Below are 144179 nucleotides of genomic sequence, written 5' to 3'. Positions count from 1 at the left end.
ACATGTTTCCACTGTGTGATGGTCCATCCTAGGACATGGTTAACATAAGGCTTCTTTTTTGCACAGTAAGGTTTTAAGTGGCATTTGTGCATGTAACTCTGTACTGTAGTGCTTGACAAAGGTTTGCCAAAGTAATCGCTTGCCCATGTGGTTATATCAGCTATTGTTGAGTGGCGGTTCTTGATGCAGTGCCATTTGAGGGATCAAAAATCACGGGTGTTCAGCTTAAGCTTGCGCACTGAAATTCCTCCCGATTCCTTGAATTGTTTAATAATATTATGCACTGTAGAGGGAGAAATTGCAAATCCCTTCCAATCTTTCTTTGAGGTACATTGTTTTTAAACATTCAATCATTTTCTCACGCATTTACTGGAGATCCTCTGGCCATCTTTGCTCATCAAAGACTCCTTTTGTACCAAACCATGATCACAATCACCTGCTGACGTCACCTGTTTGGAATCACATCATTATTTAGTTTTTTCACCTCATTACTAGCCCTAAATTGCCCCCGTCCTAACTTTTTTTGGAATGTGTTGCAGGCCTGAAATGCAGGAATAGCAGGCAGATGTATATGTGTGTGCACCCTAAGGAAATAATTTTTGAACTTTTGTTACCTCTGAATGTCCTGCAAAGTCACATTTTACTGTCATAAAGAAAGACATTACTGGCCATGATGTACATTGGTTATTGCTGTGGTGATCTCCATGTCTCTATCCCTGCTGTGAAGACCCACTGAGACCATCGCTCTCCCTCTCTCTCTCTCTCACACACACACACACACACACAAACACTCTACAGATGGTTCATGGGGAGTGACACCTGTTTCCAGTGTCTAGGGCTGAGCCTCCTGTTACTGCACAAGTTAATACAATTAAACACCATAGTGTGCTTGACAGTATTTGTGGATAACCTCCACATCAAGCGTACCTTCCTTGTCAGACTGGGAACTGATTTCTCTCCCCATCCATCTCAACACTCTTCCCTCTAGATCTAATAAATGATCCACACTATACGATCCAAGCCCTTTTTGACACTCCATATTTTGCCACCTGATCAGTCATCTTAACCTCCTCTGCCAACTGCCACACATCAGTTTAGCCCCAGCCGCCACACTTAGATCCACAGTACACAGGCGCGTGTGCCAGATGCCAATTTCAAAAGAGACGTCTTAATAGCGCTGTCAATGAATTAATTAGACGTGTTAATGAGCTAACGGCAGCTCGCTCTAAATTAAATTACAGCCATAATGAATTCAGACAGAGAGAATCCGCTTCGACTCTTGAAAACGAAGCAGGAGTACAAGCGCGTGCTTGAATGAATGTAAGCGGATCCGGCGTGTACGTCAAACACGTTAATGGTAATCAAGGGACACCTTGCAATAAAAGACAACATTGAATCAGTTAAGAGAAAGTATCTTAAACCCTTTAATGGTCTCACCAAGAAAATAATGTTTAAATAATGATTTCTTCTCATTTCGTAGTTTATTGGGACTATACCAACAACAAACAATTAATATTTTTGTTACTAGTGCACCCAGTATTTTTTATGAAGCTCTACCAAACAGTTGAGATGATCACAAAAATGATGGTTTTTCAGCTGCTAGCTTTAAGTTGACATATAGGTTAGAAAGGCTGTTTTCTTAAAACCATGTTTCTTGAAGTCATGATTACATGCCACGCTTCTGTCTCAAGCTGACGGCCTTCATTATGATTGGTCTCCTCTTAATTATACTCAGCTAAACCTTGTTGAGGGCTAATGCTAAGAACATTTAGGCAAGCAGATGTGGATTCTACATTGGAGACTATTTTGGTCGTCCCCCCCGCGCATTACTTTGTTTAGGATGATATGATATGATATGATATGATATGATATGATATGATATGATATGATATGATATGATATGATATGATATGATATGATATGATATATGATATGATATGATATATGATATGGTATATGATATGATATATGATATGATATATGATGCGATATATGATATATGATATGATTTATGATATGATATATGATATGATATATGATATATGATATATGATATGATTTATGATATGATATACGATATGATATATGATATGATTTATGATATGATATATGATATGATATGATATGATATATGATATGATTTATGATAGAATATATGATATGTTATATGATATGATATATGATGATATAATATATATGATATATGATATGATACATATGATATATGATATGATATATGATGATATAATACGATATGATATACAGTGTATCACAAAAGTGAGTACACCCCTCACATTTCTGCAGATATTTAAGTATATCTTTTCATGGGACAACACTGACAAAATGACACTTTGACACAATGAAAAGTAGTCTGTGTGCAGCTTATATAACAGTGTAAATTTATTCTTCCCTCAAAATAACTCAATATACAGCCATTAATGTCTAAACCACCGGCAACAAAAGTGAGTACACCCCTTAGTGAAAGTTCCTGAAGTGTCAATATTTTGTGTGGCCACCATTATTTCCCAGAACTGCCTTAACTCTCCTGGGCATGGAGTTTACCAGAGCTTCACAGGTTGCCACTGGAATGCTTTTCCACTCCTCCATGACGACATCACGGAGCTGGCGGATATTCGAGACTTTGCGCTCCTCCACCTTCCGCTTGAGGATGCCCCAAAGATGTTCTATTGGGTTTAGGTCTGGAGACATGCTTGGCCAGTACATCACCTTTACCCTCAGCCTCTTCAATAAAGCAGTGGTCGTCTTAGAGGTGTCTTTGGGGTCATTATCATGCTGGAACACTGCCCTGCGACCCAGTATCCGGAGGAAGGGGATCATGCTCTGCTTCAGTATTTCACAGTACATATTGGAGTTCATGTGTCCCTCAATGAAATGTAACTCCCCAACACTTGCTGCACCCATGCAGCCCCAGACCATGGCATTCCCACCACCATGCTTGACTGTAGGCATGACACACTTATCTTTGTACTCCTCACCTGATTGCCGCCACACATGCTTGAGACCATCTGAACCAAACAAATTAATCTTGGTCTCATCAGACCATAGGACATGGTTCCAGTAATCCATGTCCTTTGTTGACATGTCTTCAGAAAACTGTTTGCGGACTTTCTTGTGTAGAGACTTCAGAAGAGGCTTCCTTCTGGGGTGACAGCCATGCAGACCAATTTGATGTAGTGTGCGGCGTATGGTCTGAGCACTGACAGGCTGACCCCCCACCTTTTCAATCTCTGCAGCAATGCTGACAGCACTCCTGCGCCTATCTTTCAAAGACAGCAGTTGGATGTGACGCTGAGCACGTGCACTCAGCTTCTTTGGACGACCAACGCGAGGTCTGTTCTGAGTGGACCCTGCTCTTTTAAAACGCTGGATGATCTTGGCCACTGTGCTGCAGCTCAGTTTCAGGGTGTTGGCAATCTTCTTGTAGCCTTGGCCATCTTCATGTAGCGCAACAATTCATCTTTTAAGATCCTCAGAGAGTTCTTTGCCATGAGGTGCCATGTTGGAACTTTCAGTGACCAGTATGAGAGAGTGTGAGAGCTGTACTACTAAATTGAACACACCTGCTCCCTATGCACACCTGAGACCTAGTAACACTAACAAATCACATGACATTTTGGAGGGAAAATGACAAGCAGTGCTCAATTTGGACATTTAGGGGTGTAGTCTCTTAGGGGTGTACTCACTTTTGTTGCCGGTGGTTTAGACATTAATGGCTGTATATTGAGTTATTTTGAGGGAATAATAAATTTACACTGTTATATAAGCTGCACACAGACTACTTTTCATTGTGTCAAAGTGTCATTTTGTCAGTGTTGTCCCATGAAAAGATATACTTAAATATCTGCAGAAATGTGAGGGGTGTACTTACTTTTGTGATACACTGTATATAATATGATATATGATGATATATGATATGATAATATATAATATGATATATGATATGCTATATGATGTGATATGATATATGATGATATATGATATGATATATGATAATATATAATATGATATATGATATGCTATATGATGTGATATGATATATGATGATATATGATATGATATATGATAATATATAATATGATATATGATATGCTATATGATGTGATATGATATATGATGATATATGATATGATATATGATAATATATGATGTGATATATGATGTGATATATGATGATATATGATATGATTTATGATGATATATGATATGATATATGATATGATATATGATATGATATATATTTTTTCCATTTCATTAATACAAAAAATACAAAAAATAAAATAAAAAAACCACTTTGGTTCTAACAGGTTTCAGCAGATTCGTGTTCTTTGACTGTTGTTTACTAAAACTTAAGAAATGAAATGTTTACTATGGAAGCACTTCTGTAAGTCGCTCTGGATAAGAGCGTCTGCTAAATGCAGAAAATGTAAATGATATATGATGATATGATATATGTTGATATATGATATGATATATGATATGACATATGATATGATATATGATATATGTGATAAATGATGATATATGATATAATATATGATGTATATGATATATGATATGATATATATATACAGTGTATCACAAAAGTGAGTACACCCCTCACATTTCTGCAAATATTTTATTATATCTTTTCATGGGACAACACTGTAGAACTAAAACTTGGATATAACTTAGAGTAGTCAGTGTACAACTTGTATAGCAGTGTAGATTTACTGTCTTCTGAAAATAACTCAACACACAGCCATTAATGTCTAAATAGCTGCAACATAAGTGAGTACACCCCACAGTGAACATGTCCAAATTGTGCCCAAAGTGTCAATATTTTGTGTGACCACCATTATTATCCAGCACTGCCTTAACCCTCCTGGGCATGGAATTCACCAGAGCTGCACAGGTTGCTACTGGAATCCTCTTCCACTCCTCCATGATGACATCACAGAGCTGGTGGATGTTAGACACCTTGAACTCCTCCACCTTCCACTTGAGGATGCGCCACAGGTGCTCAATTGGGTTTAGTCCATCACCTTTACCTTCAGCTTCCTCAGCAAGGCAGTTGTCATCTTGGAGGTTGTGTTTGGGGTCGTTATCCTGTTGGAAAACTGCCATGAGGCCCAGTTTTCGAAGGGAGGGGATCATGCTCTGTTTCAGAATGTCACAGTACATGTTGGAATTCATGTTTCCCTCAATGAACTGCAGCTCCCCAGTGCCAGCAACACTCATGCAGCCCAAGACCATGATGCTACCACCACCATGCTTGACCGTAGGCAAGATACAGTTGTCTTGGTACTCCTCACCAGGGCGCCGCCACACATGCTGGACACCATCTGAGCCAAACAAGTTTATCTTGGTCTCGTCAGACCACAGGGCATTCCAGTAATCCATGTTCTTGGACTGCTTGTCTTCAGCAAACTGTTTGCGGGCTTTCTTGTGCGTCAGCTTCCTTCTGGGATGACGACCATGCAGACCGAGTCGATGCAGTGTGCGGCGTATGGTCTGAGCACTGACAGGCTGACCTCCCACGTCTTCAACCTCTGCAGCAATGCTGGCAGCACTCATGTGTCTATTTTTTAAAGCCGACCTCTGGATATGACGCCGAACACGTGGACTTAACTTCTTTGGTCGACCCTGGCGAAGCCTGTTCCGAGTGGAACCTGTCCTGGAAAACCGCTGTATGACCTTGGCCACCATGCTGTAGCTCAGTTTCAGGGTGTTAGCAATCTTCTTATAGCCCAGGCCATCTTTGTGGAGAGCAACAATTCTATTTCTCACATCCTCAGAGAGTTCTTTGCCATGAGGTGCCATGTTGATTATCCAGTGGCCAGTATGAGAGAATTGTACCCAAAACACCAAATTTAACAGCCCTGCTCCCCATTTACACCTGGGACCTTGACACATGACACCAGGGAGGGACAACGACACATTTGGGCACAATTTGGACATGTTCACTGTGGGGTGTACTCACTTATGTTGCAGCTATTTAGACATTAATGGCTGTGTGTTGAGTTATTTTCAGAAGACAGTAAATCTACACTGCTATACAAGCTGTACACTGACTACTCTAAGTTATATCCAAGTTTCATGTCTATAGTGTTGTCCCATGAAAAGATATAATGAAATATTTGCAGAAATGTGAGGGGTGTACTCACTTTTGTGATACACTGTATATATGTTATGATATATATGATTTTTGGTTAGCCTTTGTCATGTCGGTTTGGTTCCAAACTCTTGTTAGTTAGTCCAGGCTACGAAGTCTTGTTAAGTGTTATGTTTGGTGTAAGTCAGTTCATGTTAAGTATAAGCATTTAGATTAGCATTTAGCTTAGTTCATGTGTGTTTTAGTTTAGCAGTTAGCTTAGCAGTTAGCATAGTTTGTGTAGTTCTGGTCTTGTCTTGTGTACCTTTGTCTTGTCTTTTGTTATTATTAAACACATTGTTTAGAAACATTTCTGCGTGTGTGTCCACCCCTCTCTTGTCTTGTCTAGCCCTAAATTTGTTACAAGCAGATACGGCCCAAACAATATTATTTTAATACAACTTATTTTTATCCAAGTATTTAAACTTAAAGTAAGTTCAACCAAATGGTTGAGCAGACCATTAAAAGGTTAAAGTCTAGGCGCCCAGGTGGCGCAGCGGTTCGAAACTCTGTGTTGCCACCGGTCGGCTGGGCGCCATCTAGCGGGCATAATTAGCAGTGCCTGCAGCAGATATTAATTGGCCACCTTATCTGCAGGTGGGGGCCGGTCTATGTGTGGGTGGGTGGGTTTTCATACGCTGTGTAAGGACCCTGATTGGCCGAAGAGACGACTGTGCAGGGGCGAGAAGAGGAGGGCTGTGCACGTGTCGGAAGAGGCATGTACAGCGACGTGCTCTGCTCAGATGCAATCTGGTATCTCTCAGCAGCGGAAGAAAAAATTGAGTGCGCTAAATCGGGAGGAAAATGGGGGAGAAAATGCATTTAAAAAAAGGTTTAAAGTCTGAACAGTATCAATTCATAAACGAAAAAGCTGTCTAAGCCTGTGGTTTGCAACTATGGGGCCTCAAAAGAATCACACCTGATGGGACGGAAAAATTAAGGAGGTTTTTTGTCCTTATTAATGGCTATGAGATTTCCAAGAATCCAAATGTCAAATTTTTCATTGGTGACTGTTGTCTCGGGGTCTCTATCAGCTGGGAGCTAGCATGATTTGCAAACACCATCTGCTAACTGCTAGCAAACAGAATCACCTGCTAGCAAACATTTAACCAGCACACATGCATACCTGCCCTTCATGTACCCTATGGTAATGCACACTTATTAAGGGGTACTAGGGCCCCATTACTAGCCTCATGTGTGGAACCTAAATTGGAAGCAGTGACACAGCGCTACCTTTCTGAACAAATGCCGTTTTCTGAAATGTTGATACATTTTATTAAATGTTAGTGCCATTGCAGTGCTGAAAATAAGGCATAAGGCACCATCTAAACGTTATCTGATCAGTGGTGTCTTATGGGGGCCCCTTTCAACTGGTAAATGGGGTACAGGCCAGATCAAGCATGACTGTTTCCTGTGCACAAAGCAAGGTCCATAAAGACATGGTTAGACAGGTTTGGTGTCCATGAAGACATGATTAGATGGGTCTAGTGTCCAGAAAGACGTGATTAGACAGGTTTGGTGTCCATGAAGACATGATTAGACGGGTCTAGTGTCCAGAAAGACGTAATTAGACAGGTTTGGTTTCCATGAAGACATGGTTAGATGGGTCTAGTGTCCAGAAAGACGTGATTAGACAGGTTTGGTGTCCATGAAGACATGTTTAGATTGGTCTAGTGTCCAGAAAGACGTGATTAGACAGGTTTGGTTTCCATGAAGACATGATTAGATGGGTCTAGTGTCCAGAAAGACGTGATTAGACAGGTTTGGTTTCCATGAAGACATGATTAGATGGGTCTAGTGTCCAGAAAGACGTGATTAGACAGGTTTGGTGTCCATGAAGACATGATTAGATGGGTCTAGTGTCCAGAAAGACGTGATTAGACAGGTTTGGTGTCCATGAAGACATGATTAGATGGGTCTAGTGTCCAGAAAGACGTGATTAGGCAGGTTTGGTTTCCATGAAGACATGGTTAGAAAGGTTTGGTGTCCACGAAGACATGATTAGATGGGTCTAGTGTCTATAAAGACGTGATTAGACAGTTGCCTTTGTCAAAACCCAACCCATTAAAGACCTTTGAAATTAATTTGATCATATATTGAGATCCAGGATTTTTTGACTGTACACACCAGTGCCTTCCCTTACAAATTCTCTTTTGCCAAGAGTGGTGGCTGTTAGAATGGATCGGACTTGTTTGTCCAGCACATCCCACAGATGCTCGATTGGATTGAGATCTGGGGAATTTGGAGGCCAGTTCAACACCTCAAACTCGTTGTTGTGCTCCTCAAATCATTCCTGAAGCATTTTTGCTTTGTGGTAGGGCACATTATCCTGCTGAAGGAGGCCACAGCCATCAGTGAAAACCGTTTCCATGAAAGTGTGTACATGGTCTGCAATAATGTTTAGGTAGGTGGTACGTGTCAAAGTAACATCCACATGGATGACAGGACCCAAGGTTTCCAAGCAGAACATTGCCCAAAGCATCATGCTGCCTCTGCCGGCTTGCCTTCTGTCCATTGCGCATCCTGGTGCCATGTGTTCCCCAGGTAAGCGACGCACACGCACCAGGCCTTCGCTCCACACGTGCATCAATGAGCCTTGGCCGCCCATGATCTTGTTGCCAGTTACACTGTTCCTTCCTTGGACCACTTTTGATAGATACTGACCACTGCAGACTGGGAACAGCACACAAGAGCTGCAGTTTTGGAGATGTTCTGAACCAGTTGTCTAGCCATCACAATTTGGCCCTTGTCAAACTCGCTTAAATCCTTACGCTTGCCCAGTTTTCCTGCTTCTAACACATCAACTTTAAGGATAAAATGTTCACTTGCTGCTTAATATATCCCACCCACTAACAGGTGCCGTGATGAAGAGATAATCAGTGTTATTTACTTCACCTGTCAGTGGTCATAATTATGTTATGCCTGATCGGTGTGTGTCTGCAACCCATATCACCTGATGATGTCACCAAGGGGTAGCATGTAAAGTATAAAGAGCAATGGGCCTAGGACCGAGCCATGAGAAACAGAGAGCACAGGTCAGATTTATGCCCTCAGTTGAGACAAACTGCTGCTAGTCTGCTAGATATGACTGGAACCATGCAAGTGCAGTTCCTGATATTTAAATTATGAAGCCGAAATAGTGGTAGGCTATGGCATACCGTTTCAAAAGCTGCAGTAAGGTCCAACAAGACAAGTAGATTCACCAACCCTTGATCAGCTATTAATACTTAACATAAACTCAAAGAAGACACATAAGATTTGTAATTTGCTTTTCTTTTGTTTCACTCATTCTGTCTTGAGTTTTTCTGGAACTGTACATGGAAATTTGATCTGCACTTTAGTTTATGGACATGACATTCATTCATTTAGCTTGTACATTGACTTCCTAAATACAATAGGCTGTCAATGCTATACATTACATAGGAATGGTGCTTCGTAACAATTATATAAACGGAATGGACTACCATCACTTTAGAGGTATCATGTTCCTATGTAAAGCCGATAAACACTTTCTAAAAGGTAAGATGATAGTTCAGTATTTAATAAAATACATCTCTTTGCTTTATAGATGTGACTTACCGGATGTCCATATCATTCAATAAAAGCATCCATATGCACCTATAACTCTATAATGTTAGTCTACTCGTCATGAGAGGGGAAACGTCTTTCTCCATTTGTCCACTAGATTGCCAAATGTATGACCATCCTCTTATCGGACACCCCGTTCCAAAAGCATGGTCAGTAAATTGGAGATCCAAAAGAGCATTTGTGAGGTCAGGTGATGTTAGATGAGGTCTGGCTTGAAATGACATTCTAATTTATCCCAACTGTTTTTAAAGGGGTTAGATAAAGATCTCATAGTGCACAGGGGGATAGACATCCAGGACTGAAAAATGGACTTAATTTGGAAGAATAGATACAGTGATCAGCCATAACATTAAAACCACCTCCTTGTTTCTACACTCAATGTCCATTTTATCAGCTCCACTTTCTATATAGAAGCACTTTGTAGTTCTACAATTACTGACTGTAGTCCATCTGTTTCTCTACATACCTTTTTAGCCTGCTTTCACCCTGTTCTTCAATTGTCAGGACCCCCACAGGACCACTACAGAGTAGGTGGATCATTCTCAGCACTGCAGTGACAATGACATGGTGGTTGTGTGTTAGTGTGTGTTGTGTTGGTATGAGTGGATCAGACACAGCAATGCTGCTGGAGTTTGTAAATACCGTGTCCACTCACTGCCCACTCTATTAAACACTCCTACCTAGTTGGTCCACCTTGTAGATGTAAAGTCAGAGACGATCGCTCATCTATTGCTGCTGTTTGAGTTGGTCATCTTCTAGACCTTCATCAGTGGTCACAGGATGCTGCCCATGGGGTGCTGTTGGCTGGATATTTTTGGTTGGTGGACTATTTTCAGTCCAGCAATGACATTGAGGTGTTTAAAAACCCCATCATCGCTGCTGTGTCTTATCCACTCATACCAGCACAACACACACTAACCTACCACCACCATGTCAGTGTCACTGCAGTGCTGAGAATGATCCTCCACCCAAATAATACCTGCTCTGTAGTGGTCCTGACCATTGAAGAACAGCATGAACAAAGCATGCAGAGAAACAGATGGACTACAGTCAGTAATTGTAGAACTACAAAGTGCTTCTATATGGTAAGTGGAGCTGATAAAATGGACAGTGAGTGTAGAAACAAGGAGGTGGTTTTAATGTTATGCCTGATTGTTGTATATTTTCTCATGGTAATGATTTTATACCCCTGTTATTTATTTATTAGGATTTTAACATCATGTTTTACACAATTTGGTTACATTCATGACAGGACAGGTAATTACTGGTTACAGAAGACTCATCAATGTCAAACACAGTCTGATCTCCAATTCACCTGTCTTTGGACCGTGGGAGGAAACCCACGCAGAACACCCACACAGAACATGCAAACTCCACACAGAAAGGACCCAGACTGCTTTACCTGGAAATCGAACCCAAGATGTTCTTGCTGTGAGGCGACAGTGCTACCCACTAAGCCACCGTGCCCCCTTACACCCTGTTAGCAAATTTGGTCTGTCATCAGTCAGTCATCTAAGTGTATACGTAATATAGCCTCTTAAGACCTGAGCTTTATTTTTTATGCATTTTTCATCTTGTTTTTTTACTTTATTCTGTATCTAGTACTTTGCTAGCACTAGATGGCAGACAAAAGTGTCTACTGATGCCTAGTTCACAGTACACAATTTTTGCCCTGATTTTTACTCGCTGATGAATGCAACAGTTCAGAGGCAAATCAGCATTCGCTCGGGTCTCAAAAATCGGGGCAGATTTGAAAAAGATATCTAGCATGCTAAATATCTGGACCTGTTGGCGACTCAAAATCCTGTAGTGTGAAAGGTGTTGCGATCAGGTTGTGATTGGCAGTGAGTGCAGTGTCGAACTACAGCCAATGACAGCGCAAGATACGGGGTAATGGGAAACCAGGGGAAGTAATTGTAAATGTGTGAGACAGAGGCATAATATACAGTAGTTTCTATCAGAATACACCGGCACACAAACAACAATGCACTGCAAAAAATATTTATTTACCTTCAACTCTCTCGATGGAACACAACAGACAATACCTGCTTGTTGCATAGCCAAATCCTCTCCTTTATCCAGATTCTTTTCTATTTCGCTGCAAATCAGCGCACAAACAACTCTCATCGATCGATTCTTTTTGACGTGCATCTTTGGACATGGTATCATTACACCCCTTATCACTTCTCATGCATGACAAAACATAGTTTGGGAGACCAGACAGGCTCGTCTAAGAGTCCTCCTGGTGATAGATGGTGTAGTGTGTGACCCCCTATCGCTGATCAGCCGTGTAGTGTGAAAACCACAATGACTTAAAAGACTCCTGATTACAAGAGATCAAGTTGTGTAGTGTGAACGGTACAGCGATCTGAACACTTTTAAGGTAGTGTAGTGTAAACTTAGATGAATAGAATAAGTGTATATGTAGTACAGACAAGAGTTTATGCTTTATATGCAAAAGCTAGCATCTCCAGACCTGCTGCCAAAACTAGAGTGAACCTGAGAGCTCTAAAGGGGGAGAAGTAGCTGATGTTAGTTGCAGTACAAGCTACTTTCTTCAAAACAGGTTAATCCATTGTATTTAATAAACCTATGAGCTGTTATAATGAATAAATCAGCACTTATTTAGCATGTACTGCTAATTTTGTCAATAGAGCAAACAAAGTCTGAAAAGCCAGGGCATTGACATACAGTAAGCTGAGCAGAGTGACTGAATAACACAACTGTGGAACAAGTGGCTGAAATTACCTGTAAATATGAAATGTATTAATAAATTTATTCAAATGTCTTTGTCATTTAAAACTAAATCCATTGGAGAACGATGGGACATTTAGCTTGCAGGCTAATTTATGGCTAAAAAACTCCTGTCTGTAACCAAAGATTCTAGGGGGCAAGGCATCATGTGCACTGGATAATCAAAACTATGTGGACAGCCCTTCTGATGATTAAATTCAGGTGTTTCAGTCCCACCCATTGCTGACGTGTAAAAATCAATATAATTAAAGAATTATGCAACAGTTTAGCAAAAAACCCTTTCTACTCCAGCATGATTGTTCTCTAGTGAAGAAAAGGAGGAACAAAAGGCATAGTGGGCACATAGACCTGACCTCAACCCCATCCAACACCTTTGAGTTATATTGGGCTGTTGATTCCAAGCCAGGCCTACTTGTGCAAAATCTCACAAATGCCAGCAAAAATGGATTTGGAATAGCACGTCCAACTAGCGGGCGGCACAGTAGCTTGGTGGGAAGCACTGTTGCCTCACAGCAAGAAGGTCCTGGGTTTGATTCCCAGGTGGAGCAGTCCAGGTCCATTCTGTGTGGAATTTGCATGTTCTTCCTATGTCTGTGTGGGTTTCTTCCAGGCGCTCTGGTTTCCTCCCACAGTCCAAAGACATGCAGTTGGGTTTATTGAAGATAAACCCAACTGTGATGTCTCACATTGTCACACATTCACATCACACATTGTCTGCCCTGTGATGGACTGGCGATCTGGCTGGGGTGTTTCCTGCATTTCACCTGGTGAGTTTTACCCACCGTTACTCTTAGGTGTCTACATACTTTTGGCTGTATAAGGTATTTGGGCAAACCTTCTAGGCACAAACTTCTCTTCCATGCATATGAAGGCAGACAATGTCAAAATTATTAGCATACAACCACCACAAAGAAACATTGGGTTTAAATCCCTGTAAAGGAGAACAAAAGGAATAAAATGCGAAAGAAAACATTGTTTCATTCCCTTTTTTCTTTTTGTTCTTCATCAAAACATCAGGTTTAATCTGTAATCCTTGGATTTCACATTTCCAAAAACTGCATCTAATATCCTGCCAACATGAAAATGCTAACAATAAACACTAAAGCCCAAATCTCTGCACTGTTGTTTCTTTATGGTTTAAGAGTGTTCTAATCCATTTTCTGTGAAGAGTGCTACACATAAACACACACTTTGCTCGAGGGCAGACTATTAGGGGTGTGAAATTTAGCGTTTTACTCTCGAATCATATAACAGCCAAGAAATGAAAAGAATCTCTCAGATTAATGTGTTTCGGACCTCCCACTGGGGAGCTGGATGTATACAGCAGTGGTTCTCCAACATTTCAAATACAGGGATTCCTTTCATGTGCATTAAAAAAAAATACACAGACCCCTATAGATTCTTTTATGAAAACAATTCATCATATTTTTGATACATTATGCAAAATGATGTTTTTTAATGATTTTTCTTACTTGAGGGTTTCTTTATTTTTAATGTGAAGGACCTGATGGATCCAGCCTGTAACCTAGTTTGTCACTTATGTTAGTTAGGTAGAAGTTCCTCCACAAGAGGGAGCTGTTAGCACAGTTTTAACATATTTCAGCAGCAATATTGAACACTCAAGCCTTTGAGTTCCATTATAAGTGGTACTATCAACTTAGAAAGTGGACCAACAGACACAACTGCACATGTCCAAGACCGAGAAGGTCAACAGAGTATTAATGGTGGCTTCCTGTAAGACGCCGTCATTGACCGATGAAGATGTGGCTGGTGAGTGCACAGCTTTCGGAGGGGGCATGTGATAGTCTGTGGTTATCCTCGGCCAGCACAGGGATGGTGCAAGTGACAAGGGAAATATGTTCATGTTCAGAAAAAAATATTCCGGATCCTTTAACACCATGTCACAGAACTCACTTGGAAAACCAGTAGTATAGAGCAGTGGTCTCCAACCACCGGGCCATAAATTGGTGCTGGTTCGTGGGTCATTTATTACCGGGCCACACAGAAAGAATAAATAATTTTTTTTTTCTGTTTTATTAACAATCACACTCTGAAAGATGTTTTATTTTGAAAAAACGGATTCTCTTTTAGGGCGGCACGGTGGCTTGGTGGGTAGCTCTGGCGCCTCACAGCAAGAGGGTCCAGGGTTTGATTCCCAGGCGGGGTGGTCCGGGTCCTTTCTGTGCAGAGTTTGCGTGTTCTCCCTGTGTCTGCGTGGGTTTCCTCCGGGCGCTCCGATTTCCTCCCACAGTCCAAAAACATGCAGTCAAGTTCATTGGAGACATTGAATTGCCCTATAGGTGAATGGGTGTGTGTGTATGTGTGTCTGCCCTGTGATGGACTGGCGCCCCATCCAGGGTGTTACTGTGTGCCTTGCGCCCATTGAAAAGCTGGGATAGGCTCTCCCCCCCCCCCCCCCCCCCGTGACTCTAATTGGATAAGCGGTTAAGAAAGTGAGGGATTCTCTTTAAATAACATCCGTTTGTTCCTCTTGATGCGTTTGACATGTACCAATTTAAGTCACATAGTATAATTTTATTTTAAATCCTCCCGCCCCCATCGGTCTATGAAATTCTATCTTATATGAAACCGGTCCGTGGTTGGGGACCACTGGTATAGAGAACATATAGTTCAACATATAGTTTTCTTCTGCTGGTGGCTTTAAGGTGCTGGACCAATGAGCCGAAGGTCTGAAGCTTAGTTGGTTAAAATGTTTCCGGTCTGTGCCCCGAGTCACTTTCACTGTAAGTCAGACCGTGTTGCTGTGACCTCTGTGGCCATGAAGTGTTTTGAGCACCTTATGCTTGCTTCTAACCAAGAGATCTAGTAATGGGCTGGGAAAACATCAGTTCTTGGGCATCATCACCACCCAATGTGTGTCCCTCTGGGACCTCACAGTGGAGCAGGTGGGAGGGTCCATCACCAAGCAGACACAGCAATGGATGTACTTCCGGCTCTAGCTGAAAAAGTTCAACTTGATGATGGTGCACTTCTACACTGCCACCATTGAATCCTTCCCGACATCCTCCATTAACATCCGAATATCTTCTCATTTGTGTCCTGTGATGAAAGACACTTTGGATGAAATTGCCAGCCAATTGCATAAATGTGTTACATGGTAAATCAAGCTTAAGAGAAGTTCTTTTATTTGGAGGGGAGTTCTGGATCATATGTAAATGACCCAAAGCAATTTAATCTATTCAAGTTTAACTTTTCACTTGATTTGGTTGAATTTACTTCACACTCACCTGCATAAGCCATAACTGCAGTGGTGTCAGTAATCTCAATAATCCCATATTTTTACCAAAAAATCTAACAAATGTGTCCTTGTACTCTGCTGTCCATCGGTAAGCAAAAACTGTGGTAACATAAATGCCGCAATCGCTGTCTAAGTAGTGCGTCTAAATAATCTGCTTTATGAGTTCAATGTCTTATTAGAATCCTCACTACTGCTAGGCAGCTGTCTAGGTAGGCAGTAGGCAACAAGGTAGCTTACTAGGGATTCTGGATTTGTTTAAGAAAGAGGAGTACAACTCACATGTCTCACTAAAGCCTGGCTCAATTGCTTACCTCTTCAACATCATGTCTAATGTCATGCTCTTAGATTATTGTCTTGGTGCATCGTCCAATTGCTTTTGAGCTTTATATAACAAAATAATATTCGGCAGGAATTCTTGGTAGAGAGCAGAACTCATAGCAGTTATGGCAAGTCATGTAGGTCCTACACCACCACAAATTATGATATAAATGATATAAATGACTTGATATAAAGTTATGGTGAAAAATGTGTGATAACTCTGATCCAACTGTAAAAGAATCAACATTACCCAAATATTTACCTGGACCTAAAACATTGTTATCAAAAATCCTAAGGTGTAGGAGGTGTAATGTGTTGTGTAAGTGTTGTGTAATGTCAGACAACAAAGTTTTTTGGAAATAATGGCTCTCATTGTGGTTTAGTAGAGTCCCAAAATTAGCTTTGTAACTTTTGTCAGATGATACATTTGAAAAATTAACCAATAATCTTTTTTTTTTTTTTATTATATCAGAACATTGTGCTGTTTGTTGAGACCTTTATTGTTCTATTTAAGTGATGTTGAGGTAATTCATTAAACATAATTACATTTGGTGAACTGATACCTCAGTCACTGATTTACTTACCGACTCGCTCAATCACCAACTGATTCTTTGACTTACACCCTGGCTCAGTTGTCCACTGACTAACTCACTGACTCATTGACTTACTCATCCAATCGCTCAATCACTGATTCACTGACTCATTGACTCACTGACTCACATTAGATACACAAAATTAGACCTATTCAGTTATACATTTACCCACTCACTCACATATTCACTTTATCAGACTCCCTCACTCAACCACCCACTTACCCACTCACTCTTGTACATGCACACACACACACACACACACACACACACACACATACACTAGACATGCTAATTATGTGGAGAAGTGTGAAAGCTCATTTACCGACCAGACTAATTAAACAGCATCATCTCATTTAAATTCGTAATTAAACACTTGAGTATAATCACACGACGCACCAGGACTCCAAAGGAATCAATTAAAACCATCTAATTAATTTATTTATTCCAACTACCTTTGTCCTATTTTCTAATAAATGGTTGTTTGGTAGCCATATAATTTTACCCTTGTTTACTCCACCACTCTCATTTTTTATGCCGTTTTTTTCTGGTGAAATAAATATAAATGTAATTTAAATCCCATCCATTTTTATTGCTGTATTGTTGTTGCGTCAGTTTTTTTTTTGTCAGTTTAAATCAGAAGTTGCTGTGGGGCTGTAAAAGGAAACATGCAAATGAAGTGCTCCCGTTTAACATGTACCAGTGCCTACGAGAATGAAATTTCAGTGTCTGTGCAGAGACAAAAATTAAAAAAAGCTTCCTAACTGCAAGCAGTCGATGAACCCAGTCTAACTACAACAGGCTTTTTATTAATGATTTATTCATTTGGTCACTGTCACGGTGGGTCTGGTGCTTTCTAAATAGAGTGGCAATCAATCACAGGGACACAGTCCTGCTGGAACAGGAAAGGGCCTTCCCCAAACTGTTCCCCACAAAGTCAAAAGCTTATATTTTATGTTGGATAATCGATTCTTTATGCCTTTGAGCAATAGGTGCATTTGAGACACCTGATGTCAGTTATTATGTAGTTATGCTGTACTAATTAAGGGTGCCGGAGTCTAAAGCTACTTTCTGTAAAACTGACATTTTACTCTTAATGATTTTACATTGTAACTACATCTTCTGTTGTTTTACCCCGAGGTGGTTCTGATGGAAACCTGTTCACCCTCTAGAGGTTAAAGACTGCAAGTCGAGACTGCTGTGCCAACAATGCTGCTTCTACTAGATGTGACGGAACCCTGGTGTGTTTGCACCAAAAAAGTCCAGAACCTACAACGGACTTTATCACAGACTGGACTGAACAATGAAGAACTCCAATTATTTTTTGCTAGTTATAACTTTCAGTTCAATTTAATTTTGTGTTTGTATGATTTGTGTAAATCCTATTTATTTAAAGTATCCTCCAGGCCACCCAAGAAGGATGGGTCCCTGCTGAGTCTGGTTTCTCTCAAGGTTTCTTCTTGTATCTTTAAGGGAGTTTTTCCTTGCCCCTGTTGCCCTCGGCTTGCTCAACAGGGGTTTTTGGTCTGATGGTCCTGGATTCTGTAAAATTGCTTTGAGACAATGTCCATTGTAAAAAGCGCTATATAAATACGTTTGACTTGACTTGACTTATTAGAAAGGACGTCCTCATACTTTTGGCCATATTATGGCACTTATAGCAGATCAACACTAGTAGTAATTACTGTTCTACCCCTGTGTATATGCAGTGTACATGGGTTGTTTGTCTTTTTACCAGATAAACATTAGCAGTGTGCGATAAAGAGACAGAGAGTGAGAGAGGAAGCACATGCACACCACGTGACAAGAGCCCGTCTCTGGATGTCATGGTGCTTTATCTTGGAGATGTTCCCTCTGCGGACAGCCTCAACTGCTGTGTTATTAAATTATGAATATTAATAAAAATCAGACATGAAAAAGGTAATAATTCTGCCGGTGCACAGAAATAATGAAGCTAATTTTGATAAATGGGGTGATAGCACAGCCGCCGAAGACGGGGGTGAATTTATCTTAATTAATATCGCAGACCTGAACACTGCGCTAGGTAAATGGGACCACTGGGGCTCGGAGCGGTCGGGAGAAAACACACACACACACACACACACACAAATACACACACACACACACACACTTCTGTCAACATAGGTTTTTCATCCTCTATTGCTACGCTGTACACATACACAACTGATTCTCTAAATCTGGCTACTAAGACCCTGTTTACATCGTGGCTTGCAAATCCAGATTGTAGGCGGCTAGGAATAAGCCACATAAAATTCAAACCTGATTTCTGAAAATGTTGGGACATTTTACAAAGCATGAAGAAACAATTAGATAATCTGTAATTAGTTAATTCCATTGAACCCTTATTTAACTTATAACTGGGACAATGGTAGCCTAGTGGGTAGAGCTTTGGGCTGTCACTCAGAAGATTGTTGGTTCAACTCCATTTACATTTAAATTTTTTACATTTAGCAGACGCTTTTGTCCAAAGCGACCTACAGTACTGAGACAGTACATTGTCTAAGCAACAGTTAAGGGCCTTACTCAAGGGCCAAACAGTGACAACCTGGCAGTGGTGGGGCTTGAACTAGCGATCTTTTAATTGCTAATCCTTAACCACTAGGCTACAACTGCCCTAAATCCAGCCTTTACTATGTAGTCACTGTTGGGCCATTAAACAAGGCCCTTAAACCCTGTCTGCTCCAGAGATGCATGGTACTGTACATGTGTACATGTATATAAAACAAATAGAATTTGTAAATGTAAACAAATAGTTGGTGGAGAGTAGAAAGTTTATAATATTTCACAAGTTTAAAATCCTTTTACTCATTCCACAATAAGCAGGTGAATCTGTAACAGGTAACAGGTGAGGGAATCATGATTGGGTATAAATGATGGGACGTGTCTCACTGCTTTGTGCCAAATTTCATCAGAGAATTGTTATTCTGTTCAAAAAGAATCAATTGATTGAATCCCTTCCCAATGCAAGATTGCAAATAGTTAAGGTTTTTCACCATTTACCATGCATAATATTGTGAAAGGGTTCAGAGAATCCGGAGAAGCCCTCAGACAACATTGCATGAAAAAGCGTCATGCAACTGTAATAAATAAATAAATAATAAATAACAGTTTGCTGCAACATCAAGAAATCTTGGTGCCAGATACCACAGCACACCTTCAGGGTTCTAGTGAAGTCCATGCCTCGACGGATCAGGGTTGTTTTGGCAGCAAAAGGGGGAACAACACAATATTAGGAAGGTGGTCATAATGTTATTCATTTATTTATTTAGGATTTTAACGTCATATTTTACACTTTGGTTACATTCATGACAGAAACTGTAGTTATTTGTTACACAAGATTCATCAGCTCACACATTTTAATGTCAAGCACAGTAATGGACAATTTAGTATCTCCAATTCACCTCACTTGCATGCCTTTGTACTGTGGGGGGAAACCGAAAGAAAATCCACACAGACACGGGGAGAACATGCAAACTCCACACAGAAATGACTTGGTGGGTCATAATGCCTGATTGGTGTTTATAGGCATAAAATGTCAGCAGCTTCAGTCAATCATGATCAGTACACATGCCACCAAGTTCAATGACGTCAAATCTCTATAACACACAATCGGCCATGAAAGAAAGGGAAGGCCCGACAGGAAATCCTTCTCGTCACTGCAGCTGCACATCCCACAACCTAATGGAAGCACTGGTATGAGGGGCCTAACAGTGACGACTTGGCAGTGGTGGGTCTTGAACTGGCAACCTTCTGATTATTAACCGGACCTTAACCGAGCTACCACTGTACAACACTACAGAGGGCAAAGATAGTTTCAGTCACTATGGTCAAAAGTATGTGGACACCTAACAATGAGCTATTTGGGCATTCTATTTCCGAATTTTAAGTTTTCCGAATATATTTTGTACTGTGTCTGTAGAAATTTGTGGCCATTTAGCCAAAAAAGCATTTGTTGCAGACAGTTGACAGCAGACAGTTGATGTTCCAATTCATCCCAAAGGTCACATGGCTTTCTGCACATAGGCACACTTAAGCTGGAACTAAGAAGAGCCTTGCCTAAACTGTTGGTGGGTGTGGCCGAGACACTGGAATACTATAATAAAGAGGCTTGTCCAAATATATTTGGCCATGTATTGTAAGTCAGGTTCTAAATTAGCAACGGAGACATTTCAGACCCTAATGCAGTCCTGACTAAACACATTCTGGTTGTTTCTCTCATTCATCTCACTCAGGCTCTCTCTCTCTCTCTCTCCTTCGTGATCTCTCGCTCTCTCTTTCTCTGCAGGTGAGAAGAGCTGAATTGACATTTTACCCCCCACCACCCCACCCCTCCTTTCACTGGTGCTGTAATTTGGCATAATTAATGCTAACATTACTGCTGATAATTTAGCTACTTAATTAAACTCTGAGGACTTCATTAAGGCCAGGATGGCATGCTGATGTGTGTGTGCTAGTGTGTATAGATCACAGATTTCATGTAAGTGTGTGTGGTGGGGGTACAGGGGCCCCACTATGAATTTTGGACCAACGTATAGCATTTCATGCATTTGGCCCTTTTGCCTTGCCAACCAAATTTCACATCAAGATTTTACATAAAGCTATACGGTAGTACTGAGTAGTGCCAAGTAGTCTGGTCTGGGTCACAGTGTGTCTGGCATCACTCGATAAACTGGGTGCAAGACAAAGACACACCCTATAGAGGGTGCTAATCCATCGCAGGTCAACACACTACACATTTTGCATTTCATTGGGTGTTTGGAGAAAAACACAGTACGCAAAGGATAGAAATGCAGTGAGAAGACATGTAGAGAACATGCTAAACTCCTCTGGGATGTGGGGATTCATGCAAACTTGACCAGACAGACCACACAATGCTGCCCTACCATATTGAGAAGTTATTTATGCATTTGGCTAAACACTTTCTTATGGTCAGGATCACAGTGAGTCTGGTGGAGATATCTGTAAAAAAAGCACTGGTCAAGACAGAATTACACAGTGAACAAGATGCTAGTGCATTACAAGACAACACACACAATCACCCACACACACATTATCATGATCTATGATTTCCTGTTTGACTGGAGTACAGTGTATCACAAAAGTGAGTACACCCCTCACATTTCTGCAAATATTTTATTATATCTTTTCATGGGACAACACTATAGAAATAAAACTTGGATATAACTTAGAGTAGTCAGTGTACAACTTGTATAGCAGTGTAGATTTACTGTCTTCTGAAAATAACTCAACACACAGCCATTAATGTCTAAATGGCTGGCAACATAAGTGAGTACACCCCACAGTGAACATGTCCAAATTGTGCCCAAAGTGTCAATATTTTGTGTGACCACCATTATTATCCAGCACTGCCTTAACCCTCCTGGGCATGGAATTCACCAGAGCTGCACAGTTTGCTACTGGAATCCTCTTCCACTCCTCCATGATGACATCACGGAGCTGGTGGATGTTAGACACCTTGAACTCCTCCACCTTCCACTTGAGGATGCGCCACAGGTGCTCAATTGGGTTTAGTCCATCACCTTTACCTTCAGCTTCCTCAGCAAGGCAGTTGTCATCTTGTAGGTTGTGTTTGGGGTCGTTATCCTGTTGGAAAACTGCCATGAGGCCCAGTTTTGGAAGGGAGGGGATCATGCTCTGTTTCAGAATGTCACAGTACATGTTGGAATTCATGTTTCCCTCAATGAACTGCAGCTCCCCAGTGCCAGCAACACTCATGCAGCCCAAGACCATGATGCTACCACCACCATGCTTGACTGTAGGCAAGATACAGTTGTCTTGGTACTTCTCACCAGGGCGCCGCCACACATGCTGGACACCATCTGAGCCAAACAAGTTTATCTTGGTCTCGTCAGACCACAGGGCATTCCAGTAATCCATGTTCTTGGACTGCTTGTCTTCAGCAAACTGTTTGCGGGCTTTCTTGTGCGTCAGCTTCCTTCTGGGATGACGACCATGCAGACCGAGTTGATGCAGTGTGCGGCGTATGGTCTGAGCACTGACAGGCTGACCTCCCACGTCTTCAACCTCTGCAGCAATGCTGGCAGCACTCATGTGTCTATTATTTAAAGCCAACCTCTGGATATGACGCCGAACACGTGGACTCAACTTCTTTGGTCGACCCTGGCGAAGCCTGTTCCGAGTGGAACCTGTCCTGGAAAACCGCTGTATGACCTTGGCCACCATGCTGTAGCTCAGTTTCAGGGTGTTAGCAATCTTCTTATAGCCCAGGCCATCTTTGTGGAGAGCAACAATTCTATTTCTCACATCCTCAGAGAGTTCTTTGCCATGAGGTGCCATGTTGAATATCCAGTGGCCAGTATGAGAGAATTGTACCCAAAACACCAAATTTAACAGCCCTGCTCCCCATTTACACCTGGGACCTTGACACATGACACCAGGGAGGGACAACGACACATTTGGGCACAATTTGGACATGTTCACTGTGGGGTGTACTCACTTATGTTGCCAGCTATTTAGACATTAATGGCTGTGTGTTGAGTTATTTTCAGAAGACAGTAAATCTACACTGCTATACAAGCTGTACACTGACTACTCTAAGTTATATCCAAGTTTCATGTCTATAGTGTTGTCCCATGAAAAGATATAATGAAATATTTGCAGAAATGTGAGGGGTGTACTCACTTTTGTGATACACTGTATATGTATGCGGTAACACAGAGGTAAAATTTTCTTATTTCTTATTTATTCTTATTTATTGTTCTGTGTTGCACTAGGGTGGCATGGTGGCTTGGTGGGTAGCACTGTCGCCTCACAGCAAGAAGGTCCTGGGTTTGATCCCCCAGCGTGGCGGTTCAGGTCCGTTCTGTGTGGAGTTTGCATCTCCCCGTGTCTGCAGGGGTTTCCTCCGGTAGCTCCGGTTTCCTCCCACAGTCCAAAAACATGCAGTCAGGTTAATTGGAGACACTGAATTGCCCTATAGATGAATGGGTGTGTATGTGTGTGTATATGTGTCTGGCGCCCCGTCCAGGGTGTTACTGTGTGCCTTGCGCCCACTGAAAAGCTGGGATAGGCTCCAGCACCTCCCCCCCCCCCTCCCCATAACCCTGATTGGATAAGCGGTTAAGAAAGTGAGTGAGTGAGTGTTGAACTAGAACAAACCTGCCTGGATGAGAACCCAAGTTTGCTTTGCCCCTGCAGAGAATGGTAAGAGAAGAATCTAATGCCCACGGTTAAATATGGTGAAAGGTCTATAATATTGTGGGGACGTTATTTCTCCCAAGGGAACCTTGTTAGGGTAAATGGCATCATGGCACACCTGGGCATTGTACGCCCCGCAAGCCACATCCGGCCCTTTGGCTGTCCACAACCGGCCCGCATGAGGTCAGTGGCAATTAAAAATAGGACGTAAATAAATGTAGATAGATAGATAGATAGATAGATAGATAGATAGATAGATAGATAGATAGATAGATAGATAGATAGATAGATAGATAGATAGATAGATAGATAGATAGATAGATAGATAGATAGATAGATAGATAGATAGATAGATAGATAGATAGATCGATCGATCGATCGATCGATCGATCGATCGATAGATAGATAGATAGATAGATAGATAGATAGATAGATAGATAGAGATAGATAGATACTTTATTAATCCCGAAGGAAATTGAGGCCTCAGTAGCAAGTTACATAAGTCAAAGTCAAAACGTAAGTAATAATAGTACACACTACAGAGATTCACATTATACAAAAAAGTATCTGTATAACCACAACGACACTCGGACAACACACAACAACAACAACAGGACCTGAGGGTACATATGGAACGTGTGGTACATATGGAGGTGTTATTTTAGTTAACATTGCTAGGCTAGTATAGGTTATAAGTCACAGTTGTAGGATATAAATTATGAGTAAATTATAAAAGTGAATTATAAAGTATAAAGTGAAAAGTGAAACCACAGTGCAAAGTGCATCACACATGCAATACAAGAGGATTGTTTTTATTTTGACGGGGGCACTATTTCTTTACATTTTTGCAAGTTTCAATTTACTTGTGTGTGTGAGCCGAACAGAACTGAGTGTGACTGATAAAGACAGTAGAGTTTAAACAAGATATGAACTTCCAAGTACTGTATTTATTTACTGAAGTGAGATGTAAAGCTGTATAAGGATCACAATTTAGATCTAGGGTTTTAATCGCTGTTACGGTATTAAACACACAGAGAAAAACGAACTTGAACGATGCGTAGTGCTCACATCTGAAGCTTTGCTGGCTTAACTGTAAAAGCGACAAGGACCTTTTATTAAGTTTTACACATTCAGAACTGAAGCAGTCAAGATTTCCAAAAAGAATATCCAACAGTAACTAAGAACTGCAAAACAGCAAATGAGGTCATTAGACCTAAACAAAATAGCAATAGCACTTTGTGTGAAGTTAATGCTTCTAATTTTCATTTTCTAATTATAACATCTACTCTTAACAGTAACAGATTATCAGAACTCTACAATTTACTGCTTTTTTAGAGAGATACAATTAATATTGAGCAGAACTAAGTTCACTATTTGTCTGGCCCTTCACAATAGTCCAAGTTTCCTATGGAGCCCCTTGGAAAATTTAATTGCCCACCCCTGCATTATAGACTACATAAAGTACCAGGACATTTTGAATAAAAACCTGTTTGCCTCTGCCAAGAAACTACAAATGAGTCGTTGCTGGATCTTCCAGTAGTACAATGATCCAAAACATAAACTCAGATAAATACAAAAAATTTTTTACTGAACCCATCTCAGTACCCATCTCAGTTCCATAATCTAAACACTATAGAAAACCTGTGTGTGGAGCTAATGAGGAGAGTGCACAAGAGAGGACCCGGGACCCTGGACGATCTGAAGAGATTGTGTAAAGAGTAATGGGCTTAAATAAGATATTATATAAGATATTATATAAGAAGACTTAACGTGTTTTTGTCAAAGAGGGGTTGTACAAAGGATTAAGGATTATTTCTTGATGAGCTGTCTGTCCGTCCAGCCTACTTCCCTTCCTTCCTTCTTTCATATTAAAGAATAAATGTACTTTCTTGCAAGGTTAGATTTTTTCTTGAAGGTGATTGACCAAAAGGTGAATATTTCTTATAACCTATTTTACTCACTTTTAGCAGGGATAACAATAAATGTGGAGAGTACTGCGTGTTGGGTGGCTGGACTGATATTCTGTGCAGGGTGTGTTATTGCATTGCATCCAGTAATTCCACAGAAACTGACACAACATGACCCTGATCTAAAAAGAAGTGGTAAAACATGAAAATGAGATTAAATCGAATTATTATTATGATGATGATATATTATTATAATTATCATCGTCGTCTTATTATCATTATTATTATTATTTTTATTATTATTATTGTTGTTATTTATTATTATGATTATCATTATTATTATTATTATTATTAATTATTATTATTACGTATTATTATTATTATTACATATTATTATTATTATTATTATTAATTATTGTTATTACGTATTATTATTATTATTATCATTATTATTATTTTATTATTATTATTATTATTATTATTATTATTATTATTATTATTAATTATTATTATTATTATTATTATTATTATTATTATTATTATTATTATTTGAATGGTGCCTTTTTAGGTCACTTTACAGTCCATAGGCATAAAGTCAAATAGAACACACTGAACCACAGCAAGCAGTCAGCGTACAGCAGCTATGCAAAGAACATCCACAGAACAAAAAGCATCCACAAATTCTACAGCCAAAAGTATGTAGACACCCCTGGCAATCAGCGACTTTACGTGTTTCATCCACACCCAATTGTACATCCAATTTTGTGTCAACAGTTTGGGGAAGGCCCTTTTCTATTCCAGAATGACTGTGCACCATTACAAAGCAAAGTCCATAAAAACCTGGTTTGACAAGTTTGCTGTAAAGGAACTGTAGTAGCCTGCACCCATCTCTGTTAACACCTTTGGGGTGACTTAAATGTAGATAGCAAGCCTGACCTTTTGATTGAATGGGCATTAAATTCCCACAGACAGTTCAAAGTCTGAGGTTAAGCCTTTAAAAAAGTCCACGAGTCCACATGGCTTTGAAACAAGATGTCCAACAAGCTTATGGTCAGATGTCCACATAGTCTGGGTTCTAAAGACGGATATAAGCTGAGTGAGATAGTTATAATAATAATCCACAGATGGAAAAGTCCTCAAAGGTTTTGGAACTGACAGCTGCATTAAGTCGAGATCTTATTTAATTGGTCTTCAGAACTGCAAGCTGGCATTAGGATCTTCACCGAATATTAATCTGCGCTGAATAAATCAAATAAGACCCCTATTTTCTCCTCCACAAGTCGGCCAGTTTAAGTCTGTCTGTTTTACTAATCACTGTCCAAATGGTGCGATGAAATATGTTTTCATTCATACATTATTCATGTAAATCGCTGGCAGGGTGGAACTTGGCTGGTGCTTTTGAAAAGGCCTATAATTCACCATGTTTGCCTACCTCATGGTGACCTCCTTCCACCAACCCCCATTTACCATTTTGTCAAACTGATTAAAGCCTAGTGCACAGCACACACGAATCAAAAACTCTGAACTGCTGTAAGACATCCAGGACACGACTTAGTCATGTGATCGACCTTCTTATCATTGTACCATTTGAACTGGAGAGGCCATGCTGGGGCCAGGCTACATACGAGTCATATATTTTAGGCTGTTTAAATCAGCCAGTCAAAGACCATGTTCATTTTGCCCTTTTCCTGCAATACCATGCTTTTTAGTTGGTTCCACTAGAGGGCGCACTCCAAACACTAGCAACCTTTTATACGGGTCAATCGAGTCAATACGCTGGCAAAAAAGGGTGATCAACTGCACTCTTCAACTAAAATTGAATAAGGTAGGTAGGTAAACTTTATTTATTAGGTAATGAGTTTCACATGTGATTTACATTAGTTCATAACTACCCCCCACCCCCATCTAATACTGGCCCGGCTCGTCTGTCAAAATTTTAAAACCCAATGTGGCCCTTGAGCCAAAAAGTTTGCCCAACCCTGTGTTAGCCCCACTAAACAAAAATAACCAAATGCTATTTTGACTGAATGGGCAAAAATTCTCATATACACACTACAATCTAAAATCCCATAGAAAGCCCTCCCAGTTTGAGTGGAGGCTGTTATAGAAGCATATTTCATAGCATTGTGGCACATGTCTGTGGCAGATTTGTGAGATGTTAGGAGAGTGCCAGGCTTGCAATCCATGTTTGATTGGGTTGGTGTCAGGGCTCTGTTCAGGCCACTGGATTTCCTCCACATCAAGCTTCGTGCACAGGTCACTGGGCTGGAACAGGAAGTGTTGCCACAAAGTGAAAAGCATATGATTTATTCTATTTAATTAATTATATGCACCTGTTAGCAATGGGTAGGGCTGAAACACTTGCATGTAATAATGAGTGTGTCCAAATACTTTTGACCATATAGAGAGGGTATGTGTGTCAACTACAAATCAGGTCTCCCATCATGCTGCGCGGGTTTGGGATTATCTTGTACTAATTAACGCCTGGGCTGAACAGGTGAGAGAGGGTCTGTTGTCACCTTCAAAAAACACAGTATGTGGGGTGCAGATCAGTGGAGTGATGCCATCACATTGGCAATCCCCTCCAGCATTCAACCCAACAGACAAGCCTATGATTGCCGCAAGCAAATCTGAGATTCAAACTCACATTGTCCTTAGGTGCCCTGTTACTGCATATTTGAGATACTAGATAATTACATTTACTAAAATATTTTTGGCATCATAGTTATTTAACATGCCTAGTTACAAGACTAGCCTTGTAAAAAAGTAATTGCCCCCTTGGTTATTTAATTGGTAAGATGATTTAGCCAACCGATTTCAATTAGCCTTGGATAACTTCTTAGCAATCTTGACCCTTAACATCAAGTCAAGCAATCATCTTAAAGGTTCTTTAGGAAATCCACTTGGTAGTGGTGTATTCCGCTAGCACACCAGCACAGGGATCCTTAACTCTTAGAGTTCGAATGTCAGCTCTGCTACTGGTCATCTGGGCACCCCTAGCATACACAACTGGCAGTGCCTGCAGCACACAAAACTGGCCAGTAGTCTGCTGGGTGGGAAAAGACTCTTCAATGCTGTGTAAGGACCCTGGTTAGTAGCCTGAGGCACCTGTACAAAAAGTGGAGGAATGCAGAGATCAGTGCATGACTCTTCATATGCGAGACTGGCTTCACGCGCAAATCCACTGAAGTATGAGCGAATAAGAAGGGGTTGGTGGACTGTGTATGCATTGAAGGCAGCGTGTGTCAGGCAAAAATACCCTCCTCGGACACGATCAGGATCCCAGCAGCAGAAGACTTATTGGCAGGGGCGTAACTACCGTAACTACCCATTGGCTGCACTCGCCAGGTCGTTATTATATTACAATATTGTAGCGGCGATATGTGAGTGACATTCAGCTCAGCCAATCTGAATGCAGCACCCGGTTTATACATTTATACGTTCTGCAGTTAGTTAGTTTTGTATATGAGACTCGCCGTATGGCCCCAGCATTGAACCCAATAGGTAGTTCAGGTGCTGGAGCTAGAAAGTCTAAAGTGTTGTAACGCTCATTGAAGTCCTGACTAAACAGTTAACGTGAACTCTACCTTGTCGTGTGCCTTTATTCCCACACCTCCACCACCGCACGCAGCAAAAGACCCGTAGCATCCCCGCCAGACGAGCAGCACTCGCAGCGGCTAGGTGAGCCGACCCTCTACAGTAACAAGTGGCTAATGCTAGCGGTAAAGTGCGGCGATAAAGAAAGTAAAAACATCACAATATTTTCGTTAAGTAAAATATTAAAATAACTAAAAGACAATGAAATATCACAATACATGTAATCCAAATATACAGTGAGTGCACAGCAAGGGATTTTGGGAATCTGTGTAACCTGCTTAACGTTACTAGACCAATATATATATATATATACACACACACACACACACACACATACTGTATATATATATATATATATATATTGAGGGGGCCCAAAAATCTTTTTTGCACTGGGGCCCATGAGCTCCTAGTTACGACACTGCTTATTGGCTATGGTAAAATTGGTAGAAAAAATAAGTAAAATAGTATAATATTTTTAAAAATACGAAATCCAGTCAGATTTCCCTTTCATAAAATATGTTACGTATCGAACGTATCTTAATAGTTATTTCAGTGGCAGCCAATGCTATATAAAATTTATACATTTATATAGATACATTTTATAAGCTTTATAAAAATTGTTATATTAAAGAAGTTGGATGCTTCCAGCTATGTGGCAACAGTTTGAAGACTCTTTTTGAGGTCAGTCCAGACACTGTTTGATGAGTTTCATGTGGAGAAACTCCACTGGCCTGAAAAGAACTCTGACCTCAACCCCATTAAACACTTTAGTATAAATTTAAATATCATTTAAAAAGCCTTCACAAAAGTGTGGACACTATCATAGCCACAAAATATAAAGAAACTGCATATTAATGCCCATGGTTTTCAAACAGGACATCCAATAACCTCATGGTATATCAGAATCCATTTAGTGGAAAAACAAGTGGAAATCAAGGCAACTGGACAGAAAGCGGAAACTCAGACTTGTTCACGCCAGTGTACTAGCTATTAGTTATCGTCTGTATAACATGAACAGAGTGAAAACTACAAGTCTGAAAGAGCTCAAAGGAAAATGGAACGATATCCCATTACTAAAGAAAAGAGACAGAATGAAAGCATGAGAACAGACCTAGCAAACAACTCCAGGCAACACGATACGATAAAGAATAATCAATCAGGAGCGTGCAGCAATCTTTAAATGGCTGGTGTAACCTCCCTCAAATTCAATCAGCCAATCTTAGAGGAAGCCCATACAGCTCCGTCCCGTTTGAGAGAGCGGCTCGGATATCAGGTAATTCCATCATGGGCGAGTGATGAAGTTTTACACAGCTGTTGGAAAGGCAAAACTAAAAAGATGAGAGGATTTTTAATATTGAAAATTGTGCGATATTCTATCATTCAATTTGGACGAGAGGGAGAAGAGATCCGATTAGGCCGTCTAATGTGCTGTGGTCGAGAGAGGTGTCTCATCTTCAATGGAAAGCCAACAGAGGGGTTGTAATATGCTGTGATTAACTATCTAATCGACTAAACCGAGGAGGCTCTGTCTTCGTCTGCGCAGACTACACAGACTGAAATCAGATTAGCTGGGAAATCAGAGGATCAGAAGGGCATGATAAAAAGAAAGAAGGGGAAAAATGGAGTGCAGTGAAAAGGGAGGGAGGGTCAAACTAAGTTAGCCTTCAGTCTTGATCGTAAGACATGGCTTTTAGAGGTCAACAAAGCAGATCACTTGTCCTGCTGGTCGAAAACATGAAGTCACAGATTAAAATTCAACACATGAAAACTTTCAACCATAAAACCTCTCCTGTTGGCTTTGGCGAATTATATTCACTGAACGCTGGCAACACAAAAATGCTTAGTGTCACAAATTTTATTCAAACTAAAATAATCTGAATTTTTGCATCCAACAACTTGGTGTTAATGGATCTTTTTTCTGGAAAGTCCTATGGAAACGCTGTAGAGAGAAAGCTGTAAAATATGGTGGTAGCATCATGTCTATAAACAGGACTGCTAAGAAACAAAACAATAGGACGTTTAGGTGGTGCGACGGTCTACTGGTCGAAAACATGAAGTCACAGGTTTAAATTCAACACCTGAAAACTTTTAACCATAAAACCTCTCCTGTTGGCTTTGGCGAACTATAGTCACCAAACGTTGTAGAAAGGGAGCTGTAAAATATGGTGGTGGTAGCATCATGTCTGCTAGGAAACAAAAAGATAGGACGTTCAGGTGGTGCGGCGGTCTAATGTCTAACCCAGCCCACTACTGCTTGTCGCTGAATAAAAATCATGGGGGTCAGACACCCAGGTTGTGCTGCGGGATAATCTCAGCAAGGTAGTGCTAGGATTTTTAGCTCTGGTGCTACCAGTTGGCTGGGCGCCCCCTAGCAGGCACAATTACTAGTGGCCGCAGCAGACAAAAATGGCCACGAGTCTGCTGGGTGAGGAAAAGACTGGACTAAAAAAAGGGTCTTCGACGCTGAGTAAGGACCCTGGTTAGCAGCCCAAGGAAGGCTAGTGGACAGAAGTGAAAGAATGTTGTGATCAGTGCGTGACTCTACATACGCAAGACTAGCCTCACAAGCAAATCCACCAAAAGTATGGGTGAATAAGAAGGGATCCGTGGACTGTACAAGTGAGAAAAAACTCCCCAAAGGTGTTCTGTGGGGTTGATCCAAGTGCTTTGTCCAAGCCATCTGAGTCCTTCAATGCCAAATTGTTCAAAGTATGTTGATATTGACCTTGCAATCATGCTGAAATAGTAAAGTCCTTTTTAACTGATACCACAAGGTTGGAGGGTTGTAACACGTTAGCAATGGGTTTGGCTGAAACTCCTGACCTCAGTGATTAGGAGAGTTGTTTGTTCTTTATGGGTGTGTTTAAACTTTTGATCCTAGCTGAATCTCTTCAGGATTCTGTCAGGCTTTGTCCAACACTTCATCAGGTGGAATAAAACAGGATTCTTGATTACGTTGTCGTTGTGATGACGATGTGGGAATGTTTTTTTGGGAGATCATTACTCATTAGCCAGACTGTAATAAATGTCAGCAGAGAGTGATGGTCATGATGACATACAGCGACCAAATTAGCATTCGCTGTGAATGTCTTCTCCATTGTGGTTTCCAGGTTTTTTTTACATTCAGACAGAAAGTCTTGAGGAAAGAGGACGAAACCGCATAAGAGCCAGAGCATTCACAGAACAACAACTGCTACCAGATGAAAACATGACGTCAGTTTGGGTATACTCATCTTCAAGCTAGCACACATCACTCGGTCACACAGTAAGTGATAATCATGTTCCAGCTGCGGTAATTTTAGAAAGTGATCAGTTTATGATTTTTTTTAAGAAAAGGCATATCATTGCTTACGTCAATAAGCCTGAGTCAGAATTTCTGTCTCAGTCACTGTTGGGCCTTCATGCAAGGCTATTAGCTCTCTACTCCAAAGGTTTTGTATACTGGATCATTTTGCGCTTCGACCCCAGCTTTGCAACAGGCTGGAATTTTTCTTTAATAAGTAATTTTTGAGTCTGGTCACCACCTATCCTTATACCAACAGACAAGCATGGTGATGAAGGAGTGAGGATTTAGACTTGTTTTGTGGGTCAAATGACCTGGAAAACTTGCAGATTTTGAAGAGACCCATTTTTACCCAATTGTCTTATGCTTCTTCTCCACTGGAGCTGACCCCCACCCGATTGAGGAGAGCGAGACTGTCACACGCCCCCTCCGACAAGTGTGCATTAGCCGACTGCATCTTTTCACCTGCACGAGGCGAGTTCATATGCGGATCAGCTTTATGTACGGAGAGCCACACCCTGTTTGCATTATTCAACAACTCTGTGCAGATGCCATCAACCAGCCAGCAGAGGTCGTAATTTGCTCAATTATGAGGAACCCTGGTCTGGCTTACCCACCCTGTAAACAACAGCCAATCGTTGTTTATGCAGAGCTGAGATTCGATGCGATGTATTCGAAATCCCAGCTCTGGTGTGCTAGCGTGTTTTACCACTGCACCACCTGAGCGGCCAAATATCGAAACTTTCTTAAAATAAATGTGAGGCCATCTGTCCAGCAGTTTAAGCTGAGACGAAATTATACAGAGCAAGAGGACAGTGATCCTATGACCTACCAGACATACCAGTAAATCAACATCTGAATGGCTAAAGAAGAACAATAATCAAGATGAATAGCCAAATCTAATAGATGAATAGCCAAGTCCAGACCTTAATCCTGTTGAATCCCAAACATGTCTTGAGCTATTTTTACCTGTATGTTTTGGCCATCTCCTCTCCAGATTTAGTTTCTTGGCTAATACAATGAAATTATGCTCTGATATATTCCAGTACATTTACTGGATAATAATCAATAACATTTACAGTTATTAAAGACGTCGCTTCACATTATCAAATGTGAAATTCATACTTTACTGTGGGTTTGGTGTTATTAGGCTCAGATATTAGTGCCAATAAGTTTAAATTTTGTCTCTAATCATTGTTTTGACAAGTTTCTAAATGCTGATTAAAAGATTTTAGATGTACATCTGAAAAAACAGCATTGAAGTGGCCCTGTGGCCATGTTCTAGCCCAGACTTGTGATATAACCCCTTATAACAATTGTTGAGACATCTTAAGATGGCAGTTTACAGACACTAACCATCCTAACTGATGGAACTTTAGAGGATTTGTAATGAAGAATGGGAAAAACTGCCCAAATTCAATTTTGCAACACACAATCTAGCTCCATTATGTTTTACAAACCAGGAAAAAAAAACGGAAGGCCAAATGATGCATTTTCTACTGCATGTCATAAAATCTTTAGTATGTATAATACACTATATTGCCAAAAGTATTTGCTCATTTGCCTTCACACGCATATGAACTTGAGTGACATCCCATTCTTAATCAATAGGGTTTAATATGATGTTGGCTCACCCTTTGCAGCTATAACAGCTTCAACTCTTCTGGAAAGGCTTTCCACAAGGTTTAGTGTGTTTATGGGAATTTTTGACCAGAAGCACATTTTCTCCCAGAAGCGCGCTTGTGAGGTCAGACACTGATGTTGGACGAGAAGGCCTGGCTCGCAGTCTCCACCCTAATTCATCCCAGAGGATTCATCCTAATTCATCCTAATGACATCCTATTGGGTTGAGGTCAGGACTCTGTGCAGGCCAGTCAAGTTCTTCCACACCAAACTCACTCATCCATGTCTTTATGGACCTTGCTTTGTGCACTGGTGCACAGTCATGTTGGAACAGGAAGTTGGAACAAAGTTGGGAGCATGAAATTGTCCAAAATCTCTTGATATGCTGAAGCATTAAGAGTTCCTTTCACTGGAACTAAGGGGCCGAGCCCAACTCCTGAAAAACAACCCCACACCATAATCCCCCTCCACCACACTTTACACTTGGCACAATGCAGTCAGACAAGTACCGTTCTCCTGGCAACCACCAAACCCAGACTCGTCCATCAGATTGCTAGACGGAGAAGCATGATTCGTCACTCCAGAGAACATGTCTCCACTGCTCTAGAGTCCGACGCTTTGCATTATGCTTGGTGATGTAAGGCTTGGATGCAGCTGCTCAGCCATGGAAACCCATTCCGTGAAGCTCTCTACACACTGTTCTTGAGCTAAGCTGAAGGCCACATGAAGTTTGAAGGTCTGTAGCGATTGACTCCGCTGATTCCGCTGACCCCGCTCTGTCATTTTACGTGGCCTACACTTTGTGGCTGAGTTGCTGTCATTTCCAATCGCTTCCTCTTTGTTCTAATACCACTGACAGTCAACTGTGGAATATTTAGTAGCGAGGAAATTTCACGACTTGTTGCACAGGTGGCATCCCATCACGGTACCATGCTGGAATTTACCGAGCTCCTGAGAGCGACCCATTCTTCCACAAATGTTTGTAGAAGCAGTCTGCATGCCTAGGTGCTTGGTTTTATACACCTGTGGCCATGGAAGTGATCAGAACACCTGAATTCAATTTTTTGGATGGGTGAGTGAATACTTTTGGCAATGTCTCGACACATTTAGGGCCTTTGCATTCACTAAAATAATGTAAAGGTTTGGCCATACACAGTGTTGTCATGGCAATATGTGTAGATCTGGGAAATATTATCTTCAACTGGTAGCTGATATAGAAATCGTGTAAAAAAAGAAAACATTAAATGTCTGAAAGGTAATTATTCCCCCTGCACTGTGAAAGAAGTTCATGTCTGCGACTAATGAATATGCCAAGATATTGTTCTCAGGGGCACACAATCACAGATTCTATACCTGCGTGTGGAATACACTTATATAGCTACTGATAAGCATTTTGCACTGATCTCAGTAAGGCTTTCAGACATCTGTTTTAATTAATTCATTGTCTGTTTTACCACAGCTTTATCCTACTAAGGGTCACAGTGGGTCCGATTCACTGGGTGAAAGATCCAGACCACTCCGCCTGGGAATCAAACCCAGGACCTTGCTGTAAGGTGACAGTGCTACCTACCACTGAGCCACTGTGCCAACCTCAAACATTTTTAGGTGGTTTAAATCTGATTAGAAAGATGTTGCCAACACCTATGTGATGCATGTACTTACCAAAGCAGACCTGCCCACTAAGCAATGGTAGTTTATTGGTTAAGATACTGGGGTAGAGATCAGAAAGTTGCTGATTTAAGCACCACCTTTGCCAAGTTGCCACTGTTGTGCTCCTGGGCAAGGCCCATTGTATTCTGTCACAACTATAAGTCGCTTTGGATTAAAATGTCTCTAAATGCTATAAATGTATATGTATGGGTGAGGCAACTGTGTTTATGTGATAGACTCTTGGTTTAGACACTTGGTTTAGTTATTCAACCACTTTTTAATCCTCAGTAACAGCTTTTACTTGATTTGGTGTTTGGTGTACAACCTGGGTCAGAAATCCACCAACAACTTACAGTAACCAACCAACTTTATGCAAGGGTTTCACCCTTTTGAGAAAGAAACACAAACACTCGGTTCCCCAGAACCTTGATGCTGTGCTGCAACCACATTCTCTACAACACTACTAATACATATATGGCTTAAATATTTCTAAAAATATTATTCATACACATTTCACAAAAAGAACATTTGCCTAGTCAAATGTGATCCAAACTTTGCCATGAATTAAAAGTAACTTGAACGCAGACTGAGCCCCATATGAACCTGTCTCGTGCTGGTGAACAGAAGCATTCGGCAACTACACACTCGTTGGAGGGTAGCATTGAGTAGCATTGTGCAAAAAAACTGAGAATATCAGTAAACATATATCTATGATTAATATAAATATAAAGTTATAACTATAGATATTTACATATATGGAATTATATCTATATAGTACTATGTAATTAGATATAATTCCATATATGTAAATAGCTATAGTTATAACTTTATATTCATATTAATCATAGATATATGTTTAATGATATTCTCTGTATCTAGAGTAGAAATTAGGGCCATTTTCTCTTCTACATGTTTTAAAAAGGTGCAAGAAAACCAAAATTGTACATTTAACAGCACTTGGAATTTCTTAACTGGTAGTTCTATATAAAAATGTATTAATTAACATTAGCTGAATAAATTAATAACATTTATTTAACCATTTTATTCTGATCAGGATTTCATCAATATCAAAGGCCTCTGTAATCAACACAATCAATTCAGTATCATAGTCCATAGTCCATTCAGTTTTTTAGACCATGGTGACTTACTTTACTGAAGCAGACAAAGTCACATTAGCAAAATCTTATTGTAATGCCACTTGAATTTCATATTTTTTTTATTATTATAAACCTAGTTGGGAGGTGTATGAGCGGTATGGCATGAGCAAGCTGGTCTATTGTGCAATTACATTAAAAACGAGGACAGAGAGCCGCTCAGGTGGTGCAGCAGTAAAGTACGCTAGCGCACCAGAGTTGGGGTTTCGAATACATCGTATCAAATCTCAGCTCTGCCTTTCTGACTGGGCTGGGCAGCAGCATAAACAACGATTGGCTGTTGTTCAGGGTTAGGGATAATATGTCGGATCATAGGTCCTCATAACTGGTGCAACTGCGGCCCCTGATGGCTGACTGATGGCGCACAGGGCTGAGGAATAATGCTGATGGGGGTGTGGCCCTCCATACACAGTGCCTATCAAGTGTATGAACTCATGCAGGTGAAAAATGCAGAATACATTCTAATAATTCTAACCAGAATACTGGTTCAGGTCACTGTATTCTTAGGCTAGTGCAGTGGTTCCCAAACTTTTTCTGTCACGCCCCCCTTTGCAAGATGAAAATGCCCCCTCCACCCCCGTCCCAACAAAATGCTGACAAAAATAGACTTTGTTGATATAACTTTAAAGATCATGAATGTTCCTTTCACCTTTATATCAGTCATTTAAAGGTGAAAGGAACTAGTCTGCTATTTCAAAAAAATTAATAAAATAAAATTTGCAAACACTTTGCAAAAAAAGATAACAAAGTTCAATCTGTGTAAATTTGTGAGAGTTCAAGTCTTATCACTGTATTAGTGGCTGTTTTTCTTTGTATCCCTGTCAATTACCTCTCCATTCTGTACATCTAAACCAGGGGTTTACATACTTTCATGGCTTGAGATCTACTGTTTCAGACTACAGGTCATCACTATCTACTTTTTACGGTCCCCTCATCATTTTTCAAAAAAAGCTTTGAAGCCCTTTAAAAATATGTGATCAGCTTTACAGGGCAAGTGACTGATAAATCACACTGACCTTATTCTGATGATTTGCTCTAAACAGTATCAGTCAGGTTTATGTATCTGGACAGGAGCTGCTGATGCTCAAGCATTTTTCAGGTGTTAATCAGTAAGGATGGACCCATATTTAGACTTCATTATTTTCATGTGGAAAAAGGAAGTTCCAAATTGTCCAGCAGAGGCCCTCGACTTCATATAAATGTCATATTGTAGGTTAAAATTTCTCCTTCATAAAACTTTATAGTTTAGCGCTGCTTTAGGCAGGCTGAGGCATAGTTATGGTAACAAACCGCAAATTAAACAAACAGTGGCCACATTTCATATCAGTCACGCTGACCTGTTTGAATGAGGATCTACCAGCGTGTACTGTGTGATCGATGTATTGGGCTCCTCTGATCTAGACTCTCTGTCAGAATGAATCCTGACAGACCTGAAAACAAAAAAAATTCAGACGCTTAATTTCAGTCAGACTTGACCCACCTGTCATGCTTCTGCGCCCCCCAAGGGGGGCACGCCCCACACTTTGGGAACCGCTGGGCTAGTGGGTAGAGCTTTGGACTATCAATTAAATGGTTGAGAGTTCAAATCTGGGTTCTGCCATGCTGCCACTATTGGGCCCTTGAGCAAGGCCTTCAACCCTCTGGGCTCCAGGGGTGCTGTACAATGGCTGATCCTGCGCTCTGAACTCAGCTATCAAACAAGCTGGGAAATAATTTTATTGTACTGTACACGTGTATATATGACAAATGAAAGTATTCTTTATCATTCATTAGTTATAGAGTTTTAATGCTAATGCACTCCGAAGCTAATACTCTTCAATTCTCTCTCATCAGGCTACTGCACTCAGTGAACAGCGGTTTTAAGCTTCTGACTTCCAAAGCTCAGGATACTGAGCTCTCTGAATAATGCACTTACGACATACTGGCTACAGTGCACTCACACTACTTCTCGTCTTCTTGGTGTACTGCAAGTCCAGGCTGTAGTTTTCTAAGCGTAGGTACCTGAAGGCTACTACTTTGTCTCAACTGTTTAAGTCAACCATTTCCCCATGCTACCAGGTCCTAAACCTGTCTCTCTTTTTAAATAGTATACTTAGCATGTTCTCTCATGTGATCAAGCTTAATTATTAAAATCCCGATATTAACACCTGTAGGTAAACATGTGACTATCAGTCATTCATTCATTGTCTGTTTTACCATCGCTTTATCCTATTCGTGTGGTGGGTCTGATTCACTGGGTAAAAGGTAGGAAACACCCTGCACAGGTCACTCGTACATCACAGGGCAAACACACACACACACGCACGCACACACACACACACGCACGCACGCACACACACTTCTAGGGGGACTTTAGTAGCTCCAGTTAACTTGACTGCAGATCTTTGGACTGGGGTAGGAAACACCTGCAGACATGAGGAGAACATGCAAGGACCTGGATTGCTCCACCTGGGAATCCAACAGGATCTTCTTTTTGAGAGGCAACAGTGCTACCCACCAGGCCATCACATGTGACTTTAAAAATCATAAATTCACATGGTCAATAATTTAAGCATGGCTTAAACATTTGGCTGCCTAACACTGCTCTACAATCCTCAGATTTAAGTGTTAGTCCCACAGATGGATGTAAAGCCTCCAAGACAACTACAGTTTACTGTAAACGCAGGGTGGGTTTAAAGCTGTAAAAGTCTGTGTGTATGTTTAAAGGAGGGGGTCTATATGGTGGCTGAGCTAAACACAAGCTGTTTTTACAGGTCAGTTCAAATAGTTTATTTTCCATCTCTAATGTATTTTCCAGAAATCAGCACACAAAGAAAAAAAAAAAAAAAGTGGGCAAAAATATGTGAACACCTGACCAAAAGCTTGTTGGACATGCCATTTTAAAAGTCCTCTTTTGTTTGCAACAATAACAGCATTTACAGTAGTGTTCAAAAAAATAGCAGTGATTTTAAAAAGTGAATAAAGCACAAAATCATTATAATACTACAAATACTACACTTTCAATCCTAAATCAAAACATTAACAAAATTTAGTCAGTTTGTGTTCATCCTTTACAGAAAGTTAAGAAAAATTAATATTCGGCTGTTCAAAAAAATAGCAGTGCCAGCAATTTTCTTTAAAAACTCAAAAAATGTATCTATAAACTGAAAATGTTTGAGGTTTCACTTTACTTCAAATTACTGAACTAATATTTAGTGGCATAACAATTGTTTCCGAGATCTGTGTTGCATGGAGTCGACCAACTTCTGGCACTTCTGAACAGGAATTCCAGTCCAGGATGATTAGACTACATTCCACAGTTCTTCTGCAATTTTGGGTTTTGCCTAAAAAAAAAAACACGCTTCAGATATCAGCCCACAAGTTCTCTATGGGATTGAAGTCAGGGGATTGTGCTGGCCACTCTATTACCTCAATCTTGTTTGTCTGTAACCAAGATGTTTTGGGTCACGGTCATGTTGAAACACCCATTTTAAGGACATTTCTTCTTCGACATAGGGCAACATGATCTCCTCAAGTATTCTGATATTTTTAAATTGATCCATGATCTTACTGATCATACAGATCATACTGTCTACGGCCACTAGACCCAAAAAGAAAAATTTTGCTTTCATCAGTCCACAAAATGTTGAGCCATTACTCTTTGGACCAGTCAATGTGTTCCTTGGCAAATTTGAACCCATTCAGGACGTGTCTTTTTTCTTAACAACGGGACTTTGCAAGGAGTTCTTGCTGGTAAATTGGCTTCACTTAATCATCTTCTGTACTCACTGGTAACTTCAGATGTTCCTTGATCTTTCTGGAGGTGATTATTGGCTGAGCCTTTGCCATTTTGGCTATTCTTTGATCCTTTCGAACAGTAGTTCCACACTTTATGCGTCTTTCAGGTTTTGGTTGTCACTTCAAGGCATTTGAGATCATTTTGGCTAAGCAGCCAATAATTTGCTCTGTATGTTTTTCCCTCTACAATCAACTTTTTAATCAAAGTATGCTGTTCATCAGAACAATGTCTGGAACAACCCATTTTACCAAGTATTTCAGAAGGAAATGCGCTATGACCAACATGTGCAACATTTGCCCCCCTCCTACCTTAAATTAGGGCCAAAATTTACACCCGTTCTTCTGCAGAATGAATGCCGTCACCAGTTGAACTCCTCACTGCTATTATTTTGAACAAGCCCCTTTCAATCAATGCTTCGGTTACTCAGAATAAGCAGCATGCATGTGTTAATTGTTGGGTTTGTTTTGTTTTCATTACTCTACTACACTTTCAAGTAAATTATTTGCTATGTAGAAATATCTTTTCTACGAAAAACAGTGATTTATCAGGTTATTGATGTGTGACTATTTTTTTGAACATCACTGTACTTCTTTGGGAAGAGTTATCAGAATATTTTAGTACACGTCTGTGGACATTTGGGAGCAGAAAGAGCTTTTGTGAGGTCAGAAAGAAGCCTGAGATGATGTGGTTCGCAGTCAAACTCAATTTTCTAGAATTCTTTTTGACCAAATGGCTTCATTCATGCTGAAACAGGAAAGGGCATTTGTTTGTTGTCACAAGGTTAGAAGCATTTAATTTATAAAACTGATTTGATATACCTGGTATCATGTATTTATTTATTTATTAGGATTTTAACGTCATGTTTTATCCACTTTGGTTACATTTCTGACAAACTGTGAGTACTCGTTACACAAGATTCATCAGTTCACAAGTTTAATGTAAAACACAGTCATGGTACAATTTAGTATCTCCAATTCACCTCACTTGCATGTTTTTGGACTGTGGGAGGAAACCGGAGATCCCAGAGGAAACCCACGCAGGCCAGGACCTTCTTGCTGTGAGGCGACAGTGCTACCTACTGAGCCACCGTGCCGCCCTGATATACCTGTTATCAATAGGTGTGGCTGAAACCCCTTAGTAACTTAGTAATTAGACCATGTAGTGCAGAGTGAAATCTGATTGCTGTGATGCCCGGTGCAGAATTTATTCACACAGCAGTGCTTTTGAGCTGAACCCAGTGTGATCCAATTACCAGAACAAATGAAACAAATAAATACGACAGTTTAAATGTTTAAACTTTATTGTACATCACATGTCATTATTTTCCTTTTAAATCCTAAAAGTAGAAAACACATTTAAAATGCAAAAAGGTTCCAGGTAACAAATGAATCTTTTAAAAACAATGCTTTTGTCTACAGGGAACGTCACACTTAATTTGCACTTAATATGCACATATAACCAAAATACTGTTGATGGGGGAATAAAATTAAATAATCTACATATTCTACACTTGTTCGTAAAATACAATTTATCAACACTTGTAAGGAATACATATGTTTTGGGATGTTGGTAATATCTGCTATCTTTATTTTCGGTGACTAAATGATGTTGGTTTAAAAAAATTAAAAAATCCACACAGCAACTTTGATTATTAACTTGTTGGTGTACATCTATAATTTAATTTAACTTTGTGGTCTGCTCTCCTAATTTAGTGTTATTTATTATGATTGATTAATGCTGGTGACTTTCTACATACACATAAACAGGGCTAGTTTGCTTGCACATTTTAAAATGACGGATGATGTTTATTTAGTAAATGTCAAGAAAATAGAAACAAATTGTCACCTGATGCTGGGAGCAAATTTGTCCGGACTGCTATCTATGCAAAGAAAGCTGCTAGAGCACGGCTTATGCTGTTACAGTCAACCACTGAGCTACCACTGCCCAAGTGTAGCTAAACTTTTGACTAATGTGTAATGCAATGTTTACCATGTGCGCATTTAATGCAAGTTAAAATGTGTCTCATTTTAAACGGACTTAAGACCACTAGATAAATGCTGCCACCTGCCGGTCACACTCTATAACTACAACAGATCGTCCATGAAATTCTCTAAAAAGTGCATCTTGGCAGAATCCATTTTTTCCTAAAAAGCACAAAACAATAAAATACACTATTTGGCAAAAGTATGTGGACAACTGACCACGAACTTTTTGGACATCATTTGGAGTGTGTCTGTGAGAATACACACCCATAAATAGCATAATTAGGGTCAGGCACTGAAGGGGCTTGACTTATAATCGACATTCCATTTACCCCGACAAGGCACAGGGCACCGTGCAATATAAATGTGTGGCCAAAAAACCTGGAGTTAAATAATTAGCTAAGAGGTGCACATACTTTTTGTCCTTGTATTGTGAATATACTGAATTAACAGAGTAAAGTGTTGGACTGAACCAACCATTCTAAAGATTGAATGATTCAATATGAATCAATACAATTTATCTGCACACTGTGCTACACAAAGTTTATACAAACATTAAAAGCCAATGATCAAAATCTTAACCATGGACGTCTGTACATATACACATTAATTATAAGGAAAAATACTTAACAAATCTAAAGGTTGTCAAATTAATATGATGGCAGGTCTTGACAACACAAAAAAACCTTTTCAATCTATTATTCAGCTATATAAATATCCCAGGATAATCCGAACTGAATAAAACCTACAATAAATTCCTCCACCATCTTTCTCTCAGTTTTCCCCAGACTCGTGCTTACTCTTCCGACTGAAGAACCTGGATATAGATCTTTTCTTTTTTTCTTTCTTTATATCTGTTGGGAAGAGAGAAATAATCAGTAGTTAAATAAAGCATCAGTTCTTGACTAGTGGAGATGTATTCTGTAATGCCATAATGGCATCACAACTTGCACAATACACTATTTGACCATGAACATGCTGAACATCCCATTCCAAAATCATGGTCCTCTACTGTTCTAGGAGGACACTGCATGAGAAGTGGGACTGGCTGTGGATTTGTGCCCATTCTGTCAAAAAACATTTGCGAGATTTAGACAAGACTAATGTTGGAGGAGGATAAGCTTTCATTGGTGTTAAACAGGGTCCAGTGCAGGACAATGGAACTTCTCAACACCAAATCCGTCAAGCCACGACATCGCTTTGTGCACAGGGGACACTCATATCTGAGCGGTATGAGTGTACATATACTTTTTACAATTTGGTTAACATAAAAAAATAAACAGTTTTAGCAGACGCCTTTATCCAAAGCGACTTACAGTACAGTGGGGTCAAAAAGTATTTAGTCAGCCACTGATTGTGCAGGTTCTCCTACTTAGAAAGATGAGAGAGGTCTGTAATTTTCATCGTAGGTACACTTCAACTATGAGAGACAAAATGAGAAAAAAAATCCAGGAAATCACATTGTAGCATTTTTAAAGAATTTATTTGTAAATGATGGTGGAAAATAAGTATTTGGTCAATAACAAAAGTTCAACTCAATACTTTGTAACATAACCTTTGTTGGCAATGACAGAGGTCAAATGTTTCCTGTAAGTCTTCACCAGGTTTGCACACACTGTAGCTGGTATTTTGGCCCATTCCTCCATGCAGATCTCCTCTAGAGCAGTGATGTTTTGGGGCTGTCGCTGGGCAACACGGACTCCACAAATTTTCTATGGGGTTGAGGTCTGGAGACTGGCTAGGCCACTCCAGGACCTTGAAATGCTTTTTACGGAGCCACTCCTTCGTTGCCCGAGCGGTGTGTTTGGGATCATTGTCATGCTGGAAGACCCAGCCACGTTCCATCTTCAATGCTCTCACTGATGGAAGGAGGTTTTGGCTTAAAATCTCACGATACATGGCCCGGTTCATTCTTCCCTTAACACGGATCAGTCGTCCTGTCCCCTTTGCAGAAAAACAGCCCCAAAGCATGATGTTTCCACCCCCATGCTTCACAGTAGGTATGGTGTTCTTGGGTTCTTCTTCTTCCTCCAAACATGACGAGTTGAGTTTTTACCAAAAAGTTCCATTTTGGTTTCATCTGACCATATGATATTCTCCCAATCCTCTTCTGGATCATCCATATGCTCTCTGGCAAACTTCAGACGGGCCTGGACATGTACTGGCTTAAGCAGGGGGACACGCCTGGCACTGCAGGATTTGAGTCCCTCTCGGCGTAGTGTTACTGATGGTAGCCTTTGTTACTTTGGTCCCAGCTCTCTGCAGGTCATTCATCAGGTCCCTCCGTGTAGTTCTGGGATTTTTGCTCACCGTTCTCATGATCATTTTGACCCCACGGGATGAGATCTTGACCCCAAGGGAGATTATCAATCGTCTTGTATGTCTTCCACTTTCTTACAATTGCTCCCACAGTTGATTTATTCACACCGACCTGCTTGCCTATTGTAGATTCACTCTTCCCAGCCTGGTGCAGGTCTACAATTTTCTTCCTGGTGTCCTTCGACAGCTCTTTAGTCTTGGCCATGGTTGAGTTCGGAGTCTGACTGTTTGAGGCTGTGGACAGGTGTCTTTTATACAGATAACGAGGTCAAACAGGTGCCATTAATACAGGTAACGAGTGGAGGACAGAAGAGCTTCTTAAAGAAGAAGTTACAGGTCTGTGAGAGCCAGAAATCTTTTTCATTTGTTATTGACCAAATACTTATTTTCCACCATAATTTACAAATAAATTCTTTAAAAATCCTACAATGTGATTTCCTGGATTTTTTTTTCTCATTTTGTCCCTCATACTGTAGTTGAAGTGTACCTATGATGAAAATTACAGACCTCTCTCGTCTTTCTAAGTAGGAGAAATTGCACAATCAGTGGCTGACTAAATACTTTTTGACCCCACTGTATACAGTCTGAGCAACTGAGGGTTAAGGGCCTTGCTCAAGGGCCCAACAGCAGCAACCTAGCAGTGGTGGGGCTTGAACCAGCAACCTTTGGATTACTAGTCCTGTGCCTTAACCACTAGGCTACAGCTTGCCCTTTTTGTAAGTGCTTTTGTAAATAAAAACATTTATAAATTGAACATTGTTGTATTTTATTATATTTTATGTTGACCACCGTTTTATAAAAGCAATAAGCCACTCGAGACCATGCGCTACTGCTATGATTTTATCACGGGGAAAGACGTTTTAGGCACTTTGCTTCGCAGTAACGCACGGTCTCTCGTGGCTTATTGCTTTATTTTACAGTGTATTTTAAGACAATTGTTCTGCCCTTGCCACGTTTTCCCCCTTTTTCAGCTAGACAGACAGCTTCCTCCAAAATACGATTACGCTGGTTTTATTTGCTTTCCAACTGTACACTGTGTGCATCAGTTCTTTTGCTGCTAAAACGTAAACATGACATGGCTTCTTAGGAAAGTCAAAGTTAGTTGCCATGACTACCATGTCAACAGTTGCCAAAGGCTCAAGTGTCCCATTAAATTATAAGTAAGTCTCTGTAACTACTCAAACCATCACAACAATCATACGTCTTTTAAGCTCTCGCTCATAAAATGACGTGGCGGGCCGTATTTGGCCCGCGGGCTTAAAATTCGACACCCCTGGTATATAAGGTGGGTGATAGGGTGTCTGCACACATATTCCTCGTTGGGGCCAATTTATCAGAGTTGCAAAAATAGATGATGATAGCCTTCGGGCCAAGGGTGGCTATATTACTAAAAGTGCACAGCTTGTGAACTGTTTGCGTGCTGCTGTGGTTATAGTGTATTGTGAGTGGAAAAATGGCACCACTGCCACCTAGCTGCTCTTGGTGCCTCACACAATGGTTACTTTGGATATTAGCCTGTGGTCATAATAATGTGACCCAACAGTGTATATGCTGAAAAATTTACATAAACGACAAATAGTATTGTGCAAATGTCTGCACACCCCGAGTTAAATTTCATGTTTTGCTGACTGTGTTGTAGAAAATGTAGCCAACATAGCCATTTTTGCTGAATTTAAATTACTGGAAAAAGGCACTCGGTGGCAAAGTGGTAAAAACATACTAGCGCACCAGAGCTGGCATCACTTGCAAGTTTGAATTTCAGCTCTGCTACTAACAGGTTGGAAGGCTGTACAGACAGTGATTAGCTAATGTGTTGGGTTGGATGCCGGTGGGGATTCAATAACTGATGTAATTACGACCACTGCTGGCTGAGCTGTGGCGTCTGTACAGAGATGGTGAATGATGGAGATCAGTGCATGTCTCTCTGTGTGCTAATCCCAACCCCATATGAACCCGCCTTGTGCAGGTGAAAAGATGCAGTCGGCTACTTCACACGTGTCAGAGGGGGCGTGTATTAGTCACGGCTCTCCTCAGTCAGGAGTGGAAGTCAGCAGCAATAGAGAGGAAGCGTAATACAAACGGGTAACTAGACATGACTAGATTGGATTGAAAAATGTGAATACAATACTATATTCACACCCTGATCACTCCCTTTTCCAGCCGTTTCCATCTCAGCAGAGACCAAGAGTAAGAGCTATAAAGACTCAGATCAACTGCCGCCACCACAGCTTCTTTCTCACAAGCACATTAACTCTTGCTGTACATGTGTATCTTCTATCTATACCATGCCATCACTGTCCTGCACACATATGCACCTTACCCTACTACTTGAAATACAAATCTAATAGTCACTTCAACTTCTCCATTGTACATTTTCTTATGTTTAGAGACATTTCCAGTGTTATAACCACCTAATACACTGTACACTGCATAACAAATACAGGATGGCTAGAGCCTCTGCATCCTGCAGGACATGAACTGTTTTTGTTTCTAGGAGACACAACATGATGACGTTAGACATAATATTCAAGCCGCAGATCAGAAAAGGTCGAAAGCTTTTCATTTTCAATGTATACAATGCAAATGCTAATGACCTTTGCCCACATATCTGGGCCGATAATCGAGTTGATGTTTTTTTTTTTATCCTTATTAGTTTTAAAAAGAAGCTGTACCACAAACTTGATGCTTTACTTCCATTAGTGGTTATTAAATGAAAATGGAAAGCATGACTTCTTCCATTAATCAAATTTTGCCTTTTTTATATAAACATGCAACAATTACAGTTCAGTTACTGAGTGCATTAAACTGAGGTGGTGGGTGGCACAAGTGTTAGCTAGCACTTCCCCTAAAAACAAAAGCACTTTCCAAACAAAATGAGCCACTATGAACAAAATGGAAATAATCAGTGCTGGTAGTCTGTACTGTGCATCATTAATGTAGTGCTGCTTATTTTATAGCAAATTAAACAAATTTAAAATAGAACTGTCAAGGCACAACATGTCATTCATCTTTTATAAGAAAAATAACATGTAGGGAAAGTAGTGTGTGTGTGTGTGTGTGTGTGTTTGGGGGTAGTTTTTCAAAAGGGTGATAATTACATAAAATGACCATACATGAACAAAAAACACAGGCACATTATTTGCAGGTAAAATTGCCTAACATACAATTGATGTACAATATTTTCCTGGGAAAGCTTTCCAGAAAATTTTGGAGTGTACCTGTGGGAATTTGGGTAAACTCAAATATATCTGTCTGGCTCAAAATTGACATTCCAATTTATTTAGGGTGTATTGAAAAGGCGTTTAAGTTCAGGGTAGAGTTTTGGGCTCTGTGCAGGCCACAAACCTCGCTTTGAGCACAGGGGTACTTTCATGTTGGCCTTCCCCAAACTGCTGCCACAAAGTTATAAGCAAATCATTATTTATTCATTTATTTGAGTTTTACACCACATTTAACAGTTCCAGTTATGTGCAGTTGTCTTTCTTTGGTATATTTGGGGTATTATTTGGGGTACTATCAGGATATACTTTGTTGCGATCCGTGTTCAACATATTACACCAGTTTGGGGGCGTGGGGCATCTCCTTTTATGAAATCATTTATAAAAAATTTTTTTATTTTTTTTTATGAAACCAATAGTTAGATGGGCTGTCCACAAACTTTTGGCTATACACTTTATTGGTCTGATTTTTAGGGTTAACAATTCCTCCTAATTTCTCACTATTGATTATGAACATATGAACATGAAGTACAGCTGATACTTTCTCTGAGCCTGTATAAACAGGGCTATTTTGGCAGCAAACATCACAAAGTACATGGAACAGGAAACAAAAACATCACCTTGTGCTAAAAGAAAATTTGGTCAGAAGTGACTGCTGGAGCATGTTTGACACCATCCACAGTCAAGATAGATTTATACTGGTGTGAGCTTGGAAGCAATTTTTCTCTCAAAATAGCGTGACAGTTTGGGTTTTCACTGTTTCATGTACTTGTGTATGTATAAAGATTTCACCTGTAGAATTCAGATGTAGGTGTTGCCGAATGAGCACTTGAATCAAACTAAGTTCTGTTTTATTTTGCTGCAGGTCTATAGTTGGGGTTACACTGTACAATAATACTAAAGGTTTTCTTTGGTTGTGAGTAAAGATCAGCGGTTTTGAAACGCATATAGATGTGCCATGCTTTGCGGTGCCCGTTTTAGTGCTGCTGCATCCAAAGACAGTTGATGAAAGGTTTGGACAGGCTGAGAAAGTTTGGATAAAAATCTGACTGTGTATCCGCTGCTATAGGGAGGGCATCACAGGATGACGTGGTGATGGAAAAAAAACATAAACTGTAAGAATTTGAAGAACAGCAGTTTGTCTTGTCAAAAGTTCCAACAAATGGTGCATTTAAAACACTAGCAACCTTTGATAAAGCCAATTCAATTTCTGGCAAGATATTAATTCATCCCCCCATTTGCTACGGGCCTGGCCCAGTTTGTCAAATTTTAAAACCCAGCGTGACCCTTGAGTCAAAAAGTTTGACAGGTAACGATCTTATAATCACACTGTGAACTCGGCTTTGTGAATTTAATTATTAAATTGTCCATGTCAGATCCTAAATGTTGGATTGAGGACAATAATGGATTCGGAGTCTGATAAAACAAACTATTCATGGAAGAAATGGACAGTATAACTCATTAGTCATCCAGTCTGTAATATAATTAGGTTGAGATGACCATTGCTGTTATTTAGCAAACAAGGTTAAGCTTGATACTGGTATGGTGGGGAAAAAAACACTACATGTGGTGGTTTTACTATGGCATATATTATTATTATTATAAAAAAAGAATTTGGGCAAATTGCCAGTCTTGATTGGAATTTTCTAAACTTACCAAGGTCTTGCAGCATCTTCTTTAGCTGCTCATCCTCCTCGTCCTCCCTATTGAAAAGCAAACAAAACAAGCCATTAAGTCCTACAGAAAGGCCTGTCACAAAACAGTCATCAAATTTTTTAATCTATTAGGGTTTTTTTTAAGGTAATGGCAACAAATATCCATGTCAGACATCAAATTCCAAAATTACAGGTCTTAGGTTGCCAAGCCCCTTTTGTGGTTGTTACAGCACCTCTTGTTCTGGAAAGGATTTTTGAAGTGTGTCTGGGAATTTGTGTCCATTTACTCCAACCAGAATTGAGGGAGCAAGCACCATTGTTAGACAGATGGAGGCCTGGCTTGTAATTGACATTCCTATTCACTCTAAAAATGTAATCAAATTGTGACTATATGGACATCACTAAAATGGAACAGTAAAAGGCAATGCTGAAAACATAGCCACAATGACCCAAAAACTGTCCCATTATATATATTTTATACATCTCTTAGCAATAAATGGACCTGGACTCACTAATTAGGAGTAGTGTTCACATACATTAAACTATTAGAAGTACATATATTGCCATGCATCATGCTCACCTCAGTCGGTCCTCGTCAAGTCCGTCCACAATAGCGTTTCGGTCGTTGACTATTTCCACAAGTTTTGCCATCAGCTCCTCCTCTCGCTTGCGATCTCTGGGTGTCTTCAAGTGATCTACAGACAGTAAGAACCTCATTAGGTATGAAATGTTGTTAAGTCAATCAATGCCTCCTTGTGGTCAAGCTCAATAATACAGCATTGAAAGTGCCTTAATAGTAGCATGGCAGGACAGAAGTCACTGTTGAAGAAAAACAAATATGACAGCCCACTTATAAAAAAGAGATTTTCTGGTCTGATGACAAAAATGGACAAAAAAAAGACACTGCACATGATCTGGCTAGTATCATCCCTATGGTGAAACATAGTGGTGGCAGTGTTGTGCTTTGGGGTGCTTCTCAGCAACAGGAACAGGGAGACTGCTAAGAATTGAGGGATAGATGAATGCTGCCAAATTCATGAACACCCTTAAAGAAAACATCTATTAGAGCACACACAAACGGACTGGGGCTACAGTTCACCTTCCAACATGACAATAACCTAAAATATACAGTCAAAACAACTCCGAGTTGCACGGTCAAAGTCTAGATTTAAACCCAATTAAAAATCTTGGGAGTGACCTAAAGATTTGCTCATCATCTAATTTAATAGAGCTTGTGAGGATCTACCATGAAGAAACTTCCCAAATCCAGTTGTGCACAGCTTGAAAAACAGAGGCACATTTAAGAAGACCTGGATCTGTACTGACTAAAGGGACTTCTGTATGGTACTCAATAAAAGTCTGAATACTTTGTGAATAATAATAATTATTATTTTTTGGAAACACTATAAAAATGTTTTTACTTTATTATGGGTAAAACTATACATACTAACTAATGATTTAAAAAGTCAATTGATTAAAATAATTGCTGTAGCCCTGCTTGTGCTGTACAGGATTTAAGTAAAGATTAAATAAGACAGCAAGACAAAAAAGGCCTGCTGCTGCTAGAATACCTGCTCCATTGAGAATAATCAAAAGGACAACATGTGTTCTCACTTATGCTACATATCAGATTTAATTTGCAAATAGAAAACAGCTGCACATTCCTTATGTCCCATTCACTGAACAACTAATGATGCAAGCAATGCCTGTTGACTTGAATATTTGTGGCCAGTAATAAAAACCTAAATTCACAAGAAGCTAAATGAATACATTGTTTGAAATGTTACACTGGAATTTGACCTTTCACCAATGCAACATACATACTGTATATAATTAAAAGTATGTGGACACCTGACTATAAAGTTCTTGGACATTATTATTGAGTATTTTAACAAGATTTAAGTCTGTCTGTGGGAATTCCCCACTCACTCAGAAGGTAAGTGAACAATGTTGGATATGCAAGCCGGGCTTACAATAATTGTCCCAGTTCATCCCAAATGTGTATAATGAGGTTGAGATCAAAGCTCTGTGGAAGACACGAGTTCCTTCACACCAAATTTTTCAAAATATGACCATAGCTGCGTCCGGAATCGCATACTTACAGAGTACGTACTAGATTGGAGGAAGGTATGCACTACTTGGCCGGTAAAAAAGTACATACTTTCAGTACAGAAGTATGCAGTATGCACACAACACCGCTACGTACTACATCCGCCATCTTACCAACGTCAAGTGATGACATGGGGACGTGATGACGTAATATCACCATAGTTACAGACTCATTACAAACCCCACTCGCCAAAATGTTGGATATTTATCATCTTTTTGTTATTTATTCGTCTTTAAAATTTGTATTTTATTTATCTTACTTACACTTGTAAACAGAGGACTCTCCGTTTTCCGCCATCTTTCTTGTTTCTTATTCCGCTTCGAAGGCCTACGCAGCTCCAGTTGCATTATGGAATACATTAGCGGACCACAAATGTGCATCGCTTGCATACTCAAACATGGCTGCCCAAGAAGTAGGTCATCCGGGTACTTCTCGCGTACTTTTTTATGTATATTATGTATTTGGACATACTAACCGCTCTCGAGTACTATTGAGTATGGAGGTATGCGATTCCGGACGCAGCCCATGTTTTTTTTACAAAAAAAGCTAACATAGGGTCAGTCATGGGTGTGGCTGAAGCACCTGAAATCAATGATTAGAAGAGGGTGTCCACATACTGGCTAGAGAACGTACTAACATTTAGCCTTGTTTACCTGGTTTTTCTAACAGCTTCCGAAGTTCTGCCTCAACATTTGGCTGCTCCTCCTCCAGGTCCTGCGACTTCCCACTGCCACAAAGAGATTTCTGAGTAAGTTTCAATTATCTTGCTTTTAAGAAAAAATCCTTAAAATCAGGCACATAAATAATAAAAACATCATGTCTTACACACTTTGGTCACATTCATGACAGGACAGGTACTTACTAGTTACAAGTTTAATGTCAAACACAGTCATGGACAAGCCGCAGACACAGGAAGAACATGCAAACTCCACACAGAAAGGACCCAGACGATTCTACCTGGGAATCGGACGCAGGACCTTTTTGCTGTGAGGCAACAATGCTACCCATGATCACAGTACACAGAGGGTGATATTAGCTAGCATGCTAGCTGGTTGTGTCACCTCAGCTTATTGGTTTGAATGGCCTGAGGCTAACTGTTTTAGCTTAGTAAGCAAAAAACTTTGGTGACGTAATCACCATAATCGCCGTCTAGGTTTTGTTTGTTTGTTTTATTAGGATTTTAACGTCATGTTTTACACTTCATGACAGAAATGGTAGTTACTCATTACACAAGGTTAATCACTTCTCAAGGTTATCTTGAACACAGTCATGGACAATTTAGTGTCTCCAATTCACCTCACTTGCATGTCTTTGGACTGTGGGAGGAAACCAGAGCACCCAGAGGAAAGCCACGCAGACACGGGGAGAACATGCAAACTACACACAGAAAGGACCCGGACCGCCCCACCTGGGGATCGAACCCAGGACATTCTTGCTGTGAGGCGACAGTGCTACCCACTTAGCCACCGTGCTGCCCTTGCTGTCTAGGTAGTCTGATAAACATGTCTTTTAACTTTGATGTCTTATTAGAATCCTCTCTACTTAGAAAGCTGCCTAAGTGGGCAGTAGACAGCAAGGCAGCCTGCAACTTAGTAACTCAGAGTAAAGGTTACGTTCAAGGTACCTATTCTAACACATACTGTTCCAAGTTTAAAAGGGCTGCCTGACCTGCCTGAAAGTTCTTTGTTAGTATGGTAGACAGTCCCTACTATACAGATAGACCTCACAATGAGATTAACTGTTTAACATAGAAATGCGTCGATCATGCTTTTAATTTGAAATAACTTTTTAAACAGGTGTTGACAAACTGAGACAGTTGCATGCTCAGTACATGCATTGAGCAAAGTTGAAGCTACAAAATATGGCCAAAACTATGTGACACCCCTCCTAAATAGTAAGCTCATGTGTTTTAGCCACACCACCATTAACAGTTGTGTAAAATTAATGACATAATTTACTTATATTTATTATATAATATAAATATAATATATACTGTATTACACTTCCAACTTTGTGTGCTGATCCAGCAGGACTGTCCACAAAGCGAGGTCTATAAAGACATGATTTGATGAGTTTGGTGTACAGGAACACCAGTGGCCGGCACAGAGCTGACCTTATCAACTTTGGAATGAGATGACATGTCGATTGCAGGACAGGCTTTATGTTTAACTAGTAAGACAGGCAGTTCAACAAACCCACAGTCAGGTTTTCACATAATTTTGACCATATATTGTATCTGAACTGATTAAAAAATACTTTTTTTTAAACATACTTTATATGATATGAGGCAATTAAATATAAAACTACTGGCACTGTAAACATACAAGCAGGGGAGACAATACAGTTAACATTTAGTAAATCTGACTTACATATAGACCAGCTCAGATTCTCGTCGGATGTACACCTGCTTGCTTCGGATCAGGTTGAACCAGTCTACCATTAAGTCGTTGGTTAACACATCCTCTTCCTCCGCTGAAAGAGACAAATAGTGGAAAAAGATCAGATATCTTGATAAAAGTTTAACTGATCTAGATCTTGTTTCATAATCTTGTTCACTGTACATCATTTATCATTTATATATCATTTCTAAACCCCCAAAACCTGGGAAATGGTGTGCAGACTTTATATCCCCTGTAAATTTCATTTTGCTTATTTGCTTACAGTTTGACTGTTTTCGAGAGTGACTATGTGCGATATAGATGATGCTGATATACATGTGAATTGTATTCAAGAAGACTACATTGACTGCATCTGCATCATACTCATAATGAGAAGAAAAGTGGTAAACTAGTGGTACCTGAACGGTTAAGGCCCACCACTCTCCAGGCACAACTACTGGTCTCCTGAACAACACTCGGTTGCTTGGTTTAAATTCAATGATAAATCAATCACTTTAGATGAAAGCATCTGTTAAATGTCATTGTGTAAATGTAAAGTCAGAATGACTGGACATAAGGTCAAGCACAGCAAGTGGTTGAGGAGTGCTCAGGTCCCACAATGCACCTTACAATGCTCAGAAACTGCCTCTGTCACCAGGCCACTCAAGACTTCATCCAGGCTTTCCGCATTAGTGTACAAGCAGAAGAATTATTTTATTAAGAATAATTAATTCAATCATTCATTCAAAAAATTTTAGGCCTTTGTGCAGGCCAGTGATGCCCCTCCACAAAAAACACTGTCTGTCTTTATAAACCAGGCTTTGTTAACTGTGACAAAAAAGGCATGCCGGAACAGAACTGTTGCACACCCAACCAGGCTGGGTGCACCACTGAGACATCAACCCAGGTCTCCGCGGCAATGGACTAGTATATTAAACTGCTGCACCACCCAAGAAGTACCAACAGTGAGGCATACAGGCAGCTGTACATTAATGAAGCCTGTGGAATTTACAAAACCAAAGTATTATTATTATTATGGACACAGCTTAAGTTTATTAAAAATCTCAAGAGACTCATTCAGCATTTCTTGCTCGTGTGCAAATGTCCCATCTTTAGCATCCCTAGATTATCTAAACGAATCAATGCTAATTACAGAAGCAGCATCAAGCATTAGAGTCATAATGCATAATTGCTCTTTTGATAGCTGACACATCACATTTGCAGATGATGGCAAGCACAGGTGCATACCAGCTGAAAAACAGATACAGCTTGTACAGAAATGCTGTGTACAGCTCTGTAGTTTAACCTTTTAAGTCCTGCCAAAAAAGACTAACGTTAATAATCTTTACATAACAGCATATTTTTTAACTAAACGTTGCATACAAACACATTTTTACATACATTAGAAGGGGCGTCTAGGTTTAGGTTTTTTAGCCACACAAACTACTAATATTGATTATATTAAACACATGGTATTTTTTCAACTTTGTGGCAACAGTTTGGGAAAAGACCATGGGGATGGGTCCCTGTTGAGTCTGGTTCCTCTCAAGGTAGTAAAGTTGCTTTGAGACAATGTTCATTGTAAAAAGCACTATCCAAATAAATTTGACTTGACTTGACTCTGCTTGCTCAACAGGGGTTTTTGGTCTGTCGGTCCTGGATTCTGTAAAGCTGCTTTGAGACAATGTTCATTGTAAAAAGCACTATCCAAATAAATTTGACTTGACTTGACTCTGCTTGCTCAACAGGGGTTTTTGGTCTGTCGGTCCTGGATTCTGTAAAGCTGCTTTGAGACAATGTTCATTGTAAAAAGCACTATCCAAATAAATTTGACTTGACTTGACTCTGCTTGCTCAACAGGGGTTTTTGGTCTGTCGGTCCTGGATTCTGTAAAGCTGCTTTGAGACAATGTTCATTGTAAAAAGCACTATACAAATAAAATTGACTTGACTTGGCCTGTGGTGTTGAAGTGCCTTCAAGGACCTGTACAGAACACCGACCTCAACCACAAAGAAGTGAAGGACTGAAGGTTAAGAATTTAAACCTATTTAGCTAAAGAAACATTTGAGAGATTAGGCCACAGACGCACTGGAGGCTGTTATAACCCTAACTCCAAATTAATAACCATGCTTGTAAAACGAAATGTTTAACAAGCTCATGGTCAGAAGTTCACATACTTATGGCCATGTAGTGTACATGTCCTTTACATGTGTAGGTCAAATGTCAAAGTGATGTAGTAAGTTTCATAACGAGGTTCAAACAGTGTGCACTTATACCCACCCTCCTCACACTGCCTGAGCCGTTTCTCCAGCTCCACGCCTTGCTTCTCCAGCTCATCCAGATTTCTTTCAATCTCTTTTAGCTCCTGAAGAATCTCTTCTCTGGGAATGTAATCAGGATTCGACTAAAACACACAGAAAAAAATTTTAACATAACTTTTAATATAAACAAAATATCATGGTGGAAAAGCACAATGATCATGATCCATTGCATTGTTTCTCATGACATACAAACTTCATTTGCAGAAGTAGAGCAAAAAGTCTACTAACCAACTACCACTATTTTTTTTTTAAGTTGTTGTAACTTGTTAATGCACCTTGACCTTTCCTTTTACACTATAAGAACACCTGACCATAGGCTTTTGGGACCATGAGAATTTATGCCTTTAAGAATTTGTGAGGCTGGACACTGTAGTTGGACAAAAAGGCCTGGCTAGCAATCAAATTTAATCAATTCCTTGAAAGATTCAAGTTGCTGGGATCAGGGCTCTGAGCAGGTCACTGGAGTTCCATCACCAAAATACAAATAAAGGGTGTCCAGGTGCAGCGGGATATTCCACTAGCACACCAGCGCTGGATTTATGAACTCCCCCAAGCTGGGCGTCTTCTCGCGGGCACACATGGCAGTGCCTGCAGCAGACAACAATTGGCCACTAAGTCTGCTGGATGGAAAAAGACCAGACTAAAAAGGGGGTGCGGTCTTTGACACTGTAAGGACCCTGGTTGGCAGTCCAAGGCGCCTGTGCACAAGTGGAGGAACACGGAGATCAGTGCATGACTCTGCGTGTGCGAAAACTGGCTTCATGTGCGTATCCACCCAAGTACAGGTGAATAAGAAGGGGTTGGTGAACTGCACACACATGGGAGAGAGCATGTGTCGGGCGAATCTTCGATGTGATTGGGTTCCCCAGCAGCAGAGGAATAATTGGCTACACTAAATTGGGAAGGAAAGGTGAGAAAATGCATTAAAAAACAGAAAAAGGCCGCTCAGGTGGCGCCGCAGTAAAAGACACGCTGCAACCAGAGCTGGATTTCGAAGGAGCGTCGTTTCGAATCCAGCTCTGCCTTCACGGTCGAGGCTGGGCGGCTATGGACAACGATTGGCCTGTTGTCCGGGTGGGGGGCGGGACTTGAGACCGTAGGGGATGCTCTCTCAGGAACGGGGCGGTTGCGCCCTCTGCTGGCTGGTTGGTGGCGCCTGTATGGAGACAGGAGGGGGTGTGGCGGAGTGTGTGATCCTCCGTGCACAGTACTCTGCCACGCTACACTCGTCAAGTGTGGGTGATAAGACGGTCGATTGGCTGTGCACGTTTCGGAGGAGGCGTGGAACGGCCTCGTCAGCCCCAATCAGGAGCAGGAATCCGCACTAATGAGAGGATGATAGATGGGACGAAATTGGACGTGCTAAATTTAAAAAAAAAAAAATTATATATCTTTTATTGCTCTGCTCTACCAAGAGTGAAGGCTACACAAAGCAGCTCAAAGCAGTCTGGGATATATAGTCAGCAATGTGCTGTGGAACCTGCAACTTTTTTTTTGCTAAATATTTAGTCAATAAGCTATTTTAGTTAATCGTTACTGCAGCATCTATACACTATACTACTACACTATGTTAACACCTGACCTACGTAGAGCTGAGCTGGCTGGACATTCCATTCCGAAACCATGAGCATTAATATGGAGTATGGATAAAGAAATATGTTCGACATTCACAACTGCAGAAATAAGCAAAATCCCAAGACGCATATGTAAACCTATAGCATTAGCTGTAGACTAGAGCAGTTGATGTAATGCACAAACCTTGGAGAGCTCCTGTGGCTTTGTCGCTGAAGAATATCCACTGTGCGATAAATCGCTGCCTGTGTTGGAGTCTAAACAAGAGCATCAAAACATTTAGAAAACAAATCAAAATTATGCTAATATGCTTTCTACACAATATGGCCAAAAGTATGTGGACATCTGACCAGCTTGTTAGACATCCCATTCCAAAACCATGGGCTTTAATAAAGAACAGCTGCCCGTTTGCAGTGTTTACTTTTTTCCGAATGCTTTTTTTCCCCAGTATTCTGGAGTGTGTCTGTGGGAATCTTTGCCCATTTAGTTAAAAAAAAAAAAAAAACACCAGTGACAGACAACTGGCTCAATTATTTTTTTTCAGACACACCTAAAAGACGCTTCTTTCCGGAAGAATGAATGCCGATTTTGCAATCGGACATCCAATAGACTTAGGGTGCATTCATATGACAAGCGGCAAAACCACTTTTTTGCCAGATGTGCCGTTATGTCCTATAGAGTGTGGCGTGCTGCTTAGCTTGCAACTGTCACGCACCGCACACTTTTGCCGCGTTGGGCTTGTGATTTTTGTGTTCACCTGATTAAACTTTGCGCCTCCAATAAGACAAACTGTTTCATATGACCTTGTAAAAGTGTAAATTTCATTAGAGGAATTTCATTAGTAGAGAGCATTTATGAGCAGTAATAATTGAGAGGTTTAGTGTTTCAATGTCATTCTTTTGGTACATTCAACAATGTCAAGCTTTTTTACTTTACGTTGTAGACTCTCTCAGAAGAGCTGATTCTCACAATTTGTCAGCACTTTGAGCTATAACACAAGTTTAAAAGTAAAACAGTGAGGAAAATCCAGCTAAACACAGACACATGTGGACGTTTTCAGAGCGGATTTAACGGTTATTCCACACAAATGCAGATTCGTCTCATATCTGCATTTAAACTGCATTTTACCGCCAGCAAAGCTGCAGTTTATGCCGAGGCTCGCGATGAGCGAAGCGCAAAACGCCTCTCATAAAGAATGCCTTTATTTGTCATATATACATATACACGTGTACAGTACAATACAATTATTTCCTCGCATATCCCAGCTTGTTTGGAAGCTGGGGTCAGAACACAGGGTCAGCCATTGTACGGCGCTCCTGGAGCCGAGATAATTAAGAGCCCAACAGTGGCTGCATGGCAGATCTGGGATTTGAACTCTCAACCTTTTAATTGATAACCCAAAGCTCTACCCACTAGGCTACCACTGCCCCATAGGGTCAGATGTCCACAAACTTTTGTCCATATAGTGTATGTGTTGTTTACAAGTGTATGTAAGCTTGTGATTGCATGAACATACATTTTTGACTCTCTCCATCTTTTCTATAGGGTGCAGTGCTGTCTTCAAGCGAGCTGGTGGAGGGCGACTTGGAGCTGCTGCTGCTTGCGTTGGACTCCCAGGGCCGAGGCAACGTCTCAGATGTTTTATTTTGTATGCTGGTCTGTGTCGAGTCCTTGGAGCTTTCAGCACTAAGAAAGCAGAGGAAGTTAGCTTTGGACAACTCACAAGTCGTGAAATGTACATCAAACCTCCTCTCACCTTCTAATGAGGTGAAGGGGACAAAAAGGACAGGAGAAAGATGGGAATTGGCAGGGAAGGTTTACATGGAAATTAGCAAACTTTGTAGAAGCGCTCAGATGCGACATGCTGTTGGTTTCGTACCACGTAGCAGGGAAGACTTTTGATGACCGGCCGTAAAGGGTGTATGAGAGACAGACCATCTAAAGAGGCAACCAGTTAAAAAAAGCATTTCATGACAGAAGCTTTCAAAGTTAGGCATAGATTAATCTAAGCCAGTTAGCTGTCACCAAATGATATGGCCCAAAGTATGTGGATACCCCTGCTAATTATTGATCCACAACCACAAATTTATGTATTTATTTTTTCGGATTTTAACATTATGTTTAACACACTTTGATTACATTTATGACAGTACAGGTAATTACTGGTTACACAAGATTCATCAGTTTAAGTTTTTAATACAGTCATGACCAATTCACCTCACTTGTATGTCTTTGGACTGTGGGAGAAAACCGGAGCTCCCGGAGGAAACACACACAAATACAAGGAGAACAGTGCTACACACCGCGCCACCGTGTCACCCCCCACAACCACAGATAAAAGGTCTATACAATCAACTATGATTGGGGAACACTCTTTCCTGTCCGAGCATGACTTCCCCCAGTACACAAAGCAAGTTTGCTGTGGAACCTCAACCCCACTAACTAACTTTGGAATGAATTGGAACATTGATCAGACCAGGCCTTCTGGTCTAGCATGACAGAATGGCCACTATGGATACTTCAAAATCCTGTAGAAAGCCTTTCCAGAAGACTGGAGGCTGTTAAAGTCTGAATATCCCATAAAAACTCATTATTTTAGAACAGGATGTTGATCAAGCTTAATATCAGGTGTCTATATACTTTTGGCCATGTAGAAAATGTTATAAATTAATAGATTTTGAAGTTTCAAGACACAAGAACAAGCAAAAGCTAGATTTAAAGACGTCAGAGAAAAGGGTAAAAAAATGCAAAAGAAAAATTCACAGCAAGACCTACTTTGAACCCTTGCTCACAGGTTTGAGCATGGCTCTCCAGTCAGTAGGTGCAGCAGTTTCTAAAACGGCAGAATTTTTCATAGGTTAGATTCATTTCATTTACATTTTCTGCACTGTCTAAGCAATCGAAGGTTAAGGACTACGCTCAAGGCCCCAACAGTGGCAACCTGGCAATGGTGGGGCTTGAACCAGCAATCTTTTGATTACTAGTGACCGTGTCTTATGCAGTGCTGTTTGAGGGCTTGGCGGTAATACACATTCAACAGTGGTTTCTGGCTTTGCCCTACATTGACTTCTCCAAATTCCCTGAATCTTTTCACAATATTATGCATGGTAGATGATCAAAGACCTACATTATTTGCAATCTAGGGTTAGACGTTTTGGCACAAATGCGACCCTTTGCTTGCAAAGACAATGTTCCTATTTACAAAATGCATTCAAGCTGGTCGGTGTAAACATTATTCTTTGATTGGCAGTTCAGGGAAATTAATACTTAATAGAGCATTAATAAAGGTTCTTGTTTTTTGCAGTTTACAAAATGTACCATCTTTTTTGGAAACTGGGTTTGTATGTGTCAGAATATGTGTTTTACCTCACCTATCATTTATTCAATACCATGTACTGGCCAACACCACGCTTGTCTCTAGTCTTGTCTCCATTAATTCCTTTAGATTAGAAATGTTTTCTGTATTTATTGTAGATCTTTGTATTTAATGTACTGTTTTTATCTGCACTGTGTATTGCATTGTTTTGCACTTTTGTTCTATGTTGCACTCTGGTCCTGGAGGAACACTGTTTCGTTTCAATATGTACTTCTATACAGCTGAAATGAAATCAATAAAGCCTTTATTGAACTCTTGTAATGTACAGTCTGTTTAGTTCCCCCCTCCATTAATCATTCATTAGGAAGCCATGGAAGACACTTTGATGGTCAAATAAAACACTGTTAAATAATCATGGATGTACTTATAGGGACCTTTTCATCTTAGAATGTGAAAACATAATAAGAAAAGAGTATTTGCACCATAGGGTACACCAAGTCCTGTAAACTGTGTTCATATTTGTAGGTATTAACCTTCAACTATGAAAGACAATTACTGGACTTAATGATTTACCAGCTGGCTGCCCATTACGGCTTCCTCCAAACATATATGTCAAACCACTTGACCGTAGTACGTTTTCAGCTGAGGGATCCATATGTTGTGCTACCTACACCAAGTTATGCATTTTCACACATTAGCCTTTGATACATATGGTTTCAGAATGGCAGCCAAAAGTATGTGGACACCCTTTGCAATTACTTGAGTTTAGGTGTTTATACATCTCTTGGCAAGAGGTGTGACTAAAAGATACATTTGAACTTTGATTTTCAGTCAGGAACTCCAACAAATATACACATTGTTCTGGCCACATTGGGGGGGGGGGGGGGGGGGGGGGGGGTGTCTATTTATATTAATGACCATGCAAAAGTTCATGATCAAGCGTCCACATACTTTTTTATAGGTACATACACATTTAAGGTTAGTCACCTCCCAGCATGCCCTCTCACCTTTGTTGCCGGCTGGCTGTGTATAACTGAGGGTTTGATCTTTGGTTTTGAGCCAGCCTGCTGTTTTGTTTGAAGTGGGAGACACATTCAGTTCCACATCTATGTCCAGTGGTTTGAGCAGCACTCTGGTGTGGCCTTTGTTGGCACCGTCCACAGGCGAAACATTGGTACTGTAAAAACAGTGAATAAGAGCAGCAATTACACTGATGCTCCACAAGGGGGGAACAAAACACTAAACACATTTATGTGCCTTTGCAACACAAAACAAAGCGCCTGTTATTCTAGCACCATGTTTATGTTTGCGATCACTAGGACACTTGATAACTGTGTAATAATAAATATGTCATTCCTAACATGAGTACCATGATAAAGTTTTTGTCCTCTTCCTTATTTATTTGAATTCTGGTTTCGGTTTTCCAAGGGTGGTCACTTTGATATCACCAAAAAGGAAGGGTATGACAGTGGGTACAGCATACACAATTAAAACCTTAATTGATTTAATTGTGATGCAACCAAATGAATATTGCCATATTGATTAATTTTCTCCTCACCACATTTAGAGTCGACTTTAGGTACAAAAAGTATGAAATTCATCGTTCCTACTATTCAGAATTAAAGAGTGGTGAGTCGACCTATGAGCTGTGCCTTGTTTTTTTGTTTTGGTATGTTGGCATAAACAAGATATTATCAGTAACACTCATGCCATAGACCAACATGGAAATGTAGGCAAATGCCTTAATTATCAACTTAGGCTATTTATTCAGTCGCTAGCATTTTGTTAAATCTGCACTTATTTACATTACTGTATTAGGGAAATAGCCAATGGGCCAAGGAGTGGGGTTGTAGCCTCTAAAATGGGGTCACCAGTCAAGAAAAGTTGACAAGCCCTGGTCTATAGCATCATAAAAGGAATAAAGATTTACAATACATGCCAAATATACCAAAAAGAGCAGTACAAAATATTATCTGTAACACTGATGCCATAGACCAACTGACCCTGAGTAAATAAAAAATATTAGCATTTGAAAGTTAATAAATGGCAGTGCCACCTTAAACCTTAAAACATCGATCTCTCACTGGAGTGGGATAGAACTTCTAGAAAACTATTAACATGAAAATGTAAGCAAATGCCTTAATAATCAACCGAGGCTATTTATTTAGTCACTCCCATCATGAATACTAAGCTAGCATTTTGTTGAACCCGCACTTATTTACAGTACTGTATTAAGAAAACAGCCAATCGGCCAAAGAGTGGGGTTGTAGCCCCTAAAATGGGGTCACCAGTCAAGAAAGGTTGATATTGCATCTATAGCATATAAGGTCTATAGCATCCCAAGTTTTAAAATACATGCCAAGTATACCAAAAAAAGCAGTACAAGATATTATCAGCAACACTGATGTAGTAGATCAATGCAAATAATTTATAATGCAAATGATAAAGATGAAAAGCTTACCTGGCATTAGTTCTCAGCCCACCGAATCGTCCTGCAGGGCTGCCGCTTTGGCTTTTTTCATCAGTCACAAACTTGCTAATGACAGACTTGGCCTTGTCCTTCTCTTTATCATTCTCTTTTTCTTTATTATTCTCCTTTGCACAGTCTCCCACTCTGAGTGCAACCCTGCCTTTACCAGCACCTCTGCCAGCTCCTGCACTCCCAGCAGCCGGACTTGCTGTGCTGCTTTTAGTGTCTGGCCCAGTGCTCACAGGATCACTGCTGGTCTCAAAGAATCTGGTGGCAGAAAAAGTGGGAAAAAAATGTATCTTATTTTTTTCTCATTCATACAAACACTATATGGCCAAATGTTTGCAGACACCCTCCTAATAATTAGGTTCAGGCATTTGAAACACGACCATTGTTAACAAGAAAATGTTAACTATATAAAATAAATAATGTTTCCAGCTTTGTGGCAGCAGTTTGGGGAAGGTCCTCTTCCTGTTCCAGCATTACTTATTTCCCTTTACACAAAGCCAGGTCCAATAGTTTATTAATTTATTTATTTGGGTTTTAATGCCACGTTTAACACATACGTGTCATTTATTGGCACAATAGGTATTATGTTTCTGTCTGCTTATTTTATCTACACTTTAATGGCTGCTAAGTAGGTTAAAACTGTTCTTGTGTTCTTGTTGTCATTCCTTGGTGTATTTGGAGCATTCTATTAAGATGTGTTTTATCGTAATAGGTGTTTGACAGATCACATGTTGGGAGGTTCTCATTTACATTTACGGCATTTAGCAGATGCTTTTATCCAGAGCGACTTACAGAAGTGCTTCCATGGTGAACATGACCTTACTCTAGTTTAAGTGGACAACAGTCAAAGAATACAAATCTGCTAAAACCCTGTTAGAACCAAAGGGTTTTTTTAATTGCTAGAAATAAATAAGAGCATTAGTAAGTACATGTCAGCTTAAGTGCTTGGTAAAGAGGTGGGTTTTTATTTGTCTTTTGAGGACGGCGAGAGACTCAGATGTTCGGACAGACAGAGGAACCTGCGTCGTCCCCTGTGTTGTTGGGTTTAACATTGATGTTTGGGCATATTTCACAGAGTTTGTAGGTGGTCTAAGTGTTCCATTCAGTTTGCCATTTTTTCTTTGATGCAGATATTTATTAGTGGTTTTATAACGATTAAAGGGATTTTGATGTTTGTCGTATTTTGTTATGTTTTTTCTCTGGCTAGCTGATACACATTTTTATTTCCAGCTATCCTGCTTAGTCCTGGTACCAGGCATAACTTTGTCATATACCAGACCTGCCAGGTCTAATAAGTTAATTCCAATTGCTTGCACAGAGCCTTGATCACAACCCCATTAAATGCATTTGGTATGAAATGGAATGTCAAGTGTGAGTCAGACCTTCTCTTCCCACCTCAGTAGTCTTAATGTAAGAGCACAAATTTCCAAAAGAATGAAATGTTCAACAATCTAATAGGCAGGTGTCCACATACTTTCAGCTATATAGTATACCTTATGTGAGGGACATACATTATTACTGATAAACCCGAACCATCATTCTTACCGCTGTCTGGCCTCCTGGTTCCGCAGAACTGTGCTACTGGGGCCTTTAGACGTATCTGATAGCACTTTCTGGTCTGCTGGACTTTTCACAGTCTTGGTCTCTGAATGTGATGGTGCCAGTTTGTAACGAGGGGCCGGTTTTGGAGTAAATGAGCCTTCCTTCTTACCAAGCAACCAATGAGAGCTTAATGTAGACAGTGTAGGTTCTTTTCCAAGACTGGACACTGGCTTTGGGGCTGAATTTGAGATGGTGGTGGTTGGTGTAGATTGGATATTGCTTAAAGGTTTGAAGGCTGAATTTGAGATGCTGAGAGATGATGTAGACCGTACATTGTCTGCAGGTTTGGAAGCAGGAGTTGAGATGCTGAAAGATGGTGTAGATCGGACATTGTCTGCAGGTTTGGAAGCAGGAGTTGAGATGCTGAAAGATGGTGTAGATCGGTCACTGTCTGCAGGTTTGGGGGCTGAATTTGAGATGGTGATGGTTGGTGTAGATCGGACATTGTCTGCAGGTTTGGAGGCAGGAGTTGACATGCTGAGAGATGGTGTAAATCGGACATTGTCTGCAGGTTTGGAAGCAGGAGTTGAGGTGCTGAGAGATGGTGTAGATCGGACATTGTCTGCAGGTTTGGAAGCAGGAGTTGAGGTGCTGAGAGATGGTGTAGATCGGACATTGTCTGCAGGTTTGGAAGCAGGAGTTGAGGTGCTGAGAGATGGTGTAAATCGGACATTGTCTGCAGGTTTGGATGCAGGAGTTGAGATGCTGAAAGATGGTGTAGATCGGGCATTGTCTGCAGGTTTGGAGGCAGGAGTCGAGACATTAAGAGATGGTGTAAATCTGACATTGTCTGCAGGTCTTGAGGCAGGAGTTAAACTGACAGATGGCACAGTTTGGACACTGCGAGCTGGTGGTGTGATCTGGGTGGTTTGGGTAGCTGGAAACTTTTGTGTATTATAGTGGGACTTGCAGACAAAAGTATTGGGCATTTTTCCTGGTTTGTAGGTACCAGAGAGAAGAATGTTGGAGCACTCGTTGCACCTGGTGAACAAGAAGAATAAACATGGCCTTAATAACTCTAGCAAATCTGATAAGATAAGTCAGGCCTAAGTACAACCATAAAATATAGCTTACTCAATAACGTTTGGTAAAACAAGGTTTGGTAACAGGCATACTGACCCTGTTATAAAATCCGGTGGGGAAAGACCTATTTTAAGCTGAAATAAAGTCTGGACATGGGTAACATATGTGGTTTATAATAACGCAGTTTAGGGACAGTGGTAGCCCAGTGAGTAGAACTTTGGGCTATCAATTGAAAGGCTGAGAGTTCGAATCCCAGATCTGACATGCAGCCACTGTTGGGTCCTTAAGCAACACCCCTAACCCTCTCGGGTCCACGGGCGCCGTACAATGGCTGACCCTGCGCTCTGACCCCAGCTTACAGACAAGCTGAGGTATATGAAAAAATAATTTTGTTGTACTGTCCACGTGTTTATTTATGTATGACAAATACAGACATTCTATTATATTCTGGTTGCTTATGAGGAGTTGAAAACCAATTATACATTTTTTGTTTTAAGTCGACAAGGCTTTATAAAGAGTGCTTAGGTGGTGCCTATTAGTCTATTACCCTAACCTGCCACCGGGTTCGAATCTCAGTGCTGCTATTGGCTGACCAGAGGTTTATGCAGACATGATTGGCTGTTTCTAGGGGGATAAAATGGTTGATGCATGTAAAAAGGAATTAAAGAATAAAAAAGCTTGATGAAGCAAACAAAGGTCACATGACCATACACTATAAAAGCAAACATTGGTGCTTGACCTCAAAAAATGTTTGACATGCTGCAAAATCTTTAGATGGTTTTGGAACTGGATGTCTACCATGCACAACGTCCAGTGTCCACATACTCTTGGCCATACACCGTAAATGTGGCAGAACATTTGTTTTTATTAATTTAGCTCAGTTTCCTGGTTTTCTCCATCTTAGCAGGTCTTATTTTAGATGTTGTATGCCTATCTGAAGCTATTTAGTGTGGCAAGGTAAAGGTCAGGAAGCAGAACTTCCTAACTGCATTAAGAGTAACTCTTATATCTGATATTAAATTGTTCTGACTGATGAGGTCAATGAGCTACTGATCTTGTGACCATTAACATTTGTTGACAAAGAATGAGGTGCTGTGCCTTAGCCTACTCATATTTCAAAGCAAGAGGAAGTAACACAGCTTAAACCATCTCTGCATGATTCAGATTTAAAAATGAAACTGGGTAAAGAATGCAGTTTAAAAATAAAAGAAAAAACCTAGTTTAATGCACTAACCCACTAGTGCACAGATTCACTTGCTGAGTCTATGCAATGACACTGGGCTGGTTGGGAGCCTATCATACACAATTGCCAAGTCTCTGAGGAAAGGGTTCACCAAATTGCTGCCGCAACAGGGACTCCTAGTGTAAGTGTGGGAACAGCCTTTAGCGGTAGAGGAATAACAAAGCACGTTGTCCTCCGTATGTGTTAGAGCTCTTGTAACTGGATGAGGCATGTGCCAGCCTGCAGCCTTCAAGGTTCAGCAATGGTTTCATGCAGGCAACACTGGGGCGCCGGCATACGGGGGAGTTGGATTTACCCAAATTGGGACAATTTAAACAAGGAAGAAAGGATAAAAATAAATAAATAAATTATATTAGAAGATAGTCTCATACCTGAAACAGTTTCTGTGATAAAGTTTTCCATCCACTAAGTGGCGCTGAACGAGGTGGACGTGGTTGTTGCAGACACTGCAGCTACTGCTTAATGTGCTCGATCTATTGGACCGCTCAACCAAGACCTCATTCTGCAAATAATAATAAAAAACCTCCACTTAGACATAACAAATACAACAATATGCAAAATTTTTACTCAAGATACAGCAGGTCACTTCACTACGGCCATATAGGATTAGTTTGACTGCACTTTTACAACCCCATCTCCAAAAACTCCAATGTGCTAAACTTTTTGGATGTGTTCAAAAGAAATCAGTCCAAAAACAAAATATTTTGAATTTCAACTAATCAGGGTGACACAGTGGCTTAGTGGGCAGCATTGCCTCACAGCAAGAAGGTCCTGGGTTTAAATCCCAGGTGGAACAGTCCGGGTCCTTTCGTGTAAAGTTGTGTGCGTGTTCTCTACGTGTCTGTGTGGTTTTCCTCCAGGTGCTCTGGTTTTCTCCCAATGTCCTTCACACACTGAAATTTCTCCAGATTCCTTGAATCATTGGAAAATATTTTACACTGTCAAGGGAGAAATATGCAAATCCTTTCCAATCATTTCAATAATTCTCTCACGTATTTTTTGACAAACTGGAGATCTGCCCATTTTTTTCCTGAGAGACTTAGCCTTTCATTAATACTGCTTTTGTACCAAATCATAATTACATTCACCTTTTGACATCACCTGTTTGAAATAACTTCATTATGTATTAAAAGTATTTTAACAAATGAAATGACATTGACCAGAAAAAAAACATTTTATATATTTTGGGTTTATACTGTCTACAATTAACCAAGTCAAAGTTAATGTAATAAATACAGTAGTTTTTTTTTTACTTTTTTTAATTCAGGGTTGTACAAAAATTTAAAACTTAGAGCTTTTCGTTGCATATAATATCTTGTTTGCTTTTTTCACCTTGGTTCCCATATCTGCTTTAGGTACGCCAAATACTTTAGCTGTGACCGGTTGGTTTTTCTTCCCTGATTCCGGATCAGGTTGGTTCTTCTTTTTCGATTCCTGATTAATAGACTCTTCAGCTGGCCTCTTGATACCTGCCATTCCACCAACTACAGAGAGAGAGAGAGAGAGAGAGAGAGAGAGAGAGAGAGAGAAAGAGAGAGAGAGCGAGAGAGAGAGAGAGAGAGAAGAGAGAGAGAGAGAGAGAGAGAGAGAGAGAGAGAGAGAGAGAGAGAGAGAGAGAGAGAGAGAGAGAGAGAGAGCAAAATAAATAACATGGGTGATTAGGTATACACTATCTCAATGTAAATAAAATGGCCAAAAGCATGTAGACACCCCTGCTATTAGTTATTATTCAGGTGTTTTAGCCACATCTGTTGATAACAGGTACATGCATTCAATTGTATACAATAAATGATATGCTTTGTTTTAAAACAGCATTCCATAAACTGTTGCCACAAAGCACATAAAGACATGGTTGGATGAGTATGATGTGGAAGAACTTTGGAGGCCTAAACATAGCCCTGACATCACTCCAGTAAACACCTTTGTGACAAACTGTAACCTGGATGAGTCGGGTCTCTCAATAACATCAGGGCCTGAACTCACAGATGATCTTTTGTGAGAATTTCGAGATGTATAAATACATACTGTATATAGAATATGTATGGGTAGACATACACCGACCAGGCATAACATTATGATCACTGACAGGTGAAGTGAATAACACTGATTATCTCTTTATCACAGCAACTGTTAGTGGGATATATTAGGCAGCAAGTGAACATTTTATCCTCAAACTTGATGTGTTAGAAGCAGAAAAAATGGGCAAGCGTGAGGATTTAAGCGAGTTTGATAAGAGCCAAATTGTGATGGCTAGACGACTGGGTCAGAGCATCTCCAAAACTGCAGCTCTTGTGGGGTGTTCCCAGTCTGCAGTGGTCAGTATCTATTAAAAGTGGTCCAAGGAAGGAACAGTGGTAAACCGGCGAGAGGATCATGGGCGGGCAAGGCTCATTGATGCATGTGGGGTGCGAAGGCTGGCCCGTGTGGTCCGATCCAACAGACGAGCTACTGTAGCTCAAATTGCTGAAGAACTTAATGCTGGTTCTGATAGAAAGGTGTCAGAATACACAGTGCATCACAGTTTGTAGCATATGATGCTGCATTGCCGCAGACCAGTCAGGGTGCCCATGCTGACCCCTGTCCATTGCAGAAAGCGCCAACAATAAGCACGTGAGCATCGAAACTGGACCACAGAGCAATGGAAGAAGGTGGCCTGGTCTGATGAATCACGTTTTCTTTTACATCACGTGGATGGCCAGGTGCGTGTGTGTCGCATACCTGGGGAACACATGGCACCAGGAAACCTTGGGTCCTGCCATCCATGTGGATGTTACTTTGACACGTACCACCTACCTAAGCATTGCTGCAGATCATGTACACTCTTTCATGAAAAGGTATTCCCTGATGGCTGTGGCCTCTTTAAGAAGGATAATGCGCCCTGCCACAAAGCAAAAATGGTTCAGGAATGGTTTGAAGAGCACAATAACGAGTTTGAGGTGTTGACTTGGCCTCTAAATTCTTCAGATCTCAGTCCAATTGAGCATCTGTGGGATGTGCTGGACAAACAAGTCGGATCCATGGAGGCCCCACCTCACAACTTACAGGAGTTAAAGGACCTGCTGCTAACATCTTGGTGCAAGCATACAATCTGAGTCAGATGAAATCCCAAACATATCTAGTTATACTGGTAATCCTGGGAATGTTAGTTTATCTATTTATTAGGATTTTAACATCATGTTTTACACACTTTGATTACATTCATGACAGGACAGATAATTACTGGTTAAGCAAAATTCATCAGTTCAAGGTTTAAATGTCAAACACAGTCATGGACAATTTTGTATCTCCAATTCACCTCACTTCCATGTCTTTAGATAGCGGGAGGAAACCGGAGCTGGGAATGTTAGTAGTGTGTTTATTTAGGAAGCACACAAGCAATAAACCAGTATAAATGCTTCAAATATCTTACTTGGAGAGCGGCCATGAAAGTAGTTGTAATACTGGGAGACGTAAGTGAGGATACTGAGTCGATCTGGTACTCTGAGAGCCACCATGTCTTCTGCGTCCAACAGAGCAGGGATGCCCAGCTCCTCTTCTGCCACTCTAAAGGCCTGTCACACGCAGAAATAGAGTTCAGATTATGGCAAAGTGCTATGTTTTGTTACATCCTTCACAAAAAGCCTCTACCATGAAAATGAAAGCTTGTCTAACCTGGTAAAAAGTACAGATCGGTCGTCAGGGCCTAAAATGAATTATTTTTTCATAAATATAAAAGCATACCTGGAGAACACTTATGTTTTTGTATTTAAGACACTCAGGTCAGCAGTCTAAAGAACTAAACAACCACTGCAGTTCTCGAGCTCTCAAGTTTGAATCTCAGCTCTGCTGGCTGGCTGGGTGCCTACACAGACACTCCGCTATTCCCTACTATTGGCAGGGAAGGTTGAAGAGATTCCTCATCACTGCTGCAACTGTGACCTCTGCTGACTGGTCAAAGGTGTTTGTATAGAGATGGTGAATAATGAACAGCAGTGTGTGACTCTCTGTACGCGATACTGCTCTCTGTGTAAACCTGCTTCGAGCAAGTAAAAAGAAGGGGTTGGCTACTACACGTGACTATGTGGGCATGTGTAAGATACAGAACTCCTCAGTATGGGTAGGGGTCTGCAGCAGTGAAAAGTGATATATGGATAATTGAATAAACCTAGACTGGGAGGTCAAAATACAGTATTTTTACAATATATTTTCGCACAATATTCACACCGAATGATTTTGGATTGTTACACAATCTGTACAAATTCCATTTCTTAAAAAGCTCAGACATTTTATCAAATGCAATAAATAGTAGATCAGGCGTCCTTGAACCTTCATTTAACTGACAAACCTACAACGACTGTTACATTATCACCATGTTCCATCACTTTAATGGTTTGGGAACTAAGGACACTAAGTGGAATTTTGCTCATTTAAAAGAGGACAGATCTGGACTGCAGGCAGGCCAGTCAGGCACATGCACTAACCATTTATCTTGCTGAAATAACCATGGCCTGAGAAAGACACCGTTTTAATGGCAACACATGTCTATAAAATCCCAATATATGCCTCTAGGTCAAAGGTACTTTAACACCTGCAGTGAGCACTGATGCTTTGGCACCTTTGACTGATGAGAGGTAATGTTCATTTTGTTTCTGCATAGAACTGATACCCTGCATTTTTTGCATGGTGAAGTTTTAGGTTGCCTCTTCCTGAAGTTCTCCTGAAGCCATTGTGGCTTTATTTAATCCCAGTAGTATGACAGTAGTATTCCTATTTAATGCTATCTGACAGCTTAAAGGTCACATACATTTAACAGTGGTTCCAGGCCCCATGGACTGAGATTTCACCATATTCCCTTTGTTTGTTTGTTTTTTACAATATTTTAGTAGATTGTGAAAGTTATTTTACTTACATTACATTACAATCTTGAGTTGGGAATTATTTTTACTGAAATAATAACCACACATGACATCAGGAACAGAGCCTTATTTACAGTGAGATTGCACATGGATTAAAGAATGTTAGTCAGAGGAAAACAAAGAGTAGTATTAGTAGTTGTACAGTTATACTCAGAGCTCTAATACTGCTACTGTAACAGCAGAGTGACAGGAGTTACAAAGTATAGACCGCTACTCAAAACTGGACCAGCTGAGACACTGGCCTTCTATAAAGTGTGTGATTTCATACAGCTGTTCATTCCTAAATGACTAGCAGGACACGAGAAAAGAATCCAAAGTACATAAGAAAACAGGAAATGCTTTAAGCACATCACCCCTGAGTGAGAAGTGAACAGTCAGAGTCAGAGCGAATATTCAACCACTTTTATTTTTATTTAATACATAATGTTCGTTTTATTTAATCCAGTGCTTAAATCCACTTCAAACTGACACAACGTTTTTCACTCTGCTCATAAATGTCTTTTTGTTTATACCTATAATAAAAGATAGACTGTGTGGATGAACATGTGTGTCTCATTTTATAACCACAAGCATTAATATGACAGCTAGCTTTACAGCTACTAAATTACAGTTTTGGTCCCCAAACTGTTGCCACAGAGTTGGAAGCATATACTTTATATTATTGGTTTTATACACCTTTTATTAACCGGTGTGGCTAAAACACCCTATTAGGAGGGGTGTCCACATGCTTTTGGCCAAAATAGTAAACTAACTCTGTCTACAGCTATGATCAGAAGTAATTGGCACGATGTTGCATTGTGGTTCAATTTTGATACATTTTTTTCTGACAATCCATCTTCAATGTCCCAAGTGTACAGGCGTCCATGTCCCTATAATGAATTCGATTTTTTAAATCCACCATAAACTTATTTAAATCAAGACGTTGAGGCTGAATTATTGCCTAAGAGTTTTTTTTTTGTTTCATTCAATCAAAGAACATCATTTCAAAAGTCTGATTTGCTGAGATGCTTGCACATACTGAAGCTGCTTTTCTTTTAGCAGAGAAGTTTGGCATGGGGTGTAAGGACAGAGATTATGGCAGTGCAAGTTATTGCTTATTGTTATGTTTAACTGTTGTTCTGGCTGCTTTTAAGTTGCCCTGCAATTCTTTACTGCTGTAAAGTAACTGCTGGCTATGCTTTTCCTTTCCTCTTTCTTTCTAATCGCTACCCCAAAAGCTGCATTGTAAAATTTTACATGGCTTATATATTTAGGGATGATTACTTGTTGCTTCACAAGGACAAAGTCAAGACACTGTATAAAATCAATTATAAAAAATAAAAATACAGGCTTCAAATTTACAAAAGACCACTTTCTATAGCAGTATGCTTGTAAACCTGTGTGCAAAGTGAGCTGCTTTGACAAGTTTAGTGTACAGAAACTCCAGTGGCCTGTACAGAGCCCTGACCATAACGCAATAAACACCTTCATGATGAACTGGAACGTAGATTGTGAGCCAGGTCTTCTGGTCCAATCCAACATAACTTCCTGACATCACATTGCTTTAGCTCTGAATTCCCAGAGAAACTTTCTGAAAAGTGAAGGCTTATAATTAGAGATGCATGAGTACCGATACTGGTATTGGGTATTTGCCCGATACCGCGCTCATTAACTTGTACTCGCAAACGAGGCTCCGATACTAAACATCCGATGCCTAGTGCACGTTGCTGCGTTATGCCTGGTTCACACTACACGATTTTTGCCCTGATGTTCGCTCGGCGACTGGTCGGCGCTAGATTTGCCGGCTCGGGAGCAACTCGGCGTTCGCTCGGCGATCAAAACTCGGCTCTCGATCGCTAAGTGTGAACTATCCAACAACTCGATCCGACCGGCTCGCCGAGCGCTCGGCGACCGGATCGAGTTTTCCAGCATGTCAGATATCTGATCTGAGATGTGCGACTGGGAATGAGTGACATGTCGAACAGCCAATGAGAACGCAGGATACGGTGTGAGGGGAAACGCAGGAGAGGAGTGTAAACAGGTGGGACAGGGGGATAATATAGTTTCTATCAGAATACACCGGCACACTCACATCTTACAGTATTTCTGACCTGATCGTTCTCTACAAAACATAACAACAAAACACCAACATTGCAAAAATATTTATTAACCTCCAACTCATTAACTCCATTAACTCCATCATTCTAAATATGTATTGGTATCGGTATCGGCAAGTACAAAAATACATGTACTTGTACTTGTACTCGGTTGGGAAAAAAATGGTATTGATGCATCCCTACTTATTATAGTTGGTTGTTACTGTTTTAAAATGGGATGTCAAACAAGCTCATGATTAGGTGTTTAAATACTTTTGGCTGTAGTGAATATTACATAAAACCTGAGTGGTTGATCATTCATTTGCATTCACTGCACTTCTCGGAATGCCACAGTGGGAGGAAAAACTGGGCTGACTTCTTGTTAGAATTTTTTATATGTGGGTGTGATGCTTGATGGCCAAACATTCCTGTTATTGTCATGCGACAACAAAATCACAGTGAACCGAACTTGTAATTTCTTTCAAAAAGTGAAACCTGGCAACAAATGAAGCTCGGCAGCCAAACAAAATCCTATTTAAACACTACCTTTGCTGGTAGCAATCCAGTCCATTAAACTGTTTAATTTAAAAATAAACCATTGCTCTACATTCTAAAAAACAGACAAGCCCTGACTTGCAGAAACAAACACCACCCACACATGTCTCAGCTATTGCTACCTTCTAATGAAATGCCAACTTTCACTATCGGTTTACTTGGGAAAGGCCGGGGGATCCCAGCTCAATCCATTGCTAATGTGTATAAAAACATTAATACAGTGCCGGAGCTCCCGGAGGAAACCCACACAGACACAAGAACATGCAAACACCACATAGAAAGGACCCGAATTGCCCCACCTGGGGATTAAATCCAGGACCTTGTTGCTGTGAGGGAACAGTGCTACCCACTGAGCCACTGTGCCACCCAAATTGATTAAATAAATTGGAACATGGATTGTGAGCAAGGCCTTCTCTTCCAGCATCAGTGCCTGACTTCACAAATGCTATTGTATTGTTAAATAAGCACAACTTTCAAAACCTTCCTAGAAGAGTTGAGGCTGTTATTGCCACTAAGTATGGTCAGGTGTCAATACACTTTTGGTCATATAGTGTACATACAGTTAACATTACAACGTGTGACATTGTCCATAATCAAGCAAGCTTCACATCACCAAGCTTGAAAAACACATGGACAAAGAAAAAGCAGAAGCACAGGCCGAGCTTGATTGGCTGTTGACAGCTCCGGCAGCTTTTAAATCATGGCAGCCCTGTTTTTTGATGGATCTTGGATTATATCTGACCATCTGCACAAATTTCCTTCCTGTATTTTAGTTTGGGTTTCCTTCCCCACAATGGCAAGATATGATTGTTCCACATAGTTTTGAATGGGTGTAGTCAAACTAGCCTTATTTATATCAAACTTTCTACCCCACCAGCCAGGAATATCCTGGACAGGGTTCCAATCCATCACACGGCTTCACACGAAACACGGCTATGAGCGGCGGTATAATAATCTTCACAGAATCTTGGCTCAGCATCCCAAACAGCATGCTCAAGCTCCATCTCCTGTCCCACATGAGAAGACAAAACAGTGGCTCAAGCCAATGCAACAGCAGTGAAGTTATACACCGATCAGCCGTAACATTAAAACCTCCTTGTTTCTGCACTGCTCTTTTTTATCAGCTCCACTTACCATATAAAAGCACTTTTTAGTTCTACAATTACTGACTGTAGTCCATCTGTTTCTCTACATATCTTTTTAACCTGCATTCATCCTGTTCTTCAATGGTCAGGACCACAGGACCACTACAGAGCAGGTATTATTTAGATTTAGTGGATCATTCTCAGCACTGCAGTGACACTGACATGGTGGTGGTGTGTTAGTGTGTGTTGGGCTGGTATAAGTGGATCAGACACAGCAGCGCTGCTGGAGTTTTTAAATACCGTGTCCACTCACTGTCCACTCTATTAGACACTCCTACCTAGTTGGTCCACCTTGTAGATGTAAAGTCAGAGACGATCGCTCATCTATTGCTGCTGTTTGAGTTGGTCATGTTCTAGACCTTCATCAGTGGTCACAGAATGCCTCCTACGGGCGCTGTTGGCTGGATATATTTTTGGTTGGTGGACTACTCTCAATCCAGCAGTGACAGTGAGGTGTTTAAAAACTCTATCAGCGCTGCTGTGTCTTATCTACTCATACCAGCACAACACACACCACCACCATGTCAGTGTCACTGCAGTGCTGAGAATGATCCACCACCTAAATAATACCTGCTCTGTAGTGGTCCTGGGAGTCCTCACGCAGAGAAGCAGATGGACTGCAGTCAGTAATTGTAGAACTACAAAGTGCTGCTATATGGTAAGTGAAGCCAATAAAATGGACAAGGTGCAGAAACAAGGAGGTGGTTTTAATGTTATGGCTGATCAGTGTATGTCTCAACTGCAACGATCTGATCCCATTAACCTGCTTCTGCTCGCCAAACACAACTAATACTGTCTCCCCAAATCAGCTAGAGGCTAGTGGAATGCGTTTGCCTACACATTGGACATGGACATCTACAGTGAGTTTGAAAAGAAGCCATGAACAAATGAAGATGTTCTTCTTTGGTCTCCTAAAGATGCTGCTTTGAGGCTATTGAGGAGCCCGAAACCTCAAATGGGGACTCCCAATAGCCAAATAAGTACACACTGCGAATAGAGGATAATTTGTATCCTTCCAATCTTAGTGCATGTGACAAGGCATCCAAGCCCTCACAGATTACAAACAAAACACCAAACATCTATTCTTGCTTTAACCAAAGATAAACCAGCCACTCGTTGCCTCTCTACCTATCATGTGGGCATCATGGTGAATAGCAGGGTGAATCTCGTGGATGGCATTTCTGGAAGCTTTAACACTAAATGTCTGTGGGGTAGCAGTATGCATCCTGGATAGATTATCTGGCAACGCCATTTAGGGACAGCACTCATCTGGGAAAGAGAGACAGGAAGCATTGGAATTTGTGATTTATGATCTGATCTGCAACCCCGGAAACTATTTTCCAACTGCCATGACAACAGTACAACAATACTTTTAGCAAAGTGTGAGTCACATCGCAGCCATGGTCAGCCTGACCTAGAGGTCAGACGAACTATTTAGGGGACTTTATCACACTTGCACTTTTGTTCCAGGCACAAGTCTGTTTGGATGCGGAGAGTGATACGTTTGGACAGAACTGAAAAACTGCAACTGAACTTAATGTGTAGAAATCAGCCCTTGCATAAAGTTTAAAAAAAATAAGCACTTACTGGAAACAAAAACAATGTTGTTTCCAAAGTGGTTGCAAAAAGACTTTAGGTTTTAGGACTCCCTAACTGATTTTATCTCCATAGTTCCCATGGAGTCTGAAGTTTGGGTCTCAGACCACATAACTATACCTTATGCCACTAAACAGCTTGCTAACTTCGACAGGCAAGACAAATTAAGAAAGTTTACATGTTTAAATCTTTGTGTACATGCAGGGCCTAATTTTGTCCTACCAGGGTAATTCCAAAATTGTTAAGAAAGCCTTTCCAGAAAGTTTATGATCAAGTGTCCTCATATTTTTTGCCAAGCAGCATGAATCAGACAGTTAAAATCTTGTAATGCTGCTTTTGGTCTAGGGAAGTTCCAGTTTGCATTTGGCTCTGAAATTCCTGTTACATCACATTTGTGCTATCATGTGATTTTGATGAGTGACGAACGACAAATGATGACAAATCAGCATGCAGTTTACAATATATATTGAGTGCAGTATGCAGTATATACTGAGTGCAGTATGCAGTATTAAGTGTATACTCATTGCAGTATGCAGTATACAGTATGTACTGAGTGCAGTATACAGTATATAATGAGTGCAGTATGTAGTATACAGTATATACTGAGTGCAGTATGTAGTATACAGTATATACTGAGTGCAGTATACAGTATATACTGAGTGCAGTATACAGTATACAGTATATACTGAGTGCAGTATGTAGTATACAGTATATACTGAGTGCAGTATACAGTATATACTGAGTGCAGTATGTAGTATACAGTATGTACTGAGTGCAGTATACAGTATGTACTGAGTGCAGTATGTAGTATACAATATATACTGAATGCAGTATACAGTATATACTGAGTGCAGTATGCAGTATACAGTATATACTGAGTGCAGTATACAGTATATACTGAGTGCAGTATACAGTATATACTGAGTGCAGTATACAGTATATACTGAGTGCAGTATGTAGTATACAGTATATACTGAGTGCAGTATGTAGTATACAGTATATACTGAGTGCAGTATGTAGTATACAGTATATACTGAGTGCAGTATGCAGTATACAGTATATACTGAGTGCAGTATACAGTATATACTGAGTGCAGTATACAGTATATACTGAGTGCAGTATACAGTATATACTGAGTGCAGTATACAGTATATACTGAGTGCAGTATACAGTATATACTGAGTGCAGTATGTAGTATACAGTATATACTGAGTGCAGTATGCAGTATACAGTATATACTGAGTGCAGTATACAGTATATACTGAGTGCAGTATGTAGTATACAGCATATAGAGTGCAGTATACAGTATATACTGAGTGCAGTATACAGTATATACTGAGTGCAGTATGCAGTATACAGTATATACTGAGTGCAGTATACAGTATATACTGAGTGCAGTATACAGTATATACTGAGTGCAGTATACAGTATATACCGAGTGCAGTATACAGTATATACTGAGTGCAGTATGTAGTATACATACTGTGACGTCCTGCACTCAGCTGTGTGCAGGCTGCAGACACAGCACCCACAAGCCCTCCTTCTCATCTCAGGAGACTTTAATCATGTTTCTCCATCCTCCACTCTGTCCACCTTCACACAATATGTAACCTGCCACACTAGAGACAATAAAATACTGGACCTGTTTTATGCCAACACTAAGGAGGCTTATAACTCATCACCTCTCCCTCCCCTTGGAAGATCTGATCATAATCTGGTTCATCTTCTGCCTATGTACAAACCCCTTGTGCACAGGGAACCAGCAGTCACCCGCACAGTTAAGAAATGGTCTAAGGAGACTGAAGAGGCTCTGAAGGAAGGAAGATCAGGGAGGGGAAAGCTGGCTACAGGAAGAAGTTGGAAGAAGAACTACGGCAGAACAATGTCAGCGGAGTTTGGAAAGGCCTAAAAACCATCTCTGGCCACAAGAAGCCCGACTCCCAGGTGGTGGGGGACCAGAAGTGGGTGAACGAACTCAATTTGTTCTTCAATAGATTTGATCACTCACCTGTCCCTCCCCCTACACAGACATTATGGCTGAATCCCCCTTCTGTGGCACCACCAACTGGCTACCCTCCCCCATCGTCTCTCACACTCACGCCCTTATCACAACCACCTCCCACTGGTTCATCTGCTGGCAACTTTAACTTTCCATTCATGCACTCCAACACCCAGCCCCCATGCTCCAATCTGTCCTTCACAACAGCCCAGGTGAGGAATGAGCTGAAGAAAATCAAGGTGAAGAAAGCTGCGGGTCCAGATGGCATCAGTGCCAGGCTCCTCAAGTCCTGTGCAGATCAGCTGTGCGGGGTAGTTGAGCACATGTTCAACTTGAGTCTGAAGCTGGGAAGAGTACCACAGCTGTGGAAAACATCTTGTGTGGTACCTGTGCCGAAAACACAGCACCCAAAGGACCTAAACAGCTACAGACCGGTGGCACTGACTTCACATTTGATGAAATCACTGGAGAGGCTGGTCCTTACCCACCTCCGCCCTCTGGTGAGCCCATCCATGGACCCTCTTCAGTTTGCTTACCAACCTGGCGTCGGGGTGGATGATGCCATCATCTATCTGCTACACGGAGCTCTTTCGCACCTGGAGAAACCTGGGAGCACTGTGAGAATCACCTTCTTCGATTTCTCCAGTGCTTTTAACACCATACGGCCGGGGCTCCTGAAGGACAAACTGGATCATGTTGGAGTGGACAGTCACCTGTCCAACTGGATACTGGACTACCTCACCAACCGACCACAGTATGTGAGGGCACGGGACTGTGTGTCTGATATGGTGGTCAGCAGCACAGGGGCCCCTCAGGGAACGGTCTTGGCACCGTTCCTCTTCACCCTGTACACGGCTGACTTCATGTACAGATCACCGGACTGTCACCTCCAGAAGTTCTCTGATGACTCAGCGATTGTCGGACTTATAAACAATGACGAGGACAGCGAGTACAGAGAACTGATCCAGGACTTCATGGACTGGTGTCTGCAGAACCACCTCCAGTTAAACGTGGGGAAGACCAAAGAACTGGTGGTGGATTTCCGCAGGTGCAGACCCACCTTGTCACCGGTAAACATCCAGGGAATGGACATTGAGAGAGTGGACTCTTACAAGTACCTGGGTGTTCACCTCAACAACAAACTGGACTGGTCAGTTAACACTAACGCACTTTATAAAAAAGGTCAGAGCAGACTCTACCTACTCAGGAGACTGCGGTCATTTGGAGTGCGGGGGGAACTCTTGAGGACTTTTTTTGATACAGTGGTGGCATCAGCCATCTTTTATGGAGTGGTATGTTGGGGCAGCAGCATATCTACAGCGGACAGGAAGAGACTAGACAAACTTATTAAGAGGGCCGGCTCTGTCCTGGGGAGCCCCTTAGATCCAGTGCAGGTGGTGGGAGACTGAAGGATGTTAGCCAAGCTGGCATCCATGCTGGAGAACGACTCCCACCCCATGCATGAGACTCTGGCAGCACTGGGCAGCTCCTTCAGTGACAGGCTGCTTCACCCCAAATGTGTGAAGGAGCGGTATCGCAGGTCCTTCCTTCCTGCTGCTGTTAGACTGTATAACCAGCACTGCTCCAGACAGATCACGCACACACTCTAAATAATTCATTATTCATAACAATGTGCAACTTCTTCCCCATGTAATTATTACAATGTGCAATGTGCAATATGTGCAATATTTTTTTCCCATGTGCAATTTATGTTTGTAATTATTTGTAAATATTTAGTTTTTTTCAGAGTTTCTGACTTTTTATTATTATTATTGTTATACACTGTACTTTTTATTGTCTATTTTTTGTACTGAGTGCTGTACTGTCCCTTCGCTACTGCAACACTGTGAATTTCCCCACTGTGGGACTAATAAAGGATTATCTTATCTTATCTTATCTTATCTTAGTATACAGTATATACTGAGTGCAGTATGCAGTATACAGTATATACTGAGTGCAGTATACAGTATATACTGAGTGCAGTATACAGTATATACTGAGTGCAGTATGTAGTATACAGCATATACTGAGTGCAGTATACAGTATATACTGAGTGCAGTATACAGTATATACTGAGTGCAGTATGTAGTATACAGTATATACTGAGTGCAGTATGCAGTATATACTGAGTGCAGTATGTAGTATACAGCATATACTGAGTGCAGTATACAGTATATACTGAGTGCAGTATACAGTATATACTGAGTGCAGTATGTAGTATACAGCATATACTGAGTGCAGTATACAGTATATACTGAGTGCAGTATGTAGTATACAGTATATACTGAGTGCAGTATGCAGTATACAGTATATACTGAGTGCAGTATACAGTATATACTGAGTGCAGTATACAGTATATACTGAGTGCAGTATACAGTATATACTGAGTGCAGTATACAGTATATACTGAGTGCAGTATGTAGTATACAGCATATACTGAGTGCAGTATACAGTATATACTGAGTGCAGTATACAGTATATACTGAGTGCAGTATGCAGTATACAGTATATACTGAGTGCAGTATGTAGTATACAGTATATACTGAGTGCAGTATGCAGTATACAGTATATACTGAGTGCAGTATACAGTATATACTGAGCGCAGTATACAGTATATACTGAGCGCAGTATACAGTATATACTGAGCGCAGTATACAGTATATACTGAGTGCAGTATGTAGTATACAGTATATACTGAGTGCAGTATGTAGTATACAGTATATACTGAGTGCAGTATGTAGTATACAGTATATACTGGGTGCAGTATGTAGTATACAGTATATACTGGGTGCAGTATACAGTATATACTGAGTGCAGTATACAGTATATACTGAGTGCAGTATGTAGTATACAGTAAATACTGAGTGCAGTATGTAGTATACAGTATATACTGGGTGCAGTAAGGCAAGGCAAGGCAAGTTTATTTGTATAGCACCTTTCATACACAGTGGCAATTCAAAGTGCTTTACATAAGGAAAAATTAAAAGCATTAAAACATTCCTGAGATCTAGAACCTCAGAAAGACTTCTTGCAAACATTTAGTTACAATTAAAAACATGAAATTCAAACAAGAGAGATAAAAATTAAGAACTGAGTGCAGTATGTAGTATACAGTATATACTGAGTGCAGTATGTAGTATACAGTATATACTGGGTGCAGTATACAGTATATACTGAGTGCAGTATACATTATATACTGAGTGCAGTATGCAGTATACAGTATATACTGAGTGCAGTATACAGTATATACTGAGTGCAGTATACAGTATATACTGAGTGCAGTATGTAGTATACAGTATGTACTGAGTGCAGTATACAGTATGTACTGAGTGCAGTATGTAGTATACAATATATACTGAGTGCAGTATACAGTATATACTGAGTGCAGTATAAAGTATATACTGAGTGCAGTATGCAGTATACAGTATATACTGAGTGCAGTATACAGTATATACTGAGTGCAGTATACAGTATATACTGAGTGCAGTATGCAGTATACAGTATATACTGAGTGCAGTATGCAGTATACAGTATATACTGAGTGCAGTATGCAGTATACAGTATATACTGAGTGCAGTATGCAGTATACAGTATATACTGAGTGCAGTATACAGTATATACTGAGTGCAGTATACAGTATATACTGAGTGCAGTATGTAGTATGCAGTATATACTGAGTGCAGTATGCAGTATACAGTATATACTGAGTGCAGTATGCAGTATATACTGAGTGCAGTATACAGTATATACTGAGTGCAGTATACAGTATATACTGAGTGCAGTATGTAGTATACAGCATATACTGAGTGCAGTATACAGTATATACTGAGTGCAGTATACAGTATATACTGAGTGTAGTATGCAGTATACAGTATATACTGAGTGCAGTATGCAGTATATACTGAGTGCAGTATACAGTATATACTGAGTGCAGTATACAGTATATACTGAGTGCAGTATACAGTATATACTGAGTGCAGTATGTAGTACACAGTATATACTGAGTGCAGTATGCAGTATATACTGAGTGCATTATACAGTATATACTGAGTGCAGTATGTAGTATACAGTAAATACTGAGTGCAGTATACAGTATATACTGAGTGCAGTATGTAGTATACAGCATATACTGAGTGCAGTATGTAGTATACAGTAAATACTGAGTGCAGTATACAGTATATACTGAGTGCAGTATGTAGTATACAGTATATACTGAGTGCAGTATGTAGTATACAGTATATACTGGGTGCAGTATACAGTATATACTGAGTGCAGTATGCAGTATACAGTATATACTGAGTGCAGTATACAGTATATACTGAGTGCAGTATACAGTATATACTGAGTGCAGTATACAGTATATACTGAGTGCAGTATACAGTATATACTGAGTGCAGTATACAGTATATACTGAGTGCAGTATGTAGTATGCAGTATATACTGAGTGCCGTATGCAGTATACAGTATATACTGAGTGCAGTATGCAGTATATACTGAGTGCAGTATACAGTATATACTGAGTGCAGTATGTAGTATACAGCATATACTGAGTGCAGTATACAGTATATACTGAGTGCAGTATACAGTATATACTGAGTGTAGTATGCAGTATACAGTATATACTGAGTGCAGTATGCAGTATATACTGAGTGCAGTATACAGTATATACTGAGTGCAGTATACAGTATATACTGAGTGCAGTATACAGTATATACTGAGTGCAGTATACAGTATATACTGAGTGTAGTATGCAGTATACAGTATATACTGAGTGCAGTATGCAGTATATACTGAGTGCAGTATACAGTATATACTGAGTGCAGTATACAGTATATACTGAGTGCAGTATACAGTATATACTGAGTGCAGTATACAGTATATACTGAGTGCAGTATGCAGTATACAGTATATACTGAGTGCAGTATACAGTATATACTGAGTGCATTATACAGTATATACTGAGTGCAGTATGTAGTATACAGTAAATACTGGGTGCAGTATACAGTATATACTGAGTGCAGTATGTAGTATACAGTATATACTGAGTGCAGTATGTAGTATACAGTATATACTGGGTGCAGTATGTAGTATACAGTATATACTGGGTGCAGTATACAGTATATACTGAGTGCAGTATGTAGTATACAGTATATACTGAGCGCAGTATACAGTATATACTGAGTGCAGTATGTAGTATACAGTATATACTGAGTGGAGTATACAGTATATACTGAGTGCAGTATGCAGTATACAGTATATACTGAGTGCAGTATACAGTATATACCGAGTGCAGTATGTAGTATACAGTATATACTGAGTGCAGTATGTAGTATACAGTATATACTGAGTGCAGTATGTAGTATACAGTATATACTGAGTGCAGAATGTAGTATACAGTATATACTGAGTGCAGTATGTAGTATACAGTATATACTGGGTGCAGTATACAGTATATACTGAGTGCAGTATACAGTATATACTGAGTGCAGTATGTAGTATACAGTATATACTGAGTGCAGTATGTAGTATACAGTATATACTGGGTGCAGTATACAGTATATACTGAGTGCAGTATGTAGTATAAAGTATACACTGAGTGCAGTATGTAGTATACAGTATATACTGGGTGCAGTATACAGTATATACTGAGTGCAGTATACAGTATATACTGAGTGCAGTATGTAGTATACAGTATATACTGAGTGCAGTATGTAGTATACAGTATATACTGGGTGCAGTATACAGTATATACTGAGTGCAGTATGTAGTATACAGTATATACTGGGTGCAGTATACAGTATATACTGAGTGCAGTATACAGTATATACTGAGTGCAGTATGTAGTATACAGTATATACTGAGTGCAGTATGTAGTATACAGTATATACTGGGTGCAGTATACAGTATATACTGAGTGCAGTATGTAGTATACAGTATATACTGAGTGCAGTATACAGTATATACTGAGTGCAGTATACAGTATATACTGAGTGCAGTATACAGTATATACTGAGTGCAGTATGTAGTATACAGTATATACTGAGTGCAGTATGTAGTATACAGAATATACTGGGTGCAGTATACAGTATATACTGAGTGCAGTATACAGTATATACTGAGTGCAGTATGCAGTATACAGTATATACTGAGTGCAGTATGTAGTATACAGTATATACTGAGTGCAGTATGCAGTATACAGTATAGTGCAGTATGCAGTATATACTGAGTGCAGTATGTAGTATACAGTATATACTGAGTGCAGTATGTAGTATACAGTATATACTGAGTGCAGTATACAGTATATACTGAGTGCAGTATGCAGTATACAGTATACAGTATACTGAGTGCAGTATACAGTATATACTGAGTGCAGTATACAGTATATACTGAGTGCAGTATGTAGCATACAGTATATACTGAGTGCAGTATACAGTATATACTGAGTGCAGTATGTAGTATACAGTATATACTGAGTGCAGTATGTAGTATACAGTATATACTGAGTGCAGTATACAGTATATACTGAGTGCAGTATGCAGTATACAGTATACAGTATACTGAGTGCAGTATACAGTATATACTGAGTGCAGTATGTAGCATACAGTATATACTGAGTGCAGTATACAGTATATACTGAGTGCAGTATGTAGTATACAGTATATACTGAGTGCAGTATGTAGCATACAGTATATACTGAGTGCAGTATACAGTATATACTGAGTGCAGTATATAGTATAAAGTATACACTTAGTGCAGTTTGCATTATACAGTATATACTGAGTGCAGTATTCAGTATTAAGTGTATACTAATTGCAGTATGTAGTATACAGTATATATTGAGTGCAGTATGAAGTATACAGTATATACTGAGCACAGTATGCAATATAAAGTACATTCAGAACAGTATGTAGTATGCAGTATATACAAAATACAGTATGCAATATACTGTATATACTTAGTGCAGTTTGCAGTATGTAGTAGGCTATTCGAGTACGCTATATAAACAGTGGTAGCCTAGTGGGTAGAGCTGTGGGTTACCAACATAGAGGTTTGTGGTTTTAAATCCCAGTACAGTGGCTGTGCCTGAATAAAGAATTTCACTGTACTATACCCATGTACAGTGTATCACAAAAGTGAGTACACCCCTCACATTTCTGCAAATATTTCATTATATCTTTTCATGGGACAACACTATAGAAATAAAACTTGGATATAACTTAGAATAGTCAGTGTACAACTTGTATAGCAGTGTAGATTTACTGTCTTCTGAAAATAACTCAACACACAGCCATTAATGTCTAAATGGCTGGCAACATAAGTGAGTACACCCCACAGTGAACATGTCCAAATTGTGCCCAAAGTGTCAATATTTTGTGTGACCACCATTATTATCCAGCACTGCCTTAACCCTCCTGGGCATGGAATTCACCAGAGCTGCAGAGGTTGCTACTGGAATCCTCTTCTACTCCTCCATGATGACATCACGGAGCTGGTGGATGTTAGACACCTTGAACTCCTCCACCTTCCACTTGAGGATGCGCCACAGGTGTTCAATTGGGTTTAGTCAATCACCTTTACCTTCAGCTTCCTCAGCAAGGCAGTTGTCATCTTGGAGGTTGTGTTTGGGGTCGTTATCCTGTTGGAAAACTGCCATGAGGCCCAGTTTTCGAAGGGAGGGGATCATGCTCTGTTTCAGAATGTCACAGTACATGTTGGAATTCATGTTTCCCTCAATGAACTGCAGCTCCCCAGTGCCAGCAACACTCATGCAGCCCAAGACCATGATGCTACCACCACCATGCTTGACTGTAGGCAAGATACAGTTGTCTTGGTACTTCTCACCAGGGCGCCGCCACACATGCTGGACACCATCTGAGTCAAACAAGTTTATCTTGGTCTCGTCAGACCACAGGGCATTCCAGTAATCCATGTTCTTGGACTGCTTGTCTTCAGCAAACTGTTTGCGGGCTTTCTTGTGCGTCAGTTTCGTGTGCGTCAGTTTCATGTCTATAGTGTTGTCCCATGAAAAGATATAATGAAATATTTGCAGAAATGTGAGGGATGTACTCACTTTTGTTATACACTGTATATGCATATATGACAAAAAGGCATTCCATCTGCCCTAGATTATTACCCTCATCCTTATTTCAAACACATCCGGGTACATTGTCTAGCCAAAGCATGCATCCACACTATCTCCCAATATCTCCACAGACAAAGAATGGCAGTAGAATGGTTTCTACTGAAGACCTCAGTTTCTTTTTATATGGGATTGTTACAGGACCCTAAATTCTAGATAAAGATAACTTTTTTCCTGCTAAAGCTGCTCGGTCAACTTTCAGTGTTGTCATTGTGAAGCAGGATTATTATTATAAGTCTTAAATTACACCACTTAAGCCTCAAGAAACCCTGGTGTAAAGCACAACATGATCAGACTCTAAAATCTGGATTGGGATCATTGTCTTGTTGCACAAATAGCCGAAGCCTCTATTTCAGGATTTTCTGGCAAAGAGAGCATAATTAAGGGTTTAGTCAATTATGGCAAGTCACCAACCCTGAAGCAGCAAATCCTCCCCATATAATCTCTCAATCATGTCAACAATCCTAACGTGAATTAGTGTGTTAGCTTTATGCAAGATGTAATGCAACCCATGGCTTCCAAACACTTTCATTTTACTAGTCCACAGAGCATGAACCGAAAAGACATGAGGGTCATCAAGGTGTTTTTTGGCAAATGTAAGGTGAGATATTATGTTCTTCTTGAGTTAGCAGTGGTTTTTGCAATGCAACTATTTCATATTCACCATTTCCAGCCAGTAATTTGTTTTAATGAAAAAAATATCCAAGAAGTTACAAAAAAGCCCTGCCGCCTCAAAACCAATTAAAAGCGTTATTGGAGAAATGTTAGTATTTACTTATTTATTTGAGTTTTACGCCATTTTTTACACATTATTGTGTTATTTATGGCACAATCTGTGCTATGTGTAAGTATTTTTTCCTTGATTCCATTTGTATTTTTGTTTTCATTTTCACTCCTGCCAGAAAGTTTAGGATTGCTCTTGTGTTTTCTTGGTAGAGGGTTTCTTTAACCGGTCCGGGTTTGTTTGCTAAATTCTTAATGCTATGTCAGCTGCTATGGCTATTATCATGGCTAGCTAATAGATTTTCTTTAAACGTCAAAGTGGTGGGTCGATTTGTGTAACTATAAGGGTGTAGAGTTTTAATAGTTTTTATTTTCTAACATATATGGTGTTTTTAAGTGCAATTGCTTCCAAGAATGTAAGCAGTTTTCTTTTCTTTTCTGATGGTGTTCAACAGTTCCAGGTATGTGTAGCTGTCGTCTCTCTCTGGTGTATTTGGGGCATTTAATGAAATATGCTTTATCGTGAGCCGTTTTTGGCATCTTACACATATTGGGGGGGGGGTTGTTTAAGAAATGTTAGTAAGATTTACTACTGTTCCAAGATCATGGCTCTCAATGCAGTTCACTGGAGTTCCAGAGCAAAATTATGTATTTCTTATTTGTTTCTAAATTTCGTTGCATAGTGTGCTGTTGGCAGGGATCATGAAGCCTACTTTACAGTGCTGGAAAGGTGTTTTGGCAATACTGTAGTTAAAAATCAGTAGAACTGCCAGGGGTGCCAGGAAATTTAGTTTTTTGGAAAATGTTCAAAGAAATGTTTCCAACAACTTGTGTAATCAATGTCATAAAAATGAGGCTCTTTAGGAAGCAACAGTGCTTTGTTTTTCCATTTCAGCACATTAATTGTGGTTAAAGCAACTTACCAGGTGGTTGTTCTCATAAATATTTTCTTTGCTCAAGGAGTCAAAGTCTCTGCAATAAAAAAAAAAAAAAAAAACGTAAGAGGAAATCATCACAATCATCCAGCCGTTGCAAAATCCAAATATGGGTATTTAACAAAGGGTGTTAGATATAGAGTATGGTTCTTTATTAAACAGTTACAAAACATACAACATGTACTTTAGGACAACATGAAGCTCCAATGAGTGTATATGTATAAAGCCAGTTCCAAATAAGATGGGACAGTAGGTATAATGCAAATAAATACAAAAGCATTGACTTATTTATTTGAGATATATATACTGTATATATACTGTATATATATATATATATATACACAGTGCTGGCCAAAAGTATTGGCACCCCTGCAATTCTGTCAAATAATACTCAATTTCTTCCAGAAAATGATTGCAATCACAAATGCTTTGGTATTAATATCTTCATTTATTTTGCTTGCAATGAAAAAACACAAAAGAGAATGAAAAAAAAGTCAAATCAATTATCATTTTACACAAAACTCCAAAAATGGGCCGGACAAAAGTATTGGCACCCTCAGCCTAATACTTGGTAGCACAACCTTTAGACAAAATAACTGCGAACAACCGCTTCCGGTAACCATCAATGAGTGTCTTACAATGCCCTGCTGGAATTTTAGACCATTCTTCTTTGGCAAACTGCTCCAGGTCCCTGAGATTTGAAGGGTGCCTTCTCCAAACTGACATTTTGAGATCTCTCCACAGGTGTTCTATGGGATTCAGGTCTGGACTCATTGCTGGCCACTTTAGAAGTCTCCAGTGCTTTCTCTCAAACCATTTTCTAGTGCTTTTTGAAGTGTGTTTTGGGTCATTGTCCTGCTGGAAGACCCATGACCTCTGAGGGAGACCCAGCTTTCTCACACTGGGCCCTACATTATGCTGCAAAATTTGTTGGTAGTCTTCAGACTTCATAATGCCATGCACACGGTCAAGCAGTCCAGTGCCAGAGGCAGCAAAGCAACCCCAAAACATCAGGGAACCTCCGCCATGTTTGACTGTAGGGACCGTGTTCTTTTCTTTGAAGGCCTCGTTTTTTTTCCTGTAAACTCTATGTTGATGCCTTTTCCCAAAAAGCTCTACTTTTGTCTCATCTGACCAGAGAACATTCTTCCAAAACATTTTTGGCTTTCTCAGGTAAGTTTTGGCAAACTCCAGCCTGGCTTTTTTATGTCTCTGGGTCAGAAGTGGGGTCTTCCTGGGTATCCTACCATAGAGTCCCTTTTCATTCAGACGCCGACGGATAGTACGGGTTGACACTGTTGTACCCTCGGACTGCAGGGCAGCTTGAACTTGTTTGGATGTTAGTCGAGGTTCTTTATCCACCATCCGCACAATCTTTGGTTGAAATCTCTCGTCAATTTTTCTTTTCCGTCCACATCTAGGGAGGTTAGCCACAGTGCCATGGGCTTTAAACTTCTTGATGACACTGCGCACGGTAGACACAGGAACATTCAGGTCTTTGGAGATGGACTTGTAGCCTTGAGATTGCCCATGCTTCCTCACAATTTTGCTTCTCAAGTCCTCAGACAGTTCTTTGGTCTTCTTTCTTTTCTCCATGCTCAATGTGGTACACACAAGGACACAGGACAGAGGTTGAGTCAACTTTAATCCATTTTAACTGGCTGCAAGTGTGATTTAGTTATTGCCACCACCTGTTATGTGCCACAGGTAAGTAACAGGTGCTGTTAATTACACAAATTAGAGAAGCATCACATGATTTTTCAAAGGGTGCCAATACTTTTGTCCACCCCTTTTTTATGTTTGGTGTGGAATTATATCCAATTTGGCTTTTTGACAATTCTTTTTGTGGTTTTCCATTGAAGACAAATTAAATGAACATTTTAATATCAAAGCATTTGTAATTGCAATCATTTTCTGGAAGAAATTGAGTATTATCTGATTATCTAGTATTATACTTTTGGCCAGCACTGTATATATGTTTTTTTTTTTGTTTTTTACTTCTAAACTTCATTGGTTTCTGTAAAACTGTATGCGTATATCATTTTATGTCTGCAACACATTCAGAGGAAATGTAATTCTGGGAAGTTTGTGAAATTCTCAAAACAACTCCACAGGCAAATAGAAGAATGACTAACAGCTTATGACGTCACAATCAACAACATCCAGAAATGCTGGACTTCTCTGGGCTTAAGCACGTCTTAGACTGATGCAAAGTTCCAACTTGTGATGTCATCTGACTAGTTCACCTTTTGAATATGAAATAATGGACATCCTGTTCTCCAGGCCAAAGAAGAAAAGGACCATGCCAGTTGTTACCAAAAGCCAGTATCTGTCATGGTATGGGGGTGTGTTAGTGCCATATCTGTAAAGAGGTCATTTTGGGCAGCAAAACGTTGCGGCTTGACGATGCTAAGTCACATTCTGTATGTTACAACAGCAAGGCTTTGTAGTAAGAGTGTTGACACTAGACTGACCTGACCACAGTACAGGCCTGCCCCCTTTAAAATGTGGAGAATTATGAAATGCATGATACAACTGCTACAACCACCCCAGGCTGTTGAGCAGCTGATGTACTGTATTATTTAAAGCACGAATGGAAAAAAAATCTTTTACAAATTCAACAATTGGTGTCCTTAGTTTCTAAACGATTACAAAACATTGGTTAAAGGACAGTTAAAGTAACACAGTGGTAAACACACCCCTGTCCCAACTTATTTGGACTGTGTTGCAGCTTTAAAATTTAGAATGAGGATATACATAAAAAATACAGTTTATAAGTTAAAACATTAAAATGTATTTTTTTATTAAATACAGCTCAAAAAACAGCTCTACAAATAATTCTCACTATCCCAACTTTTTTTTTAAAGAATTGGCACTGTGTTTGTGCATGTACGCATTATGTACACTTCTATGTGTATTGCACTAATAAGCAAACACATTAAGACCACTAGCCAAAAATATAAACAACTATTTCAAAACAAGTGTGCATGTCATGTTTATGATATGATACTATCAGGCTGATAGTTAGTGGCATGTAGATCAGAGTGACCTTGATAAATGACAAATAGTTATGACTAAAAGACGGTCAAATAATGACAAATGGCAAGAGATGATAATGGGCAGCAATGGTAAGTACCCAACATAAGTGGTCTGACGAGGAACAAACCACCAAGGCTATGACCTCTGATATGAACTAACAGAAGAGCTACAGTTGCTTTAACTGCAAATCATTTTAATCCTGGTGATGAGGTAAATGTGTCACGACAACACAGTACATCAAACCCTTCTGTGTATGGTGCTGTGTAGTCACAGGACAGTCAAAGTGCCCAGGCTAACCAACAAAAACAGCGACAATAGGATTGGAAGTGGTTTCAGAAGCATGATGAAAAGATTAGTGCTGTCCTGGCACCAAATTTCCCAGATCCCCAAATTATGACAGATCAGAGGAGTTAAAAGACCTGGTGGTAACGTCCTTGGACCAGATGCTGCAGGACACCTTTGGAGGTACTGAGCCCATTCCTCAGTGGGACAGAGCTGTTTTGGTAGCACCCAGGGGCACAACAGCATTTTATGTGGTCATAATGCTTTGGCTCATCACTGTATATTAATGGGTTTGTACTTTTTATATGTGCAGTCCCATCCACAAATATTGGCACCCCTGAAAACCAAGAAGTAGATGTAAAAACATTCCGTTTTGCTTTTGATCATTTAAAATGTTAACAAAAAGCTTCTCTTTATTAGAACTACAATAGGTAGAAGAAAAAACTCTGAAATTAATATTTCACTTAAATGTTTGTGTACCACAAAAATTGGCTTATTTCCCAGACATACAGTGTATCACAAAAGTGAGTACACCCCTCACATTTCTGCAAATATTTCATTATATCTTTTCATGGGACAACACTATAGACATGAAACTTGGATATAACTTAGAGTAGTCAGTGTACAACTTGTATAGCAGTGTAGATTTACTGTCTTCTGAAAATAACTCAACACACAGCCATTAATGTCTAAATAGCTGACAACATAAGTGAGTACACCCCACAGTGAACATGTCCAAATTGTGCCCAAATGTGTCATTGTCCCTCCCTGGTGTCATGTGTCAAGGTCCCAGGTGTAAATGGGGAGCAGGGCTGTTAAATTTGGTGTTTTGGGTACAATTCTCTCATACTGGCCACTGGATATTCAACATGGCACCTCATGGCAAAGAACTCTCTGAGGATGTGAGAAATAGAATTGTTGCTCTCCACAAAGATGGCCTGGGCTATAAGAAGATTGCTAACACCCTGAAACTGAGCTACAGCATGGTGGCCAAGGTCATACAGCGGTTTTCCAGGACAGGTTCCACTCGGAACAGGCTTCGCCAGGGTCGACCAAAGAAGTTGAGTCCACGTGTTTGGCGTCATATCCAGAGGTTGGCTTTAAAAAATAGACACGAGTGCTGCCAGCATTGCTGCAGAGGTTGAAGATGTGGGAGGTCAGCCTGTCAGTGCTCAGACCATACGCCGCACACTGCATCAACTCGGTCTGCATGGTCGTCATCCCAGAAGGAAGCTGACGCACAAGAAAGCCCGCAAACAGTTTGCTGAAGACAAGCAGTCCAAGAACATGGATTACTGGAATGCCCTGTGGTCTGACGAGACCAAGATAAACTTGTTTGGCTCAGATGGTGTCCAGCATGTGTGGCGGCGCCCTGGTGAGAAGTACCAAGACAACTGTATCTTGCCTACAGTCAAGCATGGTGGTGGTAGCATCATGGTCTTGGGCTGCATGAGTGTTGCTGGCACTGGGGAGCTGCAGTTCATTGAGGGAAACATGAATTCCAACATGTACTGTGACATTCTGAAACAGAGCATGATCCCCTCCCTTCGAAAACTGGGCCTCATGGCAGTTTTCCAACAGGATAACGACCGCAAACACAACCTCCAAGATGACAACTGCCTTGCTGAGGAAGCTAAAGGTAAAGGTGATTGACTAAACCCAATTGAGCACCTGTGGCGCATCCTCAAGTGGAAGGTGGAGGAGTTCAAGGTGTCTAACATCCACCAGCTCCGTGATGTCATCATGGAGGAGTGGAAGAGGATTCCAGTAGCAACCTGTGCAGCTCTGGTGAATTCCATGCCCAGGAGGGTTAAGGCAGTGCTGGATAATAATGGTGGTCACACAAAATATTGACACTTTGGGCACAATTTGGACATGTTCACTGTGGGGTGTACTCACTTATGTTGCCAGCCATTTAGACATTAATGGCTGTGTGTTGAGTTATTTTCAGAAGACAGTAAATCTACACTGCTATACAAGTTGTACACTGACTATTCTAAGTTATATCCAAGTTTTATTTCTATAGTGTTGTCCCATGAAAAGATATAATAAAATATTTGCAGAAATGTGAGGGGTGTACTCACTTTTGTGATACACTGTATGTCTACACTGACCGAGCACACAGTGAGAAAATGGTTTGGTCAGGGTGCAGTACATCTTGCTAACTACAATCAGATGCAGCCAACATAATGATGTGTTCTGCGGTAAGATAATCCAAAAAAGAGCTTTTTGGAACCAACACTAGAGGTGGTTTGGTCCATATACAAAACATGTCCTCTCTATTGTGAAGCATGATGGTGGACCTATGATGATGTTCAGCCAGCCCACCACTGACACAAGGCATCATGGATGCCATTAAGTACCAGCAATAACATAAAGCACACCTCATATACAACACACTGACCACAAAATGAGGGTTTTGCGATGGCCATCCCACCCCCTTGACTTGAACCCCATATGAAACCTGTGTGATGAGCTGAAGAGTCAACGGGTGTGTGTGTGTAAGAATCTGAAGGTTCTAAAGAGATTTCATATGAAGGAACATTCTCAGCTCATTGGTCATGTGTTCTTCAATGACATAAAGCATTACAGGAGAAGACTGAGCTGTCATCCTAAGCAGGCTGCACAAAGAACTAAATGAATGGGGTTTCCAACAACTATGGCACACAGATTTTACAAAACATATTGTAAAATGTATTGTGTATGTGTATATACTGTCCATGTATTCTTCTGGGCATAAACCGCTTTTATTCGTCCCTCCACAGGACTGTGTTCCAGAACTCAGTGGTCAACAAATTCTAGTCCTATTTCAGTCGATTTCATCTTCCTATTGGTTTGTCTTCGTTGTCTTGTTGAGACTGCTAGGGCCTCTGGATTAAATGTTGGGCTTTCTCTGACATCCAGGCAGTTTTGCTGCAGCATTGTAAGCACAGAACTTCTGGATAATACTCCCAATTGTGCCTCTAGAAATGTTCAAGGTCCTGAAAATCTTACACCCATTGTCCTTTTGATACAATGAAATTGTAGTATCTACCACTCTGGGAAGTAGCTCCATCACAGATAAAGCAAATTAAGGGTCTTTATTGAGTTCCCAATGGTTTAATCATGTTGTAACCCAACTTTAGGTCCTAAAGACGCAGCAGGTTTTAAAACAACGTTACACAGGGGTTGATGTATTGTGACAGTGGCAGTATTATCAAAGTATCTAGCTACTCTAAAATACTATATCATTCATTTCCTTTATTCCTTTATGTGATGTCTTATTCAACTGAAAGAGACTTTATTTAAAGCAAAGTGGTAGCCATGTAAAATGACAGTGGGCTCAGCGGATGCTGAGGCACATAGTTTGCAGAGGTCACCAACTTTCTGAATCAATCGCTACAGACCTCCGGACTTCATGTGGCTTCAAATTAGCTCAAGAACAGTGTGTAGAGAGCTTCATGGAATGGGTTTCCATGGCCGAGCAGCTGCATCCAAGTCTTACATCACCAAGCGCAATGCAAAGCATCGGATGCAGTGGTGTTAAGCACACCGACACTGGACTCTAGAGCAGTGGAGACGTGTTCTCTGGAGTGACGAATCACGATTCTTCATCTGGCAATCTGATGGACGAGTCCGGGTTTGGCGGTTGCCAGGAGAACGGTACTTGTCTGACTGCATTGTGCCAAGTGTAAAGTTTGGTGGAGGGGGGATTATGGTGTGGGGTTGTTTTTCAGGAGTTGGGCTTGGCTCCTTAGTTCCAGTGAAAGGAACTCTTAATGCTTCAGCATATCAAGAGATTTTGGACAATTTCATGCTCCCAACTTTGTGGGAACAGTTTGGGGATTGCCGCTTTCTGTTCCAACATGACGAGCAAGGTCCATAAAGACAAGGATGAGTGAGTTTGGTGTGAAAGAACTTGACTGTCCTGCACAGAGTCCTGACCTCAACCTGAGAACAACTTTGGGATGAATTACAACGGAGACTGCGAGCCAGGCCTTCTCGTCCAACATCAGTGTCTGACCTCACAAATGCGCTTCTGGAAGAATGGTCAAAAATTCCCATAAACACACTCCTAAACCTTGTGGAAAGCCTTCCCAGAAGAGTTGAAGCTGTTATAGCTGCAAAGGGTGGGTCGACATCATATTAAACTCTATGGATTAACAATGGGAGTCACTCAAGTTCATATGCTTGTGAAGGGAGACGAGCGAATACTTTTGGCAATATAGTGTATAAACCATTATCTTTTTCGTGCCGGGATGAATATTTCCGTTTGCAATTGTGTACATATAAGTGTATGTATGTTTAAAAAAGAAAGTATAAACAGTAGAGAATAAAAAACAGTCTGTTTTACTCACATTAAATCCGGTCTGTATTTGTGAATGAGGGCGCAGAACGCCAGTCCGTCTCTGAAGGACGTGGTCATGTTGGTAATGGCTACATCCCTGTATCCCTCACACTGGATTTTACACCACTGCTGAAGAGCTTTCACCGCTGCCATGGCGCAGTGGACTGGTAAAGACAAACCAGTAAACTGGAATTAACGTCGAACAACGCTGAGCTGTGGAGTACAAATACTCATTTACACGGTAAAGTTTAAGAAGGTTAGTCCTGTGTGAGCGGCGCGTCGAGGAACCGTGTGGAGGAATTACCTCACCAAACCGAGCAGCACGAATAACTCAGCTCGAGCTCGCTGAGAAACTTTTGAACGCGCTGCTGAAGCGGTGGGCGGAGCCACAGATGGAGCTTTAAACATACCGGATTTTCCATTTCATTCCTTCACTGTGGGCGGCACAACAACCCTGGAGACTAAGGTTCGAACCACGCCTCTGGTTAGTGTGGGGTTTCATATTCTCCTCCTCCATGTGAATTTCTTCCTGCTGCTTTAGAACATGTAAAAGTTGTACTGGCAGTCCTAACCTGTCTCTCTGTCTGAGTGAGTAAACTGGCACCTTGTCCTGGATGCATTTCTGCAGAAGAACAGTTTTGGGATGAATTGGAGCGTTGCTTGTGAACCAGGTAACCAACCGTCACCAACATCAGTGCCTAACCTCACTCAGAATTGCTATGTTGATGGGTAGTACTGTTGCCTCACAGCAAGAAGGTCCTGGGTTCGATCCCCAGGTGGGGCGGTCCGGGTCCTTTCTGTGCGGAGTGTCCGCATGGGTTTCCTCCGGGTGCTCCGGTTTCCTCCCACAGTCCAAAAACATGCCACCAGGCTAATTGGAAACACTGAATTGTTTTATAGATACCTAGATGCACAAACCAGTGCATTGTAGTGCCGGTCCCAAGCCCGGATAAAATAGGGAGGGTTGTGTCAGGAAGGGCATCCGGTGTAAAAATCGTGCCAAATCAATGCGGATCATGATCCGCCGAGAGCCGACCCCGCAACCGAACGGGACAAAGGCAGAGGAAGAAGAAGATGGCAAGGGCAAAAATTCCTACAGAAACACTCCACAATCTGTAGAGGCTGTTATAGTCACCTGGAGCAACTCAAAATCAATGGCCATGGTTCTGTGCATGGTCAGGTGTCCACATATTTTGGCTAGATAGTGAGGGTTAGGAAAATCACTACTATAATACTGAAAATTATTTTATTTAACCTCAAAACAGCTGCTATTTTTGTGGCATGGGTATTAGTTTAGGAAACATTTTTATTAGTTTATTATAATTATTATTATTGTTTCTATTGTATTATCATTATTATAATACATATTTTTTTCTTTTATTTATTAATTTAATAATAATTTAAAAAATATTAAAGCAGTCAACAATCCAGTTTGCTCCAATCCAATTAATAAATCAGTGTATTAATTTTGTCCCATTAAAACAATTTTTTTATATTATTTTTTAATAAATGTTTATGCATTAATATTGATGTTTTATATTTTTCCAAATAGCATATCTCCTAAGGGATTAGGATTAAATATTGATGCATGGTAAGGCTGAATGTCCATTCTTTATTTAGATCATATTACAACAATGCTAATCTGGATTTGTTGCCTCCTAGAAATGCTAATGCTTAACAGCTTGAGATCCATTAATAATATTGCCAGGACAAACAAGAACCATACACAGTTCACTGCACAGTCGAGAAATGATGAGCAAATGTTACTTCATGCTCACTATCTGACTAATGATTTGTTGTTAGGAAGATTAAAAGGAATTTGGGGTTTGGCCCATTTTGTGCCCAGAAGTGTAGACGTGGAATCACTTCTCTTTTAAGGAAGTGAAGCATGGTTCCAATACACGTTTGTCCCACATGACCACAAAGAGGAACCTTAAATGCAAGTGTATCCAATCAAATACAACCTAATTGTACAACCTAACCTAATCTGATGTTTGGACCATCTACCTCCATTCACCTTTGGGGCAAGAGTTTGGGGAAGGTCCTTTCCTGTTCCAGCATAACACAAAGCCAAATTAATAAAGACATGGTCTGATGAGTTTAGAATGTCAGTGCCCTGCACAGAGCCCTAACCTCAACCCTGCTGAACATCTGAGTTTGTTTGTTTATTAGGACTTTAACATCATGTTTTAACGTTATGTTTAATGCACTTTGGTTACATATTCATGACAGGAACGGTAGCTACTCGTTACACAAGGTTCATCAGTTCACACAAGGTTATATCGAACACAGTCATGGACAATTTAGTATCTCCAGTTCACCTCACTTGCATGTCTTTGGACTGTGGGAGGAAACCGGAGCAAACCCACGCAGACACGGAGAGAACATGCAAACTCCACACAGAAAGGACCCAGGATCTTCTTGCTGTGAGGCGACAGCTCTACCCACTTAGCCACCATGCCGCCTGCTGAACATCTGAGATAAATTGGAACGTCAGCTGCATACCAGGCCTTCCGGTCCAACATCAGTGACTGAATGGGCACAAATTCCCATAGACGCAATCCAACATCCTGTGTTATCTTCCCAAAAAAGTGAAGGCTGATTCCATATTTATGTCTATGGGTTTAGAATGGGATGGCCAGCACGTTTACAGTCAAGTGTTCAAATACTTTTTGCAATTGTAGCCAAAAGTTTACATACACTTGTAAGAGACTTGTGTATGTATGCATGGAAGCAACTTGATTTGTCAAAAGCAGATTAATTATTTAATAAAATCATAAAATTTTGTAGCTTTGCCTCTTTCTTTCATTACGACTGACTATAGCTAGTGATTTTTTTGTACCCATATAAATAGGACTAGTTTAACTAGTCCTGTTTAAAAAAATAGGTCCTATTCAAAAAGTACATAGACTGTGTCGCCAAGGTCTGGTGGAAAGGCAAAACTGTGTTTTTAACCTGAGAGGAAATTTGTCCTGATAGTCAGATGTAATTCAATACACTGTATGACTGCTCACAGTCAAGCAAGCTTTGCACTGGCCCAAAGGTCGCAGCACAAAAAGCAGCCCCAATTTCTCTATTATGTTGGTCAAAATAGGGCAGCAACAAACTTAAGTTGAGCCATAAGGTGTCAATTTCGACACAGCAGCCAATAAAGTCAATAAATATAAAAAGCTTGCTTGACTGTGGACAGTGTCATATACTGTACATTCCAGCAGCTTCTAACTAAGGGCGGAACTTTTTTTTATCCATGTCGCCATTAGATCTGACCATCTGGACAAATTTCCTTTTAGCATAAGATGACAGTTTGGGTCTTTTTCCTGACCTTGGTGAGAGACTGCTGTTCCACGTAGCCACAAAGTCATAGAACCTTCCACATGTCCAAATTAATAATCAAAATAGCTGCATGTGCTGCAATCATTTAGTCTCACAAAAAAGACTGCAGTGGCATGCACATCATTTACAAGTGTTTGGTGGGGGGCTCAGAGCTCACAGCAAGAAGGTCCTGGGTTCGATTCTCAGGTGAAGTAGTCTGGGTCCTTTCTGTGTGGAGTTTGCATGTTCTCCCCATGTCTGGGAGAAAACCGGAGCTCCTAGAGGAAACCCACACACAGTCCGTTGACAATGAACTTGAACACTCCTGTCATATGTGTAAAACATGACGTTAAAATCCTAATCAACAAAACCAAGTGTGTGTACACTGAACGTAACTGTATCCGGCAGGTACAGCACATCAGCTGAGTCGTTTATTCACAACTGGGTGTGAACAAGGTGAAAGTCTGTTCCGTGTTGCAGGACTTGTTTAGGCATGCTGAGTCACCCTGGCCTACAGGCGCATACAATGGTACACAGGCTGTAGAATAGGGAAGGTGTTTTTTTAGTTTTACACACAAAAGGTTGTAAGATGTTTTGAAATATACCACTTTAAGCCCAGTCTAGGTGCGGGTTTAAGCTTTACTAATGTTTATTACATGGCCCTGCCTACACTTGTTTTGTAGTACTGCTCATAGGACTGTGTCCCTTTAACAAGCAAACATTGACATACCGTACGTTGTCATTTTTCAGACACACGTCTCCGTAGGGCTGGGCAAGCATATTGGATTGCGTTATGCTCAAGTCGAGTTCAAGTCTCAGTGGTGCCACCAGCCTGGTCGGACCTTCAATGGACACAAATGGCCAGTACTGAAGGACTGCAATATTAACTCATATCGTCTGGACGAAGCATCAGCACAAGCAGTGGAGAAATAGCACAGACAGTGTGATCCTTTGTGTGTGTCAGAACTGTCTGTAAAAAGATGTGCCAACCTGAAAACTCTCTGGGTCAAGCTAATTTCAAAGGTGCTAGAGTATAAAGGAATAAGATATACATAAATTGGGACATTGCAAAAAGAAGGAAACATGATTGGACCTTATGAGAACATACAAGCAGGTGCCTAGGGTGCCACCCAAGGTGTCTGAATCAACCATCCTTTGTGCAGACGTCTCGATCGGCCAGCGGAGGCCGCAATTGCAGCAGGAATGAGGGACCTGATCTACCATCTACTCAAGCGGTCCTAACCATTTTTGCACCACTGACCAGTTTCATATAAGATATAATTTCACGGACCGGCGGGGTTGGGGGAATTTAAAACAGAATACTATAGAATGGAAAATCAGTGTGAATTCTGAGCTTTTTTCGCTGCAACGAGACGCTGCGCCCACCTAGTGGTGATTGGGGATAATAACACCCAAAGAGTATTAAAAATTTAATTGCTCTTGTAACAATCTCTAATTATTTATTCTTTCTGTGTGGCCAGGTAATAAATGACCCACGGACCGGTACCGGTCCACGGCCCGGTGGTTGGGGACCACTTATTTACTCCCACCCTCAAAAAGAGCCAATCATGACTGTATGAATGCTGAGCCAGTCGATAGCACAGCTGAGATTTGAACTCGAATCTCAGTGGTGGAGGGCTAGGGCATTCGATTACTATGCTGCCCAAGCACCAGCATTCAATGTATATTTTAAAAACTAAATTATTTAACTGTTATTCCTGCCCCAAACCCAGTGTTTTCAGAATAGACCCAGCCTTTAACAGGACAAAGTGGTCACTTAAGAGTTTAAGTGAACACGTGACAAAGAGTTTCAGTAAAAAGGGGAATAACATGGGCACACAGTGTCACTAATGTGAAGAACCAGTCTGACAGATCCGACCGCTCGTATATACTAAGTGCCAATAGCTCCGTCTTGTGGTGAAACTAACTAGGGTTGGCATGAAGCAGGATTCATTCATTGTCTGTTTTACCACCACTCTATCCTGTTCAGGAAATTGTGGGTACAATTCACTGGGCGGAAGGCAGAAAACAACCTGGAGAGGTCGTCAGTACATCACAGAACACACACACACACACACACTTTAGTATCTTCAATTAACCTGACTGCTGGAGGAAACCGGAGCTCCCGGATAAAACCCATGCAGACTCTGGATAGAGTTCTATGCGAACTCCACATAGAAAGTACCCGAGTCGCTCCACCTGGTAATCAAACCCCGGAGCTTCTTGCTTTGAGGCGACAGTGCTACTGACCAAGCCAATGTGCCGCCCAATGGCCAACATGAAAACTGATAAAGCAGCAGTGCCATAGCCAGTCACAAAGGCAGTCACTGGTTTAAAAAAGGTCATGTTACTGGTACTGAAATGGAACCAATAGCAGTGGTATGGTCAGAGCAATGAGGAAAGAACCAGAATTAGGAGCAGCAACAAACAAAACTGAAACAGAGACTAAGCAAGAGTCAAAAACCAGAGCATTAAGCTAGATCATAACAGAAGGGGTGAGATAATCATATACTACAAAAAACTGAAACCACTACACTGAAACATTGGGGGGGAACCTTAATTCCCCAAAGAACTTCAGCAAAATCGCTGGCAAATGGCAAAGGGCAGCAGGATGTTGGACCTCCTGTGGTTTAAAAGGAACCAGATGTGAAAAAGGGTATTTACCTTGGCTCTACCTCAAGGTCGGTTCTGCTTCTAGAAATTTGCAACGTCGATGGATGACTAAGCCTTCTGCAAAGTAAAGTCATAACCTACTAGTACCATTTTCTCAGCACTGTTCATAACTGGCTGTTAAAGTGATTCCTAAAACATCTTAAAGCAATCTGATGATCATGATAACAGACAAATTTAAAACCAAAAAGCAGTGTTTGGTCAGTGTGGTGGACTAATTTGCACTAATGTGCAAGCCTGCCATGGCGGAGACCCGAGTTTGGGTCCAAGCAGTGGCGTCGGCCAGGCTGGCCACTCCACAGACACAACTGGAACCATTTGATGAAGAGAAGGCCCTTTCTTGCCAATGCAACAGTGACTCCTATTGTGTGCTCGAGGCACGAGCACAATCAGCAGGGAAATACAGAAAGAGTAGCGTTGTCAGCCGTGCATGTTGTTGTGTTAGCCTAGGGCAATGTGGCCGCTCAGCCCAGCCGGCAGTATTCGATATCCCAGCTCTGACGTTCCAGCGTGTGTTTTTACCACTGCACCACCTGAGTGGCCGACGTGACTGTGTTTGACATTAAACTTGAACTGATGAATCTTAACCAGTAAGTATGTCTGTGCTGTCATGAATGTAACCAAAGTGTGTAAAACATGACGTTAAAATCCTAATAAACAAAAAAAGATCAAACAAAAGTTACATAATAAAATGATCACTGTGCAATAAAATTCAAACACCATTTTTGGTCTTCATGCTCCCAGATTTTGTTTATTTTTTTATTACTGTTAAAGACGGCACATACATCACTCAAATGTATAAAAGCCCAGTGTAGCACATGTGGAAAAAAATATTATTATTATTATATTTAAACCTTGTGAACAAGCATCACATGTTGAACTTACTGCCATACATCATGCTGCATTCAACTCATCCTGGAAGTGGGAAGTAGGAACTTTAGTAGGATTTACTGTATGTCAGTTAAGACCTCTGTGTGTTTAGGCTACCAATGGAATATCATGGAGGTTTTAACTACAGCTATTTTAGCTTGGTCTCTATTATTGTAGATGGTCCAAGCCAGCATGTTATGATGTCACACGCAACTGCATAACTCTAGGTTAAGGAGACTTAAGTTCCCAATGTTTAAGAATGACCAAAGACAAATTATGTTAATCTTTGGTATTTTCAAGTCAGAAGTCAAAAATTCTGAGTCAAAAGTTCAGACCTTTAGTTGAATGCAGCATTATTGCAGAAAAATCCCAAAATATGAAAATATTGTGGTACAACAAAACACATGAGATTTTTATTGATGTAATTGCCATATTACACAAAGTCTACTGCAAAGGTAATAATACCTAACAATAAATCAAGAAATATGAGAGTTTGCACTCCTTAAACTCTATTTATTAAGAATTTCAAAAACAAATGACATCACTTTTCTACATAGTCACCCTCCGATGCATCGTACCACCTTTTAATGCCATCAGCAAAAAATGTTTTTGGTTGTGCATGTAGCCACTGATGCACCACTGCTTCCACATCATCACATAAAAATCTTCTTCCCCTTAAAGCTTCTTTGAGCGGTCCAAAAAGGTGGAAATCAGATGGCGCTAAATCCAGACTATAAGCTCTCTCTCTGTGTCTCTCAGACATGACCAATTAGAATAGAATGCTTTTATTTGTCATACATACGTACATATACAAATGAACAGTACAATGAAATTCTTTTTTCGCCTATCCAGCTTGTTTTTGGCAGCTGGGGTCAGAGCGCAGGGTCAGCCATTGTACAGGGCCCCTGGAGCAGAGAGGGTTAAGGGCCTTGCTCAAGGGCCCAACAGAGGCTGCTTGGCAGAGCTGGGATTCAAACTCTCAACCTTTCAGTTGATGGCCCAAAGCCCTACCCACTAGGCTACCACTGTCCACACTACTTCTCTTTATTACTCATCTTTATTACTACTCCTCTCGCCCTCACCGTTTCCAACCAAAATATAAAAGTGCTGAAACTTTTTAAAGATCCATCGTAGTATACACAGAAAAGCACAGATCAGGGGTTAGTAGTACCTGGTAATATCAGATCCAACCACTGGAGACTGAGTGGTTAACCCATTAGTCTCTAATATTTCAGTATACTGGTGGCAGATAAACACTTTTTCATCTTCCACAGCTCATTCAGAGTTGTGACTATTCCATAAAAACTGCCATTGGTAGCACACACCAGTAGCACACACCTTCTCCGACACTTATAAAGCCAATGGATGCATCTTTACTTCAGCCAGTGGACCATACTAGTTTCCTGTATTCCTCTGCCACTCTTGTCGGCACCTCGACCCGACAGTGAAAGCCGCTGTTGCAGTGACAGGTAGGTCATTCTGCATCTGACCTTTTCTATCTATACAGACATGGCCAAATATCTGTGTTGGTGTGGTGGTCTAGCTTCTAAGATTTCTTTGTTTTCTTTTTATTTATGCATTTTTGGCCTTTCTCTCCCGATTTAGTGTATTCAATTTGTCTTCCACTGCTGTGGATCCCCGATTGTGTTCGATTAGGGTATATTTGCTGCACACATGCCCTCTGACGTGTGCGCAGTCCTAGCAGACCCCTTCTTTACGCCTGTGCTTCTGCTTAGACGCCTCTATCTATCTGCTAACCAGGGTCTTTGCACAGCATGTGAAGACCCCACCCACTTAGTCCGGTCATTTCCCACACAGCAGACACGCTGGCCAATTTGTGTCAGCCGACCGGTAGCAGAGCCGAGACTCGAACCTGGGTGTTTAGAATCTCGGCACTGGTGTGATAGCGAAATATCCCGCTGCACCACCTGGGCGCCTACAGCTTGTAAGATTTCTGTTCCACCAAAGCACAACATATTGTATTACTTTTACAGTAAATTATTGTAATATGGCAACACATTTTTTTTCAAGTGGACATAATTAAAATAAATTAAAAAAGTACAAACATTTGTCAGTTACTATGTACAGTCGGTGATGTTCCATAGTTACAGCATGTAAAACAGCAAAAGCATACCAGCACTGCCTCACTGCAGCTTTAAAGCATCCTGATATTTCAGATCTAGATTTCAGTTTCATTTATAGTAGAGCAGCTACACAATGGAATCACAGTTATGATGCATTCGTTATAAGGCACAGCATGTTATGAATAACATTAAAGCGCAACATCAGAGCTCTTGATACGATTCACACAGGCGCTTCTCAAGTCCTTAATGGTATAATCATGACCAATAAAAACTGATTAGCTATGCTTTAAGAAACAGACTAGACTCCCAGACCTGACTATGTAGCCAAAAGTATGTGGGCACCCCTCCTAATTATTGAGTTCAGGTAACTGAATTGTATAAGCCAAATCACACACTATTGTACTAAACATAAAAGAGAAATATTATTATTTATTAAAATAGGAAATGAAGACCAAAGTGTAGCATTACAAGAAATTGTAAACATGAATAATGGGGCATTGAACTAAACAAAATCGTAAAAACACACGCTAGCGCACCAGAGCTGGGATTTCGAATACATCGTATTGAATCTCAGCTCTGCCATCCGGCTGGGGCCAATCCAGCACAATCCAACACGTTCAATCCAATTGTTGTTCATATAGGGGTGGGGTATTAAGCCGGATAGGGACTCCTCGTAACTACAACCTCTGCTGGCTGACTGATGGCGCCTGCACAGAGGCGGGGAAAGAGTGCGGATCAGGGTGTTTCTCTCTGATTTAGGCTGATTCGCATATATGCACTCGCATAGTGTGGGTGACAAAATGCATACGGCTGCTGCCCACGTGTCGGAGGGGGTGTGGGTTAGCTTCGTTCTCCTCAAATCAGAGTGGGGGTCGGCATTAGTGGAGAGGGAGCATGACACAATCGAGCAATTGGACAAGCTAAAAAGTCAAAAGAAAAAGGGGAGACAATGCATAAACAAACTATATGTTAACTCTATTTCTGAGACATTTAATTTTTACTGAAGTATAATCAAGTTATTTCTAATTCCCAATTGTAAGAAAGAAAAATAATGCCTTTATTTGTCATATATACATCTACATGTGTACAGTACAATGAAATTCTTTTTCCACATATCCCAGCTTGTTTGGAAGCTGGGGTCAGAGTGTAGGTTTAACCATTGTACAGCGCCCCCGGAGCAGACAGGGTTAAGGGCCTTGATCAAGGGCCTTGATCTCAAGGGCTGCACAACAGAGCCTGGACTTTAGCCGACTATGTTTCTGACTGATAGCCCAAAGCTCTACACACTAGGCTACCACTGTCTCTTTTTTTTATTTTTATTTTTTCTCCCCTTTTTAGCGCATCCAATTGTTCAATTAGCATCGTGCTTCCTCTCTGTCTATGCCGAACCCTGCCCTGACGGAGGTGATTGAAGCTAACCCATATCCCCTCCGAAACACGAGCAGCAGCCAGATGCATCTTTGCCACCCACACATTGACGAGTTTTGGCACCACCCAGCGTTGCATGCGGAGAGACACACCCCAAGGGCACCCTCTCCCATCTCTGTGTAAGCGCCTCCAATCAGCCGGCAGAGAACGCAATCGCATTCTGACAGAGAGAGACCCACATCCGGTTCTTTGTCCCACTCCCCATATGAGCAACCGGCCAATTGTTGCTCATATAGCCACTCAGCTTCGAACCGGTAAAGCAAGGCTGGATTTGATACCACGTTCTCAGAATCCAGCCCTGGTTGCAGCGCGTCTTTTTTTACCGCTGCGCCACCTGAGCGGCTCCACTGTCCCTTTTAAAGCCCCCGATTGTACAAACCCCAATATGATGGAGAGCTGGATCACCACACACCCCCTTTGACATGCTTTCGGTCTACAGGGCCAGTTTTGAGTTCCCACACAGAGAGAGCGCTGTATCACATATGAGGAGATATGCTGCTAAGCTCCGTGTGACACCCCCATGACCCAACCCCACTCACACAGGTGCCCAGACCAGTCCCAGAGATCGCATATTAACAAACATTTTCTCCCTCAAACACAGCCAGTTGTGTTTGTGTGGATATAGGGCCAGGTTGATGCCTCTACGTTCTGCAGACTGCTTTGCCACTTAAGCACCATTAATGCACTCAAAAGGGCTTTAAAAAAAACTGTGGGCATGGCCACAACATTTTAAATGACTACATCCAGGCTGTAAATCTTGATGAGAGAATATTGGCTGGCCTTGTGAGAATACATAGTGAAAATACATACCACTTGATTCAGTTCTCTTGGAGGGATTTTGTTTAGTCCAGTGCCCTATTATTTAGTTTTACGTCACACCAGTGGACAGTTATCACTCGACCCAGAAGTACTATTAAAAAGGTTTGGGTTTATTTAAAATAAAAATTTAGTTGAGATGATGGAATAAAATATGTGTCATGCTGTCACAAGTTCAGACAATTATCCTTCAGATTGATGCATGTCTTTAAAGACCATTGATTTATCTCGTATACATTCGACAGCAATGGGCGTGGCTGAAACGCCCGACCTTAATCATTAGAAGGGGTGCTTACAAAACGTTTGCTCCAGTCCTAATTTATTGCACTAAACCCTTTCCCTGAATTCCTGCTCAATAACAAATATTGAGCCTTGAGCCATAAATATGCATTCAAAAATAGAAAGTCCTTTTAAACTTTGCTATCTCTCAGAGAAAAACTAATTTCTAATGCCACATTTAAAACCGTCCAGGAGATTTCTGTTTCTGATCTTGCATTTGGTTGTATCAGGTGAACATTCCTAAAATAAGCAAAATACATTTCATTTATTTATTACAGAAATCAGTAGTTCTGTCCAAATATGGGGAATTAAATCTTCAGATGTGAAATACCAGACTGGTGCTTTCATCTTCCAACCACCACTGATTCATTTCACATCATATCCAGCTTATGGTGAAATTCTGGCTAAGGTTTAGGCCCAAGTCATCCACTGTTAACACCTATGGAAACAGAAAGAAACAGTGTCGTACAGTTAATAGAAAATATTATTTATAACTGAGTTGTAGTTTTCTAGGATCTGTACCTAAACACTGCCACATCACCCCAATGCCAAGTTCTCTTCACTGGCTTTCTGTAGCTGCCCGAGTATACACCGATCAGCCATAACATTAAAACCACCTCCTTGTTTCTATACTCACTGTCCATTTTATCAGCTCTACTTGCCATATAGAAGCACTTTGTATTTCTACAATTACTGACTATAGTCCATCTGTTTCTTTGCATGCTTTGTTAGCCCCCTTTCATGCTGTTCTTTAATGGTCAGGACCCCCACAGGACCACAGAGCAGGTATTATTTAGGTGGTGGATCATTCTCAGCACTGCAGTGACACTGACATGTTAGTGTGTGTTGTGCTGGTATGAGTGGATCAGACACAGCAGCGCTGCTGGAGTTTTTAAATACTGTGTACACTCACTGCCCACTCTATTAGACACTCCTACCTAGTTGGTCCACCTAGATGTAAAGTCAGAGATGATCGCTCATCTATTGCTGCTGTTTGAGTTGGTCATCTTCTAGACCTTCATCAGTGGTCACAAGACGCTGCCCAAGGGGTGCTGTTGGCTGGATGTTTTTGGTTGGTGGACTATTTTCAGTCCAGCAGGGACAGTGAGCACAAGCACAACCAGCACAACCAGCACAACACACACTAACACACCACCACCATGTCAGTGTCACTGCAGTGCTCAGAATGATTCACCACCTAAATAATACCTGCTCTGTGGTGGTCCTGGGAAAGTCCTGACCATCGAAGAACAGCATGAAAGGGAAACAGATGGACTACAGTCAGTAGTACAGTCAGTGTGCTTCTATTTGGTCAGTGGAGCTGATAAAATGAACAGTGAGCGTAAAAACAAGGAGGTGGTTTTAATGTTATGCTTGATCTGTGAAGTTTAAAACAATGACAAAAATGGACCAGCTCCAAACTACCATAGAAAACTCATAAAACCCCGGTCTGTACCACGCAACCTCTGAGCCACTAGTCTTGCTCGTCTTGATCCCTCACCCAAAACTCAAGGAACACCAACACAAGGCTCTTTTCTGTACTAGCACCCAAGTGGGTCTGTTCGAACATCTGAGTCTCTCACTGTCTTTAAAAGACGATTAAAGACCATCATCACCTCTTTACCACACACTTAGGCTGAGTTATAACATGCACTTACTAACCTTCTATAGCATTTAATAAAAAAAAAATCTAACATGGTTTTAGCAGATTTGTATCCTTGGACTGTTGTCTACTTAAACTAGAGTAGGAAAATGTTTACTGTGGAGGCACTTCTGTAAGTCAGTTCTGTAAGAATGTCTGCTAAATGCAGAAAATGTAAATGTAATGTAAAACTGTAACCTGATTGGTCGAGTAGCTGAACTGGGCTTCTTGAGAATTCACTGTAACACTGCTGGGTGCTTTCTTCACTCCGTAAAACGAAACCGTCTCAACTGTGAGGTAAGTCGCCTCCACGTCGTTATGAAGCACCTCTGAGGTCAAAGTGTTCTGAAAGAAAAAAAAAACAATTAAGAAAACCTCCTATTCTGCTCCTTGGCAAAAGCTCTTTACTGGATTCAGATCTTGTGACTGGGGAGTCCATTGAAGTCCACTAAAGTCCATTTCATGGAACCAGGTTGAGATTGTATGCTTTGTGACATGATACATATGGTCAGCAGTGTAACTTCTCTTGATGAACATTGGGCTCTCTTATACCACCTTACAAGCTAACACTAACACAACATGACACCACCACCGCCACCATCTTCCTAAACTGTTAGACTTAAGCTGACCAAATCTTCACCTGCCCAGTTTTGGTAAGACCATGAGTTACAGTTATGTTTCTGTAAGCTTGAACCAGGTTATTCCCCAAGCCAGCAGAACTGCCACTCACTGGATGTTCTCTTCTACTATAATAGAGATTGTTGTGCATGGAAATTTTAAAAGATCAGCAAGTTTTGAACTACTCAAACCTGCTTGTGCAGCACCTACAACTGTGCCACTGTGAAAGCCACTAAGATTCATAAGCATCAATGAAAGCGCTTGACTTGTCTGTCATATTTTTACATTTATGAAAAAAGCTGGGTCTTTTGAACTTTTATTTTACCTGACAAAAGTACAGAGTCACACCCTGATCCCAATATCCCCTGCCTCTGTGCAGAATTAATCATTTATCCAGCACCGGTTAAAATTGCATCTGTTATGAGAAATCCCCTCTAGCACCCTCCCTGCGAAAGAGCCCATTTTTGTGTAGGCGCCCAGCCTGCCGGTAGGAGAGCTGAGACCTTGACCTTTGAGCCCTCTGACAGCATTGCATGAGAAACATTTTTTGCATTTTTCCCCCAATTGTTCTCCCAATCTAGTCATATCCAATTACCTGACTGCGTTACACTCCCCCTCTAATGCTGCTGACCTCCACCCCTTACTAAAAAGAGCCGTGAATAACACACGCCCCCTCTGACACGTGTGCAGTAGCTGGCTGTATCTTTTCATCTGCACAAGGTGGGTTCATATGTGGATCAGCTGTGCGCATGGAGAGTCACGCACTGATCGCATCATCCCCCGTCTCTGTGCAGGCGCCATCAATCAGCCAGCAGAGGCCGTAAATGGATCAGATTTGAGGAATCCCCTCTTGCACCCTCCCTGCGAGCGACTAGTCATTGTTTGTGTAGGTGCCCAGCCCGGCAGTAGCAGAGCTCGAGATGTCAGCTCTGGTGTGCTAGCGTGTTTTACCGCTGCGCCACCTGAGCGCCTACAAAGAAATAACTTTTGTTTTGGCAACAAAAAAACCCCCAAAAAAGCTTATAGAATATTGATGAAATATTCCACAGTAAGAAGGTGAATTGGTAACAGGTGATCATGATTGGGTATAAAATAAGGATTCACCACAGGCTCAGTCTTCGGCTCACCACTTTAGACCAAACTGTGTGAGAGAATTGTCAGTCAGGTCAAAAAGAAGATTTCTCAATGCAAGGTTGCAAATAATTAAGGTCTTTCACCATCTACCATACATAATACTGTGAAAAGATTTAGGGCATTTGGAGAAATCTCAGTAGGATGAGAATGTGCTTGATCTTTGAGCCCCCTGATAGCACTGCATAAGAAACTTTAATGCTACTGTGATAAATACAGCCACGTGTCTGGGAGTACTTTAAAAAACTGTGTATTAAGAGTTAGATGATCATTTATTGATGCAGTGGTATACACTGTGTGTAGTGACGACAAAGAGAAGGCCATACATCATATGCCTCAGAGTTCATCTCAAATAAAGCTAATGGCAGTAGAAATGTGTGCAGTGGTGAGATAAGTCCACGAGTCGTCTTGTTTACTAAAAAGGAGGCCGTCAAGGACCATCCAGACTGTTATCAGTTAAAGGCACAGACATCTGTCATGGCATGGGGGTGCATCAGAGTGACTTGCATAAATTGGAAAGTATTTTAAGAGATGTATTTTTAGGAAAGTATTTTAGGCAACGACTTTTCTTGGGAAGTACATAGTTATTTCAGCAAAATAATGTTAGGCCTCATTCTGTATGTGATACAACTGTATGACCCAGAGATCATGTGCTTGACTGGTCTGCCTGCAGTCCATACAGTGTCTGTCTCCTATTGACAATGTATGGCACATCATGCAGAGAAGAATCAGACAACTGTGACCATAGACTGCTGACCAACTGAAGTCTCGTATCAAGCAAGATGGGACAAAAAGTCAGCTTGCAAAACTGCAACAATTAATGTCCTCAGTTCCCAAACCATTAAAAAGTGTCATTAATATGAAAGATGACAGAACCCTGTAGTAAACATGCCCCCGTCCCAATTTTTTGAGTGTGTTGCAGTTGCAGGCATCAAATCCTAAATTAGTTCTCACTCACTCACTTTCTTAACCGCTTATCCAATTAGGGTTGGGGGTAGGGGGGTGGGGTGCTGGAGCCTATCCGAGCTTTTCAAAGGGTGCAAGGCACACAGTAACACCCTGGACGGGGCTCCAGTCTATCGCAGGGCAGACACACACCCACACACCCATTCACCTATAGGGCAATTTAGCTGCATGTTTTTGGACTGTGGGTGGAAACCGGAGCTCCCGGAGGAAACCCATGCAGACGCGAGGAAAACATGCAAACTCCGCACAGAAAGGACCCAGACCACCCTGCCTGGGGATCGAACCCAGGACCTTCTTGCTGTGGGGCGACAGTGCTACCCACTGAGCCACCGTGCTGCCCCCTAATATAGTTTATTTTGGCAAAATACAATCAAGTCAGTGAACTTTTTCTATAATGGGATTTGTTTTGGAATACCTGTTTCAGGTTGAAGATGATGTAGGCATAATTGTTGGTCTCATAGGTGTCGAGGGACTGTCCATCATCCCAAAAGAGATCTCCTTCAGCCTGACCTTCATCACTCAGAGTCACTTTTAGGTGGAGGGGCTGACCAGTACTCACCCACAGAGTAGTGTTGGGTCTCTGAAATACACACATGCACACAGATCAATTTTAGAAAATCTTACTAAGCCTTCACCAATGAGGCACCGCCCTTTCAATTAGAGCACTTGAGTGATTCAGCTACACCCATTACTCCTAGTAAATCAAGCATTCAGCCATACAATCCCTGCCACTTTTCCAGCAGCACATCACAAATAGGCCTTTTCGACATAAAGTACTTTGGTTCTTGAACCAGTTCTGTACAACAAGCCATATTAGACATTGTTTGTACTACCTGGGTCCTTGATTATAACTTCAAATAAAGGAAGCGCAACAGCAAGCTAAGCAGCACAGCCACACTTCATAGGAAACAATAGCACAGCAGTGCAAGAGTGGTTTTGCCGCTTCTCATGTGAAAGCACCCTTACTTCTACAACTTGACGCCCACAGATGCCATGGTTTGCGCTGAAAATCCTAGTATTGTTTGGTGTTAAGAAACTCTTTTTTTGGTGGAAATATGCTGAACCAATTCAAAATCAAAATTGCAAACCAGAAAGGAGCTTGTTCCACATTGGTCGAAAAGGGCTAGAAATGATGTCCACTCCAGTAAGCGCTGCTAAGTGAGAATGTCAAGGTGCAACAACAGCTCAGCCACAAATTAGCAGGCCACACAAGCTCCAACATGGGTTTTTTTGCCATTTGCCACTCGAGTTTGTCCTCGAGTTTGTGACAGGCACAATAGAAATAAAAATTATAAATTAGTATTAATTATTATAGGTAAATGGCTACCAGTTATGTCTTTTACATCCTCATTCTCAACAGCTGTGTCTTAGGGCATTAAGGTGGCACAGCAATCTGACACGCCAGCCCATCACTGGTCTGGCCGAGCGCTTAACAGACAAAACTGGCTGTGTATCAGGATGGAAAGGCTAGATGGGGTAAACCTTCTTGCCACTCCAACAGTGACCACCTACTACTATTTCCAGTACAAGTGGTGGAAGAATATGACGGAACAGGCTTGATGCTCTGTATCAATTTCTCTGCGCACTCTGGTGACCTCTGCCGTCGTCATGACAGCTGTGTCTTTAGAAGGGTCAGCTGCAAATTCTTACACCACAAATAGATAACCAGGCTCTTTTCTTGGTTTTCTGCTGCCGCTCTAGCGGCTTGAAACACATTGACTGAGTACCTGTGTAGGAACGATGGACCCTTCTCTGAGATGCAGGTTGATTTTGTCCAGAGGGGCGTGAAGCTTGACCTTTTCACCTTTGCTGTCCAGTGAGTCCCCCTGCATCACAAACCCACACAAAACATTTATCGTTAGCTGACTGGATGCCACGTGAAGGAATCATGACAGAAAAAGCAAAGATTCCTCGTACCGTGTAAAAGTCGTACCAGATTCCCTTGGGGATGTACCCAACCACATAGTCCACACCTGGCTCCAAAACAGGCGTCACCAATAAACTCCTTCCCCAAAGGAACTGCTTATCTACATAATATGTCTTCTGATCTGTAGGGAATCTGAAAGATGACACATGAAAAAAGTCAATTAATAAACACTACAGATGAGCAAAGATCAAAAACATGACTGACTGAGCTTGTAAGACACCCTATGGACAAGTATTGCACCCATTTAGTCCAAAGAATATTTGGGAGAGCATCCAGTGAATTAAACTGGTCATACCATGTCTTTAAAGACCTGGATTTGTCATGCTAGAATTTATGCACCCATTCATAATGCACATGGCTAACACAATGGGGTGTCCACATAATCTTTGGCCATAAAAATGTCCTTTTTATGAATCACAGACTGTAGAAAGTCATGGAAGTGAAAATAAGTTATGAGTTTTGTTATTTTGTCCATTTTCAGTATGTGTATATTTGTTTGTGTGTGTGTGTGGGCTTGGTGAAGGTGTCTTACTCGAAAAACAGGGGTCTGGCTACGGTGTGTCCACTGAGGTGTGCATGGTGAAAAAGGGTGTAAAGAAAGGGGAAAAAAGAATAACGGAGCAGAATAGCTTCCTTCATTGCTGTGCGAGCCACTGGACTGAACACAGTTGGATCCTGAGCCTGTAAATTAAAGAAAAAAATAATAAATTACATAAATATTACACAATAAAAACATGAAAAAAACATTTTCCAAACATTCATGATCCTAAGTGTGTAATTAACCCTTTCATGCATGGTGGTCACTAAGTAATTATTTTCTGTGTGTGTAGGTTTTACTGTTATGACAGCCTGCATGACAGCCTCTTAAGGGGATGCTACCAAACAAGCCAGTATGGCGCCACCAGTTGGCAAATAATTGTAAGTGCAACAAATCATATGGTAAACCAAAATAGCCGACAAGGCTATAAATATAATTTGAGCACAAAAAGCAACATCTAAAAAGCAATACAATCACTGTGTTGTTCAAATATTTATTTTTTTAAGCAGTCAATTACAATTAACCACATGTTCACTAAAATGAACGACATGCATTCTGGGGATGTTTCAACCACCAAATGTATTTTATTCTTAATCCATATTTTGGTGAAAATACACCTCGTTAGATTTTTTTTTGTAAACCACAATATTTTTTATGTAATTAAATGATTGGTTGACCTAGTCGATGACGCAAACAATGTGTCGATGCATCGTTTTTAAAACTATGTTTATAAATGATCCTTTATAATTTCTACAATGTTTCCATTCATATAACCATTCATATGATTTCCCTCAGCACTACTTGCTGTATGCATGACCTAAGTCGTATTTGGTCCAGTCACTGGTTGGCAGCATTAAGCGCAGTATTAAAAAATGCCGTCTGCAGCAGTCAGAGGCCAAATTTAAAAAGAGCTTTCAATGAAAAGCATAAAGTTTTCCAAGACCAAATCATCAAAAGTTTGGGAATACTTAAAACTGCCACAAAACAATAAGGTGGTTTGTACACTGTGCAAAGCTTTGATGGTACCACAGCAGAACTAGAGCCATGTTGCACGTCTGTATTGTTTCATTACGCTTCTTAATTGCGGAGATCTTGGAATACCGTATTCCTTAGCACAGTGGTTCTCAAACTGTGGTACGCGTACCACTGGTGGTACGTGAAGCAGCACGAGGTGGTACGCCAGATAATCTCGGAAAAGTAATTACATGCACCGAAAAAATAAATAATTTAATAATTATAAAAAAAAAAAAAAAAATGAAACAAAATGTGGAAATTACTAATAAAATCTGTTTCAAAGTTCTTATAATTCTGTTTTAATAAAATCAGTTTAATTAAAACGAATGTGTTTTTAAAAATATTCGGGGCTACGCAGCCACCGTACTTCATTACGTCTATACTTCACGTTCGCGGTTTCCATCTCGAAATTTCAGTAAAGTTATCAGTAAAGTTATCAGTAAAGTTATCAGTAAAGTTATCAGTAAAGTTATCAGTAAAGTTATCAGTAAAGTTATCAGTAGCTCTCTCGCTTTTATCAGAGCAGATCTGCGTTTGAATCTCACTGATCTCGTTCCTGACATCACGAGGCTGCTCCGCTAAACAGGCGCACTCACTGAAATGATCAGTGGTAACTGCAGATATACTAGTGATGAGTCGTTCGCGAACGATCCGATTCTATTGAACGGATCTTTGAAATGAACGAAAGGAACCGAGTCTTTTATTTCTGCGCAGTTCTTATCGGCTGTAATACACCCATTCAGCTTCACATCAGTAGAGGGAATTAATCGTAAATTGTAATAAGAGCTGTTTATTGTCGATATTCAAATCCGAAACACTTTCAGTATCACGGAGAGCGACACACACACACACACACACACACACACACACACACACACAGAGAGAGAGAGAGAGAGAGCTAGTAGTATAATGGCAAATAATTGAGAAATAAACTATAAACTTGTTTAATTGTGTTAAATCTGATTATTTCATGGCGCTTATGTTTTAAAGCAGAAACAAACACAGTCACATCTCTGCACAAGAGAGGATTGTTCTGAAACTTAATGCGATGCAATCACAGTACGTCTCTTCTCTGTAGTTTTTTTCCTTTTGAAGTAACTTTTTTTTCTCGTTTAAGTGTTGTTTGAATTAGGAATTCATTTAAGGCAAGGTAGCAAAATTTGATATTAATATCGGGGGTGTCTTATAGTTTACCCAGTAGCGCCTCCCGAAGAACGAAGAGCCATTTCTTTGAACGGCTCTTTAAAAGGAACCGAGCCAAAAGATCCGGCTCTCTTCAAGAAGCCATAATTCCCACCACTAATATATACACACACACCTAATTAATGTGTGCCATATGTGGTTCTGTGATGAGAAACATAGGTGGTACTTGGAAGTTTTGGTTTGATAATGGGTGGTACTTGGTCTAAAAAGTTTGAGAACCACTGCCTTAGCAAGTTCAGTTCAGTTAGTTTTGAAGTAAGTTTTGAGTGAATGTGTATGTTAGAATCTGGGCTCATTCTGTCTTTACTGTACATTGGACTTAATGAGACATGCCCACCTCTAAGTATTTTATTTCTGCTATAAGTTTAAGCACTTTGCTTTGTGTACGGAATGCCATAAACACACGTTGCACTTGAGAATTTGATAATATGGACATAACTCATGCTTACATTTACTTTTGTGCCATATTATTATGCCGTACAGTTTGTTGTTAAAATAAAAGAAGCTTAAATAAGATTCTGAATAAATATTTTGGAGGAAAATTTACCGTTTAGGTTAATCGACTAATCGATAAAATCTATAGAATCTATAGATTCATCGATATAAAAATATAATTAGTGGCAACCCTAAATTAATATTTTTTTAATTTTGCGTCGCTGTGATTATATATAAAAGAGAATCACAAGGTGTTCTTTGTACAATTTGTACCAAGATGGGATGAGCCTGGAAACTACTGGCCGCAGCTCAAGGAAGTGCACACAGATGCCAAGATGCTCTATGCATGCAAAAAACCAAGTACATCTGCTTGAAACATCTTGTGCCTTTGTGCCCTGGCTGCTTTGCTAACATATCATAAATAGATTTTATTTTAAAAAAAGTCAATTTTTTTTCTCTGTTTTCACAGGGCATTAGACTGTTCATGTTTTTTTCATAATCAGTCCAGTACATGTTAAAACATGATAGCATTTGTTATACATCATTAAAAGTTTGTATTTTACTTCATTTATTTCTAAAAATGATTGTTCTATTCATTTGGCTGTTCATGAAATATCACTCTCAGTGAAACTCAAATGCATGCTGTCCACTCTTAATTGATTACATTTAAAATTAAGGCAGTTCAATAGTTTTATTGCCCTAAAAGGAAAAGTAAACCATTTTCAAAAAAAATCTTATTACATGTTGTTATATTTCATGCATTAAAGGGTTAAAAATTTTAAAAAAATTGACACTGACAGTTTAATCGACTGTTTAATCGTGTGTGAAAACCACAACTAAGTAAAAGACCCCCTATTACAAGAGATCAAGTTGTGCAGTGTAAACTGTACAGCAACCTAAACACTTAAAAGTCATGTAGTGTGAAGCATTAGTCTCAGCAGCGGGGGCCTTCTGTGACAAGTTGCTGCACCAAGCAAGTTTAAAACGAACTGTGAGCTGAGTGTGGTCAAGAGTCGAGCGTCAGAATTAAAACCGCACTCACGCACCTGCGATTCTTTGGTGTTATGATTTCTGGTGAAGGGATAGAAGGCTCCTAGCTGTGTCCAGCGCACGCACAGCTCTTCTGTGGTGTTTTCTGAAAAGCCACAAATGTCTGCCCCCACGAGCGGGATGCCAAATATGTTAAACATCAGCATTCCTGGTGAAAGTGGAAAGAAAGAGACAGAGTTTTAAGCCTTGCTTCAACGTTCCAGTGTTTTAGGTCTCATAAGGACACAGTGGGCATGCCCAGCGTGACTGCACAGAAACACTGTCACAATAATAACAGCATGCTTTCATAATAACAGCATGCAGGCCCATAAACGAGCCCTGTCCAACTAAGGCCAGAGGGCGATAATTAAGAGTTAGACAGCTTGGATGCTCACGTGGCACGCTAGCAAACCGTAGCGGAGTACAAATCTCAGGAGAGCCAGCGGCCTGGGCAGGCATCCACACAAACAAAATTGGCCATGCTTGAAGAGGGAAAAGTTAGATGGGCTCTTCTCCCACTGCTAAATGTGATCTCCAGGACTGGCCCCCTGCATGAAAAAAAGGGAGACACATGGAGAATGGAGTTGCTCTCTTTAAGCGATAGGCATAGTGGAGGAACCCAGCACTGGCAGGTGATAAAAAGTGGTCACAGACTGGATACATTTCGGAGGGGGTGTGTGGTTATGCGGCTACACTTGATCAGATCAGGGTTATGCAAGCGGCAGTGAATTCACAACTGGGAATTGGTAATAACTAGGTTGGGGTATGGGGGGGGGGGGGGGGGGGATTTATTGTCTAAGACAGGACCCCACATAGTGTTTACATATGCTATTTGGCCAAATATATGTGAACAATCTATAGAAGGTTCTTCCCAGGACTTGTGATCTATGCTTTGGGATGAATTGGAACGTCAGTGCTTGACCTCACGAATGCTCCTTTGCCTCAATAAACACCAAATCCCATACACAAGTGTTGTAGAAAGCATTCCCCACCAGAAGAGCAAGATACATACATATTAATGCCCATGGCCTTGGAATGGAAAGTCCAACCAGCCAATGGTCATGTGTCTAAATACTTTTTTAAGCAGTACCTGAAATGGAAGTGTATAAATCTTTCCATTGGCTCCTGTTGTCACCTAGCCAGTGTCCAGAATACTTTCCCTGACTTGGAAACGTGGAACGGGAAATCACAAACGGCCGCTTCCCTAGGATCTTCTTTAGAGCACTGAACACACACACCCACACACACTTTAGTCAATGTCAGTAAATAAAAATAAAAGCAATTAATAGTCAGTAGTCGCAGGATAAACTGAAAGCAGATGGAACAACAGTTCAGCAGTGACTCTCTACACCCCATGTAAAAACACCTCTAAAAAAGGTCTTGAAATGCAACGTTTTCAGCAACTTGCAATTATGATTTCATACGCTGGAAATCCCACAAACACACCTGAAATCTGGATCACCTAATCGCATAATGTCAGTTACCATGGTTGTTGGTGGCACGGTGGCTAAGTGGGTAGCACTGTTGCCTCACAGCAAGAAGGTCCTGGGTTCGATCCCCAGATGGGGTGGTCCGGGTCCTTTCTGTGTGGAGTTTGCTTGTTCTCCCCGTGTCTGTGTGGGTTTCCTCCGGGAGCTCCGGTTTCCTTCCACAATCCAAAGACATGCAAGTGAGGTGAATAGGAGACACTAAATTGTCCATGACTGTGTTCAATATAACCTTGTGAACTGATGAAGCTTGTGTAATGAGTAACTACCGTTTCTGTCATGAATGTAACCAAACTGTAGAACATGACATTAAAATCCTAATCAATCAAACAAAAACCATGGTTGTATACTACTGTACCGAACAGTATGTTCAATTAGTGCACTAACAACAGCATAATTTCTGTTCCAGCACTCTGTCAAAGGTAGTGCACTGAATTTGGGACACAACCAAGGTCCACAAGATAGTTTTTGCTAGTTTACATTCTGCCTTTGAAATCATCACAGCCCTGCAGACACACCGGAGAGTAGAACTGAAATGTAAAACATGACGTTAAAATCCTAATAAATAAACAAATAAATAAAACATAAAATATTAATTATGATCCATTCATGACAGGGCTGGTAGTTACAGGTTAAACAAGATTTATCAGTTCCAGTCACAGGGATTTTTGTATCTCCAATTCACCTCACCATGTCTTTGTACTGTGGGAGGAAACCGGAGCTCCCAGAGGAAATTATTAATAGAGATGCATGAGTACCGATACTAGTATAGGGTATTAGCCCGATACCGCACTCATTAACTCGTACTCGTAAACGAGGCTCCGATACTAAACATCCGATACCGTGTACCTAGTGCACGTTGCTGCGTTAACGCAGGGATTTTCAACCTGTGGGGCGCGAGTGCCTGACCGGGGAGCGCGACATTACGAGATTTTTTTTACTTCTACAACTAAAGCAATAAATTTTTCACCCACGGGAGACATATTGAATTATTCTCACTGACCACGCTCACACGCACGTTTAATGTTATTTAGTTCCGTTTGACAAAAAAAAACAACCTTAAAATAGAGCTAACAGTGAAGATAACCGGTTACAAAAGCAGCGACTGCTGTTATAGGACGTGTTTGTGTTCACAGTGTCAAAACAATTGATTCAGGAGTCGACTCATTTTCAGCGCAGCGTAAGTTTCTTTTTTCAGTCATCTCTCCGTTTTTACTGTTATAATGAATGTTGCGGTTGTAAATAAACACCAAATACTACAGAACATTTTGTGTGACTCGCTTACATTATAAAGCTCAGGCTTAATTATACTGGTTATTACCACAGAGCGGGAGCCGACTCAGAGTCGTTTACGATTAACCGAGGTGAACCACGAATGTATGTGCTGATAGAATCGGCTCAGATGGGATCGGACTGTATTATCTTTTTAAAGTAAATATTTCAATCAGCAGAATCGCATCGCATGTAAGATGTGCACAACGTTAATTACGTGCGTTTATTAATGAACGTTAACGTTAGCTTGTCAGAAGCTTTCTCAAAGATGGCTGTGCGGTGTTTTTTTTTTTTTTTTTTTTTACAATTAGTGATGGCAACCCAAGCAACTGTTCCACTGCACTATTTTACACTAAAAACTACACTATTCCATAATGCTCCAGATTGCATCATTCTAAATAGGTATCGGTATCGGCGAGTACAAAAATACATGTACTTGTACTCGTACTTGGTTGGGAAAAAATGGTATCGATGCATCCCTAATTATTAATGAGTGGGAACTGGTCTGGTAGGCCCCTTGACCTCTAGATGTCCTTTTATGTGTGTTTTAAAATATTAATGTGCTGGCCACTCAGCTCTGCCATCAGGCTGGGTGTCTATATGAACAACGATTGGCTGTTGTTCATACAGGGCGGGTAGCCAGACATAACTGCTCATAACTGATGCAACTACGACCTCTGCTGGCTGGTTGATGGCGCCTGCATCAAGGAACAATGCACTGATCAGGGTGCAGTCGGCTACCGCATACGTGTCGGAGGGGGTGTCTGTCAGTCATGCTCTTCTCAATCAGAAGTGGAGATCAGCATAAGTAGAGAGGAAGCATAATGCAATTGGGTAATTGGATACAACTAGACTGGGAGGAAAACTGGGAAAAAAAAAAAATGTGCTAGGAACTGGTGTGTATGTGCTACCTTGCTGAAGCCTGAGCCTCCATAAGTCCATACAAACTGTGCAGATTGTAGTGCGAGGTGGTTTTCTGACGTGCAGATGCACATATTGTCTTTGCCCTCAAGGTGCCACCCAAAACACCTGGATCAAAAAGAAAAGAAGTCTTCATGAGCACATTGTCGAGGGTAATTTTTCAGCACACAGGAACATGCAGAGTGTTTATACCTGGTGTATAAGGAGGGTTTTCTAATTCGTTGTCTGGGCAGCCATTCACAGATCCATCAAAGAAATTTGATGGTTCATTCATATCCTAGAATAAAATATAGAGAGGGAATCATGACTGCACATAGACCTTCTTAAAAACACACAAGAAGCAAGTTAGCAATGACAAAAAGTAACTCACAATCCAAAGTCCATCAAAAGGAATTTTGTCATGAAACTTCTGCAGGTTTTGGTACCACCATTCATGCGTGTCTGGGTTGGAGAAATCCGGGAAAGCGGTAAGTCCTGGCCAGACCTGAGAAAGAAAGTAAGGAAAGTTGGGAAACACTTGACCACCGAATTGGTGTCATTTGTATATAGTAACTCGACTTCATCTTTTATCTTTGTTCAACAATGAATCTAGTAACACACATACTTAACTACTCAGTATATGTACTGGTTTGTTTGTTTATTAGGATTTTAACATCATATTTAACACACTTTGGTTACATTCATGACAGACACGGTGGTTACTCATTACACAAGATTCATCAATTCACAAGGTTATATCGAACACAGTCATGGACAATTTTGTATCTCCAATTCACCCCACTTGCACGTCTTTGGACTGTGGGAGGAAACCGGAGGGCCCAGCGGAAACCCACACAGATGTGGGGAGAACATGCAAACTCCACACAGAAAGGACCCAGACCGCTCCACTAATTCACTTAAAATTTACTGTATTCACTTTATAATTCAGTTTATAATTTACTTTACTTTATAATTTATATTTTACAGCTGTTGTAACTTATAATATATAATATATACCGGCCTTGTAGCCGAAATAACATTTCCATCTGCATCCTCAGGTCCTGTTTGGTGTTGTGTGTTGTCTGAGTGTTGTTGTGATTATACAGATTCTTGTTTGTACAATGTGAATCTCTGTAGTGTGTACTATTACTTTTGATTCATGTAACTTGCTACTGAGGCCTTAATTTCCTTCAGGATTAATAAAGTTCCTACCTACCTACCTACCTACCTGGGAATCAAACCCAGGACCTTCTTGCTGTGAGGAGACAGTGCTACCCACTGAGCCACCATGCCTCACAGTTTTTACAAAATATGCATCCCTATGAGTATTTTGGGGGGTTGGAGGAGGGATTGTTAGACTTGTCTGTGTAACCTTACAGAATAATATGTGGATCACACTGGAAGAGAGTTGGCTCAGACTAAATCAGTCTACATACTTTTGGGCACATCTGACTGAAAAAAAAAGTTGGTCACTGTAAGCATAATTCAGTTCTGCTGAAAAGTGGATTTGCTGTGGCACATAGCGTACGGACCTTGTGTTTTTGGTATGTACCTTCCCAATGAGTGTTTCTCCACTGGAGCTGTTGATGAAGATGCCCTTCCTTATTCCCTCATCAAAAGGCCAGTAGGAACCAGATGGCTGAGTGCTGCTGGTGCCAGGATCCTGAAACATGAAAAAGCTCATATATTTATCACAAAAAAAGAATCTATGTATGATCCCAGATATACACTAATGAGCCAAAACATTAGGACCATATGGTTTCCAATATACAAAAACTTGGCAAAACATTATGACCACCCCCTAAAAATGAGCATGGCCACTCTTATTGGCCACGAGTTTCTCTGAAACAACCATGTTGCATACAGTGATCTCCGACAGGTTGTTGGGCGACCAAGAGTCATTGAGGCCAGAGGACGTGAAGGTTATGGCATCTGGTGCTGACCAAAAGAAGATCTACTGTGGCTCAAACTGCAGATCATTTTATCCTTGGTGATGAGGAATGTGTCACAACACACAGTGCATCAAACCTTTCTGTATATGAGGCTGTGTAGTCGCATGCCAGTCAAAGTGCTAACTCCAACCCCCTGTTAAAGCTCGTAGAATTTACACACAGATTTCAGAGCAATGGAGAAAGTTCTGCTGATGAAACAAATCCTGTTTCATCAAAGATCAAGTGAATGTCGGCATGTGTGCAGCATTTACTTGGCAAAAATGTATTTATTTACTCATTTATTAGGATTCTGACGTCATGTTTTACACGCTTTGGTTACACAAGATTCATCAGTTCAAGTTTTTAAACGTCAAACACAGTCATGGACAATTTTGTATCTCCAATTAACCTCACTTGCATGTCTTTGGACTGTGGGACCCACACAGACACGGGGAGAACATGCAAACTCCACACAATAAGGACACAGACCACTCAAACCCAAAACCCAAAGAATCAAACCCAAGACCTTCTTGGCAAAGAGACCAGGAGGCACTGTACGACGATCCATTTTGTGATGTACAGACACTGAAGTAGCTGCTGGTAATGTCCCAATATCAGATACCACAGGATTCTTTCGGATGTCTTGTGGAGTCCAAGTCTTAGTAGGTCAAAGCTGATCTGACAGCATATTAGCACCGAGTGGTCCTAATATTTTAGCTCATGGTTTGTATGTAAAAAAAAAAAAAGAAGAAATTTCAGCAGTGAAATTAAAGCATTACATTGAATATAACCCCAAATTTTGACGTTTACCAGGATCATGACGTAGCGCTGGTTGTGGAAGTGAAGGTCCTTCACGAGATTGGGCAAGGTGGAAAAGTTTACAGGGTCATAAGTAAAGTCCAAAGCACGATCCATGTAGTCAATGTCATTCCATTGCACATCCTAAAACATCAAATGCATCATCGTTAAACAGGATTGACGATGCCATATGAACCAAAGTATACAGGACAGCTGACCTTTGCAGTTGTAACAGCCTCCACCTTTTTTTGGAGTGTGTGTTGGAATGTGTGCTCATATAGTCAAAGTAGCATTTGTGATGTCAAGCAACAAGCCTAGCTTTGCAAAGCAATGTTCCAGTTTATCTCAAAAGTGTTCAGTGGGATTGAGCTCAGGGCTCTGTGCAGGCCACTGAAGTTCCTCCACCCTCAACCTATTAAACCATACATTTATAGACCCTGCTTTGTGTAAAACGCTTGAGCTTATTAGTTAAGAGTGGTGTTCACACACTTTTGCCAGTATGTTTTTATGTAACAAAAGTGATTCAATACTTGTTTCCTGTTTCTGATTTAAAACACCCTTCAAATTCAAATGTCCCAAATGATTTGTGTCCCAACATAAAATCTGCTTGTACAGAGCTATAAAAGTTCATACCATATTTCAATCGTAATACCTGTGGTATCCCATAGTTCCTCATTTCTCTCACAACCTCCCAGGTTTTATTGCTGGAGTCGTATCCCCACCGACAAAGGTGATACCCCAATGCCCAGTATACAGGCATAGCCGGCTTTCCTAGTAAGTAAGAAATAAGAATACAAAGAGAAGGACAAAAGATATGACAACTCACTACTATGTCACTTTCAGTTTCAGCTCCATTATGCTAAAAGATGTGCAAAAATAATTATACAAATTAAAATTGGGGTGTACAGTGTATCACAAAAGTGAGTACACCCCTCACATTTCTGCAAATATTTCATTATATCTTTTCATGGGACAACACTATAGACATGAAACTTGGATATAACTTAGAGTAGTCAGTGTACAGCTTGTATAGCAGTGTAGATTTACTGTCTTCTGAAAATAACTCAACACACAGCCATTAATGTCTAAATAGCTGGCAACATAAGTGAGTACACCCCACAGTGAACATGTCCAAATTGTGCCCAAATGTGTCGTTGTCCCTCCCTGGTGTCATGTGTCAAGGTCCCAGGTGTAAATGGGGAGCAGGGCTGTTAAATTTGGTGTTTTGGGTACAATTCTCTCATACTGGCCACTGGATATTCAACATGGCACCTCATGGCAAAGAACTCTCTGAGGATGTGAGAAATAGAATTGTTGCTCTCCACAAAGATGGCCTGGGCTATAAGAAGATTGCTAACACCCTGAAACTGAGCTACAGCATGGTGGCCAAGGTCATACAGCGGTTTTCCAGGACAGGTTCCACTCGAAACAGGCTTCGCCAGGGTCGACCAAAGAAGTTGAGTCCACGTGTTCGGCGTCATATCCAGAGGTTGGCTTTAAAAAAATAGACACATGAGTGCTGCCAGCATTGCTGCAGAGGTTGAAGATGTGGAAGGTCAGCCTGTCAGTGCTCAGACCATACGCCGCACACTGCATCAACTCGGTCTGCATGGTCGTCATCCCAGAAGGAAGCTGACGCACAAGAAAGGCAGCAAACAGTTTGCTGGAGACAAGCAGTCCAAGAACATGGATTACTGGAATGCCCTGTGGTCTGACGAGACCAAACTTGTTTGGCTCAGATGGTGTCCAGCATGTGTGGCGGCGCCCTGGTGAGAAGTACCAAGACAACTGTATCTTGCCTACAGTTAAGCATGGTGGTGGTAGCATCATGGTCTTGGGCTGCATGAGTGTTGCTGGCACTGGGGAGCTGCAGTTCATTGAGGGAAACATGAATTCCAACATGTACTGTGACATTCTGAAACAGAGCATGATCCCCTTCCTTCGAAAACTGGGCCTCATGGCAGTTTTCCAACAGGATAACGACCCCAAACACAACCTCCAAGATGACAACTGCCTTGCTGAGGAAGCTGAAGGTAAAGGTGATGGACTAAACCCAATTGAGCACCTGTGGCGCATCCTCAAGTGGAAGGTGGAGGAGTTCAAGGTGTCTAACATCCACCAGCTCCGTGATGTCATCATGGAGGAGTGGAAGAGGATTCCAGTAGCAACCTGTGCAGCTCTGGTGAATTCCATGCCCAGGAGGGTTAAGGCAGTGCTGGATAATAATGGTGGTCACACAAAATATTGACACTTTGGGCACAATTTGGACATGTTCACTGTGGGGTGTACTCACTTATGTTGCCAGCTATTTAGACATTAATGGCTGTGTGTTGAGTTATTTTCAGAAGACAGTAAATCTACACTGCTATACAAGCTGTACACTGACTACTCTAAGTTATATCCAAGTTTCATGTCTATGGTGTTGTCCCATGAAAAGATATAATGAAATATTTGCAGAAATGTGAGGGGTGTACTCACTTTTGTGATACACTGTATATGTGCTTGGGTGTACATGTGCTTTGCCGCTTGGACAAGCTTTATTTGTCATATATACATTAACACGTGTACAGTACAACAAAATTCTTTCTTCGCAGCTTGTTTGGAAGCTGGGGTCAAAGCGCAGGGTCAGCCATTGTACTGGAGCAGAGCGGGTTAAGGGCTTTGCTCAACGGCCCAACAGTGGCTGCATGGCAGAGCTGGGATTCGAACTCTCAAACTTTCAATTGATAGCCCAAAGCTCTACCCACTAGGCTACCACTGTCCCCAATTCCCAATATCCCAATTCTGCTCTCTACCAAAAAATTCTGATGGCATGTCAATGTTCACTCACCATATAATAATAATAAAATTAAGTGTGTGATAAGGCAACAATCTGAAATACAAGAGCAAGTGCAGCTCTAAATGGTGTTATTTAAATTGTAAATGTTACTTCTGACAAGCCACATAGTGTATCAGAATTAATCAGTTGTATCCAATATTGATTAAAATCCTGGATCTTCATAATGCTGCATGAGCAATGAATTTTATTTGATCTAAATTATGTTGGTAGTAAATTAGTAATGTAAATGTTCTATTGCAAGCTTGTGGTGCTGTCCACTGTATAATGACATAAATGAAGCAACATCTGAAACCTTTCATGTAAAAACACCATTAAGTGTCTTTATACCTGATCTGAAGATAAAAGGTGTATTAGCTTTTAAAAAGATGTTTCTTGTTTATAGAAATTTACATGAAGTGCCATGATTGTTTTGGTGCCGAACCTCTCAGCCTGTCCACACTCACATTGGAAAGTTATCAGGCTCTCACAGTACCATTAACAAAAGAAACAAACGATTCCTTGAAATTCACATAACAATAAAAAAAAAACCCAATTCTAATTCCTTGTCACTGGCTGGATAGAATCATGTTCAGGCTTTGATCTAAACTGCAGTCTGCTATTTACTTTCAACTGTTGCGGTGTGTCGTACTGATTTTTCATTTCGTCTTACTGCTGAAGTAAATATACCAACCTGTAACCTCCAAGTACTCAGAAACCACTGATCCAGGATCTGGACCAAGGAAGACATAAAGGTCTAGAATTCCTCCAGTGGTGCGCCAGGTGAGTGCCGGGGCAGGCTGAAGTACCACATCTAAAGAACACACACACATACATAATTGAAGGATAAAAATATGAATATTTAATAAATCTGATCATTTTATTTAACTGACATCAAAGCAACTGTTTGTTTAGAATGTAAAACATCGGAATATAACATAATTATGAAAGATGAGAGATATTTTTTTTTTACCTCAAGTCATTTTTAACAAGTACATCAAATCAATTGTAAAACAAAATAATCTGGCAAAGAAAACTTGGATTTGATTTTGCACCCATTGTCTGCTCAGACCACAAGCCTATTTGGGATGAACTGGAACGTTGGGTGAAATGCAGGCCTTTCCCGTTACACTATGGGCCTCACCTAAATGTAGTAGAAAGCCTTGCTAGTAGGCTGTTGTAGAGGTAACTTCATATCACTGCCAATATTTCTGTAATGGGATGTCCTACAAGCTCATGTTCAGGTGTCCACATATTTCTGGCTGTACCATATATAAACATATTGCTTACATGCACAACAAGCGGGACAGTGTTGCAGCATGGAAAATCACAGACGTCTGGAGCTGATTGTAAAGGAATGAAAATGGTTTGAAGATTTAAGAAGTTCAAAGGCCAAAGTTTTATAAGATCTTGCTGTGATTACAAAGCACCAAGTAAAATGTCCTCTTATCAGACTAAAGAAAAGTGTCTACAAAGCCACACTGTTGCAGCTTGTGCAAAACGAGGCTTGACATGCTTGCAAAGACTGGGCATAAAAGGAGGATCCACCAAAGGCTCACTCATGATACCCTCACCTGTTACCTGTTGCCAAAAGTACATTTTTATTGAGAATTGATTGGAAAAGGTGTGACTTGCGTTCTTTACATTTTCTCACTCTTATTTGTCTCTGCCCCTGATTTTTTGAATGTGTGGCAACATTTAGAAAATAAATTACATTGGAGCTGATTGAGTGTCGCAGTTTTGCTAGCATACCACTGACTGGCCAGCAGGGCCAACACACGATTGGCTATGATTGTGGTGGCTGAAGCCTTTTACTGAATTGGCACTCTGTCCAAGCACCAATCAACTTGTCTTGTATTCCTGCCTTGCATCCATTGTTTTCTGGTTCTGACCAGGATAAGGTGGTTGGTGAAAATGTCACTTTTGTCAGTTAAATTAAACAAATCATTCCTGTCATTATTATATTTTACAAACTGCCCCAATTTTTTTTTTAATGGGGTTTACCTTTCTGCTAGAGATGTGGAATCTGTTCCATTTGGGATCCTTTACAATAAATGCTATTTTATCTACTATAAGAGGATGGTGTGTTTGTGAGGTAACTCACCCATAGCATTGCTGTTGAGTAAGAAAGAACCATGTGCCAGACCATCATTCTCCATTAGAAGATAGAAAGGATGAACACCATACAGGTTAATTAACTCCTACAGGCGTGAGGAAAACAAAACAAACTCAATCAATTGACCAAATAGATTTAATTACTGTGTTTGATTAGACCAGACACACCCAGAGATAGAAAAACAATGGAAACGTTTGTGAAATACAGCAGTCTGAAAATAGTTACAAAGCAATTAATAAGACTTTGGGACTTAAGCAAACCCCAGCAAAAGCAATTATCTCCAACTGAAATAGAATCCTTGGAAGGGTATCCAGTCTTTTCAAAAGTGACCAACAAAAAAGCCAGTGGAACGGCAGAGGCCATAACTACAGCTATGATAAGGAATCCCGCCCTGCCTGACCACTGTCCCCACTGTCCCCTACAGACACACACAGCCAATAGTGTGTCTGTTTAGACGCCCAGCCGAGCAATAGAAAAATAAAATGTAAAAAATGGATTTTATAAAATTGTAAGCAAGGACTAGCTCTTAATAATTACCAATGGTGCTGCATCCCGAGCCCACATGGTAAGGCTGTTCCACTGCACGTCATGCAGGAAGGTGGAGCGATGTTCACCCAGCCCATAAACAAATTTCGATGATAGTGATGTGGACATCTGCAGAAACTGATCTGCATAGAACAGAGGAGCTACGGTCGTGTTCAGCCTTGAAGACAAACAACACAACATGTAAACATCAGAGAATACAACATACACACCATAATGAATTTAAATACACGATATGGTCAAAAGATTCTGGACACTTTACTAGGAGCTATCTGGAAGACCCGTCAGCATGACTATGGAGTTGGGACCACTAAGCAGCAATAAGTATTGGCTAATGCCTGCAGCAGACAAAATTGGCCTCCAGTCTGCTGGGTAGGAAAGACCGAACTAAGGGTTAGGGTTATCATCAAGGACCTTTGTTGCTAAGGGTGCCTGTACAGAAGTGAAGGAGCGCAGAGATTGGGGTGTGGCAAATCCACCAAAGTATGGGTGAATAAAAAGGGATTGGTGGACTGCGCACACATCGGAGGGAGTGTGTGTCAGGCAAATATACACCCTCTTTGGACACCATCGGGGTCCCCAGCAGCGGATTGGCTACATTTAATTGGGAGGAAAAGGTGGTAAAATGTATTTAAAAAAAAGTTTGTACAGAGGCATGTTTACCATTACATTAAGACTTTGGCTGCTCAGAAGTACATGGTCGCTGTTGTCTGACTCTACACCTCATGATGCACCATACATTACTAATAAGGGACAGATCTGGACTGCAGGCAGGCCAGTCAAGCACATACACTTTGTCTAAGGAGCCACAATGTTGTATCTCGTGTAGAATGAGTACTGGCATTATGTTACTAAAATAACTAAAATCACCTTGATGGCAGAATACATCTCTCTAAAATCCCAATATATGCCCCCACATCAATGGTATCTTCACACATATGCAAATCACCCATGCCAGGGGCACTGATGCACCCTTATACCCTTCGTGTAATAGAATGTTAGGTTGCATTTCTTCGGTTTTCCAAAGGACTCCAGAGCCCACACTGCTTTATTTATCACAGTAGCATGATGGCTTCTCATGCAATGCAATCGTAGGGCTTGGGTCACACACATTCAGTAGAGGTTTCCAGCCTTGCCCTACAAGGATTATGATTTTTTTACTGAATCTTTTCACAATATTATGTACAGCTGATGGTAAAAGACCTGAATTATTCCTAATCTTGCATTAAAATATGTTTTTTTTAACAGACTAACAATTTTCTCACAAAATTTGACACAAATTGGTCAGCCATGACCTGTCATTGTAAGCAAAGACTGAGTCTTTGATGGATTTCTCCTTTTATACCCAATCATGATACCCTCATAATTAATGAACTCACCTGCTTATTGTGGAATATTTCAATTGCAATTTATATCTGTTAGTATTGCATGTATTTAAAACACCTGAACTCATTAATACTTTTGGCCATTTAGTGTACGTCGGCTTATTTAACATGTATTACAACTAGCCACTGTACTTATGTCATATATGCACTTACAGCACTGCCCCATTTCTCTTCCTCTTAACAATGATCCCAAACGGTTGTCTGGTGAATTCCACGGTATACAAAGGATCCTGGGCTCTTTTTGTGACGACAGGAACATCTATGGGAACCTCATACCTCTTTTCTGCTGGGTCTGTGATCTGAGGAAGGATTAGACATGTTGGTAAGAACAGTATAACAATGAGGACATCCTAATTTCTACATATAATGTCAAGCAGTAGGCATAGTAGGATAGTAGGCATGTTATGGGGACATCAGTGACAGTAAAACATCCTTGGTCTGCGGCCCTGTCAAAAGTACACAAAAGGGGACAATTATTTAACCAACGTGCTAAACCACCACTGCTAAGATCTTGAGCGCTTGTGTTCTAATCCCAGGCAGTGCTACAAACCAGGTTAGGTGCCCAAACACGGAGGTGCCTGAGGGAGAGAATGTCAACTGGGCTTTATTGCTTTTACACAATTGCACCCTCTGATATCTTGTTGAGGTATAGGTATTTGCCGAGTTCCTAGTACGTCTCTCTCATCTCAACCCGCACACACAGCGACTTTAGACACGACTCAGACTCGTTTCAAATGACTGACTCGACTCATGACTCGCAAAAAATTACTCGTAAACAACAAGAGTCGCATTGGGTAAATGTTACAGCCAGCTCCGGCGTAGTGTTGAAGCGTCACTCCCTACACAGTTTAAAGTTCACTTCATTTAAACATTTTCGTTACCTTTGGATCGGAATCTCACTTAAAAATAGTGGAATACCCTACATAGTGCACTTCACAGGACAACTGGGGTGAATGGAACGCTCCTACAGAATTGGTGCTAATGGTTGAAAGATGCTTTCTGAACCAGTCAGACCTTCTGATTGTAATTTTCAGTAAGAAATGCTGTATTTGCATTTGCATTTAATCCATTATTAATAATGGATTATATTTCTAATGGGACACACGGTTATAAATTTAATAGCATCTGGAAGAACATAAGCTAAGGTAAGCAGTGGTTATGGATTTTTTTGCTGTGTTTTAGATTTTGGCCGCTGTGCCGTGATGTATTGCGCACTTTTGTTTTGCAATGAAAACAAAACGTATCAGTTTAAGCTTTTAACTGGTACCTTCTTGTTACGGAAATTACATTCATTTGCACAATGACTAGAAAAGTAAAGGCACTAAGTAAAACGGCAAAATACAGTTGCTAATCTGTTGTTTTTTATCTGAACTTACATATTATTTGTTTATTTCTTTGGTACATTTAATATATATTTTGTGTAGATTATATTGACTCGTGACTTGACTCCAGCCTTAAGACTTGTGACTTCACTTGGACTCTAGCCTAAAGACTCGTGACTTGACTCTGACTCATATTTTGTGACTTGTGAACATCTCTGTTTCGATCAGCGACTAGGGGCATGTGGGAAGGGTCTTGTGAGAGTTTTAGCTCTCCTTAGCCTGTGTGGGGATGGTACAAGCAGCAAGATAATTGTATTAGGAGAATTGACAATAATTAGACTGGGTGAAATAAAGATAGTGTGTAATATACACCGATCAGCCATAACATTAAAACCACCACCTTGTTTCTACACTCACCGTCCATTTTTTCAGCTCCACTTACCATATAGGAGCACTTTGTAGTTCTACAATTACTGACTGTAGTTGATCTGTTTCTCTAAATTTTTTTAGCCTGCTTTCACCTTGTTCTTTAATGGTCAGGACCCCCACAGGACCACCATAGAGCAGGTATTATTTAGGTGGTGGATCATTCTCAGCACTGCAGTGACACTGACATGGTGGTGGTGTGTTAGTGTGTGTTGTGCTGGTATGAGTGGATAAGACACAGCAGTGCTGCTGGAGTTTTTAAATACCGTGTCCACTCACTCACCAATCTATTAGACACTCCTACCTAGTAGGTCCACCTTGTAGATGTAAAGTCAGAGACGATCGCTCATCTATTGCTGCTGTTTGAGTTTATCATCTTCTAGACCTTCATCAGTGGTCACAGGACGCTGCCCATGGGATGCTGTTGGCTGGACATTTTTGGTTGGTGGACTATTAACAGTCCAGCAGTGACAGTGAGGTGTTTACAAACTCCATCAGCATTGCTGTGTCTTATCCACTCATACCAGCACAACACACACTAACACACCACCACCATGTCAGTGTCACAGCAGTGCTGAGAATCATCCATCACCCAAATATTACCTACTCTGTAGTGGTCCTGACCATTGAAGCACAACATGAAAGGAGGCTAACCAAGCAGATGGACTACAGTCAGTAATTCTAGAACTACAAAGTGCTTTTACAGTGCTGGCCAAAAGTATTGGCACCCCTGCAATTCTGTCAAATAATACTCAATTTCTTCCAGAAAATGATTGCAATCACAAATGCTTTGGTATTAATATCTTCATTTATTTTGCTTGCAATGAAAAAACACAAAAGAGAATGAAAAAAAAGTCAAATCAATTATCATTTTACACAAAACTCCAAAAATGGGCCGGACAAAAGTATTGGCACCCTCAGCCTAATACTTGGTAGCACAACCTTTAGACAAAATAACTGCGAACAACCGCTTCCGGTAACCATCAATGAGTGTCTTACAATGCCCTGCTGGAATTTTAGACCATTCTTCTTTGGCAAACTGCTCCAGGTCCCTGAGATTTGAAGGGTGCCTTCTCCAAACTGACATTTTGAGATCTCTCCACAGGTGTTCTATGGGATTCAGGTCTGGACTCATTGCTGGCCACTTTAGAAGTCTCCAGTGCTTTCTCTCAAACCATTTTCTAGTGCTTTTTGAAGTGCGTTTTGGGTCATTGTCCTGCTGGAAGACCCATGACCTCTGAGGGAGACCCAGCTTTCTCACAGTGGGCCCTACATTATGCTGCAAAATTTGTTGGTAGTCTTCAGACTTCATAATGCCATGCACACGGTCAAGCAGTCCAGTGCCAGAGGCAGCAAAGCAACCCCAAAACATCAGGGAACCTCCGCCATGTTTGACTGTAGGGACCGTGTTCTTTTCTTTGAAGGCCTCGTTTTTTTTCCTGTAAACTCTATGTTGATGCCTTTTCCCAAAAAGCTCTACTTTTGTCTCATCTGACCAGAGAACATTCTTCCAAAACATTTTTGGCTTTCTCAGGTAAGTTTTGGCAAACTCCAGCCTGGCTTTTTTATGTCTCTGGGTCAGAAGTGGGGTCTTCCTGGGTATCCTACCATAGAGTCCCTTTTCATTCAGACGCCGACGGATAGTACGGGTTGACACTGTTGTACCCTCGGACTGCAGGGCAGCTTGAACTTGTTTGGATGTTAGTCGAGGTTCTTTATCCACCATCCGCACAATCTTTCGTTGAAATCTCTCGTCAATTTTTCTTTTCCGTCCACATCTAGGGAGGTTAGCCACAGTGCCATGGGCTTTAAACTTCTTGATGACACTGCGCACGGTAGACACAGGAACATTCAGGTCTTTGGAGATGGACTTGTAGCCTTGAGATTGCCCATGCTTCCTCACAATTTTGCTTCTCAAGTCCTCAGACAGTTCTTTGGTCTTCTTTCTTTTCTCCATGCTCAATGTGGTACACACAAGGACACAGGACAGAGGTTGAGTCAACTTTAATCCATTTTAACTGGCTGCAAGTGTGATTTAGTTATTGCCACCACCTGTTATGTGCCACAGGTAAGTAACAGGTGCTGTTAATTACACAAATTAGAGAAGCATCACATGATTTTTCAAAGGGTGCCAATACTTTTGTCCACCCCCTTTTTTATGTTTGGTGTGGAATTATATCCAATTTGGCAATTCTTTTTGTGGTTTTCCATTGAAGACAAATTAAATGAACATTTTAATATCAAAGCATTTGTAATTGCAATCATTTTCTGGAAGAAATTGAGTATTATCTGACAGAATTGCAGGGGTGCCAATACTTTTGGCCAGCACTGTATATGGTAAGTGGAGCTGATAAAATGGACAAAGAGTGTATAAACAAGGAGGTGGTTTTAATGTTATGGCTGATCGGTGTAAATGTATACCTCACACACTATCTGATAATACAGTAAAAGTAAGCTGTAAGCAACACTCTTTGCTAACAGGTACAAAAAAATAAACTGTGTGGCACCATATTAATGCTCATGGGATGTTCAACAAGCTTATAGTCAGGTATGCACATACTTTTGGCCATATAGTGAACTTGTAGGGTTTGCTTGTTGGATGATTGCTGTTGGTATTTTGCTAGCAAAATGAAAAAAGTGGGCATATCAGAAATAATGATGTGGAATATGGCTCTCTCAATGGATGATATTGGTGCAACCCTAAATTATGCCTATTGGGACAGGTCCACCAATGAAGTACTAAACAAAGTCAACTCACCTTCACACGAAGTCTGCTGTTTGACTCGTACAGAACATCCAGCTGCAGTGTCTCAATATCCTTAGGGTAGTAGGTATTTTGGGTACGAACCAGTTTCCCCCTGTAACCCAACTCTGTCTCATTTACAGCCACTAACTCATAAGATGGAAATTCTGGTGGATAAAAGCACCAGGGGACTCCGTTCTGCTTCGAAGGCACCTGAATGAAGCAACAGTTCCTGGCATGACACATCTCTTCAGTCACCACAACACCCCTCTCTGGGTAGCAGTCAAACCTCCAGGCCTCTGGAATAAGAGCGCAAGATTCTGGCTGTGTTTTATTTTCCAGCTTTCCACCCCGAGCTGGGGGAGTGGCGGGTGAAGGAGGACGGTGAGTTCCCGAGGAAGGGTTATTACGTAGCCAAAGAACAGTTCCTAGCAGCCAAACACTCACAAGGATCAGGATAAACCCTCCGAGTGTCAGTAGCGCAGCAGTGGAGGAGCAGTGGGGTCTCCGGGCCAGCAGCGGGCGCTCTGCATCTTCCACCTTTAGCTCAGCGTCCTGTGGAGCATCAACAGACTCCAGCAAAGGCACACCGGAAAAATGCACCTCTTCTGGGTTCAGTCTCTTGTACGACACCATGGTGAGGGGCTGAGGGATGGACAAAGCATTGACAGATTATATATCATACAGACTGAAAGACGAACTTAGCAATTGGAAAACGATATGAACCTTCTAGGACTGCATAATGTTGTGACCACATATTCACCATCTTATCGGTTTGTTCTATTTGTACATACACCGATTAGGCATAACATTATGACCACCTCCTTGTTTCTACACTCACTGTCCTATTTATTAGCTCCACTTACCATATAAAAGCACTTTGTAGTTCTACAATTACTGACTGTAGTCCATCTGTGGTCAGGACCCCCAAAGGACCACCACAGAGTAGGTATTATTCGAGTGATGGATCAGTCTCAGCACTGCAGTGACACTGACATGGTGGTGGTGTGTTAGTGTGTGTTGTGCTGGTATGAGTGGATAAGACACAGCAGCGCTGATGTACTGTAGTTTTTAAACGCCTCACTGTCACTGCTGGACTGAGAATAGTCCACCAACCAAAAATATCCAGCCAACAGCGCCCCGTGGCCAGCGTCCCATGACCACTGATGAAGGTCTAGGAGATGACCAACTCAAACAGCAGCAATAGATGAGCGATCGTCTCTGACCTTACATCTACAAGGACAAACTAGGTAGGAGTGTCTAATAGAGTGGACAGTGAGTGGACACAGTATTAAAAAACTCCAGCAGCGCTGCTGTGTCTGATCCACTCATACCAGCACAACACACACTAACACACCACCACCATGTCAGTGTCACTGCAGTGCTGAGAATCATCCACCACCTAAATAATACCTGCTCTGTGGTGGTCCTGACCATTGAAGAACAGGATGAAAGCAGGCTAAAAAAGTATATAGAAAAACAGATGGACTACAGTCAGTAATTGTAGAACTATAAAGTGCTTCTATATGGTAAGTGGAGCTGATAAATTTGATAGTGAGTATAGAACAAGGAGGTGGTTTTAATGTTATGGCTGATCAGTGTATTTTTCACAATTCCAGCTAAGTGAAGTAGCTAAATGTCCCAACAAGCAGCATACTGCCACAGTACAATCAGTCTAGAAGAGCTGTATGCCATTTCTTAAGCTTTTGGACTCTAAGGAACCACAGTGAGAATCATTCTATGAGTGAAACTACAACCTGAGGTAAATCTTTCCAGATTTCCTGGCTTACCTCAGATAAGGTTAGCATTCGAGATACTTGCAAAAATGGTTTCAAGAGGAACATAAAGGCACATCATGCCAACCGTCTAAACATGGTGATTGTAGTGTATCAATGTGGGCATGATTTGCTTCTTCAGGGCCTGACTAAAAATTGGCGACATATTATTCATGTTTTGACATTCTATCACAAAACAAGTATAAATGTTAGTTGTTTTTTTACGTGTATGAAGGTTCAGAAACCAAAATTCACCAATATTACCCGATCGTTTATATCATCAAGTCTTTAATGAATAGTCAAACTCACATACCCGAACTCACATACCCTGATTAAAGTGCCTCTTTATTTAATACAGATTTAAATGTCAAAGTTTACAATTAGTTCACGAGCCCACGCGAACGCTACATAATTATAACATACTGTATTACACCGCAACCTTCAGCTAGTCAAAAACACACAACCTGTAACAACTTATGTGCTAAAAATCTAATATGAAATAAATGTGGCGTACCTTCCGATAGAAGACAGATAATGATAACTGTTACATGACGGATTAACGCGATAACAATTAGAAAACACTAATATCCAGTACAAAGTCTAAGCTCTGTTGTTACCGCATTAACTATCAGTACTGGGTTATCAGGGAAGGCGTGTATGCGCTGCACACATAGGATTTATATATCATATCCACCTACATCTTTGCTTGCAGATTATTTGTAGATCATCACAGACCGACGCGGTCTTTTAGCGTAAGAGCCGTTGAAACTCCCCTATTAAAGGCACCCTCCGTGGTTAAAAGTATTTGGACACCCCTCCGATTTATTGAGTTTAGGCGTCACAGCTATTACAAATAATTTAGATTATTTCACTTTTGTGACCAAAGTTTGGAAAAGGACCTTTTCTATTCCAGTATGACTGAACCAATTTGAACAAAGCAATGTCTGTAAAGAGATGGTTTGACAAGTTTGGTGTAAAGGAACTGCTGGGAGCCCAGGCCTTGACCCAACTAAACATATATGGGGTGAATTGGTGCATTGATTCTAAAACAGGCCTTCTCACAAATGCTTTTTATGAGTAAATGAAAAGAAATTCTGATGGACACACACACATATGTATTACATTTATGGTCCAGCAATGGGTCATGAGGTCACTGTCTCTGGTCACTGGCTGTGAGTTTTTTATGATTTTTACGTGCCACATTTCCTGCAGGTACAGTGGGCCCTTGACTTAATGAATAACGAATTTAATTGGTTCCAAAGGGCTGTTTTTAAGTCAAAATGTTTGTTAGTTAAACCTATTTTTCCCATAAGAAATCATGTAAATATAATTAGTCCATGCCAAACCCCCAAACCACCTCCTTACCTAACCTTTCTAATGTCTTAAATGCTCTTTTTTGTTATAAATACAAATATATTTTCCCATAATCTTAAATTATAGAATAGACATTCCTGTAATAAACAATAGTAAACAACGATACACAGTAGTACTGTACTGTACATAAAAACACACCACATCACATTTCAGTACAGTACGTGTGCTGTACCATACACCATAATACATTTCCTTTTTTTTATAAAATGTATCTACTAGAAACAACAATAACTCTCATATGTCTCTTATCTCCTTCTTTATTTTAATAGTGTTGTATTTTGTAGGTGTAGTTGCACGAAAGAAAGAATACTTTACTGAGCCGAATTCCTTCTTCTCTCTCACTCACTGTCCCCGCTGTCTGACACACAACAAATAGTTTTTTAATTTTCTCACCACTCTCTTTTCTCTCTGCACAGTCTTTGGGGACATTTTAATATTGAATTTTACAAAATATAAAGAAAACATCGGAAAAACACCGTCCGCTGTCTGAATGTTCACTCACTATATACAGTATATATATATAAATATGGTCACCCTACTAATATTGAATTATAAACTGAACTAAGGGAGGCTGGAAAAACTGAAACATTTAATGTGTTTTCTCGTGCTTGATGCTCAGGTGTTCTGCAGTGTGCTTCTTTAGTATGGCGTCAAAATAGGGCCAAAAGTATTTTGAGAACCTACAAAGCAGATTTTGAGTTCCTTTTGTATTTTACATTTATAAATAGTCCGTTTTATGCTTTTGGCTGCGATTTTTCTCAATTACACTTCTCTCGGTCACGCTTTCAGCTAAACTGAAAGCGAGACCGAGAGAAGCGCGATTGAGAAAAAGCGTAAAATGTAAAATACAAAATGAAATCAAAATTTGCTTTTTAGGTTCTCAAAATTTACTTTTTGGTTCTCAAAATCTGCTTCTTGGTTCTCAAAAACCAAAAAAATCTGTTGTAGTGTGTTATCTGAGTGTTGTTGTGATTATAGAGATTCTTGCTTGTATAATGTGAATCTCTGTAGTGTGTACTATTACTTTTGACTTTTGATTTATGTAACTTGCTACTGAGGCCTTAATTCCCTTCGGGATTAAGAAAGTATCTATCTGTCTGTCTGTCTGTCTGTCTGTCTGTCTGTCTGTCTGTCTGTCTGTCTGTCTGTCTATCTATCTATCTATCTATCTATCTATCTATCTATCTATCTATCTATCTATCTATCACTCTCTCCATTCATCAGTCTACCTGCCTGCCTGCCTGCCTGTCTGTCTGTCTGTCTATCTATCTGTCTATCACTCTCTCCATTCATCGGTCTACCTACCTACCGACCTACCTACCTATCTATCTATACTTTTGGCCCTATTAGTATACTTTAGCACTAAAATTTGGAAATGTAACAAAGGTACATACTTCTCCCAAAAGTTCCAACACTTAAAACTACAATTTCAGGTACAATTTTATTACAAATAAAAAACAAATAAAAACATAGCATTACTACCCACTTTTGATCATACCTATAGCATTATATTACTAGCACTAACTGTAATATACTGTATGCATTAAGCATTATGAAAATTGCCTTTGCTAAGTTTTAGTATTATTAATACTATAGTATACTATAGTATACTATAGTAAACATTTATTACAGTTTTTCTCAGTCGATTTGGTACATTTCTCACATCATGATTTACATTGGCATCACAACAAGTGCATTTCTCAAAACAGTTAGTGCAAACAGCAAAACTCAATGAAATACCTGCAAAAGCACGTACCTTGCTCACAATTCTTTGTTTGTGCCTCAAAAGCAAATATTTATGTCAATCAACTTGTCAGTGCCATCAGAATGTCTAGTCTGTGTGTAATTGCCTATGAACAAGGCAGTAAAAATACTTAGTCATGTTGTCAGTGCAACAGTGTACACTGTAAGTATATTCTGATAGAAACCAGCTAAGCTTTTGATTACAAGAACGCTGCACATTTTGTGGCATATCAATTGAAACGGTACGTGTTACACACAAAATACAAACTTACACAGAACACAAAGTTACACATGACTGTATGTGGGAGACTGACAGCAAGAAATTGGACTGGAATCAAATTTATACAGTAATATTCTTTTACTGTATTGTTCACACTGCAATTTGTTGACAAAAAAATCAGATAGAAATTCAGGAAAGACAGACAACTGTTTGGCAGCACTCTATAACACAGAGGAAAAACTACAAAATTAGAAACTTACTCTAAACATTCAAAACAACTTGAGACAACAACTTAAGGAATTATAGTGCTTTCTTTTCTATACATCCTGACGCTCCTCTCTGTTGGGCCACATGTTTTCATCCACGTCACACTGGATATCTTCCCTTGCAATGCAGTGTGGAAAGAATCTCCTGGAGTGCCTAATCCAGCCTCTGGATATCTGTGATATCCTCACAAGCTGCATCCATGGCAGTCAGCAGGTTCATCTGGGTGTGCGGCTGGTGATCGTACACCTTCCATCTCCAGGCTGAGAAGAACTCCTCAATTGGGTTCAGGAATGGGGAGTAGGGTGTGAGGAATTCCATCAGCATTCTATAATGATTGGCAAACCATTGCCTGATGGTGTTAGAGTGGCATGGACTCTCCTACCTCTTCCTCTGTTTTGTCCCCTCAGCCTTCCACCACGCAGCCTTACCCCTCTTCTTGGCTGTTCACCCTGTACACGGCCTTGTCTTTTCATTGTGAGACTTTGTGACCTTGCAATGTTTTGTGTCTATATGTTTGTCAATTGAAGGTTCATGAGATGTACCTCTGACCTATGGTTGAGAGCTGTTTGACCATTGGTTGATCTAAACCTTCACAAATTCCCCTTCTTAACTGAAAGCCAAGATTTACCTGAGAACAATTTAATCAATTTATGATAAATTACCAAAATTTACCAAAAAAGTTTCATAGAAATGTACAAATTATGCCTGAGAGATTATGACAACATGTTCAGCACTTTTGCATGTAATGACCTAGGCAATGACCCAAAGCCTAAATGTTTTGGAGGGTAAGACAATTCAACAGACAATCAGTAGAACACATTTTGATAAACATGACATAAGCAATTGATAATTCAAAAAACAGCAGACAATTGTACATGACCATTTGCATGAATGTACAAAAGCATTCGCAAAATGTGAAACACAATGAGAAATGCTATTATGATCTGCACAAGTGACAAGGAGATGTGGAGATTGAATGAACAGTTTTGAGAATTTCAATTCTGATCTGAGAAATGAACCAAATCGACTGAGAAAAACTGTAACAGAGTTGATGTACCATGTAGAAGTAACTTAAAAACAACGTTGTGTGAAGGTTGTGTGTTTGCTAGGTTTACTGTAATTCTTTCTGGAGTGAAACCTCCCTAATCAATGGCAACGTCTTAATTGTCAGCATTAATTAAAACGGTAAATTGAATTTTCACGTCTTTAACATTTTTTAAACAAATAATTATTATACATAATTCCTTGATCATATGTACAGGCATAAAATTCAAATACATTACATTTGAGGCGGATATATGCTAGTAACAAAAAAGTAG

General features: G+C 40.6%; 2 protein-coding genes across 2 annotated transcripts; both read right to left on the bottom strand.

Annotated features, from left to right (window-relative positions):
* Positions 1 to 42194: 42194 nt before the first annotated feature.
* On the bottom strand, positions 42195 to 98080 carry micall2b (mical-like 2b). Its single transcript, XM_063010867.1, has 19 exons — positions 97792 to 98080; positions 90122 to 90170; positions 71480 to 71621; positions 69403 to 69554; positions 68442 to 68572; positions 65748 to 66785; positions 64185 to 64460; positions 62731 to 62900; positions 61183 to 61240; positions 60318 to 60345; positions 60164 to 60243; positions 59924 to 60093; positions 58594 to 58664; positions 56795 to 56918; positions 54506 to 54608; positions 52790 to 52863; positions 50607 to 50721; positions 50028 to 50074; positions 42195 to 43688 (listed from the first exon to the last, which is right to left on the bottom strand). The coding sequence occupies exons 1-19, from the start codon at positions 97932 to 97934 to the stop codon at positions 43609 to 43611; spliced, it is 3051 nt and encodes a 1016-aa protein (XP_062866937.1). The 5' UTR covers positions 97935 to 98080; the 3' UTR covers positions 42195 to 43608.
* Positions 98081 to 109486: 11406 nt separating this feature from the next.
* On the bottom strand, positions 109487 to 139848 carry gaa2 (alpha glucosidase 2). The gene is made up of 20 exons (XM_063009653.1): positions 139771 to 139848; positions 137497 to 138126; positions 133144 to 133289; positions 131600 to 131765; positions 131051 to 131147; positions 129641 to 129760; positions 126784 to 126902; positions 126144 to 126275; positions 124955 to 125065; positions 123794 to 123907; positions 123616 to 123700; positions 123414 to 123531; positions 120834 to 120967; positions 119761 to 119912; positions 116057 to 116205; positions 115515 to 115656; positions 115325 to 115423; positions 114013 to 114177; positions 111081 to 111227; positions 109487 to 109679 (listed from the first exon to the last, which is right to left on the bottom strand). The coding sequence occupies exons 2-20, from the start codon at positions 138115 to 138117 to the stop codon at positions 109617 to 109619; spliced, it is 2880 nt and encodes a 959-aa protein (XP_062865723.1). The 5' UTR covers positions 138118 to 138126; positions 139771 to 139848; the 3' UTR covers positions 109487 to 109616.
* Between the last annotated feature and the right edge of the window lie 4331 nt (positions 139849 to 144179).

This window comes from Trichomycterus rosablanca, chromosome 15, assembly GCF_030014385.1.
Source record: "Trichomycterus rosablanca isolate fTriRos1 chromosome 15, fTriRos1.hap1, whole genome shotgun sequence".
In the NCBI taxonomy this organism is placed as follows: domain Eukaryota; kingdom Metazoa; phylum Chordata; class Actinopteri; order Siluriformes; family Trichomycteridae; genus Trichomycterus; species Trichomycterus rosablanca.
This window is presented reverse-complemented; position numbering and strand designations above follow the sequence as displayed.

Bases quoted from the DNA above. Each gene is read 5' to 3' on its own strand.
- gaa2 (XM_063009653.1), bottom strand. From the start codon at position 138,117: ATGGTGTCGTACAAGAGACTGAACCCAGAAGAGGTGCATTTTTCCGGT. The intron at 129,761-131,050 runs GTGAGTTACCTC...TGTGTTCTTTAG, and splicing joins ACTCAACAGCAATGCTATGG to ATGTGGTACTTCAGCCTGCC. The intron at 116,206-119,760 runs GTGCGTGAGTGC...TTTAATTTACAG, and splicing joins ATAACACCAAAGAATCGCAG to GCTCAGGATCCAACTGTGTT.
- micall2b (XM_063010867.1), bottom strand. From the start codon at position 97,934: ATGGCAGCGGTGAAAGCTCTTCAGCAGTGGTGTAAAATCCAGTGTGAG. The intron at 90,171-97,791 runs GTGAGTAAAACA...TTTTTATTGCAG, and splicing joins AAATACAGACCGGATTTAAT to AGACTTTGACTCCTTGAGCA. The intron at 52,864-54,505 runs GTAAGTCAGATT...TCTTTGTGGCAG, and splicing joins GAATCTGAGCTGGTCTATAT to TGGGAAGTCGCAGGACCTGG.